This window comes from Tasmannia lanceolata, unplaced genomic scaffold (assembly GCF_043159265.1).
Source record: "Tasmannia lanceolata isolate RefF3 unplaced genomic scaffold, GAP_Taslan_0.1 ptg000015l, whole genome shotgun sequence".
Classification (NCBI taxonomy): Eukaryota; Viridiplantae; Streptophyta; class Magnoliopsida; order Canellales; family Winteraceae; genus Tasmannia; species Tasmannia lanceolata.
This window is the reverse complement of record NW_027518692.1, coordinates 50,902,137-51,016,891: the sequence shown is the minus strand read 5'-3', so window position 1 is coordinate 51,016,891 and position 114,755 is coordinate 50,902,137. Positions and strand designations below refer to the sequence as shown.

The following is a 114,755-nucleotide window of genomic DNA, read 5'->3' as shown; positions in this document are numbered from 1 at the left end:
TTATAAATCTACTAATTTATTCAGCTCTAGTAGGACTAAGGATGTAACATTTAGACTATTTAGTGACCAGCTTGTTTTTAGACAATATAAGTTGCAGGACCCAGGAAAACTCATGAAATAGATTTAAAAAAAAAAAAACTAATCCATATCCCTCCTACATCACAATATTTGCTAATTGAGGGACCATTGCATAAGGCATTTCAGAGCTGGGCTATTGCATGTGAGAGCAGCAACACAGGCTCAGATAACTAGCAAATCCCCCGGAATGGTGCACATGCTCCTACATACGATGGTCTGTCCGCCCCCATATTATGTTTCAACGTTAGTAATTAGGGATTTGCTATGCAATTTAGCTGAAAGCCATTCTGAGGCTCACTTTTGTTGGAGACAGCACTGACACATGCGCCCTTTTTAGCAGATTTTGTCCTATTCATTTAATTTGTCTAAGGTGGTTATTCTCTGGTGCAAAAGTTGCAAAATGGCTTTCCGCGAAATTGCTTAGAAAATTCCACATAATTATTTCGCTTTCACTATTAATAGGAACACATGGACCCTACAAAACCCCACCCCAAAACCCCAGTAAACCCTTAATCTAATGTCCAGAACGACAGATTTAGCTTTTTTATAATTTTTTTTTTGGTGGTACCGAGGGAATGTGTGAGACCAATTAATATGTTTGCCTTTACTAGCCCTTATCTCATTTATTCATTAATATGATAATGAGATGGCCCCATGATGCCCTATGTGTAAGGGACCATGCCCAAGTCAAGTGGGATATGTTGTAGCTCCCCATTTTTCCTAACTTTATCTTTTTTATATGTTCAGGGTCTGGTCAAACTTCCCATTTATCAACTGTCCATGTGTTGTCCGTTCGAGTCATGGGTCGCATTAAGCGTAGACCTCAGCATAGAAAGAACCTTGGATGAAAGGGGAATGTATCTTGTCTGGCTTGCATGATTTTTTTTTCATTAAAGTATAAGAGGTTAAATAACGCCACTTACAACAACACCTTATGCTCTGTATGGTTGCCGGGTTTTTTTTGTTCCTGGGAGTTGTGTGGGAGAAAAAAATACCCTGGGAGATAGGTGGGGGAAAAAAAGTCCTAGAAGTATCCTGGTAAAATAAAAATCCCATGTTTGGTTATGTGGGAGAAAAAAATACCCTGAGAGATATGGTGGGAAAAAAAAAAACCTTTGTTTGGTTGCTTGAACTGTTGGTAGAAAAAAATTCTTCTCAAGCTTATTTTTGGTTCCTGAGTTTATTTTTGTTCCTGGGGTTATCTTGGGATGGGACGAAAAGGCAATCATTACAAAAGTGGGATTAAAAAATTCACCCCACAAGTAATCATTACAAGAGTAGGATTAAAATAAACCTAGTGCTAAAAGGCAACCAAACATGGGATGGGACCAAAATTTAACTTACTCTCCCACAAAACTCCCAGGAACAAAAAAAACCCGGCAACCAAACAGAGCATTAAGCTTTTGGAGTAACTGGTTGTTTCACATTACCAGAGCCAAGGTTTTGGGATCGGAACTCCTTATGATAAAACTCCACATATAATGCCCAACCTAAAAGAGGAGCCACATGTGCCATGTGTAGGCTAAACATAGAAGGAGGTGCGTCTTAAGGCTCTTAATACAGCTATGAGGCTCCTCCTTAACAGTTATTTTGAGCCCATTTAGGGTTCTGTCCAAAAGAAATCTAGATCGTTGATTTTGCAGACCTAATCTTATGGATAAGATGCTTGTACAGGGGTGTCTATAAGATCAGCGGTCATGATTTCACTCACACGCCCTTCTCAGGAGACTAAGGTTCATCCTTAGGATTGATCCAACCCTAGCATGTGCACCATTTTTCTGTCCTTCTACGGTAAGATGCTATTTGGATGGATAGGATCATCCCATCACTCATGACGTGTCATTGTCAATTGCGGGGCCCAACTATTGACAGGGCAAAATATTTAGGGAGGCCCTTGATTGGATGGTTAGGATCGTCTCGTCTCCCTGATCGGTGGGGAGAGATTTACGTTCAGGGAGGTCTAGTAAATTGGATTGGTAGGATTTTTCCCTTTCCTACAAAAACTGTGACCGGCCAATAACTCTAAGGATGCCACGTGTCATCGTGGTGGGCGGCAGGATATATGTTTTTTACCGCCGGCCTATCTTACAAGGGTGCGAATTAGCCTACAGGGCGTGCGGATTTATCATTTCCCCTTGAAAAATTGACTTTTGAACTCTGTATTAATACGAAGAATCGAAGATCCACTTCGTACGGATTTCTTCGAGATTAAGAAGGTCGTCTTCTTCGTGCACATCCTCGTTTCTATTGCAGCGAAAATGGCAGACTGTTCGATTTCCATGTCAATTAGGGTTTCGGATTGATCTCTCCAGCGAAAACTCACGCGGTAATCCGAATCCCCTGCCAAATTCTCTGGATAACGAACTTTTCAGGTTCCGATTTGATCCCGATACGCCCTAGAATTTCCTAAATTAGGGTTTTTAGGGTCTCTGAATGATATTTCGCATATTTTACCTGTTTATGAATAGAGGATTTCTCTGTTGGATGCAGATCGCTTGGTATCTCGGTGGAGATTGTATTGTTAGTTCAATTCGTTATTAAACTGTGTGAAATTCGAAAGATTGGGAATCATCGTTGTTGAATTTCTCGAGCTAGGGTTTGGAGCTGTTCGGATTCTGTTTCCATTTTATCGATCCGGCATTGGTTAGTGATCTTGTGCAGTAGATTGATATTCTCTGGATTTTGAATTTTTAAGATTTCAACTTGGATATGATTTAAGAAAGGAATTAAATTTCTCAGTATATTGTTTATTCATTCATTTTAATTGAATTGCAACAACCAAAATTCAGGTTTGGAGTTCTTCTTCTTCTTGGCCTTGAGAAGATTGTTTTTGTTTTTTGAATTTGGGGAGAAAAAGAAAAGGATTTTATGAGATTGTGGGCTTTGTAAGTGTCGATGCTTAGGACGGTTTTTTCAATTCTGAATGGATTCAGCAAGGAGTTGGTTTCATAAATTTCAATCTCGAGATAAAATGAGTAGGAAAAAGGAGGCAAAAGCTTATGGGAATGAAGGGACAGGGGCGGAACCTCCCACAACAGAGGAGGCAGCTTCAAACATCACGAAACAGAAGGTTGCAGCGGCAAAGCAGTATATAGAGAACCATTACAAGGAGCAGATGAAAAATTTGCAGGAGCGAAAGGAGCGGTATGACTTTTGGAGTTATTAATTTTCTACTTATTATGAAGAAATTTTAGAATTCTTGTAATCTATATACTACTTGGTCTTGTTTGATAAGTAAAACTTGTTCTCTGTGGTATTCTTTTTCTTGCTTCACTGGGTTGTTATGTTCCTACTTTGTCCATATGGTAGATGTTAATATTTTAGGTAGAGTTTGAGCAGAAAAGATTTCATAACTAATTTCAGAACTGAGAATGATGCAGGACAATACCTAATCTATGGAAAATCCTACACTCCTAATGGGATAATGGTTTTAGGAAAGGCTCAGGGTTAACTCAGAAGACTGAAAACTTCTAAAGGGACTAACCTAGGGCTGATTTAATGAAGGTTTAATTCACAGGCAGCAGCAGTATCGAGGCTGAGAATGCATTCAATAATTAGAAGGAACATAATTAGCCTGAAATAAACCTTATACAAATCAACCAATACATAAAGCTCTTTCAGGTGAATTGTTAATGACAAAATTAGGCCTAAACTATGTTTCATGCATGCAACCAATTAAAATAGCTAAAAGGTAATGTAAGTACCAATGAAATAGAAGTAACACAAGCATGAAAATTATAATATCCAATGAAGAAAAACAAAAAAAATATCCAGTAGTAGTAAAAGGCTCAAAACGGTCCAGTTTTGGGCTGTAAGGTATTTTGGTAATTTGGCAGATCTGGAATTTTGGTTTAATATTGCTGTCCAAATCTTAGGTTAAGGTTTAGAAGGTAAAAGAAAGGTTAATCTAGGGTTTAGGCTCTGATTTGATGGTAGGTTTAGGCTAGGGTTCACTAAAACTAGTTTTAGGGCTTGAAAAAGGGTGAAATTGCAATAAGGCATAAAAGGGGTTTAAAGTTAGAGTTCTTAGGTGCTCAGGCTGAGGCTTCATCATAAAAACAATCCCTCAAAATCTCATAACAAAATCTTGGAGAACAAGGGAGATCTATGGATTTTGGGTTTTCTGGTTTTAGGGTTCAAGAACAATGAAAATAGAAAATCTGATTTACTAACCTTGTTTATGTTGATTTGATTGAAGAAATAGATGAGAGGAGATGGGAGAAGAATGGCTCCAAGCCATCAAGAGGAAAAGAGAAGAAGAAGTCCAAGCCACAATAGCTCTTACAAAAAATTCTCAATTCTATTTAATATTCAAATGTCTTTTCAAATTGCTCTCATAAGATGTATTTATAAGAAAAGAAACCCTAGAAGATAACTTAAAGTTAAAAACTAATCTCAACCATTCATCTAATCCAAAGTAAACTAAGTAAAGATAAAAACTTACCTAAAATAGTAATCCCGTAATAGACCTTTAGCACTTCCTAAAAACACTCATATTCACACACATAAAATAAATTGGGATCAAATTTCCCTCTTTGTGAGAAGAGGTTTTATTAATTTTTGCTCAAATCACATCCAAATCATGTGATCTTGGGCCCATTATATAGGTAATTGAAAAACCTTTCTAATAATACCAAAAACATGCCAAACGGATGAGATTTGATGCCTAAAAAGTAAGCTACAAATAAAATGATGAAAATTGAAAGTAAATAATAAAAAAAAGACGACAATGTCTGTGACCCATGCTAGAGTCCCCGCCATCAATCTCGTCCACGTTTACGCTTGTAAACCTTGAATTCACGCCCATTATTGATGTCCCATAAGAGAAGAAGACGATGGTTGTGATGAATGGGGGGCTCCACGGTCAACACTTTTGGGGAGATTTCTTTCTGAATACAAAACTTATATTTCACTGATCCATTCGATAGTTGTATAAGGGTTCACCCTTAATTCCCGTCTTGATATTCAACTCGTTATGCTTCCCAATCTTGCAACGTTAAAGTTGCCCTCCCCGTGCGTTACGTCGAGGCCTTTGTGGCCATTGCCATGACATCTCCCACTTGGCCACATTGGCCAAGCGAATTCCTTTTGTGTTTCATTTAATTCCCTGCATTATAATTCAATGTCACACAAAACTTTTTGTTTGGGATATTTCTCCCAAAATTCTACCTTGATTTAGATATTTCTAAGTCCCACCAAGTCCACATGCTTGATGATTTTTGCACGAACTCCTTTTGTAAAAGTATCGACAATTATTCCGTCTAGGATATTTCTCCCAAACACTTTTTCCTTGACTTTTACACTTCTAAGTCCCATCAAGCCTACATGCTTGATGAATGTTTCAGCAAAAACTCCTTTTGTCAATGGATCGATAATCATAGGTACGTATATAACTTACCTTCATTTACTATTTTTCCACTATATCTCTAATATCGTGATAATCCACATGTATATGTTTTCCCTTAGAGCTATTCGCTCTACTGTATATCAGGTTTATTGTTGCATGATTATCATAATACAATTCTATTGGTCCATCAACCGGACCAAGGTCCAAATCAACCAAAAATCGCCTAATCCGGACAACATAACTAGTTGCCATGCTACATGCTATATACTCAACTTCCTCTGTGTATCTCGTCACAGAATCCTATTTCTTGCTAGACCAAGAAATAGCCACACCTCCAAATATGTACACATGTCCATAAGTGGACCTATTGTCATCTCTATCACCAACGAAATTCGGATCAGAGTAACCATGAACCTTAACCTTTTTCACTTAAAAAGTAAATTTGAGGTGCCAAGTTCCTTTAGTATGCTTCATTATTCTTTTAATTGCTTCCTAGTGAGCAGGACTGGGATTACTTTGATATCTGCTTACTAGGCCAATTGGATAAGCCAAATCCAGCCAAGTACACAACATCACATACACCAAGTTGCCAATTGTTTGAGCATAAGGAACATTAAGTTTTTCTTGCCCTTCATCCGGACACTAACTCGTAGACAATTTCTTGTCTATCACTAGGGGCGTATGAGCCAGATTACAATTCTGCATTCCAAAATATTTGAGTACCGAATTCAAGTACAATTCTTGGCTTAAACACAACGTTTATTCTTCTTGTCTTCGGTGTTTTTAATCCCGAGAACATAGGATGCTTCTCCCACTGATTCATGTGATCAATTATATGAGGGTTTGCCCTTAATCTCTGCCCTGATTGTCAACCTGTTACGCTCCCCATTCCTGCAATGTTACCGCTGCTCTCCCCGTGCATTACGGCGAGGCCTTTGTGGCCATTACCATAATGCATGGATGTTAAAACTTTTTTAAAACACATCGTGATTTCATTAAAGAGCAAACAATAAGAACTATGAAGATATCTAATCTTTTTACATTGCTTTACGCAAGTCTGTCAGCTAGTCTGTCAGCTACATTGCTTTACGCAAGCCTTGCTTTACGCAAGGCTCTCAGGATATGCTTAATGGAGATCGGCCTATCCATCTGTTCTCAAGCTAATTAGTAAAAGCACCCAGTCTCCACGTCTCTTGATTTTCTCCTTTCACCCAAGCTATAACATTAGCTGAATCCCCATCCTCTTCCAACTTCTTCTTGCTTTCCTCCTGAAAAACCCTCAACCCCGTGAGGAGGACTGTCACTTTAGTCTCATTAGAATCAGTTCTACTATAGGCCCTGAATACGATGTCAAAATATCTTCATTGGAGTTCTGAATAGGACCTTCAACAGCTGCTGATCCTATGTTACCAATAGAACAGCCGTTGAAGTTCAGTTTCACGCAATCATCTGCAAGTGGTTTCCATCTAGTTTGTTGGATTGCCTTGACCTGAACATCCAAAAATGATCCTTCCAGCCTCTAATTATATCGGAAATGATATACCGGAGCTCTCTTTTATGTTAGAGATCTGACTATCAATAGCTTTATTTTCAGCAAAATCCTGAAGATAGTACTTTTTTTTTTTCAATTAAAAGTTCTATTATTTCTCTTATTCCAGATAGGCCATATTATGGAAAATGCAGCAGAATTCCATAGTGTCTTGCCAAAGGGACCCAAACCTTTTGAGATTCCAAATCTTTTAGGGAAGATCAAGCTCACTCCAAACCTTCTCAAAACCATCTAGCAATTTTTTGCCATCGCCATTTGTTGACCTTAAGTTAATAAGAAGGTGGTTGGAATTTTCTTCTTCAACATATCACGTCGGGCATCTATTTGCGAGTTTGAACTTCCTCTTCTTTAACCAATCTCGAGTATTAATCTTCTCCAAGCATGCAGTCTAAGCGAAGGCAATGATTCGGGGCAGAACCCAAAGATTGCTCCAAAAAGTCGTAGAAGAATGTGTGGTATTGTTGAGGACCTTGAAGATGGATTTGGCCGAGTAGATAAAACTTGATAAAACTTCTTTGAAAGCTTGTCAACAATTGTTGGTCCATCTTCCGCAGACCATTTTTACTAGCATGACCTAGTAAAATGTCTTGATGAGTTTAGAAAATACCATCAAGACCTCCTGGGTCGGGCTCAAATGATGGCACACATCAAATTTTAGGATGATGCTCCTACTATCTAGCACACTCAGGAAATTATTGAGATCTAATTGAATATTGATGCTCAGGAGATGAAACCACTCTTAGGACAACAAAAAAGTTAAGTCCTGCATCAATCTAAAGTTTGTAATGCAAATTTGGTTCTTGTTGCAGGATATTTAACAATAGTCTCGTACAACAGGTTATAATATATTTTAAAAAATTAATGATATGTAACACTGCTGTTCTTGTTTATCTTCATGAAAGGGATCATGTTACTATCTTACTTGTTACAGATATGCTGCTGCCTTTGTTATAACCATATATACCCCATGTATAAACTTATTGCAAACAAGTTTTCATGTTTTTCTGTGATTTTTATCTTCCACAACTCTCTAAGTGAGTAGTCACCTTAATAAACTCTTGGGAATATTTTTTTTTCTTTCATGTTTTAACTCCAGAACATGTTCTACACTATAGCTGCACTGAAACAATGTGTGAAACAACCAATTACTCCTCCCATCCCACCCCCATAGCTGCCACTGCAATAGCCCTGTATTCTCTGTCCGGCGAATATAGATAGCTTCCCCCCTTAGCTAGGTACGGCTCTTTCGAGCAATCAATCAATCTGCTTATCGCTTCCAAATAAGTCACTTCCTGCTAAAAGTGGAGCTCTTTTTAGGGTGGACTACACGAGTGTGTGGCCCCTCTTTGCCTACACGTGGCGCATGTGGCCTCTCTTTTGGGTTAGCCATTCCATGTGGATTTTTAATATCGAGGAGGTTTGAACCCACGACCTTTGCTATGATACCATGTGAAACAACCAATTACTCCAAAAGCTTAAGCTATTAGAGTTGGTGTTATTTAATCTTTTATACTTTAAACAATGCTTGTTAATAGAATTTCTTTTTCAACTCATACAGAGAAAACATTAGGGGCTCTTCGGATCTAGGGAAACAAATTATAAAAAAAAATCCATGAAAAAGTAATTCCAGGGTTTAGTAGGGTTGCAATTTCCCCAGAAACTGGGTAAATTTTCAGTTTTAGAAAATATTTTCCATGGACAATGAGTGAAATAAATGCTAGGAATTCTTTCCAAGGAAATTTTTCATTGCAAACAGCCCCCATTGTTCACGTAAATTTATGATGTTAATTTCTGATAATAATCTATCTGTTTGTTGTGATGAGAGTTGTACAATCTTGTTTAAATATGTTGTTTTGAGGTAACGTAATGTAAGTAGGTACCATTAAAAGAAAAAAAGATAATGTATATGTCATCAATGCACTACACGTGCCAACTAATATCATATATATATATATATATATATACTAGTATGCGGGACCCATGCTCTGCATGGTTGTAAACTAATGGGCCCCCATCACATGGGTACATGAGCTGTAACATGGTGGGCCCGTGCTATGCATGGGTTTAAAGTGGTGATACCCAAACAATAAAAAATGATGTGCAAAAGGTGGGCCCTATCCACTAAAGAAGGCCATGTAAAATGGTAGGCCCATGCCGTGCATGGGTGGGCCCTATCCAATAAAGACCCGCGGGCCACCCGTGCTATGCATAATATGTTGCTCCTCTTAAGGTCCCCCGAATTCGTAAATATTTGTAAAAGTGCCCGCATCCGTAATATCCTCAAAAAAATATTCAGGAAAAGTATTGTTTTTTGTAATTGTCATATTAGTATACCTCTTCTTTTTAGTTTTTTCCGTAATTGTCATATATAGGTACCCTTTTTCCGTAATTTTTCCAAGGCAAAACGTCACTATGTGGACTTTGTCCACTTGTTTTTTAATTAGAAACGTATAAAGGAGGGGGATAGGATGGAAATTATGTGGCTTTAATGGGTGCCTTTGTAATTCTCAAGTGAGCATTAAATGCTAAAAGAGAGAGCCATCATTACAGGTGGAAAAACTTTTCCCAAATGGCTTTCCCGGAGAAGACGAATGACAAAATGGAAAGTTACGTGCATAGTATATATATTTTTGAATGGCACTAATATCATATGATTATCTGAATAAAGTATCCAGAGCATGTCTTGACTTCCATTTTGATTTTAGAATGCATTATTTTGTGTTTAATATGTTTAGAATCTTTCGAACTGTTCATGCAAGTTACGACCAATCTTCATTGTCTCTTATGATCAGACTGGTGAGAAGTGGATAAAAATGTGCCAACTTACTTTGGTAAATGCTATTCCTTCAAGGGATGTTATATCTGGACTTCCTTGTCTTGATTACAGCACTCCTCACTCTATTGAACACTTCTTTGATTGGATGTTGATAGCTGTTTGGGAATTGACATCCTTCAACAGCTAACTAGAAAAGTTTAAAATAAAGATAGAAGTGCTATTAGTAATGCAAGGGAGTCCAGATATAATTTCCCTTCTTTAACTGGTTGAATGTTTTTTCTATAGAAACCCAACTTTCTCTTTACACTGATTTGGCTAATGGTGGTGCATAAGTTGCTTCCTCCACATATACGTAAAATGTACTTATCAAGGCGATATATATTACGGGGAGACTTGGAGAATATTATGAAGAAATAGTAGTTTTGGATGCTAAACCTTTTTACACATGCCTTTGTTTTCATGCAGACGCTCGATCTTGGAGACGAAGCTGGCTGACGCTGAAGTGTCGGAGGAAGATCAAAGCAATCTTCTAAAATTCTTAGAGAAGAGAGAAACAGAATACATGCGTCTTCAGAGGCATAAAATGGGTGCTGATGATTTTGAATTATTGACAATGATAGGGAAGGGTGCATTTGGGGAGGTTTGTTATATATAAATCTTTTAATTTATTTCTTCAAATCATGATGGTCGTTTCAACTTTCGCCATGCCTTTTTCAGAAGCTTTGTAGTGTTAGTCATTGATATTTTCCGTGTGCACATACTATTCTTTCTTGTGTATCACATTTTGGTTTCCCATTTAATTTTCTTTCCGTTGTGCAGGTGAGAGTTTGTAGGGAGAAGACAACTGGTCATGTGTATGCCATGAAGAAGCTGAAGAAATCAGAGATGGTTCGTAGAGGCCAGGTATATCCTTGTAACAGCCATGTTAGTATATATTATTATTTATCTTGCATATATATATGTGTGTATATATCAATTTTCTTTTAAATATTGGTTCAGGTTGAGCATGTTAAAGCTGAGAGGAATATTCTTGCGGAGGTTGATAGTGATTGCATTGTCAAACTTTATTGTTCTTTCCAAGATGAAGAGTTTCTTTATCTTATTATGGAATATCTACCTGGTGGGGATATGATGACTTTGCTGATGAGGAAAGATACCTTGACAGAAGACGAGGCCAGATTTTATGTTGGGCAAACAGTTCTGGCCATTGAATCCATTCACAAGCATAACTATATCCACAGGTTTGTAGATGGATATTCTCAACTGTGTTGATGAAAGCAAGGTTTGAAATTTTGGTTTTGGTATCGGTTTCGGCTGTGGCCAAAACCGAAATTTCGGCCGAAATCTGGGCCGACACCGAAATTTGTACTTTTAGTGTCGGCCCTGGTCGAAATCCGAAATTTCGGAATTTTGGCCAAAATTTAAAACCATGGATGGAAGTATTGACATGCTTTGCCTGATTAGATTGGATCAATAGGATTAACCCTTGCGTAAAACTTTTTGGCAGAGATATCAAGCCTGACAATTTGTTACTGGATAGATATGGTCACATGAAGCTTTCAGATTTTGGACTAAGTAAACCATTAGATTGCAATAATTTCCCTAATTTACATGAAAAGGATATTGCAACGGGAAACAACTATAATGGGGTTCTACAAAGTGATGGGCGCTCTGCACCGAAGCGCACACAACAGGAGCAACTGCAACACTGGCAAAGGAATAGGCGGATGCTGGTAAATACCCCACTGTCACGAGTTAATTCTTTGCAACTGTCCAAGACGATTCTTGAAAACACAATGTGTTAGTTTCGTTAGAGTGCACTCATATTTGACTGTCACAAGTATCTCCGATATTTTCCAAATATAGGGATTTTATTGCGATATTTTGATGAAACGACAAAATCTCGAAATAATCCCGAGAATTTAAAAAATATAGCGATATTTTCATTTACTGCGATAATATCACAATATTTTTACGGTATTTTTTTAATTTATATATTTTTAAATTATTTTATTATATGTATTTTATTTTATCGTTTTTCCCTGACATAAACCCAAAAAATAAAAATAAAATTAATATATCCCGAGATTTTCCCTTTCCGAGAAATTCCCGAGAACGATATTTGTGACATAGATATTTGAGGCTCTGTAACACGGAAACTTATATTGTCTGTGTTCATGTTGACCTTTTCTTTTAGTGATGACATACACAGTTTGGCTTTCCCATCATGGAAAAACCTTATTTGTCGTTTCTGTTGTTATGGGCATATTTTAGATGTTTGTGTATTATCTTGGATATTTTTATATGATTAGATTTTTATAATATAGTAACTGAGTTGTTGTGCACTAGTGTTAGATGTGGATTTCTATTTCCTAAGCTTTTGTATGATTTTATTGTCACAGCTTCTGTATGTTTTCTGTTTGCCTAAAGCTGTGGATTCTTGAACTTTCCAGGCTTACTCCACAGTTGGTACACCTGACTATATTGCTCCGGAAGTTTTGCTGAAAAAGGGCTATGGAATGGAATGTGATTGGTGGGTAATTTATATCTGTTCTCTTTTTTTTCCAGACCAGTACATTTTTAGTTATGGTTCTTTTCTTACCATAGGTGGTCACTTGGAGCTATTATGTATGAAATGCTTGTGGGTTATCCACCATTTTATTCCGATGAACCAATGTCAACATGCAGGAAGGTAAGTGTGAAGTTCATGATGCTGTATTCAAGTATTTTTATCAAATAAGTTCCACGTACAGCCCTTCTGTCTAATTTGAAAATTCACTAGATCTGCATGGATCCTTTTTGTTTATGGTTCACAGAACATCTCGTAATCCTTTTCTTGTCATTGCTAGCAGTTGGTAGACATTGCTCTTTATGCTTATGTTATAAACTTATAATATACTGCTAGCCTAGTAGGCTCACTCTACGACCTTCTTCATCTGTGCTTAGGCTTGGAGCATGATTGTTGGTTTAAAATATGCAAACTCCTTCATTTTGTCAAGTCTCTAGCTCCCATTTTTTCCCATTATAATTTTTTATTTTGGGATTCATACCACATGTACTGTGGAGGATTTCAGAACTGTTAAATATAATAGGGGATTTCCTTTTCTTAATGTAGAACTGAGATGTGCTTGCTTTGTTGGTCAGCAACCTAATTGAATGAAATTCGGTCATCGCCAGCTGAGTTGTAGGTACAATTTTTTGGAATATTCCAAAGGGAATAGTGTTTCTGCTCGGTCGAGCAGATAACTTATCTGCTTAGTCGGCCAGAAACACAGTGGACCCACATTGTTTGGATGATCCAAAGCATTCATTTGATAGGACCTGACATAGATAGGGTGTGCCCAAAAAATCAGCTCCATAGGATCATTCTAACCCTTCGATTTGTGGAGGTTAAAAATGGACAGATTTGTGGAGGTTTATACCCGTCCTTTTTAACCTCCACAAATCAAGGGTTGGGATGATCCTATGGAGCTGAGTTTTTGGGCACACCCTATCTATGTCATGGCACATCAAATGAATGATTTGCATCACCCAAACAATGTTGGCCCCCACTGTTTCTAAGGCCGACTAAGCAGATAGTGTATCTGCTCGACCGAGCAGAAACACTTTTCTGTATTCCAAAATGTATTTGTTGGCGATTTGGTGCTAGTGAGACCTCATAATACTCTTATACTGAAGGCCTGGTCCATATTGTTCTTGTTCAAACTTCAAAGTTCAGACACTTTAAGCATAATGTAAATTCCCCATAGTTATTGCAAATGAAGCTTTTTAGGTTTGCAAGCTAGAATATGTCTTCCATGTGATCACGTCATATCATTCCACCTATACTAAAAATAATGATATTTTCCTTGTGGATTTTTCATGCCTCTTTTTATTTTTCTCTATACAGATAGTAAACTGGAAGACTCATTTAAAGTTTCCTGACGAAGCAAATCTATCTCCAGAAGCCAAAGATCTCATTAGTAAACTCCTATGTAATGTTGGGCAGAGGCTGGGAACAAAAGGAGCAGAAGAAATAAAGGTGTTGTGTGGTGTGTTCTATTCTAAGTTCTTTGATTGGCTTTGAAAACACAACGACATCATGAGAGAATCATTTGGCTGATCCTTCTGCCAATTTCAGGCTCATCTATGGTTTGAGGGCGTCCAGTGGGACAAATTATATAAGATGGAAGCTGCTTTTATTCCTGCGGTCAATGATGAGTTGGATACTCAAAATTTTGAGAAGTTTGAAGAGGTAGAAATGTCTGTCCCCTATTTACTAGTCTTGTAGATCCTTCTGCTTGTCATTTTAAATTCTTGACCTCATGTTCTTATCCTGCTTTCATGGGTCCATGTTGCAGTCTGGAAGCCAAAGTCAATCTTCTTCAAAATCAGGACCTTGGAGAAAGGTATGCACTTACCAGATATAGTTGGAGTTACCCACTTCTTCCCTTCTAAAGATTTTCCATCTAATGTTCATAATATCCTAAATGGTTCTTGGTATCTTATTAGCTTGCATTGCTTGGTTACAGTTGCATGTCTCACTGATGTTATTGATGATGTTGAAAAATCTCCATAGCCCCAAAGAGTTGTTCTGCCTGTTAAATGATGTTAGAAGAGTCGCCCTCAACAAGAATGTGACAGCTGTCCCTAATATTATTATCCCCCTTGTGATAGATGTCTTGGGTGTAGTTGATTGACCAACCGTACTTTGGCTATCGTACGTGGAGCTGTATTAGGTTTTTTCGACGTTCTCATCGGAACACGCCCCAAGTAGGATTTGAACCTACGACCAATCAGTTAACAGCTGACTGCTCTACCACTGAGCTACTGTGGAACAACGGACTTAAGGAAGCCGACTCTCATTCTCTTGACCAACCTATGACCAAAAAATGGGTTCATCACTTTTTTATTCCTACACACTGGGAGAAAAAGTGATGATAGCAATCCCCTTTGCCTTCTGGGCCGGAGAGCCTCCCGGACAAGGGGGCGGGTGGGGAGTCCACATCTGAATACATTTCTATTTGAACTCTGTCCCTAATATTAATATCCCACTTGTGATAGATGTCTTGGGTGGGATAACTATGAAATTTCTGCTTAGCGCTGTCACAAAGTAAGATTAAACTCTTAATCTCTCTAACAATCCATGCCAAGGGTCTTACCCTAAAAAATCCACCAGGTGCATTCCGACCAAAGAGTCCATAACACTGCGAAGGGGATCATACACCAACCCCTTCCCACCAAAATGTTCACAATTCTGTTCCTCCCAGAGGGGCACGAAAGGGGATGGAAAAACCCATGAGATCCCAACAAAGGCAAGGATACGGCTTCACACAACTCTTGCTACCCCACAATGAATTATAATGCGGTTGGTGAGCTCTTCGTCCCTCTTGCAAAGTGCACACCTACTTACCAAATAGCATTGTCTCTTAAGGATATCACCACCACCTAACCAAAACCTTGGACCTTATGTGGAATACTTGTCAACCACAACTTAGACCACTAACACAAAAGTTGATGGCCACTAGCCAAGCAACGAAAACAAGGTGGAACAAAAAACTTGCCTCTTAGATCCGAAGCCCAAATCCTCCTATGCCATGGACAACACAAAAATAGTCTCAGGGCTACCATGGAGGAGGAGCAATGCCTAAATCTCCTCATCCTTGAGGTTACAAAGACAAAGTAGAATGAAAAACTCTCTAGAATGATCCGGAGCCCAAATCTTTCTACGCCATGGACAACACAAACATAGTCTCAAGGCTACCATGGAGAAGGAGCAATGCCTCATTCTCCTCATCCTTGAGGTTGCAAAGACAAATTAGAACGAAAAACTTGCCAGAAGGATCCGGAGCCCCAATCCTTCTATGCCATAAACAACACAAACAGTCTCAAGGCTACCAAGGAGAAGGAGCAATGCCTCAAATTCCTCATCCTCGAGTTTACAAAGACAAACCCACCACGAACGACCCTCCCCCAATCTCTCATAGCAATCAATAACTCTAATCTCCTTCTCAGACACTACCCTATAAAGACTCTGATAAGTACAACAGAGAGAGTAGAGGACTGTTACCCAATCATTTATCCTAATCTCCTTCCCCTGTGTCCCTTTGCTTCCCTAAACCTTCTAAATGCTAAAAACTCAACTTTGTACGGATGTCCACAACCCTGAGCCCCATTCCTCCCTTATTTTCCCAATACTGTTCATCTCCAAAGAACATCGTGCTCCTCTACCAACCTCTACAACCAATTACAAGTTAGCATTGTTCCTTAGGTAAATGTTTCCAAGTCCAAACCTGTATCTGATTTTGACTGACACACGGTCTGTAATTTGATAAAGACCTTGTCTTATCGTCCTTCCTATCCCAAAGAAAATTTCTTTGGAGCTTCTCAATTCTCTCTGCAACTGCCAGTCTGCCACCATCATCTTTAAAAGGGGACATAATTGATCAAAAGGTTGGCTAAGGTGGATTTAATAAGAGTGATCCAATAAATGAAGATATGGCTTCTTTTGGCTTTGTTGTTTTCCTAAATTAGTGAGATGATCAATTGTTATGTCAAGACCGTTGAGAGGATTCCTTGAACAACTCCCAAGATATCCGGCAAGTGTTGATGCTTGACATGAACTTTCAGTAATGAATGTTCATGTAATCCAATGCGGCTTGGTACTTGATGATAAAGTTCATGTCAAGCATCTTATTTCCCAAAGCATCGCACCAAAGGAACTGGAGGCATCACACCAAGGGTATCAAGCTTCACACCTATGATCGTATTAGGGCATCAAACCAAAATCCATCATAGAGAAGTTTTCCTCAATTTTGCGAAAGCAAGATGTCTTTTTGTTCATTAGCATAACATGTAGGCCTAAGGGTATACAGCGCCCCCCCTCTCTCTCTCTCTCTCTCTCACACACACACACACACACACACACACACATAGAGAGAGAGATTTCACTCAAACTTTTAGACTCACCCTATAAATCAAACGTAAGACATGTGGGCCCCTTTAACTTAAAAACCCTAACTCTAAAAGGTTCTCACACAAAATATCCAGCAAAAATAAAACTAACGCATGTTGTAAATAGTGGCGTATATAAAAACATGGATATATCCATACTAAAATATAATATATTTATATCCCTACGAAGCACTAATTAGGGGTCCATCGTTATATTTAACCCTATCTTGTTCTTCGTGAAGGATTGTCCCCATCCATGCACTGATAGAGCTAGAATTGGTTATCAACGACAAGGTTGTCAGGGCGGGAAGCGAAGCTGGAAGCAAAGGTTCTCCTCAATGGTGGGAAGTGTGAAGCGTGAAGGGTCGGGGAAGCGACGGGGAAGCTACAGGGAAGCGCAAAAGGAAATGGTGGGGAAGCGACGAGGAAACGCGAGGGAAGCGATGGGGAAGCGTGATTCAAGAATAAAGGTGAAAAACTCATAGAAACAGCCTATCTTTTCTATTTTTAGAGAAAAATATAAAGTACCTTTATAAAATTTGTAATGTAGCAAAATAACCCGGTCCAAAAAATTCCTTAAGCCTCTTAGAACATCCAACAAACATCTGTCATGCAATAATAGCTAATATTTGTGCCCAATGAAGCGGCATCTACCACAACCTTCTATTCAAGGCTACCAAATAACTATTATTCCATGGAAAAAAGAAAGAAGAAAAGGATGGTGGGTTTTGATTTCTTTGTATTGGCTTTTGGATGGCTCCTTCGGTTGTAGCCACTGGGGCCAATAGGATCCCTATTCGTGACAGAGGGGGTTCTCGATGGTATGAAGTTGGTGTGGATTCTAGATTTGGGCGAGGAGATGTTCTACTCGAATGGAATCATGTGTTAAATAAACGCTCTGCTCGTATGGAGAAGGCCAAGGCTCGTCGATTAACTGGCGGGTGGGGAGATTGGTGTTGTATTAAATGTAAGTTTCAGAACTTTCAGCGAAGGGTAGAGTGTGGGAAATGTAAAAAAATCTGGTCTGGGTTAGATTTTAACTTTCCGATGGAAAATCGGTTAAACCGGTTGATGAACGGAGGTCCTCTGAGAAATGTCAGGTGTAAGGGCATCGAGCCGACTAGGGGTGGCCCTGAGGCATTAAGGAAATCATCTGGTATTTCCTTGCAAATGGACTATGTTTCTCTGAAGTCTATTTGTAATGCCGATTTGAGCCTATGGGGTAAAATCAGAGTGGGATGGTTCGGGAATGTCCCTGCATTAGAAGAATGGCTTATGAGAAAAGGTGGATTGGCTAACAAGTATTCGTTCATAAAATTGATTCTTATGAGGTGATGGTGTTTCCACCGACAGGTGTTAATATTGAGAATATTCAAAAAGTGTGGCAATATGCTGTGAATTCACCTTTTGTGGATCTTTTACCTTGGACCTTAAATTTCCCGAGGGTGGGGTCGCCGGATTGGTGGAAATTTACGGAAGTCCCGCCGGAAGCCTGGGATTCTGAAAATTTTAAGGCGTTAGGAGCAATAATTGGCAAAGTTCTTCTTCTAGATTCCTCTTGTGAATCTGGAAAAGGTTATACTTGCGTCCGGATTCAGATTGCAGCTGTGGGTGATACTGGAGAATCTATGGTGATTCCAGCTTCAATGAATGGTGCGGTTATGTGGATTAGGGCTGAAAGAGAGGCTTATTTATCTCTTTCAGAATTAGGGGAGAGTAATGGTATTAGTTCAGATAATTATGAGGAATCCTCTGGCTCGGTTTACGGGGATAGTCAGGTGAGTAATTCTGGTTCAGAATTCTGTGTGGAAGAAGATGAGGTGGAGTATGTTAGCAGCGTGGCTAATCGTGCGCCAGAGGTGGAGCAAGTTAGCAGTGACGTGTGTCGTGATCCTGATGGGACGCAAGTAAGCGCTTCATTTGAATTTCAAAATGTGTCTCCACCTGTCTACAGATGGAGGAGTATTTGTGGATCTAATGACACGTGTTTTATCCAAAGGCCAAGATTATCCTGGGAAATTAATAGCTTTGAGGATATTATCGAGGCTCTTTCTCCTAGATATACGTGTATCTTTACCTCGAGTGTAGCGCCTGGAACTCGTGATTTGAGCCATATGGGCCTAGTTCCTCACCCCAGTTCTATTGGGCCGGCATCTATGGGCCATTTGGTTCGTTCTAGTCCTTGTATTGACCCCCATTGCATCACGCCTCTTTCGATTATACCCGTTTTCCATATGCGGGCCCAGCTCCTCACTTCCTTTTCTGGTGGAGATTCTAGTCCATCTCGGGTTTCTTTTGACCAAGGAACATATGCCTCTAATTTCTCTGGGAAGAGCCATGCTTTTTCTAAGTTGTCTAGGCGTTTGGTGTTTGAAGAGGTTGACGATCCTTCTCTCTCGAGATTACAATTGGTGGACGGGGAGGCCTAGGATAACTCAGGAATATGCAAGGAGGTGTCGGAGATTCCTAACTCGATCAGGAGTTTGATTGTATATGATCCCCCTCATAGGATCCAAAGGAGTGATAGTTCGGCAATGCCCATTATTCCTTATCCGGTTGGTTCAGATGGCGTATTCGGATCACCTGAGGACATGGTTTGCAATTTGGAGGCGGATACTGTAGAGATTCTGGTTACCCACACGGTTATGCTAAGTAAGAAGCTTGGTTTTATATATCCAGGCTTTGAAGGAGACTTTAGGCAAATGATTAGAGAGGCGGAGTTCCGTGATCAGAAATGCGGCAAAGTGTCGGGGATCCAATCTTCAGGAAATCTTAACAGAAAGGAGAGGGAGTTAAAAAGGCTGAAATCTGCTGTCAACTATGAAGGAATTTCGTCTGGTAAAACCAAGTTGGTGGGTCTTTCTGACCAGACCGGAAGAAGCATCGTAAAAAGGGAGGGAGGTTCTCTAATAAAGGTGATTAGATGAAAATTATGTCTTGGAACATTAATGGTTTGGGGTCGTTGGAGAAGAAGGTGCATCTAAAAGATATGGTGGTTAATCAAAAGCCTGATGTTGTTTGTATCCTAGAAACAAAATTAGGTTCCATTGATAGAAGGGTGGTTAGGAGTGTGGGAGGTTGTGCAAATTGGGATTTCTCCTGTATCGAGTCTATTGGGGCGTCTGGGGGTATTCTTATTATGTGGGATGGCTCTAAATGGCAAAGCTCAAAGGTTCTGAAAGGCAAATTTACTCTCTCTGTTTTATTTCGAAAAGTAGAGGATGCTTCTTTGTGGTTTTTTACTGGGGTTTATGAGCCTGTTGTTGGGGGGGAGAAAAAGTTGTTGTGGGAGGAGCTGGAGAGAGAGTAAGGGGTTCTCTGTCTGATCCTTGGTGTATTGGAGGTGACTTTAATGAAATTAGATTGGTCAATGAGCGTGTGGGGTGTAGGAAATCTAATTTGAATATGCGGTTGTTTGCTGATTTTATTGCCAAGTATAGCCTTGTTGATTTGCCTCTATCGGGCGGAAGATTCACTTGGAATAGAGGGGAGAGCCATAGTCGCATTGATCGTTTTCTCATTTGTCCTAGCTGGTTGAATTTAGTTCCTGAGGTGTTTCAAAAGATTATTCTTCGTTCTGTTTCGGATCATTGCCCGCTGCTGTTGGATCCGCGTCAGGAGTCATGGGGTCCTAAGCCATTCAGATTCGAGAATGCTTGGCTTTTGGAACCTGACATGGAGCAGAGGTTGGGTGAGTGGTGGTCTTCCCTTTCAGTGCAAGGTATGTGAAGGCTAAACTAAAGTTGTGGGTAGAGGAGTCTAAAGTAGCTAAGTTAGCTACAAGGCAGTGGCTGGAAAATTTCTTGAGGGAGGTTGAATTGAAGCTTGAGGTTGGTTTGGCCTCCGAGGTTGATAGCGTAAAATTGGGTTGCGCTAAAGAAGAGCATAAAGGTATTCTATTGAGGGAGGAGATGTCTTGGAAACAGAGGTCTAGGGTGAAATGGTTGTTAGAGGGGGACAGGAACTCCGCATATTTTCATGCCATGGCGAGCGCCCGTCGCTGCGTCGAAGGTGCAATACGATATCTGTTCTTAATGTGGATGGAAGGATGCTTGAAGACAAGGAAAGTATTACTAAAGCTATCATCGAATTCTATGGGTCATTGTATTCTTCGGAGGCTGTTACTCATCCTATTCCGGAGGATGTGATATTTAATGCGCTCTCTCTTGATGAAAGGAACTTTTTAGAGGTTCCTTTCGATGAGGATGAAGTTAAAAAAGCTGTGTTCTCGATGAGTAAGGATAAAGCTCCCGGTCCTGATGGGTTCTGTTTAGCCTTTTTTCAAGCCTGCTGGGAGTTTGTTAAAAAGGACATTATGTTCTTCTTTCAAGCTTTCTTTAGTGGGTCGCTGCTGGATCGTAGTACTGGTGCCACATTCATTTCCCTTCTTCCTAAAATTGAGGGCGTGGTTAAGGTGTCAGATTTTAGACCTATTAGTTTGGTGGGTTGCCTTTATAAATTGCTTGCAAAGGTTTTGGCTGAGTGGCTTAAGGTGGTGATGCCTTCTGCCATATCTGAGGTTCAAAGTGCCTTCGTGTCCAAGAGGCAGATCCTTGATTGTGTTCTTATAGCGAATGAAACTATTGATTCTCAATGGCGGTCTGGCTCTGGAGGAATTATATGCAAGTTGGATATGGAAAAAGCTTATGATAGAGTGGACTGGAGTAGTTTGGATTATATTATGGCGCGGATGGGCATTGGGGACCGTTGGTGGGGATGGATTCGATGGTGCGTTGAATCAGCCTATTTTTCTGTGTTGATCAATGGCTCTCCAAAGGGTTTCTTTAAATCCTCAAGGGGACTGAGGCAAGGGGATCCTCTCTCCCCTTTTTTGTCCGTTATAGTAGCTGAGACATTGAGTAGGCTGATGGTTTCGGGAAGAGGGATTGGGCTGTTTCAGGGCTTTGAAGTGGGGAGGGATAAGGTGGAGGTGTCCCATTTGCAATTCACTGACGACACTCTGCTTTTCTGCCGTCCGGATGAGGCCTCTATTGTGAACTTAAAGACGACTTTGAGATGTTATGAATTGTTCTCTGGCCAGAAGATCAACTTCCATAAATCGTGTATGTTTGCTATCAATTTGACTTTGGACCAAGCTTCCTGTTTTGCATCGATGCTTGGGTGTAAGTTGGAATCCTTACCTTCAAAATATCTGGGTCTTCCTCTTGGGGTTGGTTGACCTGGGAAAAACTTATGGGACCCGGTGGTGGAGAGAATCGAAAGGAGACTGGATACTTGGAAGAGGAATTTAATTTCAAAAGGCGGGAGATTGGTGCTTGTAAAGGCGGTTTTGGCCAATATTCCCACATATTTCCTTTCTCTCTTTAAATGTCCAGTTAGTGTGGGCTTGAGGATTGAACAAATTCAGCGTAGATTTCTGTGGGGGGGTTCCGGGGATTCTGCGGGTATACCCCTTGTAAAATGGGAGGAGGTCTGCTTTCCTTTTAAAAATGGGGGGTTGGGGGTTCGAAGAATAAAAGAATTCAACCAGGCTCTTCTGGGAAAATGGCTTTGGCGGTTTGGAATCGAGAAAGATATGTTCTGGGTGAAAGTGATTTGTAGCAAGTACGGTTCTACAGTTGGCAAGTGGGATTCGGGGGATTCGTTTTCCTTGAAAGGGTTAACTGTTTGGCGGGACATTATGAAAATTTGGCCTAAATTTGTTAAGGGCACCAGATTTAAGATTTACTCTGGGGATCGAGTTTGGTTTTGGTTGGATGCATGGTGCGCGTCTGAGCCTTTGAGTTTTCTATTTCCGGAATTATTCAGGGTGGCTCTTAATAAGGAAGTTCTGGTCAAAAATTTCTTCGTAAGGGAGAATGGGAGTGTGGTGTGGATGCCAGCCTTTCGCTGAAATTTCTTCGAGAGAGAATTGGAGGCTCTAACTCATCTATTCCAAATCATAGAGTCGTGTTATTTAAAGAGATCTGGGGCTGATATGCGAATTTGGCTATGGGATAAGTCTGGATTCTTTTCTGTTAAGTCTTTTTATTCGCACATTCTTATTTGTCCTAATCCTTCTATGGTGGCAAAGGTTTGGAAATCTCTTTGTCCCCCCAGGGTTTGTTTTTTCGGATGGGCAGTTTGTAAGGATAGGATTCAAACCATTAACTTCCTTAGGCGAAGGGGGATGATGCTGATTGATCATTGCCCTTTATGTCTTTTGGACGGGGAATTGGCTAGTCACCTCTTTATGCACTGCAGTTTTACTCGATCTGTCTGGAATCTGATTTTGTCTAGGTTCGGCTTAAGCTGGGTATTTTCCTCCTCAATTTTGGATTTACTTGAAGCTTGGGAAGGAGTTCCCTGGAAGAAAAAAGGGAGAATTATGTGGCATATGTGCTTGTTTTCTTTGTTTTGGGAGATTTGGAAGGAAAGGAATGCTAGAGTTTTCGAAGGGGTTCACAAACCTGCGCATCGAGTGTACGTGAATATTATTGCCTCTGTTATTGCTAGGGTAAGGTGTTTACCCTCTTTTAAGTTTGTGTCCGCCTATGATTTATGGGAAGGCTGGAGTATCATCTGCTTGGAGAAGTCATCTTGTCACAAGGTGGTGCAAAAGTGGACCCCGCCTCCAGCGGGTAGCCTGAAAGTTAACTTTGATGGGTCTAGCTTCGGTAATCCGGGTCCGGCGGGTATTGGTGGGCTGTGCCGCAATTCTGGTGGTACATCTCTTTGGGCTTTTTCAGGTCCTCTTGGTGTATGTGATTCCAGTGAAGCTGACGTTAGAGCTGCTTATGAGGGTATCAAGCATTTGGATAGGAGGGTCCTGGATTCATCCATTGTGGAGGGTGATTCTTTAAATGTTATTAGATGGCTTCGGGGATCTGCTAAGCCCCCATGGAGATTTTGGTCCATATTCGATGAGCTTGATGACTTAGTTGGTGGGTCATCCATCGTCTTTCAGCATGTGCGCAGATCTGCAAATGGTGAAGCGGATTGTTATGCCACGGAGGGTGTTGAGAGGGAGGTGTTGGAAGTCTTTGATTTCCTCCCTCCTTGAGGGTGCTTGTATTTTTTGCTTTTTGCTTTTTGGTTTTAGTTCCTGCTTTTCTGTTGTTTTATCTGTTCTCCTTGGTCCTTTCTTTGGGTGACCTCCTTGGTCCTCCCTTTTTATATATTTGGTTGCCTTTCAAAAAAAAAAAGAAGTAAATAACTAATATTCCCTGGAAAAAATTTCAAGGCTGCCAAACATCCCTAAAGTGATTGAAAATTATGCAAAGAAAACATACCTAGAAACTGAAACAATGAAAGAGAATACATATAAATCCATTTGAAGAATAGAAAGAATCAAGTTTATAGAAGATGAAACTTTGAATACATGAGATATGGATCAAAATTAGGCCATATTCGTTTCAGATTATTGTCTCAAAATTACAGAAGAAGAAAAACGGAAATAAGAAAAAAAAAGATCAAACTACAGAATATAAAGAAAAGTAATGGATTACAAAAGATTATAGATTATAAAAAAAATATTTTCTACATTACAGAAGATTACAGCTTACAAAATATAAAGAAAAGAATGGATTAAAGAAGAAGAAGAAAGATTACAGATTACAGAAGAATAAGAAACGAAAATAAGAAAAAAAAAAGAAAAAAAGGAAAAAGGCATAGCTGCGTCTTCTCTTCTTCTTCTTCTTTCCCGACAAGAACGAGATAGCGAGGGTGGGCGTGAGAGAGTCCGAGAGATTAGAGGGAGAGTGACAAGAGTGTCTTCTTCGTTTTAGGGTAATAGGGTTTAGAGACGAGGAGAGAGAGATTTCGAGTGTTAAAATCGATTTTAAAGGGTTAGGGTTTAGGTGAATTTGCCCAAATACCATAACCCTTTAAACCTTAAAAGTCATATTTAAGGGGTACCTTCCGTAATTTTCAAAAAATAAGAGGGGAAACGCGATTCCTTTTGTTAAAGTATAAAATATTAAATAACACCATCTCCAACAGCTTAGGCTTTTGGAGTAATTGGTCGTTTCACATGGTATCAGAGCAAAGGTCTTAGTTTCAAAACTCCTTGATATTAAAAAATCCACATGTAATGGCCAACCCAAAAGAGGGGCTGCATGTGCCACATGTAGGCCAACCCTAAAAAGAGAGGTCACACATGAGGGGGAGTGTTAAAGTATAAAATATTAAGTAACACCATCTCCAACAGCTTAATTGGGAAACTTGATTCCCACGAATCCGAATCGCGCTTCCCCAAAATTGTGGAAGCGTAATGCTTCATGTTTCGGAAACGCGTTATCAGGAAACGCATTCCCCCCTCCATGTCACGTTTCCTGCTTCCTTGATCAGTGATTACGTGTACTACTTTATCCTCTCCAATCTCCTCAATCAAGTCATCAACAAGATAGAACATTAAATCTCCATCCTTGATGGAACCCGAAGCGACAACTGATTATAAAAATCATGTCCATGCTGGACTATTAACAAGAAAATTAATCAAGCATCTATTTTTCCCATCTGCTCGTGCTTCTTATGCACCCCGTCATGCTATCAATTTTTTTAATTTCTTCCTTGAGGATCCTTGTCCTCATTTGATGCATGGAAGGGGGTTTCATGCCAATCCCCAATGGTGAAATTGCCTCAACCATAGCTGCAAAATATGGGTTATTCACAATATAAAAGGGAAGGGAATTTGCAAAGACAAATTTCCCTATCTTCTTAAAAACGTCATTACGTCCATCCTTCTTCCACCTTGAATTTTGGGTAGTTTTTCTAGCTTTGGTAGTGATGAATCGATCAATGGAATCCCTCAGCCTTTGTGGTTGAGAAGCAACACCACCACCGAAGTCCCAGTGTGAATCCCCTGACCAGTTGGACTGTTACTCACAAACCCCCTTGCAATGTCGAGTAGAAGCTCATTTCTCATATGTTTTCACTTTTGAAATTCTTCGAAGCATATGCACATTCTTGTGTAACTTCTGTTGGACACTTCGTACAGTATTTTATTTCGTGATGTGCCCTTGCCAAATGATTCTCAACGCGGCTAACACCTACTGTACACTGATGATCGCAAAATAAACATTTAAAATATCCATTATTTTGCTTTTCCCCCTCGATTTCCTTTTGCATATCTCGATGCAAAATATTTCTTATTATCGATATTACATCTTAAGAGATCAAAAGCAGTCCAATAAACCCTAAGGGTGCGTTTGGATTACAGGAATCATGAATCGGTATTGGTAACAAATTCCAATCCCATTCCAATTACCCTGGTAAAAGGAATGTCAATTTCCATTCAAGTGTTTGGGCAAGCATTGGTATTCAAAAGGGAATCACTCACGATTCTGATTGTAGTGTTTGGTACCATTGGAATGGAATTAATCTTCAATAATTTTTCATATTATCCCAATTTGTTTCAACTGGTAGAAATGAGTAACAGCAATGATCTGGTCGCCAATCTGTTTATATGCACAGATCATAGAGATAGAATTCCATGCCACCAAATCTTTTCTCCATGGTATCAAATAGTTTTCTCCATGGTAAAAATCTAGCCCATTTTTTAGCACGTGCACATGGATCAACCTCCCCATAAAAAGATGTTCATCAAGGGCTCACAAACAGGGAGAATACTTGAGATTGTAACCCAATCCATCCTCATACCCTCCAACATCATCTCCTCAAACACACCCAATGTCTCAGCCACTTGACATTTTTGCAAAACCCAAAAATCATGGCATTCTAGGAACTTAAATACTTAAGTAGCATTTCGTCAAACAAGTCTCAAGCACCACCTATGAAGCCATATTCCGTATACAAGTGAACCAACGAATCATCCACGAAATAGAGTTACATAATCCACTTTCGTTCTTGCATGCTCCTTAAACCATCAACATCCAGAGAGAGAGAGAGAGAGAGAGAGAGAGAGAGAGAGAGAGAGAGGGTTTTGATCACCCAGATACAGTGAGAGAGAGGGAGGGAGAGATTTGCATACCTGGTTTGATTTATAGGGAACCCAACGAAAGAGGAGAGGAAGATAACATCTTTATTTTGGAAGGTTGAGAGGGATGAAGGTCATATAACCCAATTCGGAAAGCTAAAATCGAGCAAAATAAGGCAAATATTGACGACGTTTTTTTCTTCGATTCTGGGAATCAGAATACCACCCCTCTACGCGGGTATCAAATTGTGCCCTTTATTCCCCTCTTTTTTCCACCCGGTGTCGCGCGTCATTCCTCATTCCGTTAGCCAAATAGAAACCAAACAGCGGAATTGGCTAAATCAGTTTCAGATACCGATTCCTGATTCTGATTCCAGCTATCCAAACACACCCTAATATTTGTGAAAATACGTTTTGGATGGAGATCTAATGAAAAAACCCTAATCAATTATGGATTTCTATCACAAGCAAATCCACCACCCATAGCTTCCTTTGAACGATTGGGGAGAAATGAGCAAAACAACCTCCAAGTTAAAAAAAAATCCTCCCTAAAACCTCAAAAATGTCTAAAATCATCAAATAGGTGATTTTAGATTGTGGAATTGCTCTTATAAGACCTCCTCAAGTAAACTTAAGGATTAGGACTCATTTAAGTTAAGGAAAAAACAAAAAAAATTGTAAAAACTCAATATTTTGGCGTCTTGGGTCGCAAAACCGACGCTCTGAGTGAAAATGCATGTGCGGCATATGCCTTTCGTCAGATGTGCACACCTTAAGTGGAAGGCCCATTTCTCAGAGTGCCTTTTTACTCCTTTGCCCCTGTGAATTGCGTCTTGGGGGTGCTATGTTTATTTTCCATGCGCCTTGTGGCATTTTCCTTGCACCTCGCCTTGAGGCGTATGCCTCAAACACTTTTAAAAACATTGGCTGCTAAATCCATTCCCAGCAATCCTGTGTTCATCAGCTTCAAATAAATACTTCTAAATTGGCTGCATTGAAGAGCTTTTGTAAACATGCCTGCTAGTTGATCTTTGGATCTCACATAGGCATAGATATCACACTTTACTAGAAACCTTTTCACGGTTTGTTCTTAGTTCATTAGCATGTAGTTATTTTTATGTATATTTGATTGGGCCCATCTTTGGATTGCCCTAATGTCATACTTGTAATTCTCAGAAATTAGATATTATAATTTATAAATATATTGAATACGTGGGATGGGAGTTCACTCAACCCTCATATACTTTCTTCTCCTCTTTCTTTCCTCTTCTCTTCTTCATCTTCATTCTTTTTCTACTTATTCTCATTTTTAATAGCCCTCAAGCAGCTCTACATGATTATACTAATGCGAACACACACACACACACACACACACACACACACACACGTACACACACGTATATGTATGTATATATATATAGGGAAGTGATAAATCAACCCCCATATATCTTAAATCGGCCCCCATATAGGGCAGTGCTGAGAGAGAGAGAGAGAGAGAGAGAGAGAGAGAGAGAGAGAGAGAGAGAGAGAGAGAGAGAGAGAGAGAGAGAGAGGGGTCGATTTATCACTGCCCTATATATCTATCTGTGTGTGTATAAATGCATACACTTGTGAAATTTTAATATTATCTGAGAAACTGGTGGCAAAATGGTAGTGCATGTTAATGTATTGACAATTTAGAGAAGGGAAGTGATAAATCTGCCCCTTTTCATTACTTGGGACACCCAGCTGCAGTGTATCAATGACTGCAAAGGGGCTGTTGTACTTCACATGGGAAGGATTCAATGGATTTGATTGCCACGTACGCTGCAGTCGGCTGTCCCAAGTAATGAAAAGGGGCGGATTTATCACTTCCCTTTAGAGAATTCATGTTACTCTCATGTAGTGTACAAGAATGTCGCTTAGTGTTAGCATGTAGACGACATGCGGAATTCATGTTAACTATGTGGACTAAATGCTCCAGTTGGTTATCTCTTCTTTTCTTTTTTTGTCTATTTCAGATGCTTTCATCAAAGGATGTCAACTTTGTGGGTTACACATATAAGAACTTTGAAATCGTCAACGAACATCAACTAGCCGGAATTTGTAAGTCTCTCTCCCATACAGTCTCGCTGCCATATGTGTTTGTAGTGCTTTCAAATTTTACCATTTAATATTCCCATCCTTAATGCATCACCCCACGCATGACACCATTGTTATGAATTCTGTTTCGTTCACAGTTTCGTTTTGGCCACTTGAACAGAACGCTTCAATGTTTCGGCCGTTTAGTTCGATGTTTCGATCATTTCGTTTCAGTGTGCTACCACGAACGAAGTGTTTTTTTTTAATAGTTAAGAAATTAAAAATATCCAAAAAATCAGATATTGTTAAAAATGGGAACAATAGGGTCATCCTCTGCAACCCATACTTAAAAGGGCAACTCAACAAAGCCTTTGTCCCAAACCAGTTGGGGTCAGCTAAATGAATCCTTTAGAAAAATTTCATGAAGAATGTGAAAGGAATCTATCCGGCTCTAATCCTGGCTCTAGTTGGGTTCTTCTACGTGGATCATTTTCTTCCATTCTATCCTATCCAAGGTCATGTTCTCTGTTATGTTACAGCTAAATGACTAGTGCTTCACTAGATGAAAAATTTTAGAGAGCAAATTATGAGATTTTTTTACCGGACTTTTGGGATTTAATAATGTTTGGACATGATAGAATTTATAAATTTTTAAAAATGGAAAAATACTACATCGTTTAGAAGTTAAGATTTTGACCCGGCCTGATTTTTTCAAATTTTGTACTAGAATTGGGAAGTTGACTTTTTATCCTTTTAGAATTGGGTCTTAAAACTAAGAAGAGGAAAGAAGAAGAGAATAGAACTAGTAAGAGGCAAGAAGAAGAGAAGAAAACACTAAAATGGGGTATTCGGTGCCTTGTTTCGGTTGAAGCATCGCGTTTCGTCCGTATTTCGTTTGAAACGGAACGAAATGGTAAATATACCATTTTGGTTTCAGATTTCCGTCCAGAACGAAATGTTTCGTCCGTTTGGTTCGAAACGAAACGAAATTAATAACTAGGCATGTCACGGTGGTATAGTATGGGTCAAGCCTTATTTTTCAGGGAGATATAATTTTCTTCTGCTTCTAACTACTATCAAAGTGTTTACGTGGGTATGTCACTAATTTTGTTATGGTACGCCGGTAAGATTTTTGTTAATAGATCTCATAAATACAACTATTGTAATTAATTACCAGGGAAAGACATGGTGCCAATTACAGAGACGCGTAAGCTCAACTTGTCAATTGGCCATGTACTTGGCCCACAAGTTGCTTCCTTGATGCTGTGTAACCTAAACATCAACACTAACTACGTAAGATAGGGCGACTTATATACACCAATATAGGCTTTATATAAGACATGTGGAAGGATAACTGTACTCTTAAACTCATATACGGCAATTCATGTGCATAGAATGTAGGAGAAATGTACCTTTCTACCCTTCTATTTTATCAATTTTACATCTTGACTTTTATTTAAAAAATAAAGGACTTAGGTTTTTGCAATGAATAACATTTATTTCAATTATGTTTTGCATAAATTGGAAGATTTGATTATCTTTAGACAAGCTAATTTGGTTTTTCCTGCATTCCTGTCTGCAGCTGAGCTGAAGAAGAAAAGCAGCAAACCAAAAAGGCCATCCATCAAGACCCTCTTTGGTATACTTCCTTTTCCCTGGTTCGGTTAATTACAGCTGTTATATTGATTTATCCTGTGAGACCAAAAAGGCTTTGATGTAGTGTTAAATTTCACCTTCTTCGTGAAAATTTTCGAAAGGATTCATTAGCCGACCCCAACTAGTTTTGGGACAAAGGCTTAACTGAGTTGAGATGAGTTGAGACTCAACTACTGAATGTCCCTCACTGTTGATGGCAAAACCAAATTCTAGATGAACCCATGGGGAAGAATCCATGGCCATTCATGTTAGTTTCAAAATTCAAGTGGATTCTGGATATTATTCCGGAATGCTTACCCACTTCTTTTCCTTTCTATACTATTGCCTTGTGAAATAGCTCAAACTCCAACCTTAACCTCAAAGGAATCCACGCCACTTTTAAATGAGGAATACTAACATTTCTTTCTTTCCCACTGTCCTGCCACAACATATAGGGTGATTGTCATTATTTCTCATCTTTTCACTCACTTGTGACAGAGACTCCAGAGTGATGATCAACCAAGGTAGCTTACCCAACCTCTTTGCCTCCCAGCAAGAAGCCTCCAAGAGCTCACAACACAACCAGTCCATAAAATACCGTAGTCCAACAGCATCAGATAACCAAAAGAAGCTCAAACCCGACACACCAGTGTAAAATTATTTCTTTCTTCCTCCCCTGGTGTTGCCATTTGGTTTTTCTGAGGCAGCTATATTTGCAGGAGGTTAAGTTTCTGTCGCCATGAAAGGTAAAGGTTAAACCCTATGAAACTTTGTGGGTTTTGCTTTTATGTAATAGTTGACTCTGCTCCTGCTTGGATCAGTGTCTGTTTAAAATTTGTTCCTGAAAGTAAATATCAATTCTTTTACTAATCTTGGATGTATTATTTTCTATCCTTCTCAAATGAAATGTCATTCCTAAAAACTGTTTACCCCCTTTGCATTCCAATCTGTGTACTTAAGAATTTTTCGTTGTTGCCACTTCAAACCAGAGCCAAGGAGCCTCACTTGATTGAGATTGAATAAGACTTGTTAAGGAGTTTTCTACATGTGATATGGAAATGCATTTCTACCTCCCTTTTTATCTCTCTCTCTGGAAAATACCACATTTCCACCTTTTTGGTTTATCTTTCAGTTTCAGGAAAGACAAAAAGAAGGGGGTGATGATAAATTCGCACCCCTTGTAACGTCAATTGCGGCAGAATTCAACCCTTTTTGGCGTCAATTCATGTTAGAAGGGGTGGGAATTTATCTTGCAGGGGGTGCGAATTTATCATCACCCAAAGAAGGGGTGGAAAATTTCCCTATGCTATGTTTGGTTGTCTCCACTGGGTGGAAAGGAAAGTGGGCGTATAGATCAATGTAAACACAGGCCCCACGAAAAAAATATAATGGGACCTCCCACCTATCTAAGCTGTTCAATTGTTGATTTCTGATTTTCTGTCGTGGTAAGGCTATGCCCTAAAAAATCTTCTCCATAAGATGAGCTTAAACACCCGAAAATAGAGAAAATCAAAGGAAAAGGACATTCTCCATTTCCTACCATTATTTTGTTGTCTTTACCATCCAAACGGGGGCTTAGAAAGTTCAAAATTTGAGGGTTTAAGAACACCGATCCATGGATGAGCATCATTGTGTGGAGAAGATTGTTGGGGCAAGGCCTATCGATGATGAGGACAACCAAATGAACGGTCAGATCATCCAAATAAGTGGGCCTCAGTGTACTTTGTGTTTTGGAGGACACCAGGCTTCGTTATTATTGGCACTATTATGTTGGGTTTTCAAATTAATTGCCATTGTTACAAAGGCAAGGCAAGCTGTGTTACTTGAGACCAAAGTCGACCGGAATCTCTCCCCCTGCCCTATATAAAGGCGTGTAAGGACTAAGGAAAGTCCCGCCAGCAAAAGAAAGTCATTAGCTATCAAAAATCTGATCCAAAACCAAGTTTTTAAATTTCTACCGAAATCCGAAATTTCGGGAAATTGGGTAAACCCGAAATGTTTCAAAATTTCGGTTGAAATTTCATCATCCTCGGCCCGAAATTTAAGGAATATCACCAAAAAATCTAGACTTTATTCCGAAATTTTGTACGAGATAAAATATTACTTTATCTGATTTCATTAGATTTTGTCCAAATTTTCAAAATTTCAGTTTCGATGAGGATCAATCGCATTCCGAAACTGAAATTTGAAACCATGTGCAAAATAAAGTGCTTGGGTCAGAGGAGGTTGCATCTATCCATAAGAAAATGGAGTTTTTATAAGCCATGTGCGCATGAAGTCCATAATTTTTTTTCAAAAAATGTACAGTTGGGCCCACTTTATAAGATGATCCAAACCGTTCATTTGTTGGGCCACAACACAAGTATGATGTACCCAACAGATCTCCATAGGACGATCCAAACCCTCCTCATAGATAGTAGGGTTGGATGGACATGATCTACAGAGTGCAGATTATTTACGTTGTGGCCTAACAAACGAACGCTTTGGATCATCCTATGAAGTGGGCCACTGTTTTGAAAATACTAGCACACGTGTCACTATTCAAGCCCCAGTCTGTTAAGCAAAACAAAGGCTCTAAATTATTCACGGGAAAGTAAAAGGTTCCATGGTATCTCTCTCTCCAAAATCCACATAAACCCTAACCCTAATTCTCCTCTTATTATTCCTAATACTCCGTTGTTGATTCCCCTACGGTACGATTCTTTCTTCTGTAATTTTTCTTCCTTCTCAACCTTTTGTTTTTAATCTCAGGCTTTACTTTTGGCAGATTAAAGCTTAACTAATTTTTCGTGTTTCGAAGATTTTATCAAGTAATCATGCAGGTATGTTTCAATTTTTATTCTTTTTGCTGCTGCAATTTGCATTTTTAAACAGTAATCATAATTCTCTTTTCATTTCGTGAAAGGAGAATCTGTTAATGCATTTATTTTTCTGAAACCCTAACTCTAAATTTAAGCTGTAATTTACATATTCATTGCAAATCTGTTAATTCATTTATTTTCCTGAAACCCTAACTCTAAATTTTAGTTTGTGGTGGTGATAGATTCTTCTTGTTCTGTAATTTGACTCATTTTCTATACACATTTGGTATTTAAAAATAAACCGCCCTTTATCTATAACCCTAGCCTAGATTATCTTTCATTGGTGATGGGTATGTTTCGTTTGTACTGTAATTTCCTTCTTCTTTTTTTCCTCACAGGGTGCCCTCTTTTTTAGGGCGGTTATGATTTTAGTCCCTCTGTTATCAAGTTATTCTCTGGTTGAACACTTGAAGGGCCTGTTCAGTTGCGCTAAGAGATGGAAACGGAAAGTAAAAGGAGGTCATTTTCCGTGGATTTGCGCTAAAAGGAGCGTTTTGTTGCGGGGAGACAGAAAGCGCTAGGAAAATAAAAGTCCATCGTGGAATCATTCTAATCCCACGTGGCTACCCCTTTCCGCGACCCAAAATCCGTCGCGTACCCACGGATTCGTGGTATTTTCTCTCAACAACGCCAAAAAATGAAACCGAGTATCTTGTGGAAAAAAAGAAGAAAGAAACCCCAGTCAAGAGACTGTTTCTCTCCGTGTGAAAATCCAACACCAAGGACAGAGGTGTGGGACCAAATCAACATTAGAGTTAGAATTAACACTAGAATCAGAAAAAGAGATTTCTGTGTGAAAATCCAATTCCTAATTCTAATGTTTTTCCATACACTAGAATCAGAATTAACATTCCCTTCACCGTGGGAGTAAGAATAGGATTGGAAATCGGGTGTTCCAACCCGACCGATTTGGAAATCGGGTTGGGTTGAATAAATCAGGTTGAATTAGGGTTAAGTCACTTGGACAAAAGGTTTTGGTTGAATTAGGGTTAAGTCACTAGAATCAAAAAAGATGTTTATTTTCTGCATATTTTCTAAAAACTGATATTTCTTGTGTCTTTTTGTAAAATATTTTTTCAACATTTCCAAACATGGCCTTTTTGTTCCCAGTAAGTACTTTCATTTCTTAATTATTAATGTTTGCTTGCCCATATTTTTACCTGAAAAAATACTTCTGTGATGTTTCTTTTCTGTTTCCCTGGCAACTGAATGCACATTCATGTTGTTTCTTTACTGTTTCTTTTCCGTTTCCTGGCAACTGAACGCGCACTCTTACTGCTTTCTTAGCAGTTTCTTTTCCTTTCCGTTTCCTTCTGCCACGTCATTTCCTTTTCCTTTCCGTTTCCTGCGCGCAACTGAACAAGCCCGAACCGATTTATGTACCAAAGAAAGAAAGAAAATGTCTATCGCAATTTATTTCTTCGTTATTAGGACTTGGTAATAATAACCATTCTTTAGAATCCTAACCGTAAATTCGCTTACAGTTGGTTATGGATATGTATGATATTTCTATTGTGTACTTGAGGGTTGAGGCTAATTGTGAACCTTAGGCCCTGTTCGTTTAAGATTATGGCAGCTGTTTGTGAGTCCGAAACCAATTATTGGACTCAAAATTATGTTTAATTTTGAGTCCAATAATTGGTTTCGGACTCACAAACTGTTGCCGTAATCATAAACTAACAGGGCCGAAATTCCCATTCAATTCGTGATTGTTTTTCTTCATTTATTTATTTATTTGTTATTATTTTTGTGTCTGTGTGCGCCTACATATGCTTATGCTGTTCTGTACTTAAGGCTAATTATGAACCTAAATTCCCATTCAATTGGTTATTGTTTTTATTCATTCATTTATTATTATTTTTTTGCGCGCATGTGCTATTGTTGTAATTGACCTTTGATTTTACAAGATGTACTCTGTTTTGGGCAGGCCAGTGACAGGTTTAATATCAATTCCCAGCTCGAGCATCTCCAAGCTAAATATGTAGGAACTGGGCATGCCGACTTGAACAGATTGCAAGTCTCGAAACCCTTTCATTCCCACCTCTTCTCTTTACTTTTGAAAGAAAAAAAACTGTTATTTTAAAGTGTTTTCTTCTTATTTGTCAATCTTCTTGCGTATGTAGTGAGTGGGCAGTGAACATCCAACGCGACAGCTATGCATCATATGTTGGTCACTACCCTATCTTAGCTTATTTTGCCATTGCGGAAAATGAATCAATCGGAAGAGAACGCTACAATTTTATGCAGGTACGCTGACTGAATGAATCTTTTCCTATAATTTGTCTTGTTTGTAATGTTTTTCTTTTTCTAATCATTTTATGTGTTTTTGGTTTTGTATTGATGAGCTTTAGCCTCAGGGGTGCTTTATTTTGTTCTTCTGCGAAGCATATCCTTTAGTTGATACTTGATACTATATTTTGAAATGGAAATGGATAAAACACTTGGAAAATATGGATAACTTTTGGTACTGTAGCTGGATTTTAGTGATATTCTCAATGAGGAAATTCATAGCAACATTCAAAACTGAATCAATCATTGACTCGTACGTGGACTTGGTTTTGACCTTATCAAGCAAATCAAAACTTCATTTGTCTTGCCCGGATCTTTTTAATGAATTTCTCTGCATTAATCATTTATTCGTCCAAGTTGGCTCTGTTTTACCTAGGGCCAGGTCTTGTCCAAGTACGGATTTGAGTCATAGGGGTTCTTAATGAGTTTCATGCGTGGAGATGAATAAATATGGAAACAAATTCTACATTCATAATGCCTATTTCTAAAATAGAAGGGTTGTGTAAGTATAAACTATAAAGATTTTTGACCTATTACCTTGGTATGCAGCCTCAACAAAATAACATCAAGAAAAATCTATGCCATTAAATATTGGAGATACTATCGGAATTATTTGTATTTTACCATTGCAAGGTGCATTTGTGGACGAAAAACAAATCGTAGATGGCTAATTATTTCATTGATTCTAGGAATGGGGAAGGAAATTTTGGGATCTTTTTGCAAAGTTTTCATGGAGAAAGCATATGATCATGTTGAATGAGACTTTATTAAGCATATGAGGATAATGGGGTTTGGCGTCAATTTGGGAAAAATGGCAGTTTCATGTATTTTAATGGAAAGTTTCTCTATCCGTCTCACTAGAAGCCCTATCATACTTACCAAATAATGGTGCTCAAACAAGGGTAAAGGATACGCCGTGGATGTTCCTAATTGATATCCTACTTTACTTTCCTCTGCTTTGCTTTTCTTTTTTTTGATATCGGATCCTTTATTCTCTCATAGGACGCGACACAACAATTCTTTCTACCCTTTTTTTACTGCCTTCTTTCTACCTTTCTAAATGAAAAGAAACTTGAGGAATTGTATATTTGTTTAGTCTGATAATGGTTTTAGCTATACTACATTTCCACAAACAAATTATGTTCTACTAGTCAACTCAACTCAACAAAGCCTTTGTCCCAAACTAGTTGGGGTCGGCAAAAAAACAACTTGATAATGAAGCCAATTTTGGGCTGCAAAAAACTTGTCGCTTAGGAAGATTTCAGTATCTTTATAATATTAAATTTAGAATAGTGTAGTTTTTTACCGGTATAAAAAGTAGTGTAGTTTAAATTATATATTGATTTATTTGACTTTTTATTTGATTCTTAAAATATTATGGGACTCTCCTTTGACTGGCAATATGCAGTACTATTACTCATGCCTAATTAGATTAATTTGATATCGTTTGTTCAATACTTTTTATTTTTTCATCATTTTCTATTATAATTTAATAACAAAATTTTGATGGGAATGACAAAAAGTCTGCCAATTTAGTATTAAAAAGGTATCATAATACCCTATGTTTTATGGATCCTTACTCGTGTGTGACAAAAGCAAGGAAGCAGGATTCTTCCCTGGGAGCCTTCGATTCCCGCTTCGATTCTCGTTTCGATTCCCACTCTGGCAACCTTTAGTAGGATTCTTCCCTGGGAGCCTTCGATTCCCGCTTTCGATTCCTGTTTCGATTCCCGCTCTGGCAACCCACAAAAGCATCTCGAGTTCTTGTTGCACCTGTATCCCTGGGGTTTAGGGGATCCTTACACTGATCCTTTATTGTATCGGATATCAATACCTATATACAAGCAATGTAAGCAACCCAATTGACTTGAAGGTGGTGGTTCGCTGTTATGAGACAGTGATAGGCTAGAGAGTGAACTTTAGTAAATCTATAGACCTCAATAGGCTCTCTGGGACCCAATAATAAAGAAGGTAGAGAAACAGTTATCATGGAAGGAAAACCTCCTATCTTTGGGCGACATAATCACTTTGATCAAAGCGGTTTTAGCCAATGTACCAAATACCAATCTATTATCTGTCTCTTTTCAAATGCCCAGCTAGTGTCATTAAGCTATTAGAGCAGCTGCAAAAGAGTTTTTTGTGGAAAGGGACAGAAAGAGATTTTTACTTGGTAAGTGCAAGGATGTATGTAGACCGAGAAGCGCGAGGGCTCTAGGCTTCAGGCATATCAAGACTCTTAACATAGCTCTTCTAGGAAAGTGGCTGTGGAGGTTTGGGGAGGACATATCCGTCCTGTGGCTGATTGTGATTAAGGAGAAATAGGTTAGAATACCATTTAAAAAAAGAAATAGGTTAGAATCTGCCCGACCACTATCGGAATTCCGTGGTCACAGTTTAAAGAGATAATAGATTGGTCGACCAGCTTTCCTCGGAGAATTCCGGTTCATAGTGTGAAAAGGAGATACGGTGTTGTTTTGGACAGATCCCCGATGCGAAGAGACGATTCTTAAAGAGTAGTTTTTGGATTTTCATTCTGTAGCCTTGGAGAATGAATGAACTTTCAAAGACGCAGTACTCAAAGAGGATGGCAAGATTAGTTGGTGGGTTCCTTTTTGGAGGAATTTTTTGGCAGATAATTTAAGATGGTGACCTTGCTTATGGAGACCCTGGACTCTGTCTTCATCCATAAAAAGGGAGAGGACAGGAGAGTTTGGATCTATGATCACATGAGGACTTCTATGTTCATTTTGTCTACAAATATTGAAGGGTGCTGACTCTCCCTAGGGTTTGTGCATTTGTACCTCATCTTATATTCGCCTTTAAAGGCTCTCATGTTCTTTCTTTCCAAACCAGCCACTGAGTAGCCGCAAAACAAAGGCCCTAGAGAATCTTACCTTGGCCAAGGGGCAAAAAACCACGCCTCAGCAAGATCGGCAATGTGTTTCAGTGGGATGGGAATAGAAACAATCGGTTCAGTGGAAATTTAAAACCATGGGCGTAGGGGCTTTTTTCTTTCCAGTTTTTTAAATTAAGGAAGTTTCTTTTTCTTAATAAGATATCAAAATTTTTTGGGAGAACAAAAAAGCGGCAAATTACACTGGATAGAGATTGCTTCACTGATATGTGTCTACAAACATTGCTTCACTGATATGTGTCTACAAACACCTCCTTGACCAACAAATCCGCTAACTCTGTAACCTCTCCCAATGTATGATAAAAGGCATGCTCTTTTCTTTTCTCTTTTTCTTTTGAAAGGCATGCTCTTTTCTCTACAAGTATCAATAATGTTGTCAATGATGTGGGCCAGCCCCCATGTTCTCTGGCTACGGTTAAGCTCCCAATCAATAGCATTTGAAGAATCTCCCAAAACCACAAGTGCACCCATTAATAGGCCAATTAGAAAAAGCAAGCGCCATAGCTTCATTAGAGTCCTTGATTCCAATCGGGCCTAAAGTTTTGAGCGACCTTTGCCAACAACTTCATGACATTATCTGAAATCTCTTATGCTCCACTTGGTTGCTCGGGGTGGCTCGGAAAGTAGTGGAATATGAAGTCAAGAGAAGTCAAACGGGTTGATTTGTCTAGAATTACCTTGGAGAATATTGAAGCAGTGTTTGGTTGCACGGCATATTCTCGGAAAGTAGGAGAATAAGTAGGGGTGTCATTATCAATATAGAGATAGAGAAAAGAGAGAGAAAGAGAGAGCATTCATTCCCTAGAAAATTCAACCAAAATTCTTTACTAAGGATTTGCTTTTAGAGGGGACAAGGAATCCACATCATCACACAAGTAATTATTACATGGGAGACATCCAAGGGAGTCCAATGCTATTTTGGCAACCAAACATGGAATGGCATGCCAAATCCAAACCAAATTCCGACGGCTGCCGAGCTTTTGTGCAACCAAACGAAGCATTAAAGATTATTTTCTCACATTAGGTAATATTGAACTTCTTGATGGGTCTAAGAGCTTCTACCTACATAGCAATTATTGATGCTTCTAGCAGATTTCGCCAATAGAAGTTTCATTGGAACCTCAATACTAGCAGCTGCCCCAAATCAGGTTAAGAACTTGGGACTTGGACGAGAACTCAGCGAAGGAAAAAAATAGGCAATTGACAGACAATTCTCATTACCTCAAGTGAAAGGAGTTTGTGATTAACTTAGTACTTAGTAGGGAAGAACTTGGGACTCCGATAAAAACTCAGCCATGGTAAGCGAGATGGTTGACAGAGACTTTTTAAACATTGCATCAATGCACCCATGCAAAATTATACTCAACTCAACTAAGACTTTGTCCCAAACTAGTTGGGGTCGGATAATGAATCCTTTAGAAAATTTTCATGAAGAAGGTGAAAGCATCTACCCCGCTCAAATTGACTAAGTCTAATCCTAACACTAGTTGGGTTCGTCTACATGGATCATTTTCTTCCATTCTATCATATCCAAGGTCATGTTCTCTGCTATGTTCCTAGCCCTCAAGTCTTTTCTTGCTGTTTCTACGCAAGTTGTTTTCGGTCTTCCCCTACCTCTTTTTACTCCATCAACTTGGCACGAGTCACTTCTCACTGGAGCATCTAAAGGTCTATGTTGGATATGCCCAAACCATCTTATTCGGTGCTCTCTCATCTTCCCCTCAATTGGTATTGAATGCTTGATAATTTATCTGTATTTTCAATCATTAGCATTGAATGGTGATGCCATTTAGAGTTTTCATTTAAGTATGTGATCAAATCTCGGATCCATTCATGTATGCATACCAAACCCATCAAACAACTAATGCTATTGTTTATTATCTTGCAGAAAATGCTGTTGCCTTGCGGTCTCCCACCTGAAAGAGAGGAAGATTGAGGCCCCCACAACTTTTAACTCTTAAGCAATGTCTTGGGGTTTATCTTTAATGTTTTCATATACTTCATGATTAAAAAAACACTTGTTAACTAACAGTGCAGTTTAATCTATTTCTCCACACTTCGTAAGTGTAAAGCTTTGGATGTAAATTGAAGTTATTTTAGTTGATTTGGGATATTGATGGTTTTTAATTGGATAGAAAAATGTAAGCTACTTTGGATGATATATTTTCTTAACAAGGCGTTGTAGAATGGTGTATCTTTAGGTCATAAGAGATCTTAAGCAAGGCCTAAGAAGTTGACGGTTCAGATTAATTAGATGAGATAAAATACCCATTTTACCTTCATACAAATAACTCTAAATTTAGACAAAAGGGAAACTGTACGTACGAAGGCACGGTTGGCTTGGGGTTTGTCTCAAGCGGCTTCCTTATTCCTAAAATACTCTCACCTGTATCTAATTAGGATTTGTTCGTCATTTATCAAAGATATAGAGGTAATTTTGATAGGAAGAAAGCCGTATTTTGCGTAGGATAATTCACGCCGTATTTTTCAAAATGGACAGTCCAGCCCACACCATTGGATGATCCAAACCGGCCATTTGATGGGCCACAATGTAAATAGGTTGTGCCCAAAAAATCACTTCCATAGGAACATCCTAGCGGTCCGATATCGGAAGGCTAGGATCATCCTATGGAAGTGATTTTTGGGGCACAACCTATTTACATTGTCGTCCATCGAATGGGCGGTTTGGATCATCCTATGGTGTGGGCTGTACAGCCCATTTTGAAAAATACGGGGTGAATTCATCCTAGAAGAGGTGAATTTATCATCGCCCTTAATATATGAGTTTGTGTTTGTGTACAAATGAGTCGTATGACTGCTCTTTTGGATAGGGAAATAGGAAACTGATTTGGAGAGAGAGTTTTTATATGGTGGCCGACCGTCCAACAACGTGGTTGATTTTTTCTCTCTCCGCCCTTTATATGTAAAGGCGGCCACCACATATAATTTCTCAAGAGAGAAAGGTTTCCCGGATTGTTGCACTTTCCTTAATTTTGGGAAGTGATATATTCAGCCCTTTTTTTTCTACTTTGGACAGCCCACTCTAGTGTATGTATATGAATACTCTTTTACACTAGTGGGTAGGGATGGACATGGGTCGGGTCTAAAGTTTGGTGGTTCGGTTCTGGTTCCAATTTTTGGGAACCGAAATTAGCCGGTTCGGTTATGGGTTTGGGGTCTTGGGGCATAACCGAACCGAACCGGTTCACTCTTCTTTACATTATAAATTTTTTTAGCATTTAACAAAAATGGTAAAAATGGCAGTGATGTGGCCCCCTATGGATGAAATCACCCCTTGCAATAACACGTTTTGAGTATTTTCGAATTTTGTCATTTTACGGAAGAAAAATTGATAAAGCCACCCGTTTTAACTTTTAAATTTTAACTCACGTAACAAAGCCCTAAAGTGCAGGAAAAAACTCGAATTTCTCTTGAATTGTTGCTAAAAGGGTACAAAAAAAAAACCCTAAGTTTCATCTCCCTTCCCAACTCTTCAATAGATTTAAGAAGAAGAACAAGAGCCCCACTGTTTCGAATCTTTCTCTTTCTTTTATTTCTTGTTCTTTTTGGATTTGGGTTTTGAGAATCGGATGTGAGCATGTTCTTTCATTAAGGCCTTGTTATTTTTGGATTTTGAGAATCAGACGTGAGCATGTTCTTTCATTAAGGCCCTGTTATTTTTGGATTTTGAGAATCGAATGTGAGTACTGAGTAATTTTAAGGCCTTGCTCTTTTTGCATTTTGAGAATCATATGTGAGGAAATTCTCTCATTAAGGCCCTGTTCTTTTTGGATATTTTGGATTCTGAGAATCGAATAATCTTAAGGCTTTGTTATTTTTGGATTTTTAGAATCAAAATAATGAACATGTTCTTTCATTCATCAAACAAACAGGGCCTTAAGAAGTTAGGTAAACCCATAACCGAACTGAACCGAACCGATCGAATTCGGTTCTGGTTCGGTTTGGTTCCGGTTCCAAAATTTGGGAACCGACAGGGATCGGTTCAGTTACGGGTATACCCTAGAACCGAACCGACTCAACCCATGTCCACCCTAGTGGAGTATGTCCCAAGTAGAAGAATGGGGCAGAAATCTGTTTGTGATTTGCAATGGGCTACGTAAGACTGTAGAAGTGGTGATCGAAGCCGAAAACACATATATGCTGGGGCCCACATGATGGACGGTTCAGATCTTGAACAGGTTAAGTTGAAGTGTACAACATTTTGATAGAGTTTATATATAATCTCCATCTGAGTAAAGCTTCAACAACATCCACATGACAGGCTTTTTCTCCGAACGAAAGTAGGACATTGCATATCTAGAGAAGTGAATTTCATCCCTTAGGGGAGCGAATTATCCTACAGGGGGTGCGAATTTATCGTATCTCTAGAAAAACAGTCCTATGAAAGCCTAATAAAACACTAGCCAATCCAATAAGTAAAGATTCCTAAACCTTAGGTAATTGTTAAATGGGATTTGCGAGGGAATTCCTTATCAAGACTTGAGAGAATAGTAACTAATGCATATTTTATCTTCTAATTATAGAATTAATTCTATAATGTTCGTATCAGATTTTGATTACGTAATCCTTCCATTGATCGTTCATCAATAGCATTCAATTCTTTCAGTCAATGTGGTTTGATTTGCCGGGGATTAGGGTTCAGATTCTGACGGTTGGTGGGTATTTAGGGTTTTGATTCGCCGGTGATGTAGATTTAGGGTTTCGGCAATGGAGTTTTCTAGGGTTGATTGAGTGGGTTTGAGATTTAGGGTTTCAACTTGTGATGATGAAGATTTTTAGGGTTTGATTAAATTTTCAAAAAAATAAAATAAAATTACATGGTTTAAGGTTTTATTTTTTCGGAGATTAGGGAATTTTAAGGGAGTCCTTTGGTAGATTATTGAAGAAAGGGGAATTTGATGATTCTAACCATTTTTTAGGTTGTTATTTCTGGGTTTGGTTGAAAACTTAAAAAAGGCAAAGGTTATTTGTCTTCTTTACGGATTAGGGCTCTTTTAAGTGGATTAGATCATGGAACATGTCATTGGTAGAAAGTTTAAGCTTGGGAAGAAGATCGGAAGTGGATCTTTCGGCGTGCTTTATCAAGGTATATCTGGCAATCCCAACTTCTTTAGTAGTGTAGTATTTTTTATTTTTTTTTGCATTTGATTTCATTTATTTTCATGAAAAACTTTTATTTTGTTTATGTGGTTTAATTTGATTCAGGTGTTAATATACAAAGTGGAGAGGAAGTGGCTATTAAGTTGGTATGTCATAACCTTATTTTTTTGTGTGGATTTGTATATGTTGTTGAAGGTTTTGATTTCTTTTGGATTGAGTTGTCGAAGATTTCAAGATCAATTTTTTCTCAGAGCCTCATCTCAATGTTTCATGAATTAGATTGCTATCTTGCTCTGTTTGGTTGCTTGTAGATGGCTGGGAGAAATATAAGTCAAAGAGAATTAGACAAGAATGGAAGAGAATGGAAGATGGGGAGAATATTAGGAGGGAGATTTGCGAGTAGTGTTTGGTTGCGCGAGGAAATTAGCGGAAGATGTAGGGTGTCATTATCAAAATATAGGTGGAAGAGAGAGAAAAGTAAGAGAGAGAAAGAATAAGACAAGAATTTCTCCTAATTCCCCCAACAAATTTCTCCATTTTGGTGAAAAAAGGGGAGAAGATTAGGGGGGGGGACATCTCCGCCGGCGCCACCTAGGATAAAAACCAATAATGATGTCTAGAAGTTGTCTAGTGGTCAAAGACAACCAAACATGCTTTGGGGAGATTTCTGGGAGATCTCATGCATTTGAAACTCCTACAATCCCCCCAAAACAAACAACCAAACAAAGCAATATTGTTTCTTGTCATCCATCTTTTTATAGATATACTTCCTGGAGCAAACATATGGTTCTCAGGTTATTATTCTTATGAGAACTTTGGAGCACAAAATAAGTTTTAGATCATTAAAGTAGAAACTTACATTCCCAAGAAAGAAATAAACAACAAGTAATGTTAAAAAAAGCAGCTTGGTTATTGTAAAGATTAAAAGCCCTTAAAAAATTCTCACCAATATAAACATATAAACTAACTCATCCAAGAAAGTTAACACAACACAATTAGTTCTAGCTAGAAAAAAATCATCATGGATAACAAAAGAAAATCAGATCATAAATCAGGTTTGAAGAAGCATATCTTTTCCCCTATAGCTCTTTGGGCAAGTAGCCTTCCTGAATTCTGAGTCATTGAGCTTAATACCTTCAGAAGAGCGTGGAATGAGGTTCGTCTTAGTAAGACTTCATCAACAGCTATAACTCCTAAATGGACCCCCCTTCCTCAAGGCTTATTAAGCTCAATTTTGGTCGGACTTCTTTGGGAAGCTTGGAATGAGCAAGAGTTAGGAGACTCCTGAGCAAGTCAGATGGTGGGGCCAATTGGGCCTTCTCTGGCCCTGTAGGCATCTCGGATGTCACTAACATAAAGTTACAAGCCATCCTTATCGGTGCACGCCTTATTGAGGAGACAGACCTTGATCGTCTCGTTGTGGAATGGGACTCTTTCAGTGTGATTTGATTTGTGGAATGAGACTCTTTCCACAACGAGACCCTGATCGTCTCGTTGTGGAATGGGACTCTTTCAATGTGATTTGATGGAGCCTCATGGATGCAATGGAAGAAATTTTGGATAGGTTAGCAGGGCATTCAGTCCATTTTTGCCACATTTAGAGGTCAGCAAACCCTAAGGCATATCGGCTTGCTAGAGGCGGAGCTGGCTGATCGGCCTTGGATTTTTTTTATTTTCTCCCCCCTTTATCCCTTGTAGCTTTTCTTTTTTCGTTTGGCATGTACTTGATTATCTCAGTCATTCTATTTCTTAATTTTTTTTGCCATTCAAAATAATAATAATAAATAGGTCCACAAATCAGATCTACTAAATAAATACCTATGGCAAAATGGAATATAATAGGGTGAGGGGATGAATGGATGTTATGTTCAGGGTATCAGGTTAAGGGTGACGAGATTGCGTTGGTTTGGCTAGATAAGGTGTAAACAGGTGGGAAAGGTTCCAGAGTGGAAAATTGGATGCCCTATTAGGAAAAGAAAAGGTGAATCTGCACCTAGGATGACGTACTAAGCCTCGGGTGTTGTCCTGCTGCAGTTGATCTCCAAGAGAGAAAAGCTAGATAGCCAGAGTAGTGAGGTAAAGGCTGATCTCATCCAAGATAAAGAGATAAGAAAAGATAATCAAGATCCAGAAAGAAGGGAGATAAGGGTAGAAAATGGGAGCGGGGCGGTGTATGAACCCAACCGAGGCTTAACAGTTTATGGATCCAAATAGAGAGGAGGGAGGGGAAAAAGATGTAGGGATGTAAGAGGAGGAGGAGGGGGGCGAAGAAAGGGAACTAGGCAAGGAAGTGGAAATGTGTAGTAGAAAAAGGAAGAATATAGATGAAGGGAGAATGGGAGAAGAGAAAGATGGGAAAGGGGTGTAAGAGATGGGAGAGAAAGAGGTAAATTGATGGGGTGAGAAGGGGAAGGGATGTGGAGAGAGAGAGAGAGAGAGAGAGAGAGAGAGAGAGAGAGAGAGAGAGAGAGATGAGTTTGGCCAATAGTATACAAATTAAGTCATGGGTTTTAGCCAATAGAGAGTAAGATAAGTGGGTCATGGCAAAGGCTATTAAATGTGGGTTTTAAAAGGATGGGTGGGCCATGGGAATGGGTATGGTGGGTGATGTGGACATCTCCCACATCTAGGCTAAATAAAATGCTAATAAATCAAATAAAATAATACCCAAAAGAAAAATAATGCATGCCAATAGTTCCATTTAAAAAAAAAAAAACTAAGTCTAACGGCTAAGATGATGGATAGATCACATGTACTTCATTTTCTTCACATGGATACACAATTACTTTTTCTTCACATGAGCGATCTCTTAATTATATAATCACATTATATTATCTCAAATCATTGATGACTATTTGTTTGTTGCTTCTCCTAGCAACTTGAATGTTATGGTTCACCTCACCTCGTCTTATACATGTCTTTTCCTGTTGATTTTGTTTGAGCTCCTCCATGAGGTGTATTTTGTTTAGCTTCCTCTGTTTTTGTGTTGAATTTAACCCAACCCCTCCAAATGCAAAGAATCCTTATTCTTTGGTGCAACTTGGCATGCAACTTGGTTTGGTAGATCCCTTGACTCCTTTAAACTTTTCCACTTTCGTTTCCATTCCCACCTAGACAAAATCCTTTGGTCGACACAGATGTCGGTAACTTTTCATACTGTCGACTGAAACACCATCACAATAGTGTGTAAATTACAAACATTGGTCTAACTGTTGAAATTTCGACCAAAGTGCATAGGGAAGGTTGGCTTTTTATATATTTGCTTGGAAAATACTTATTTTATGTCTTTTACTTGTTTCTTTTATTTGTTCCAAAATTTTGTCTAAAATGTGTTGTTTTGGCTCAAATGTTTCAGTTTCCATGACATCCAAAATGAAATTACACTCAATTCGAAAAATTACAAAATTACGGTCAAAATTCTGACAGTTTCTGAGCGGATTTGGTTTCATTTCAGTTATGTCGACCATTATACATGTATATATTACATTATTTCGGTCGGAAGTTAGAAACATCTTTGTTTCTGTTGAAACTTTTGGTGAGTCCAGTAAAATCACGAAAACATATGAAAACATTTACTAAGGATGGAAATTTATGAAAGTTGAAGAAATGTTAGGAAACGATTATTTTATTTAAATGTTTGAAAATTATTATTTTATGCAAATGAAACTTCAAGAAATGCTAGAAAACTATTATTTTATTTAAAAATATTTTTTTAAAATATTTTCTTTTATTGAAAATATTAGAAAATAATAAACATTATTTAAAAATCTTAAAAGTTAGAATGGATGCGGAAATTATCTATGACACAATTCATACTATTTTCTTGCCGTATACTATATTTTATAGTATTATAATTTTTTTCTATTTTTATTTAAAGCTTGAAAAATAATTAAAATTTCAAAAAGTAGAGAAAGTAAGGCATGTGCAGATATTGCCATGCCCAATTTTGCATAATTTTTTGTACTTTCTCAATATTTTCTATTTTTATATAAATTTAATAAAATATTAAAAACGAAAGAATATCTTTCTTTGCATTTTAGTACGTTGGTGACAGTATAAATGTATCAGTCACATAATTATATTTCTATGAATTGCATTTGAAATGTTGTGTGTATGCATTATATTTAAATATTTACCTAAATTACATATGAAATGTTATATGCACTAAGTAATCAGGTATGTGCAACAGCACATGTCACTAGGTGTGTTTATTCCAGCATTTTATAAAGTTTCATCCTAAATACCCATCATTTGAATGTTTCTATACGTTTTTTTGTTATTTTATAGGATTTCCACTAAATTCTATTCGAAAACTTAGAAACATTTAATGTCTCTCTGGGCTGTAACTGTAAGAATCAAACAGATGACGGATACGAACTATGAGTTGTTTTGGGATTTTGGCTTGGTCTTGTGGTTCTGCTTGTTATTTGCTTCTATCAAATCAAAGTACATACCTTATCTAACAGATTTGCTGTTATGTGATGTTACCTTCAACAAAATTTCTCATTTCTATTATAATTCTCAGGAACATGTGAAGACCAAGCATCCTCAGCTTCACTATGAGTCAAAATTGTATATGCATCTTCAAGGAGGGAGTGAGTCTTTACCTGTGAACATGATTGATTTTCTTTATGAGTTGACCTTTCTGTTGCATCCATGGTTTTAAATTTCGACAGAAAGCCAAAATTTTGGACTGAAATTTCGGATTTCAGTCAAGGCCGAAACCGAAACTACTTGAAACCAAAATTTTGGCCAGGGTCCCAAATTTCGGCCGAAATTTGGTATTTCGGCCAAAATTTCGATTTCGGCTATGTGCCTATGTCCAAAACCTAAATTTTAAACTTTTTTTTTTTTTTGAATGATACTGAAATTTTAAACCTTGGTTGCATCTGACACATGCTTTTTAAATGAAGCTGGAATCCCCCATCTGAAATGGTTTGGAGTGGAGGGTGAGTACAATGTCATGGTTATTGACCTTCTTGGGCCAAGCTTGGAAGACCTCTTCAATTACTGCAATCACAAGTTCACATTAAAGACGGTGCTGATGCTCGCAGATCAGTTAGTAAGCGTAACAGTCTTTTGTTTTTTTTTTGGAACGGTATATAAAGTCTTCTGTTGTGTCCAAAGAATGATGATAAGTGCAAATGCTGTTGTCGCTGAAAAATTTGCGCCAAACTATGTCCTATGTCACAAGTATCGTTCTCGGAAATTTCTTGGCAAGGGAAAATCTTCAAATATATTAATTTTTTTTTTCAGGGTTATCGGGAAAAAAACAATAAGAATAAGAATATATAAAAGTTTAAAATTTAAGAAAAAATATAAAATAAAAATATCATGATATTATTGCGTTATTTTATGATAAAAATGAAAATATCACTATATTTTTAATTTCTCAGGATTAATTCGGGATTTTGTCGTTTTATCAAAATGTTGCGATAAAAACGCGATATTTTGAAAACATCAGAGATATTTGTGACAGGCTATTTGTATTTCCCTGCTAATACTGCTTGGTACACTGCTTTTGTGTAGATTAACCGAGTTGAGTACATGCACTCAAGGGGTTGTCTTCACCGTGATATAAAGCCGGACAATTTCCTCATGGGTTTTGGGAGAAGAGCCAATCAGGTGTTTAATCTCTACACAGTAATCATTTTATTCGTCTATGATTGTAGTGTGTCTGCATCATGTTTTGCTGAGGACATGACAGTTATTGGGTTTCACTTAATTTCTATATTCTTCTAGAGTTTGTTGTAGTTTTCCTGAGCTTCTCTGTCTATTGTTGTTGCAGTTACTAGAGATTAGATACAAGCGAACATGTAGGTTTTTATTAATGTATTTTCACCTCCATGAAGTTATTCTTACATTGCTTAAAGAGAATTTCTAGGGACCCGTATCTCATGTTGCCTGGTCCTGTCTTATGCTAGGGGTGTTCTTTGCTTTCACCATAATTTTATCATATTGCAAATTGATTTAATATGAGGCAATTCACGTGGATCATGAATTGTATTCCTGATTGTTTTGTTAGAGTTTTGACTTGCTATTATTTAATTTATAAATACAGTGTAATTAACTTATCCAGAATCTGATAAATTATTCATGTGCAAGCTCAGTTTTTAGCAATTTTGACTTAGGAGAACAGTTGTCATTAATTAGGATCAACTGAAAACTGTTTAACAGCTTATTCACTCCCATGTTCTTGTTATATCCATAGCATTGTATTAGTTAGCTAAAAGCAAATTGTCCACTGATACACATTCCTTGGCATGACAGTTCATTATGCAAATTGTGAGAATCACAGGGCCTTAAATAAATTATTATGTATTTTGTTATGTTCAAGGAGAAGGAATCTAAAAGCATCCTCAAGTGTTATTGAGTGACCAAGTTCCCTTTTTAACATCTAAACTAATTCTTTATCAATCACAGTGAAATCATGAGCACAATTAAGAAACTGATGAAAAGTCTAAGGGATTATATATCTGCATTCCTTGCCATTGCAAAGTCATAGGCAGGCACAGACCAGATTTGCCAAACAATACACTTTTCTGCTGCCTTATCGAGGGATATGGAATTGATAGACAGGCTTTAGAGAAGCTAGAATCATTTCCATCTCTTTAGAATTTACAGAAAATGCCTCGAAGACAAGGTAAATGCAGTACCAATAGGGAACAAAACTAGTACGTGTAGCTTTAAAACCAAAATTGTTGCAGAACTACAAAGAAAATAAAGATCTAAAGAGTTCAAGTAGGTGAAAATCCAATTTTATTCAATCAATTTATGATTTTGGATTTATTTCACAAATATAATTAGATCTAATCTCTGAGTTCAGAGATATTATCAAATACTAGAGTCCAAAACAAAATCACTCAAATCTGCCCATTGGATTTATGATTCAAGTTGATCCATCAATCCGATGGACTAAATTTAATCAAAGCTGAATGTTGGATTCAAGAGCAGATTTGATTACTAGAATCTTTAGCATGCTTGTAGTCCAAAACAATATCCCTCAGGAGCTTCTGAATTTTAAAATCATAAAAACTAGAGCAACTTTCAAGTTTCTAACAAGATGAGAATAAGCGAAACACTTAATCAATAGCTTTAAAAAATGAAAGAGAAGGATAGAAGTCTAGGTGATGCATGGTATAGAAAGATCAGTAGACATACAGCTTTGATACCAAGTTGGTACAGAAGAAGGCCAAAGAAGTGGTGCTTAGAGTGTATACGATGGGGTGATTGGTGGTGGGAAGGTGAGGGGTGATGGTAAAGGTCCTTGAAAGATTCTTGAGAATTCTTGAAAAGTTTCTTGAATTCTTGAAAATGTTTATAGAAAGGCTCAAGAAAGTTGAAAGAATAGGCAAAGAATGTAAAGAAAGGGTAAAGTTCGATAAAGAGTGGTTATATAGGGGGAAAAGATTGATAAAGATTGGTTCTTGAGTAATTGGGTGGTTTATAGATCGTATAAAGGAAGAGATCGTGAGGTGATTTCGGTTGTAAAGGACATGGAAAGCGAAAAGGGATGTTGAAAGGGGAAAGAGGAAGGTGAAAGGAAAAGGGGAAATAGGGAAAAGGGGAAAGGTGGAAAGGGGATGTGAAGAGGGGAAAAGATGTTTGTGGAGAGATGGAAGGGGTGGAGGGTTGCAGTACAATGGAACTCCTAATCAGTTATGTCTTCTCCTGAGCAAGGGTTTGTCTAAGTTTGGGAACAAATGGCAACCTATCTATTCAGTTATGTCTTCTCAAAAGTGGCCAAAAGCCTTACATTTCTAGAAAAATGACACTCCGTCTAATAAGATTTGAACTTCTAATCTAAATTGAACTCCTATTTCTAACAAGACTTGACTAGGTTTAATCCACCAATTCTAATAAGACCTACACAGCTAATCCTAACACTAGTTAACTGAAAGATCTCTACCAACTAGGACTCCAAATCAAAACCAATATACAGTGGGCTCATGGACACACATTGGCTGATTTTGATATGGCCTATATTTAGCAAATGTGAACCTACTGTTTTTTAGTAAACCGGAACTTACTAATTTTAATAAATATGAATTTATTGTATTTAGTAAATCTGATGAGGACAACCCAAAAGTACTTTAATGCTCCCCCTACTTCTAATAAGATTTGAACTTCTAATCTAATTGAACTCCTACCTCTAATCAAAAGTTCAAAACCAAATAGATAGTGGGCCCATGGACACACATGAGCTGATTTTGATAAAGATTTAATCTATTTTTAGTAAATACAAACTTACTATATTTAGTATTGTTAAAGTATCAAAGATTAAATAATGCCGTCTCCAACAGCTTAAGCTTTTGGAGTAACTGATTGTTTCACATGGTATCAGAGCAAATGCCTGGGTTCAAACCTCCTTGATAGCAAAATCCACATGCAATGGCCGCTAAACCCAAAAAGAGGGGCCACATGTGCCACGTGTAGGCCAACACTAAAAAGAAGGGCGACACGTGAGGGGGAGTGTTAAAGTATCAAAGATTAAATAATGCCTTCTCCAACAGCTTAAGCTTTCGGAGTAACTGGTTGTTTCACAAGTATGTTTGATAGGGACACCTCGGAAGAACTTTAACGCACCCTCTTAATTGATATTGGCTCCTCAAACTAAAATTGGACCTTAGGAAGGTCCCCATCACCAGGGCGTCACACCATTAGATGATTAGTGCATCAAACCAAGCTCGATCGGAGAAGTACTTGTCCAAGGCTGCACAATGCAAAAGGGGTTTTGTTTATTAGTCATATCATTCATCTCGAGATGGCCCTAAACCCTTAAAATATAGATCTTCACTTGTTTCTAGAGACTTCCTACAACTTATGCTTAGGACTCGTGAGCCCTCTTGGCGATAACCCTAAACTCTAGAGAGTTCCCTTTCAAAACCCACAAATATAAGGAAGCCCAACTTCACTTCTACGTATAGGATCTCTCTCCATTAAAAAAATGTTGTAAAGCTTATGGGCCCATCTACCATTGAAAAAAGATAAAAGAAAAGAAAACCATCTCAGACCAGTGAGACTGTGACTGTGAGGGTTACCTTTTATCCAAACTTTTCTATTTGGATATCTTTAAGGAGTTTCACTTTGAGCCATTTCATGCTATCACCTTCATCTGTATCGCTTGGCTGCTACTGAACAGACCAACATAGGCTGGATCACTGCTTCTTCATTACCTTTGTCAATACCAAATACCAATTGCTAAAAGGATTGACTTGGTTATAATTATGTTAACACAGAGCAAAATTTTCAGTTTTCCATGTAATTTTGTTGAAACTAGATTCTACTACCTTCAAACGTGACCACATGTGCAATTAGATTTTATGTATATGATTTGGTATTTAGCTAGTTATAACTTCTCTTCTTCCCACACGGTATTTATGACTTCTCTTTGGAAGTTATAATGTTTGGGTGGGTGCACATAGATATTCTTGGCATATCATTATCCAAAATATGGGAGGAGTTCTTGAATTGCCTTCATAACCTTTAGTTTTCCTCTTGCTGATGCGCTTTTTGTTGTAGGTATATATTATTGATTATGGCCTTGCAAAAAAGTATAGGGACCTTCACACTCATAAGCACATACCATACAGGTACATTAGTTGTTTTCATGTACATTTACTTCATCTATACATAGACCAACCTTCCTCCTTTGTACCTTGTCATTGCAATGTATGCTAATTTTCTAGGACAAATTGTGTCAGTATTATTCACATCAAGTGCATTTTGCAGATGCTTTACTTATGCTTAGGTAATATCATGCATCTATGGTTTTGTTGTGTTTCTGAGCTCAAACATGGTGTATAAATCTGCCAAGGTTAAAGGTTTCGGAATTGAAACAACCGTTAACCGTTAACTAGGGAAACTGTAAACAAAGAGAGGAGTGCCATGATTAAAAATAGTGAGATAACTTACATACACGATCGTGTAAGAACACTTTTCTCTTCATATAAATTTTTATACATAATAAATATGCTATATTTTTCTTGCAATTAATGTTAATATAATTGTATAATACATAATAGTATACCACTAATGCAATTACGATTTTGGTTTCAGTTTCGGTATGCGTTTCACTGGAGAAGAAAACAGAAACATTTTGATTGTTTCTTGACAGTTTCGGTGGAAATTCCACATTATAGCTGCCAAAATTTGCCTTTTTTTTTAACTATTCAAAAAAAAAAAATTGCCTTTTTTAAACGATACGGTGATCATGGTTTTAAATTTCGACCGAAATCCGAAATTTCGGATGAGGACCGAAATGTAGCTAAACCAAAATTCCCTAAATTTCCAAAATTTCGGGAATTTCGTCGAATTAAAATATTAATATTTTATTGCGTTCTCGAAATTTCGGTAATTTCGATCGAAATTTCGTCCAAAAAATCCGGGATTTCTGTTGCGTGTACAAAATTTCGCCCGTAATTTCGAGATTTCGGATAAGTCCAAAATTTTAGCCGAAACCGAAAATTCAAACCATGGCGGTGATTAGGTACCATGCACAAAAGCACTGCTGGGTGAGGAAGTTGTACTAATCATGCTAGACAGACACCCATGTTTCTCTTTTTTTGGGAACAAGTTGTGGCCCACCGTGTGTGGCAATTGTGATCCGTTTTGTTGATTTGGTGGGCCACTACATACAAGGCCAACCATTGCCTCCAGACCCTTTGTGCTTGGATCATCATCCCAGTTGATCATTGCCTTTACTGAAAAGGGCTGGTTTTGGATTTCTGGAAATCCTAACGAAAGTCCAGTACTGGTTTTTTCAATGCTTCATATCTCTTTCAAACAAATTCTATCTGAGTGAGAAATGGCTGATAAAAATGCAAGTAGGTTATTGTAATGCTTCTGTCTTATTCTTCTAATAAAATTCGCTGTTACATTCTAAAATAAAAGTAAGGGCACGTATTGACATCTTGTTTTGATAATGTGCTTGTTTATTATTATATTATTTTGCATTTTAGGATTGTCTTTGAACATTTAGGCTTCCATGAGCTTACCTACATGGTTGCATTCTTAATTTCTGATCTTGTTCATAAGCTTTGAGTATTTAGTATTAAGAAATCTATCCTTGCAGGGAAAACAATAACATCCTTGGAACAGTTCGATATGCAAGTGTTAATACTCACCTCGGAGTTGGTGAGTGATATACTTTACAAACCAATAATTGAAAATGGAGATGTTGATATTCTATTCTATGTCACAGATATCTCCGTTATTTTCAAAATATAGCGATTTTATCTCGATATTCAGGGGCGGAGCTACATGTAGCATAAGGGGGGCAGCTGCCCTTGTTGAGTTGGGCCAAAGTACTTAATAGGCCCAACTCAATTGGGCCCAGCCTTATGTATAACTTGCCCCCCTTATGTATAAATCCTGGCTCCACCACTATTGATATTTTGATAAAATGACAAAATCCCGAAATAATCCCAAGAATTTAAAATATATAGCGATATTTTCATTTACCACGATAATATCATGAAATTTTTACGATTTTTTTTTAATTTTTTCTTAATTTATATATTTTTAAATTATTTTATTTTATCATTTTCCCCGATGTAAACCCGAAAAAGTAAAAAAGATTAATATATCCTGAGATTTTCCCTTGCTGAGAAATTCAAGAGAGAGATTTTTGTGACATAGCTTCTACGTATCGATCACACTGATGGGAATTACTTTCCTTTAATGCAGAACAAAGTAGGAGAGATGATTTGGAGTCTCTTGGTCACGTGCTTATGTATTTCTTGAGAGGAAGGTCAAAGTTATAACAGAGCTGCCTAAGATATTTCATTCTTATTTTTATTCTTCCTTCCCATGAATGCCATAACCCTTGGCCCATGGGACTTTTTTATATTCATTGTTTTACTCGTTTTGTGTGTTACTGTGTACCAGCCTTCCCTGGCAGGGTTTGAAAGGTGGCACTAGAAAGCAGAGGTATGATAAAATCGGCCAAAAGAAGATGCTAACTCCCATAGAGGTATTATCACTTGCTAATGTAACTATCTCCTTTTTTTTTTGAATGGTAACGTAACTAGCTCCTGTTGCCTTTCCCAAGTCAAGGCAAAGATACATTGGGAACCCCTTGTCAGATGAACTTATACAGTTTAAGGTCCCACCATGAGTCAAAGCCCGACTATTGGATTTGATGCCCAATTTCTTTGTCGCTGGCTCAGTTGTAGCTGTAAAAGATTGTTTATCTAGTCAATTTTAGTAGATTTGAAATGGAACAGACTAGATATATTTAAATTAAATACTAATATTGTTCAACAGGTGCTCTGCCAATCTTATCCCTCAGAATTTGTATCGTACTTCCACTATTGCCGATCCTTGCGATTTGATGACAAGCCAGATTACTCATATTTAAAGAGGCTTTTTCGTGATCTATTTATCCGAGAAGGTAAGCAACAAAGGTTTTCTTCCTTTTTATAACCTGTTACTTTTGGTCGGTAACCTTTTTAAGGAATATTAAGGCTGTGACTGTGTTGTATTCCTTGGGTCATCTTTGATGGGTAGCTAGTGGAGGAAATTATATGATATATATCTTGAGAGGATCATCTAATTTCATTTTTTATATTCCAGTTAAAACTTTCTAGCCATGTCGAGCTTTTGACTTCACTATGGTGCAGGTTATCAATTTGATTATGTATTTGATTGGACTATTTTGAAGTACCCTCAAATTGATGCCAATTCTAGAGCAAGGATAAGAGCTTTTAGTTTATTGTGGGGATTTTTATTTCCAGAATGCAATGTATTGTCAAGTGTTTTTTTAACTGTCAAACCAAGAATATCCATATTGGACATGGAGAACAGTTGTAAGACATGGTGACCCTGGAAAAGCCATCATGCTAACCCAGCTTGAAAGATATAATAGGCCACGTTAGGATACCCACAAGATTTAGATTTGGATTTATCACATTTGCAGTTGATATTTGGAACTGGATCAGATCCTTAGATTTCCAAATTAGCTACAGCAGTGAAAAAAAATCTGATTTTCAAATCTGTTATGCAAGACATTATTTGGAAATCAATATTTGTGGCAATTACGTTCACCCTTGCTGCTCCTCGACCTTGATACTGCAGCAGCCAGACCTCCCTCTCTCTCTCTCTCTCTCTCTCTCTCTCTCTCTCTCTCTCTCTCTCTCTCTCTCTCTCTCTCAACATCAGCATGAGGATGATTGATGTATTTTGTATCCAAAACTCAAATCCAAATCCAAATACAAAAACATGAGGTATCCAAACATGGCCTTAGTTCGTTAATGTACAACGTGTAGATAAATACATCTAGTTAAACCGAAATGCATTGCAAAACGATATTGACACTCTATATTTAGGCATTTTACACCATATCAAATCATCACACCAAGTTTTAAGGGTGTCTATGGCAGCCCCCTAGAAATATATAAACAGCTCAAAAACAGAAAATTGTATCTGGAAACAAGAAACTGTCAATAAATTTCTCTCACAGCACACTTGTAGAGATGTGTCTAACTTGCATCTGACACATCCAACATGATAATCCTTTCAGAAATGGAATATCCTTGTGGCAATTTTCAACTATTAGTATTGTTGCATGAACTTTTATCCATTTGTGAATGTTTCACATTCTCTTTCTCATGTTGCTTTTCAGCACTCCAGTGGAAAATCAGGCCCAACTGCTGGCCCATCTGGAGAAAGGACATCAGGTCTGTATAGTGATCAGTCTCGGCACAAGATTTTGGAGGACACATCATCCAAGGAAGTGGTAAGAAATTCAACAAAAAAACATCTAGTAGTTACTTTTTGTTGGCTTCCTTCTTTTTTCTCGTTGGCTCTTTAATTTGTATTGCAGTATTTGTTTTTCACGTGATTCAAATGGTCATACTTCTCTCAAAAGACAAGAATGTTTCCTGATTTTCTGTTTCGGACAGGTTCTTGGATTTTAAATATCAATTTGACAAATACTGATCAATGTTGCATAATGACTTAGATTTTGTTTTTATATCAATTTTATCGGAGCTTTTAGTTGAATCTGAGTATCTCATCTTGGTAACTGTGCGACCAATTGTTCAAGGATGATTGGATAAGGTGGCTACTAGGCACCTCAGAGCAATTGGAAAATTGCTGATGAAGAGCATCAGGGCGGGGGCTATTAGGGCACAATGTTGTAAAAGGGGTCAAGGGCATGTGCAAGAGTGAGATGACCAGGAGCATTGCTACAGTCACATGCAATGTAAGGCAATGCTCTAATTGACGTATGACCAATCAAATTAGTTTTAGGCATGGATTTAATTTTCGGTTTCAGTTTCTGTCCCCACCGAAACTGATTTTTTTTTTCTTTCAAATTTCGGCCAAAGCAACCAAATTTGGCCCGAAATCCAAAAACTCAGATTCCGGTTCTAATTGCAATCCGAAATTTTGGATTTCGGCCAAAATTTAAAACAATGGTTTTAGGATAACACCATTAAAGCTGCAGCCAATGCGAGGTGGAACTATAATCCTCTCTCTCTCTCTCTCTCTCTCTCTCTCTCTCTCTCTTCAATAATGTTAGCATTGGCGTAAATGTCTGCCATCAATGAGTTTAGAAAATTTTGATTCTCAAAATATTTTGATGAATTTGCTGTGAACAGGTAGAGATTCATTTACTAATACTCCCTTTGATGAAATCATGTGGAGATGTTAGAAATTAATAGTTGAATTTTTAGCTCTCTGGTGAATTCTTGGCCTCTTTTTTTCTGAAGGAAACTAGTTTGTTCTCATCATGTTGAAATGTGTTTTCCTCCCAGTTAATTTCTTAGTTCCTTCCATCAGAACAATGGTGATGTCCAATAATTCAAACTTTCGGGTAGGGTTCACTGGTCCTTATTCTGCTTGATGGTTTATCAATATTGCTTCCTGCTTTTTAGGCACCTGACTCCGAACTAGGCCGTGGTTCATCTTATAATGAAAGCTCATTAAAGAGGAGAGCCATCTTCTCAAGCAGCCGGCCAAGTTCGTCCGGTGAGCCCACTGAGCATCTCAGCCGGACAATCCAACTACTCTCAGGCAACAGCCGCTCATCCAATGCCCAAAGGATTCAGACTGGGTACGAGTCCAAATCCAACTCTTTCTCCCAAAGTGCAGCCACAAGAGTCACCCGTGATGATCCACTTCAGAGCTTTGAACTCCTCTCAATCGGCGCGGAGAAAAGGAAATGAAGAGAGAGCCATCTGGCAAGAAAAACATTTCTGATGCAAAATGTTTTCTTGGGTAATTTTTTTCTCTCCACAATTTAGAGGGAAATGATATGATTATGGTTAATTTAGAGGAATATTATCATAAATTGAAGGTCCTTCTAACTAAAAATTGATTAGGGTTGGTTCAACTTATCTTTTTTAGTAAGTATAAAAAGTAAGAAATTTTAGACATATTTTCCTTTCTAAACTTTTCCAGAAAATCCCTTCGCTGATTTTCTGATCATTTATTACCTTTCTTGTCTTGTTTTTCTTTGTCCATATTGTTCTTTCCTGATGGTGGTAAAATTTTTACATGCAAAATATTCATTCTCTTCCATTCTTTATAGCAGAACCTCTCTTAGTAACATTTCATAGAAGATTAAGTTGTCTTTACCAAACATTTCCATTCTTGTTTAAAGAGGCTCTGGCTGTTATTAGGTGCTGTAGACTCAATTCAAGGAAGGAAAATTTTTACTTGGGTTGTGTTGAATAATAATATGAGACCTTTTGTACACATACATATATTATTTTTCTTCTTCAACTTATTTACATGATCTGATTGATTGGATACATCTATCTTTTCATTTACATGTTTAATGGAGATTGTTATGCAGACTTACTCTATGTTCAATGCCAGTGTTTAAAATAGGGTGATGATATTTTCACACACCCCGCCCCTGCAGTACTTCCACACCCCCCTTATAACGTGATTTGACATAAAGTTGCCCACTTTTTACGTCAAATCAGGTTATAAGGGGTGTGTGCGTATTGCAGGGGGGGTGAAAATATCATATCCCTTAAAATATCATCTGTAATATTTTGTATTGGCAAGTAAATTGTATGGGCCAATAATATTTAGTCTTGTCACAATGAGCTTTACTCTAATTTATTGATAATTTTTTAATGGCACAATAAATTGATAAAATTATAAAAAATTCATCAGACATTTTTTTGTTGGGATCTGTTAATTTTAGTTCTGTGTGATAATCAAGTCTCTCGAGGCAATTTTGGAAGAAACCTCTTTTTCTAGAGAGAAGTGCCATCTCATAGCTGAATTAGTGCAGAGTTCGCTCAAAACAACCTAAGATGTCTGATGTCTTCAACAAATCGTCACTAGGGCCATGTTTGGCAGCCATGAATTTTTTTTCCATGGAATATTTGTTTATCCATTGGGAATGTCTTGGTAAGAGGGTGGGTGAGCGAGAGGATTGAGGTGGTGTGAATAAAAATAGAGCGTGGGAGGTGGCTGAGAAACAGGAAAAACTCTCCGGCCATACCTGGCAAGCTGAATTTTTTTTTTCATGATAAATTAGTGGCGGGGGAAGAGATAGTAGAGGGTGATAAGTGGCTGAAAAATAAGGAAAAAGTCGATCAGATTTGAAGTAGAGTTTTTGTTTCCTGGTTTTCAAGCTTCTCTTACTCTCTTGTCACTCAGTCCATCCTTCTCCCACCTTCCTTCAGCTTTGGATAAGGTCAATATTCCAAGGAAAAAAAATCAGGGTAGCCAAACGTGCCCTCCATGTCTGGCAGTCAGGATTTTTTTTTCATGATAAATTAGTGTCCAAGTGGTGAGAGAGGGCTAAGCTAGGGGGAGGTAGGAGGAGAGACTTGAGAGGTGACGGATGACTTGAGTGTGACAAGTAGCTAAAAAATCTGGAAAAGTATCATATTTTTAGTAGGGCGCTGATATTCCCCCCACCCCGTAGGGCTAGCTAACGACAAATGGACGGCTCAGATCATCCTATGGTCTTGACGGTACACTTCATTTTCAAAAATATGGGTGGGGCCTAAATTGGGCCTTAATGTTATTGAACGAATCACACCATAGAAGGATCCAAAACATGGACGCCTTGGATCATCCTACGTTGTGGACGGTACGCTTCAATTTGAAAAAAATTGGTGGGGCCTACAATTGGGCCTTAATGTTACTGTACGACCAACTCCATAGGATTATCCAAACCATGGACGGCTTGGATCGTCCTATGTTGTGGACGGGCCTTAATGTTACTTTACGACCAACTCCATAGAATGATCCAAACCATTCATTTGATGGGCCACAATGTAAATAGGTTGTGCCCCAAAAATCATTTCCATAGGATTATCACAACCCTACAATCTATAGAGGTTGCATAAGATGTACTTTCTATTTAGATCGGAGGGCTACGATCAGCCTATGGAAATGATATTTTGGGACGCAACCTATTTACATTTATGGCCCATCAAATGGATTATCCTACGGTGGTATGGGCGGGGCCTACGTTGTTTAAAGATGAGCCTACCATTCCACCAACGGTTTCTGTTGGGCCCACCAACTGTTCGTGTTGTGTGTGTGGAGAGAGAGAGAGAGGTCAAATGGTTGGAAAGTGACATATCCTAACGTTTAACGTTAGCCGGCCTTCGCGGGGGGACGCGGGGGGGGGGGGGGGGGGGTGGTGGTGGTGGTGGTGGTGGTGGTGTGGTAATCAGCGCCCTTTTAGTATGTTTTTTTTGTTCCCTAGATTTTCAAGCTTTTCATGCCCTCTCCTCACTCAGCCCCTCTTGTATCTATTCCTCTCCCACCGTCCCTCACCATTTGGTAAACTAAGATTTCTGGGGAAAAAAAAATTCATGGTAGCCAAACATGCCGTATCAACTCTAATAAATATTTAGCTTTTTTTCCTATTTTCAGCAGCTTAGCACTATATCCTCCCTCCCCTCTCTTATCATTTGGTAAACCAATGTTTCGCGAAAAAAAAATTCATGATTGCCAACCGTGGCCTATATATTTTTCAATTAGGCCCATTTGGATACCTCATGTATTTGGATTTGGAATTGAATTTTGAATACAAAATGAACAGATCGGGCAGCTCATGTTGAGGGAGGGAAGGGAGTACTTCCTATTGGAGGGGAGAGGTTGAGGAGCAAAGAGGGTGAAGGAAACTGCCAGATCTGTGGATTTTCAATTTCATATTTGCACAGCTTATTTGGAAATCTGATTTTTTTCACTTTCAGTTGCTGAATTGGAAATCCAAGAATTTGATCAGATCCAAATTACAATGCAAAAAAGGGCTGCAAATGTGAGAAATCCAAATCCAAATCCAAATCCTCTCTTCGTTGGTCTACCATATTTTAATAACTGCACTAACTCAACTTGTCTTTTGAGCTGTCGAATTCTATTGCAATTCTCAAAAAAGCTCTGGAAAGCCAATTAAAAGAGTAAAGACAACGTCAATTAGTGCAATTATCAAAACATTGTAGTGTAAATATCACTAGCCTTTAAATTTTGCCCACGATACCGTAGGTCCGTAACACCGTATGTTGTTTATAGGTACAGAGTATTAACGTATAGATGATGCATACGTACGTACATTTGAGTCTGACTTTGGGGACTTTGTTGCAGTTTCAGTCGTTTCAATAGTGTGGCCATCATCGGCCTGTTTGATTGGTTCTCTCTCTCTCTCTCTCTCTCTCTCTCTGGGTTTCAAAGTCTTTTGCCTCTACGAGAAAAAATCTGAAATCAGCTGAAAACCCTAATCGATTTCTCTATCCAATTTTATCAAATCGGCTCTCTTTTTCACGAGCCGAAGATTTCCAGCTCGATTTAATATATGCAACCTCGAAGCTGGAAAAAAAAACCCCTCAAAAGCTCTAAAGATCTAGGGTTTTTTTAGTTCTGGAGCTTGAAATCTAGGGTTTTGTTTGCTAATTCGTTTTTTATGATTAGAATTGGAGCTATGCATGCTGATATTTCAACAACAGGGAAGAGGAAGTTATTGAATTGCGTTGAGTGTTGTCGAGATCTAGGGTTTTTTTTTTGTTCTAATTTCTCAGCTTGTGAATTAAGTTTGGGTTTAGAAAAACTGTGTTGAGATCTAGGTTTCTTTTCTTTCTCTATTGGAATTGATGTATGGAAGATTAGAATTTGTTATGATGGATAGCTTGTGAATTCAGGTTGGGTTTTATTTTTCTATGATTGTGAGGTTCTAGGTTTAAAAAGAGATTGGTGAGATTTGGGTTTCTTTTTCTTTGTCTATTGGGTTTGGTGTATCAAAGATTGGAATTTGTTATGATGGATATGGAACTTGTTGGGGACGTGGCATCCCTTGACCCTGAATTGTTGCAGCTTCATGAGGTTTCTCCATTGGCACTTAAATCAAACCCGTACCTTGCCGATGAGCTATTCGCACAGTGGCTTTCACTTCCAGAAACCAGTAGACTGGTGATTATCTTCATTTTTTATTTGCTATTCTATTTATTTCCACATGTGATTTTTTGATTTTAACTGTTAAGAGCCTTCCTAAATTATATTTGTTCCATATTTTATGAGTTTCCAAAATATAAGTTTATTGCTGTAATTGCTTGATTTAGGGAGTAATTATATGGTTGAATTAAGGAGTTAATTATGGTAGAATTAGTGTAAAGAATGGCTTGATTGTAAGAGAAGTTAAGTAGAAAATTATCAATATCAGTTGGTTTGAGTTTCCTTGAATTAAACTGTCTTCTTCTTCGATATATCTTCTTCAATTTATATCTTTATTTTCGTTATATAGAGCAGTGCCTTATCATTAGCTTGCATTGGTTGGTATTAGTCGCATGCTTGATTTCTGGTTCTTAGAATGATCTGCATCATTTCATGTTTTTATGTTTTAAGTTTACCTTTATTTTCTTTTTATTTGTTTTGATTGGGGATGAGATGAATACATCTTAGAAATAGAGCATAAAGATTACTAATGTGTAAAATGGATTGTACTGGTATTACCTAATCCCAAGTGAATTCTTTGAAGAAGACCAAAGGCCCTGTTCTCCCATCAAGGTTAAAAATGGATGTGTATAAACCTCTATAAATCTGCCCATTTTTAACCTCCACAAATGGAAGGGTTAGGATGATATCCTCTGAAGCTGATTTTTTGGGCACACCCTATCTATATGAGGGCATATCAAATGAATGCTTTGGATCATCCAAACAATGTGGGCCCCCTATGTTAGTGAGGTCTAGCTCATATGAGCTCTAGCTCACAAACATTTTCCTCTCTCTCTCTCTCTCTCTCTCTCTCTATATATATATATATATATATATATATATATATATATATATATATATATATATATCTGTTTGTGTGTGTGAGCGGGCGCGCGCGCTCAATCGAGTGGATAACTTATCTACTCCGTCGGCTTAAGATACAATGGGGGCCCATATTGTTTGGGTGATGCAAACCATTCATTTGATGGGCCCTCACATAGATAGGGTGTGCCCAAAAAATCAGCTCCTTAGGATCATCCTAATCTTTCGAACTGTGGAGGTAAAAAATGGACAGATTTGTGAAGGTTTATACCCATCCATTTTAACCTCCACAAATCGAAGGGTTGGGATGATCCTATGGAGTTGATTTTTTGGACACACCCTATCTATGTGAGGGCCCATCAAATGAATGGTGTGCGTCACCCAAACAATGTGGGCCCCCAATGTATTTTAAGCCAACGGATAGATAAGTTATCTACTCGAAAAAATGGACTAATTTGTGAAGGTTTATACACGTCCATTTTACCTCCACAAATCGTAGGGTTGGGATGATCCTATGGATTTGTGGACACCCTATCTATGTGAGGACCATTCAAATGAATGGTTTGGATCACCCAAACAATGTGGGCCCCCACTGTATTTTAAGCTAGTGTGTAGGTAACTTACCTACACAAGTGTGTAGGAAATGTTTTCTCATATATATATATATATATATATATATATATATATATATATATATATATATATAGCATGTCCACACCTCATGTTCGTCATTTACTAAAAATGGCTACATTGCCACCTCTTTTTGTTTGTCTTTTCGTCATTTTCAGGAAAACACAAACAGAAGGCGGTGGGAAAGTTGAGGAAGAGGGTGGAAATATCATCTCTTTATTCTGGTCGATTGACCAGAAATACATGAGGGCCCACATTGTTTGGATGATGCAAACTATTCATATGATGGGCTCTGACATAGATAGGGTGTATCCAAAAAATCATCTCCATAGGATCATCCTAATCCTTGATTTGTGGAGAAGCAAAATGGACGGCTATGAAATCTGTCGATTTTGCACCTCCACAAATCGAGGGGTTAGGATGATCCTATGGAGATGATTTTTTGCACACACCTTATCTATGTCAGGGCCCATCAAATGAATGGTTTGGATCACCAACACAATGTGGGCCCCCACTGGATTTCTGGTTGACGGACCAAATAAGTTATTTGGTTGATCGACTATATATATATATATATATATGAGAAAAGTGTTGAGCGCACCATTTTTTTGGTGCGCTTAAGTGGTTATAACGCCTCCCATTGGTTTGCTTTAGCGGGACCCAAACATTTAAACGAATGGGAGGCGTTATAACCACTTAAGCGCACCAACATATTCCTCTCTCTCTCTCTCTCTCTCTCTCTCTCTCTATATATATATATATATATATATATATATATATATATATATAGGGATTTGCTGGGGACCATCGCAGAAGGCATTTCAAGAGCCGTTGTTGCATGAGAGAGCAGCCACTAGGCTCACTCTTCAACAGATTTTGTCTTATTCATTTAATTCATTTGAGGTGGCTGCTCTCTCATGTAACAGCTGGCCTGCGGAATGCCTTCTGCGATGGTCCCTAGCAAATACCATATATATGCATGTATGTATGTGCTAATGCACAATTGCACACACATGTATATGTATCATCTTAGAAGTTTTCTTCAATGTTTCGATTTGCATGCAGGTGAAAACCTTGCTCGACGATGCAAAGGCAGGTGTGCCCTTGAATGTTCCTGGGAATTCTAGCAGCACAAATGCTTCTTCCAGCAATTCATTGCCTTCCATGTTTCCAGCTGGGAGTGCCCCTCCCCTTTCGCCGAGAAGTACTTCTGGTTCTCCACGTATGTTGAAACGCCCAGGTGTTGGGCCTTCATCTTTAGGTTCTCCTCTAAAATTAGTGAGTGAGCCAGTGAAAGAAGTCATACCTCAGGTATTGTATATTTCCAACTGTATTAACCTCTCCTTGGTATCATCATCTCTACTTTTTACTACTCCGGAATACTGGTTTTCATTATTATGTTTTTCTCAGAATTATCTCATAGTTAGGCCCATCCATGACATTGGATGTAGATATAGGTTTTGATAGAGTGCTTTAAATGCTTGCAGTTCTATTTCCAGAATGGTCGCCCTACTCCAAATGACCAGAAAGAGCAGTATTTGTCTAAAATTGATCAGCTTTTCTCCGATCACTTGGATGGACTGCAGGTTCAAGGTGAGAAGCACATCTGATATGTGTCTCTTGTGATTTACTGCTTTTAGTTTTAGTGTGTTAAGTGGTTATAGCTTGAGCTGATAAGATTTGCTCCTTCATCAGAATTCAAAACTGTTACAAAGGAAATTTGCAAGCTTCCTTCATTTTTCTCCAGCATTCTTTTCAGACGGATTGATATTGACTGCATTGGAATAGTGACACGGTATGCATGCTATATTGCTAATATTTGAAAGTTGGTTTTTTGAGTTCACGTTGATGCTATGCTTCAATTCTCAAGAATTTTCCTATTTGTTTAATATGTTTGTTTAGACTTTAGGTAGACAAATATCTTATTGTAGAGCTTGTTCCTTCTACAATCTTTTTGGTTGTAGGAATGGTGCAGTAGTGCAGGATCATAGTAGGGCCCACTCTTGTATTAGGAAGTTTGGTGTGGTTAGTTACACACTTTTTTATATTATCTTGTTTTGGCACATGCTTTTGCCTTCTAAACCTAAAGTTGTGAAATTATGATACTTTTTTTCACTAGATAAAGTAGAAAATACTTAATATTTTATATTTAACCAATTTTCAATTGTACTATATATGTGTTATTACTCATTGAGTAATCTCTCATTGCCCAGCAACATCTTGAGAATCTATGGAATTTAATGAGAGCAAACTGTAGTTAGTTTTAGGAGCTCCTTATTTGATTGCTGTCTTTGAATCTTTATCACCACTATTCACTGATCCAGCATTTGGTGTAAAAAGTAAAAACCTGATATCAATTACTCTTTCTAATTTGCTTATGTTCTTCATTTTCTTTGAACAATTGTTACTTTGATGATATTCGTGATATACAATTGTTACTTTGACGATATTCGTGATCCATTCAGGGGATGTGTTCTTGAGTCTGACACTATTTTGTTCTTCTTAAAAGTTTCATGTTACTGCTTACTATTTTATGTGAAGCACTTTGACTTCTTGGTCATAGAAATTCATTTTAGTTCCAATGTGCATTCTGCTGAATCTTATTGGAGGCATTATGAGCAGTCGAGGTTGTTTGCCATTGGTGAAACACGAAAAGGTGTATGGCACACCAAAAAATAATCTATAGCCCTCATCTTTCTTTAAAGTAATTTGACCATAGATTGGTTTTGACTTCTGACTTCTTAGATGTTCTCTTAATTCCATCATTAAAAAAAAAGATGTTCTCTTAATGATGATTATCGGTAGTTTGACTTCTTTAATTTTTTTTTGTAGGGATGACTTTGTCAATTATTGGGTAAATAGCAACATGTTGACAATGGACATAGCTACCCAAATTTTTTCAATATTAAAGCAACCTAATTGCAGATATCTTACTCAGGTCTGTGCTTTTCTTCTTCAAATGTACTTATGTTTGTATTCCATTCCTTGGCACATAGATCAGCATGCCACCTGGATCCAAGGTTTTAAATGTCGGTTTGGCAGAAATTTTGGTAATTTCGTGATTTAAAAAAAAAACAAATTTCGACTTTGGCTGAAATCTGGACCGACACCAATTCAATGTACTTTCTGTGTCCGTCCCGGCCGAAATCCGAAATTTTGGTATTTCGGCCGGAATTTAAAACCATGCCTGGATCTGGCTTGTGGTGAAGCCACTGTGAGACAATACACTGCTGTCCTAGCAAATGTACATTCTAAACATGTGTCTTGTTCTAAGCTATGGTGCTAACAAATTTAGATTCTAAACATGTTACTTGTTCCGTGTTTCTTCTCATATTCAATTCTTTTCGACTTGGATACAGGAAGACTTTAAACCTGTTTTGCGAGAAATTTTGGCTACTCATCCTGGACTGGAGTTCTTACAGAGCACACCTGAGTTTCAGGAGAGATATGGTGCGGTTTTTATCACTTTGGTACTGTATTTCTTTTTACAGTCACTGGCTGCATTTTTGTTTCATAGGAGAGTTGTTGGCATTCCTGCATTCATATTTCATGCTGGGATTGTTCACTTTGCTTTTTGGATTTGCTAGCATCCATCATAGACTGCATTCCGCAGATGGTCTGTTGCATTACCGACAAGCCACCTCGTGAATGATGACAAAATCTGCCGAAAAGTGATCCTGTGGCTGGTCTGACATGCGACAGACCATCAGCATTTCCTATGACTATATTCTTCACCCCGTTTTTGGTATTGGACAAAGAAAGACCACCTGCGAACCTGAATTGGTTTTTAGAATATCTCTATATTAAAAAAAAAAAATGTATATGTAACCGTTTAAAAGCTCCCTGAGTCGATTGTCGAGTCGCCCGAGTTGACTCCTTGGCTGAGTTCTCGCCCGAGTCTGAGTGTTCCCCTACCAAGTCAATCAAGTCTCCTTTGACTTGTCTGAGTGTTCACCGGAGTCGACTCTCTTTTACCATGGCCAAGTTCTTGACCGAGGAGCGAAAATTTCCCAAGGAATGAACTCTTTGCTGACAGTTTGATACATAAATCTCTGTGACATTGCAAGGCCTGAAGATGGAAGAGTAAAGGGTTGAAGGTTGTGAATGACAATGATCTGTTTTAATCTTCCTATATCTTCCATTCCTGTATGAAAGGAGATTAAATGGAAAAAACAAATCTTGCCGGTAGTCATTTTTTAATCCAATCTAGGAGTAGCCAAATGATTTGCTGCAGATCCTAACACATAGGAACTTTCAACAGCCCCAGACCAAACAGATCTTGTTTCCACTTCATTTATACTTGTATGGTGGAGCTTCTAATCTGCTGTTCTAGAGGGAAGGGGAAGAGGGATTTATTATTAGGACTGTGGTGAACTGAGCGGGTAAGTCAGAAGTGGGATGTTTTTGCAGTATGTTGATGATCTGGTGCTTTCTACTAAAGTTTTGATGGACCAAGCCCAATGTTTTGTATTTAGTCCACCTTTCTAGACCCAGGCCAGGTAAGTTAGCTATGAATGTGGCTTAGTGGCTTGTTAATTCAAAGATTGAGGAACACCACAGTTATGAGCTAGTTTTGGGGAAGGGTCTTGGCTAATTAGGCACTTCAGTTCTCCTTTGTAACATGGTGGTCATGATGAATAGTGCCTAAGATTGGGAATTGGTAGAGAAATTATGGGGACTGTTTCGTAGGAGGGTATTATAAATTTCTCTACAGAGTGCTTTGATTTGGCTATGTTGTTCAACTTTTTTTTGTTCATGATTGGTGGAAAGGAGTCCAGACTTCATATTCAATGTTCTATCCTCGACCACCCAACGATGATACCGAGTACGATTTTACACTTGCATTTATGCTTTTATTATTCTGCTTTCATTTTCTGGTCCGGTTGTTCAAGCGAATTCAAAATAAGTCCCTGAATTGAGGAAGGTGAAGTTTGTTAAAGCTAAAATGAAGGTACCCGTAAAGCTGTTAGTACTAATCTGATGGAATTGTAGCACGAGGTGTAACGACCCGATTCCATAACCAGGCCGCTACAACTACTTTGATAAAATCACAAAAAAATTTATTTTCTTTTCCCTTTTTTTTTTTGTTCTTTTGAAAGGAACAACTTAAACGAGCGGAGGCATTAACTAATAATAAAATTCATCCATTTAATTAAAACTAACTCTGCTCCAAATTTAAAACCTAACAACTCCAAATAAAGTTTATTACAGCCCAACATTAAATAACTCAAACTGAGTTAAAAAAAAAATCAAAGTTGGCTTATTTGGGGTTTAATCAATTGAAATAAAACAAGGAAGAAGAGAGTTACAGTAGGTGGTACTTACTTGTAATTTAGAGGTGAGTCTCAATCCCTCTTCTCCTTCTTCTTTGGCTTGCTCCCAATCTCCTCTCTCTCTCTCTCTCTGTCCCTCTCTCTCTATTTGATTAACAGCAAGGGGGAGGGCGGTAGTTTTTTTTTCATGCAAAAACCCACGCCCAATTTGGGTTGGATGAACAGGAATGGGGTGTTTTTATACACCCACACACCCAAATCTTAATTCATATGTCAAGTTGCACAATCCCCCCCTTTTGAAAATAGAATGAAATGATTTGACAACCCTTTCTAATCTCCTTCCTTAAGTTAGGGTTCGTAAATAAGGAAATATAGCTAGACTAATTTATTTGCTTACTGACTTTGTTCTTTAATTAGTGAAAAATTAAGGCCCAATATATATGGAAGCAACTCAAGTCAATCCACCTTGGTTAAGCAAGATCCCAAAAATGAGACCAATCTTAACAATAATAGGGTGCATGGCCGAATATTTCAGCCCAAAAACTGGGTGAGGTTTGTCTGCTAGCTTGCCTAATATGTAAAAGAATTAATGACAACAAAAGAAATGTTGACTAATCCATTGAACACCCAAATTTGGAGTCAACCCTTACTTGCTCTGAAACAAGGATATCCTAGATACAGTTCCTTTTTAACATTCCTTCTTTAGATTAGTTTTTTACAAATTTTACTAACAAGGCAGCCACAACAAGGTGGCGCCCCACAGGGGTGTGACGAGGCATGACACATTCCAAAATTATTTTGAAATGTGCCCCCCATTAGTCCAAGATTTGAAAGATCCTCTATTTTGGAAAATAAATCTCCCACCCCATAAACTAAGTGACAAGATTACCCCCACTTGAGCAAAAAACATAAGAGTGGAGTGCCAATATCAATTTCGGATTATGGTGCCATAAAAAATATAAGGGATAATTTACAGTTACAGTTGATAGAGTACCCATCCACAAACTTCCGTACCCTATCCTCCTCAGTGGCGGCATAACCCGGGGCATAGCGGGATAGAGTCCTGAATCTTGCCCCATACTGGGCCACCGACAACCTCTCTTGCTTCAATGCTGCAAAGTCTGCAGCCAAATAGTCCTTTAGATTAGTTTTTTATGGCTGCAGACTTCGCAGCATTGAAGCAAGAGAGGTTGTCAGTGGCCCAGTATGGGGCAAGATTCAGGACTCTATCCCGCTATGCCCTGGGTTATGCCGCCACTGAGGAGGATAGGGTACGGAAGTTTGTGGATGGGTACTCTATCAACTGTAACTGTAAATTATCCCTTATATTTTTTATGGCACCATAATCCGAAATTGATATTGGCACTCCACTCTTATGTTTTTTGCTCAAGTGGGGGTAATCTTGTCACTTAGTTTATAGGGTGGGAGATTTATTTTCCAAAATAGAGGATCTTTCAAATCTTGGACTAATGGGGGGCACATTTCAAAATAATTTTGGAATGTGTCATGCCTCGTCACACCCCTGTGGGGCACCACCTTGTTGTGGCTGCCTTGTTAGTAAAATTTGTAAAAAACTAATCTAAAGAAGGAATATTAAAAAGGAAGTGTATCTAGGATATCCTTGTTTCAGAGCAAGTAAGGGTTGACTCCAAATTTGGGTGTTCAATGGATTAGTCAACATTTCTTTTGTTGTCATTAATTCTTTTACATATTAGGCAAGCTAGCAGACAAACCTCACCCAATTTTTGGGCTGAAATATTCGGCCATGCACCCTATTATTGTTAAGATTGGTCTCATTTTTGGGATCTTGCTTAACCAAGGTGGATTGACTTGAGTTGCTTCCATATATATTGGGCCTTAATTTTTCACTAATTAAAGAACAAAGTCAGTAAGCAAATAAATTAGTCTAGCTATATTTCCTTATTTAAGAGCCCTAACTTAAGGAAGGAGATTAGAAAGGGTTGCCAAATCATTTCATTCTATTTTCAAAAGGGGGGGATTGTGCAACTTGACATATGAATTAAGATTTGGGTGTGTGGGTGTATAAAAACACCCCATTCCTGTTCGTCCAATCCAAATTGGGCGTGGGTTTTTGCACAAAAAAAAACTGCCGCCCTCCCCCTTGCTGTTAATCAAATATATATATATAGAGAGAGAGAAGGAGATTGGGAGCAAGCCAAAGAAGAAGGAGAAGAGGGATTGAGACTCACCTCTAAGTTACAAGTAAATACCACCTCCTGTAACTCTCTTCTTCCTTGTTTTGTTTCAATTGATTAAACCCAAAATAAGCCAACTTTGATTTTTTTTTAACTTAGTTTGAGTTATTTAATGTTGGGCTGTAATAAACTTTATTTGGAGTTGTTAGGTTTTAAATTTGGAGCAGAGTTAGTTTTAATTAAATGGATGGATTTTATTATTAGTTAATGCTTCCGCTCGTTTAAGTTGTTCCTTTCAAAAGAAAAAAAAAAGGGAAAAGAAAATTTTTTTTTGTGATTTTATCAAAGTAGTTGTAGCGGCCTGGTTATGGAATCGAGTCGTTACAGTTGTGGTATCAGAGCCACCAGGTTTTGGCTGTGAGGAACCTGGTAAGCGAGTCTTGGATACGTCTTAAGATGGGATACGAAGACCTAAATGATTAAAAGCTATGGCGTCCCTATTACTGCTGAACAAACTTAAAGGAAAACAAACTCCAACATAGATTGCTAGGATGAATGGGTTTAAAATCCACCAACGCACCCTAAAATGTAAATTGTTGTGTTAGAAAGATATTCTTTCCCTAGAATTAATTGTAGGCTTGTATTTTGGCAGAAGATGAATACTTACCAGAGGAGAGGAACTAGGAGAGATGGCCAGGAAGAGGAGCTGGACCCTCTGCGCATGTTTGCGGAGATACTTAGGGGGCAAGCCCAGACTCAGGTAGAAATAATTAGGGGTCAAGCGCAGTCCCAAGCAGCGAATCAGGAGGCTCTCCGAAATATTGCGGCAAATCTAGTCGTGCGTCAGCCAAGGGAAGATCCTACCCAACTCCATCGTTAGTTCAGGGATTATCACCCCCCTGAATTCACTGGGATGGGAGACCCTATGGTGGCCGACAGCTGGATCTTGAGCGTGGAACGTATCTTCGCTGTCATGGGGTGTAATGATGAACAGAAGATTAGGTTGCCCTCATTTCTTTTCACTGGCGAGGCAGGAGTTTGGTGGAGAACCACTGCTCAGAATTACCCAACGGCGACCACCGGGACTTGGGCGCAGTTCAAGGCGAGATTTGATGCCCAGTTCTTTCCGGCTCATGTAAAGGACTCTTTGGCTGCAGACTTTGCAGCATTGAAGCAAGAGAGGTTGTCGGTGGCCCAGTATGGGGCAAGATTCAGGACTCCATCCCGCTATGCCTGGGGTTATGCCGCCACTGAGGAGGATAGGGTACGGAAGTTTGTGGATGGGCTCTGCCCCACCCTTATGGCCAGCATTATTATCCTTAATCCTCAAACCTTAGCAGAGGCCTGTGCAAAGGCGGAAGTCACAGAGAGAAGCGAAAGGATTGTTTCGGCTACAAGGGCACAATCTTCTGCGAACCAGAATCAACCACCACCTCTGAAGAAGCAGAAGACAGAGACTGTCAGTCATACTATCCCAGCATGTCCAACTTGCGGAAAGAGGCATGCGGGCCAATGTTGGAGGGGCATGGATGTGTGCTATTCCTGGGGGGACCCTAACCACAAGCAGTACAACTGCTCTAGGCTGCGCAGGCAGTTTTTGTGGTCGTTACACAAGGTAATCGTTAGATCAGGAGAAGGGATGATTATTGCATGGGAGAAGATGACACTTACATTTATAAAGAATTTATTGCCTATAGAGTATAGATTATCTATAGAGTCTCATCTCAATTTTTACTTTTTCCAATAAAAGGATGAATCGGTTGACTAATGTACCTCTAAATTCTTGGGTTGGTGGCTAGGCTGGTACTTTATAGGTGGAAGAATTATTGGCTTCATCTCCAATAAAAGGATGATTTGGTAGACCAATGCACCTCTAAATTCTTGATCGGTGGCTAGGCTGGTACTTAGAGACTGAAGAAATATTGGCTGCAAGGTACAAGACTGAGCTTAAGCGAAAAATCCAGGATAAAATGAGACAATTCATTTTTTTTGGGGGGTATGGAAGAGACATCAGCTTTGCCTTGTTGATAGAAAAAATTGAAGGTATTGGCTGCCACTCATAAGAGTTAGTCGATGTTTGGCAGTTGGCACACCTAGTAGAACATCCAACGACTGCAAACCATCAACTTTAGGTGGAATTGTTTGACAACAAAATTGCTAAAAGTAATCTACCAAAAAGTCTTAGTAATGCTCCTAAATGCTACAAGGAAACATGCCATATGGTTCATGAGTGCCTACAAAGATGGCAACTTTGGTTATTGGAGAATGGAGAAAATGAAGCTGAAGGAGACAGAGAAAGGAATATGTGGATCTTAGGAGTATCCACAAAGAAGGGAATGTTAGTTTGATGATGAGATGAAAAGGCTAAAGGAGATGAAGAAAAGGAATTTTTGGTACTCGATGTGAAAGAGAGTATCTACTTATGAAGAGCGCTCCTTTTTTTTAGCAATACTCTACCTTTTAAGTCATGTCCACATGGATGAACAAGATGGTACGAGTAAGCATGACATCTTCCCAATGCATGTTAAATCAGGAAAATGTATATTGATCAGTCATTGGAGACGAGGGAATGGAATGCCATGTTAATGTAAGTTGTCAGCAAACTCTGGTTGAAAACCTAGTAATATCTGCATCACTTGCTTGCTTGGCTATTTGATGGTGATAATTAATAAAATAATGGTAAATTCTTGAAGTGTAATTCAATTTTTCAATCTTTGATCACTTCAAAGATGATGTATAGTGTGATTTTCTTCCAACTAATGTGTTGGATAGAGCCTGGCTCTTCAACAAGGGCATGCCACACTGAAAGAACACCACACTTTTTACTAGGTAAAGCATTACGAAGCGAGTGCAACCTAAAGCACAAGCGAAGGTCACTGCATAGAAAGAAAGCGTCTTTGTTTATCGACTTGAAGGATTGAACCATTAGTATAAGAAGTTTCGCCAAAAGTTACAGGTTTGGCCAGATTTGATGGGGTCAAATTTCTCTAGCCCGAGAGAACTAATGTGGGAGAATCCATGCACTAGGATAAAAAAAAGCTGGGTGAACAGAAAAGAGATGAACTTTCAGTCTCAACCTTCTGCATTGCCTTTCCTATTCAAATAAAAGAAAGGGAGAATAAAGAAGTAGAATGAAGGTGGTGACAAAAAAAAAAGAAGAATAGGGGCTTCTTTTGTTTCTTTTGTTTTTTTAAAGGTAAATAAGGACTTGTTATTTTTTATTTTTTTTAAATGGTAAATAAGGACTTGTTTTTAAGGGAAGTGATATTTACGCCCCTTTTCATCACCAGGGACACCCAGCGTCAGTGTATCAATGGCAAAAGGGGGGCTCATGTACTTTATGTCAGAAAAATCCAGAGGCTTTGATTGCAAAGTACACTGGCAAATGGGTGTCCCTGGTGATAAAAGGGGCGTAAATATCATTTCCCGTTTTTAAGTGGGGGTGTTTTCATAAGTAACTCGCTTAAGTGATTGAAAGTGTGCTCTGTCTACTTACATTGGACAACCATGTAACATGTTAAAATGTACAACCATGTAACATGTTAAAACACCCATAAAAAATGTAACATGTTAAAATTTGTCACTTTTTTATTTTATTATTTTTGGGGTGTCACTTTCATCTTTTTCAGGGACAGTCTTTTAGGTCTATGATGAAGGTCTAGTATCAACTTATGGATGGGGTAGGGTTTTGGGTCAATTTTTAAGTTCTTTGAGCAATAGTTTCTCTATTGTTTGGAAAATTGAAGAAGAAATTCAATTTTGCATCATTGAAGTGATTCTTGAGGTTTCTTATGGTGTGACATTGCGTATTTGAATGATTTGATGCTGTTCAACTGTGTTCAGGCATGTTCATTTGAGATTGATTTCAATTTTCTGGTTGAAATCAAATCTCATACGAGTGAAATAGTCAAAGGCTTCTATTTATTTTGTTGTGATTCTATTTATGCAATTTATTGTGAGGATTTCATTTGAGAATCTCGTGGAACATTGTTATTTAGTGCTCATCAAGGTCTGTAATATATTGATATTGCTTGAAATGATTTCCCTTCATCATCTTACTTGCTAGAGTTTTTACAATGAAAAACCATAAATGAGTTGAGCTTGACTTGGGATTCGACACTTGGTCCTTGGCCAAATGCAATTTACTTAGCCGAGTAACAAGTTGTTTCCTGATTTTGTAAGCATTGTCATGGATGGCATGTCAGCTATGAATGTAAGCATTGGATTCCAATGTGTATACAAGATTGTATGCTAGTTGACAAATCTAATTTTCGACTTATTCAATTGCATTAGGAGCATGCGCCCATCTACCTATTTACATCTTAAGGTTGATGCTCCTATCTGTTGCCCTTTTCAACTTGTTGGTTTGAAGTCCTTATGTAATCTGAGGGAGAATATGTTCATTTTTCCCAGCATAGTATAGCATGCATTTTGCTATCACTGATACATTGTAATTTGGACCAGCCGAAACTGTCATATACAGAATATTTTATTACGTGAATAGATCTGGAAATGGCCATCTTACCCTTAGGGAGCTGAAACGGGGAAATCTAATTGCGGCAATGGAACATGCGGATGACGAAGAGGATATCAATAAAGTCTTGAGGTAGGGTTACTTGAATTAATCTCTAAATCATTTGGCCTAGAAAAAATGTCATGATGTTTGTAAGGCCCCCACCATCAGTAGTCATGTATATTTCATTTTAACTTGCATACTGTATAATACCTAATCTCATAAGAAAGGTTACATCCCACTGTTGTTGAGACTTAACATTTTGAAAATTTTCTCCCACAAACTAGGTAACATCCTTCAATTTTGCTTGCCATCTGGTCATCTGGCATCAGACCTTTGAGACTTGACATTTTGTAGTTGTTCCTCATTGCAGGGATATTTAAACACGGTTGAAGGGGATATCACTCCCTGTTCTTAGGGTTGTTCCCTTGAGAACTGTTATGGGGAATCAAATTTATTATATTCTATGTTGCATCAGTACGGATATGGGTGTCGGAATCCGACAGGGGGATCGAGTGTTGGATTCACCAACCCTCAAAAAGAAGGATTTGTGGATTCGCCAAAACATTTTAATCAATTCTCAAGTTTTATTTTTTTACATAATAATATGATTAAAACAAGTAATAGCTTGAAAATTTTAATAGGTTAAATAGACATAATATTTTATTTCCATTTAAGAAACTTACTATTAGGATGGGTAAAACTCAAAACATATGGTAATTGTAAATTTGCGCTAGCGGTATTCATGAAAAAAAACAGTTAAAATAGATCTAGAAGTGTCTCAAAGAATCCTGAAGTATTGAAATCAGAGACATGTCCGACACGGATTCTTTGTCCATTTAGAAGAATGCATGTAACATGGATTATATTTCATATATTGTGGTAAGACACCTGGAAAGGGTTTAAAGAATGATTTACCTAAAAAAGGTAGGAACTGGTTATGAAATCTTTGATGCAATGGTTACTATGGATTAAAGTTGATGCTGCTGACTAGATCTGCTGGTTTTGCACCCATCCAATATCATTGCTGCCTCTTGTGAAAGTTATGCACATTTTTATTTTAAAAATTATTTTTTCCTTTACAGGTACTTTTCCTACGAACACTTCTATGTGATATACTGCAAGTTCTGGGAGCTGGATACAGATCATGATTTCTTGATCGATAAAGATAACCTTATTAGATATGGTAACCATGCTCTTACATACAGGATTGTTGATAGAATCTTTTCACAGGTTTGTATTTACTTTATGCAAACTACATAAACCAAATTATATTTTTCAGTAAAAGAAATTCTTTCATACATATGCCATTTGTTTCTGATCTTGTTACATTTTAATTGTGTCTTAGATTCCAAGAAAATTTACCAGCAAAGTTGAAGGAAAGATGGGTTATGAAGATTTTGTTTACTTCATGCTGTCAGAAGAGGATAAATCATCTGAGCCTAGTCTTGAGTATTGGTATCTATTCATACCTTATCCTTTGAATGTTATAATTTGGTAGGGTTGTGCAGTTCTTCTCCTTGTGATTCTGGCCTTTATCATCTTGACATTCTTTAGTCGATAACTGTGAAAAACTAGTTTTAAAACACTTGGAATTCTTGCTAAAACACATTTAAAGCTGGAACTGTTCTTGGTTCCTAGTTGTAGTAAATGCAGAATTGTAAAATGTATCTAATGCACAAACCATTGAGGATATATGGCTCTCGTGAGAAATTTTTGGGGCTTTTGTTGAGAGACATATTATATAATTGGAGGAACTTCTCTGAGTTTCACCTGTTTCAAACCCTATTGTGAGTAGCTGGGCTCCCCTCCAATTCTCCATGCCAAGATGCTTGTGCAAAGGACTCGTTTAAAACAGATAAAAACTTAAAATAGAACCTAGCTAGATTTGACTATTAACATAATAAACAAACCCAAAATTAAAACCAAACATGTGGCAATTGAAATGGGGCCCTTCCCCCTTCCTACGAATATTAGAGAAAAGACTTCCTACTCCTCGGGATAGATAACTTATCTACTCCGTGGCTTAAAGTATAGTGGGGGCCACATTGTTTGGGTGATCCAAAGCATTCATTTGATGGGCCCTCAGATAGGGTGTGCCCAAAAAATCAGCTCCATAGGATCATCCCAACCCTTCGATTTGTCGAAGCAGAGGGAAGATGTTCCCTTTTGACTATTTGACCAAAGTCCAATTTTTCAAAAGGGGCAAATTCTCCCATCCTTTCTCTTTGTGGCTTCACATTGGAGCATTGTTTTAAATTTCTACCAAAACTGACACGAAACGACCAAACTGTTATCATTTTCATCCCCATTGAAATGAATGCCAAAACGGGAACTCGTATCAAGACCATAACTGGTGAAAACGCGGAGGCTCGCAAATGACTATGAAGAATTTAGGAGCTCAATGGAACCAAACTTTCACATTCATATAGCCATATCCATCCATAAACAGAGAAGCAAGCAGTAATTGGTTAATCTCGGCATAAAGAAATATGGAAAAGATTTTTATAGTAAGCAATATTGCATATGACAATCCAAATAACACAAGAAGATGAGAATATGAGGCTCAGATAACTGAAAATAACCACTGTTTAACTGCTGTCCACGAAATAAAATAGGAACCTAGGGCCCAAATCTACTCTAAACAAGGGTAAAAATTCCAAGATGGTCTAGGGTAAGACAAGTAAAAGGTTCCTAGGGGTGCTAAAGGGCTAAAAGGCTCAACAAAGGTTGAAAATAAAGGAAAAACCTCACCCGAAAAACGTAGGAAAACCTCACCCGAATATCTGGGATGATGGAGAAGGGCGTGAAAAAAAATAGGGAGATAATGAATGGGAGATCTGGGATGATGGAGAAGGGTGTGAGAAGGAGAGGCATGAGAGAGAGAGAGAGAGGGCTACCTCAGTTTGGGGAAAGGGGGGAACGCAATTGGCGTGCAAGAGAGAGGGGAGGCCGTCGGCTCCTTGATTTGGTCATCACAAATTTTAATTCAAGTTAGGGCTTTCTCCTTCTTGGTGGGCCCCATGCTAGCTCACTTGATTGAGGTTGAAAAGACTCCCATGCCCCTAAACACAAGGAAGAAGATATTAGTAGCACAAGGGCACAAGTGAAAAAACTAACTAAACAAATAGAAAAAAAATAATGTGCAAGGGTGGGCCCTAGATGATGTGGACATCCCCCACATCTAGGTCCACAAATAAGCTAAATAAGTCCAATAATCCTCAAAAATAATAATAAAAGTAACATCATATGCAATGAAAGTGGCGATCCGACGGTCGGATCACATCAATAACCTTAAGTGTATTAGTGGTATACTATATTAGTATGTGTTACTAGTTATATTTATATAAATAGCACGTGAAATGTGGTATATGCATTATGAATAACTATTTATATGAATTACATAACAACTATAGTATATACTGATTTATAGGACATGTGAAACACGGTGTATGTATAATGACTAAATATTTATATGAATTACATGTTCCCCCATCAATTTGGTATCACATGCAAAGATAATTGGTTATGTTCCCGGATAAGCTTCATGGGGACCATTGTCCTTAGTATATTTTTACTAGTGAAATTAAGGGATAACTTTATGATCTACTTTCTTTTTGGGTCATCTCCATGTGAATTTTGTTGATGGAATGGCATTACGAATAATATCCTATGTATTCAGTTTTAGTTGAGTTCTACCCTGGACCTCAAGTTCCAATTTTATTTGTACAAGATAATCTGTACAAGGCATTCATATCCATAACCTGTTTCTTTCAGGTTCAAATGTATAGATTTAGATGGAAATGGAGTACTCACACCCAATGAAATGCAATTCTTTTATGAGGAGCAGTTGCATCGCATGGAATGTATGGCCCAAGAACCTGTGCTCTTTGAGGATATCTTATGCCAGATGGTTGACATGATTGAACCAGAGGTCACCTTGTTTCTACTAATTCTCTTTTAGATATTTCTTTCTTGTATTCTGGCTAGTGATAACTTCATTACCCATAACACTTCCAAATGTCCTGCAGAAAGAATGTCATTTTACACTACGCGACTTAAGAGGCTGCAAACTATCAGGAAATGTTTTCAACATCCTTTTCAATTTGAATAAGTTCATGGCTTTTGAAACTCGCGATCCATTTCTTATTCGTCAGGTAACTGCATTTTGAACATGAGAGGCTGGAAGGTGTGGTGGAATTTTATGCATACCTTCTTAGTCATGAACATGAGAGGCTGGAAGGTGTGGTGGTATATTGTTAGCGGTGTTACACCTTATTTATGCTTTCAATTCCAATGATCTGAGCAGGAACGGGAAGATCCTACTTTGACAGAGTGGGACCGCTTTGCTCATAGAGAATATATTAGGCTTTCCATGGAAGAAGATGGCGAAGATGCCTCCAATGGAAGTGCAGAAGTTTGGGACGAATAACTTGAAGCTCCCTTTTGAAATCATGCCCATGTAAGATTTCCCTGCATTATTTTGTCTAGATTTCCGTCGGTGCTTTGCTGTTTCTTTCTCAAAATGTTACTGTGGTTCCTATAATTTTAAGTTGTCACACCACCCATAACTCTGCAGAAGTGAATGCAAATTATTATAATTTAATACTAGGTACTGTACAAGATATTTCGTGGGCCGACTGATTCCAAGATGGGCCCACTTTTCATTTCAAGGTGAAGTCATGGGAATATTAAATTTTAAAATCTATGCATCATACAAATGATGAGTCTAACTAAACACAGAAAGGAGAACTGTTTTTTTTAAAGTAATTTTTCTTTGCATTTCATTTCAGCCCATTCATGTAGATAATGATATTTGGTAGGCAGTATCATTGGGCTGCACAACAAAGTAATGTTGTCTTATGCACGGGATGTGAGATCGGCATGGGACTAATACCACCTCATAAATGTATGTGATGCTCACATAAACTTGGGGTCCATTGAGGAATGACCGGTCAATTTACTTTCTTATACTTCATTACATTGTACTTATTGTCATGTCACTAGGCATTCAATGTGATTTCATCTTAAAATTTTATCATTTGCCTATGTTTCCATGCATTTCCATGATTTTACAAGATTTAAATCGAAATCGACCAATACCACCTCACATGCAAAAGCCAGCCACGAAATTACCTAGCAAATCCCATATATATAGTATCATTTGCATATGGGCTCACATTTTCTGGTCTGTCGGACCAGATAAGTTATATATGTGTGTGCAACGACCCAGATTTGGGGCAAATTTTTAGTTATAATTTTTTTTCTTCAAAATCCTAAAATCTGAATCGCTACCCCAAAAAGGGAAAACAATAACTAAACGATTCTATTCCATTAATTGAATGTCTATTACATGATTTATCTCGACTGCTAATATCGAACTATGAACTGAAATAAAATAATAACTGAATCCATGACTAAAACTCAATATCTAAAATGAATAGAAACAACTAAACTTCCATCGGGCATGACAACAAGTCATCCTCAAAAGAAATCCTATTAGTGCTCTCTCCCATCCTAAGTGCCACCTAGACTTGTTCATCGGCAAGGCTCCTTCACTTTCCTCACCTACAAAGTTTGAAAAATAATCTAAGTCAAACAACAAGCTTGTGACTGGCTTAGATAATGAAAGTGACAAGAATGAAAATCTGCATTATAAATGTGTTTCTCATGGCATTCACATGTAATAAGGAAAAACAATAAGAATTATAAGATTTATTGCTAAGGATAAAGAATATCAATAAGCATGTGAGAATGTCAAGGGAATATACTAAAGATGGCAAATCATGGAATCATATAAGGGAGCCTCAATCATACAGAGTAAATATAGAGACGGATAAATTACGAAAAATATCATGTCATCTCGACAAGGTATATGGGTCATATCTATCTCCTCATAAGTATATACACAGTGAAATCATCACAAACCCGTCGATCTATGGCCACACGTAGCTCTATGGCCTTTCCGTACTATAGTACAAGGCGTAAACAAAAACACTGTATATATAGATTATGGCCTAAAAATAAAAATCTTACCACATGCAATTTCCACAAGGGAATTCCAGGTAATTCAATGACGTAGGTGCAAAAGGAATGAGAATAATCATAGAAATCATAATCGCAAGTAATATTAAAAAAGTCAGTCATCACTTGCCTTGATATTGAAGCATAGGTGATCATACGAAATCCTGACACTGATGTGAAGATGAGGATCCTGAGGTCCAAATTTAATAATTAGCTTGGTGTCAGTTTCTTCTTTCGGTCTTATGTTAAAGTTATTTAACCTATACCTATTATTGTCCTATGATGTCTTTTTATTTATTTGTTCAACTACTCTCTATGTGGTCCCAAAATTCATATTTTCCATACCCTAAAATATATATATTTTCATCAAAATACTCTTAAAATCTGCAACTAAATCAGCCTTAATAAATATAAAAATCTGCGACTAATCACGAAATAAAACTAAGAAAATCAGCACTTAATCATGCATTAAAACTATGAAAATCTGCACTTATTATGCCCTAAGACTGTTGCAAAATCAGCACTCAGATACTCAAAATTAGCACATATTTAGGAATATAAAACAGCCAAAATAGCAACTAATTAGGGTATAAAACTGTCAAAATCAGCAACTAGTTAGGGACATAAAACTGTAAAAAACAACAGTTTTTATGGCATAAAATTCTGTAAAATCAGCAGTTTCCATGCCTTTAACACTGAGAAAAATACGCATGTATAGAGGTGATAATTAAAAAAATCAGGGTTTAATTAGGGCTTAAAAACTGAGAAAATTTAGTAATTAAATATGGGAAAACATGCGTATATGGAAACCCTAATTGCAACAAACCCTACACACATATACGCACATTCGTGGGGATCCAAAACATGACGAAATTAGTCCTTTTTCATATATGGGTTGCGAATTGGTCCCAAGTATTCTTCCCTTCCTCGCTTTTTTTCTTTTCTTTCTCTCTTCCTTCTTCTCTTCTCTTTGTGCTTCCTAGTTTATTTCAACTAAAAAGTATGTTTCCTATTCTTATTCTAAAAGAATGGAATGTGTACAATTTTATTAGTTCTCTCTAATCTTATCTTGTTAAATAAATTAACTACAAAATATATATTAAGTGGTCCCATTTACTATTTATAGTAAAAATGGACTTACTATTTATAGTAAGTTTTGACTTACTATTTATAGTAAAAACGGAATTCGACTTATTATTTATAGTATAAATGGACTTACTATTTATAGTAAGTGTGAATCCGACAGTCCGAAAGGCTCCAATCGAAAATCTAAACTGTTAATCTTCGATCGGGAAAAAAAAACGACCAAGATTTAAATAAAATCATTAACTTTCCTGACACTAGGTGGGGCCGGGTGTGTGTGTGTGAGCGCGTGTGTGTTTGTAGGGAAATGTTATTAGCACAACCATGTGTTAGTAATTGCACAAACCTAGCTTTTCTTTTCTTTTTTAATTGACTTGTGAAAGCTTTTTGGGAACTATAATGACCTTTGACAGCTCTTTAACTAATAAAGGACAAGATGGATTAGTGCAAATATCAAAACATGGTTGTGCTGATATCATTTCACTGTGGGCGCGCGCGCGCGCCCACACACATGCACGACACACACATAGGGATTTGCTAGCGTCCATCACAAAATGCATTTCACAGATGGTCTGTTGCATGTCAGACCTGCCACACATGATCATTTTTCAGCAGGTTGTCTTCATATCTTGTGTGGCAGCTGATTTTGTCTTCATATCACGTGTGGCTGGTCTGACATGCGACAGACCATCTGCGAAATGCCTTTTGCGATGGACGCTAGCATCTGTGAAATGCCTTTTGCGTGTGCGTGCGTGTGTGTGTGCGCGAATTTCTTTTTAACATTTCTTTAGAATTAATCTTCTCTGTTCTTAATGTTGCTTGTCTTTATTTTCAGCTGGCAACAAGAAAGCTGTGGATGCTTAGTTAAGTTTGAGTGTTGAAATCGGTAACAATCATCAGGAATACCCCTGGAGTGGAACTTAGCAACAGCAATCAACCCCATCAATGATAAGCTCCAAGCTTTGACACGCAAAATCTGTGGGGTGTCTTTTTTAAAGCGGGCAAGAGTCCAACTGTTATGCAAGTGAAAGAGAGCGGCATTCTGGAGTCCAATGAAATTCTCCATTAAAATGCTGGCTGCCACCTTCGCAAGGAGGGCACTCAATGAACTGTTTAATCACCCACCAGATCCAGGTAGCACAGTTTAAGAATATTAGTCATTTTTCCAGGAAAATCAGCTGCATCTATGGTTGTTTTTTCACCTCTTGTTTCTTTTCTGGCGATTCATAGAAGTCCACAAGAGCGTGTTTATCTTTGGCTTTTGATGGCATGTGTTTCCATCTCGGGTGGTTTGTCTGCCTTGTCTGTGGGTTTCTCTATGCTGTTACATATTATTTTCTTATTGGATTTTATGATGAAAGAGTTTTTTTTAATACCATGTATTTTGGCCAATGTCGTTCGTTCTTTAATTATGTATGTTGTTTTCTGAATCGAGCTGTCAAAATGTTGTTGGTTTCTGCACGTCACTGGTGTGAAGTTGGATCATCCTGGTGGGATGACCTCATAACATATTGTGGATTAGATATCTCTTCAAATGCCTTCAATTTCAGATTAGTCAATTTAGCATATCTCTAAATACTTGCCCGAATTATTGGTTTCACGTGTTGTATCAGTGGCTACCCATTTTATCGGTATTAGCCACACTTTTTGGGAGATAAAATTTAAGTACCCCACTATTTTATGTTGAGTGGCACCTGGGACTAGCTAATATATTGCGCTTCTTTACATGCTGATCTTTTCTGGTTTTTGTCTCCTTTGTGATAGGCTATTCTATTATTTTTCAGATTGTAGCCAATATAATATATTAATCTTAACTCTTAAATATTGAGTTTGTTTCTCAAATCCAGTTACAGTGAAGAGTTATTATTTTCATTGGTGAAAGGGATATTGGTGCATACAACTAGTCTCATTTTCAGTGTTAGATTATCACACAACTAGATATTGTAATTCTTTGTTCTTGGAGCTGTATTTGGATTTTGGACAAAACTTGCAAGTGTGTTTGCTCAGGGTGCAGTTCCCATTTGGGATATTGTGATCTCTATATGCTCCTAGTCATGAAATTGCTTTTTCTCCACTTCTGCCACTCCAGCTTAATGTTGTTTCTGGTAACTAGGGTCCTTCCCAATTGTTTAAATAGTGGCCAATACAGTATGTCATATTGGGTAATGGTGTATCCTGTCTGAGAAGCGCCCAGAGAGGATTGAAGGTGGGAGTCTGGGACATAGTTCAAAGCAGGGAGGTGAGGCAATATGAAAGGGCGGCAAACAAAAGAAAGGAAAATAAACTTGGAGATTCGAGATGTTCTCAATGTTGCTTAGTTAATTTCAAGCACAGGGTGGATTGTTGGAGGTGCAGTAAGGTCTGGTCATCGATCACTAGAATCTTCCTCTTCACTGGGCTACGGCACCTACACAGAGCAAGGGTAGAAACTTTGGATCCTACGGAAAACCTCTTCAACCATGGAGATTGGAATGACTCTTGATACTTCGGCTATGGATCAGAATCACTTTCAATCAGGGCAGGTTTAGCTTGGAGTTGTAGCCCTCCAAGCCATCCCAAATGCAAAAAGAGGGATCTTGGGGAAACTGGCACCCAGATGGTCAGGAACACTGCAAATACTAGAACCATGGTTATTCAAGTCGAGCCGAATCAAGGGGAACATCAATATATATGCGTGGAATCGAGGGGAACATCAATATCTATGCATTAGATGGATTTTAAGTGCTTATTGTGTCCCACCGGAAGAAAATCCCGCAACACTATTGCAACTTTGGCTTGCGAAAGTGGGCTCCCCTTTCTAAGATCTGGTCATGTAGTTTGTCAAATTTTAGAGTATCCTAGAATCGCCCGCCATTTCTTTCTGAGGAATTTGCCATGATATATCTGATCCATGCATAATATCATGAAAAAATGTTACAAAATTTTGACTGCTGCTTAGTATCGGCAATGGGTCAGAAAAAAGTATCTAAAAGGGTGAAATTTAGATATTTGCATAGGAGCAAAGATCAGGAAAGTGTTGGCTATGGATGAGGCATGCCAAGGGGGTCACCGATATGAGGGGTAGAATGTTGATTCAAACATCGGCCACAGTGCCTGAAAACCTGTGTGAGGTATGCTTGTGTGTTTTCTTACTCTAGTTCCTTGCATGTCAGAGAGCTAGGCTTGGCGGTGGTAGATGACCAGACATTGCTCTTAGACGAAGCCGTAATTTATCCAAACCCTTGTCCAAGAAACACCTTCTCAGGTTGGAATGGCTGGGACTCAAATGGTAGATACAGAAATCGGAAGCATTAAAGAAACGAGTAGAAAGGAAACTCCAGAAGGTAACAAAAGAAAATTTGGGGAGAACGATCCGAGTAACAGGGAATCCAACCAATTAGCTACTGTCCAATCCTCAGAAATGGAAATCTTACGGTTAGCATGGCAAAGGCCAGACATGGAATTGAATGAACTGCTTGTGAATCATGTGGCTGAAACTAACAGGGTGCTGGGTCTATCTTATCCAGGGATGGAGAATAATCTTAAGACTAATGTTTCAGAGAGCTGAATTCAGAGACTGTCTGATGCGAGATCTTAGAAAGGAAAGGAAATTGAGGAAACTGGTAAGGGTGATGGCGTGCCTCTATTTGTCAGTTACTTATGAGGGAGCCTCAACAAGTAGATCTTGGGGAAGAGTAGAGGAAGAGTGGGGATTGGCCATTTCTGCTGGGGGGTCATGCTAGATTGTGTCGCAAAACAGACCTTTGTATATTCTTCCTCTTTTCCATTTTTCTTGCGCCTTCCAATTTTTTCAGGTGCCTTTCATTTTTTCAGTGGTGTCTTTTTTCTTCTTCGTCTTCCTCTTTTCCATTTCTCCGGCACCTCCACCTCTCTCTCTCTCTCTCTCTCTCTCTCTCTCTCTCTCTCTCCTGCATTTTCTCATATGTCTCTTCTTCCTCCTCCAAGTTGCAAGGATCGGACGGTGGAGATAAAAAACAAAAAAATAATTAAAGAACAGGGCATTTGGTCTTTTGGACGGTACGACGTCAAATGGATGTGAAACCGAAATAATTGTTCAGCCGCTTGATTGCCTTTGCTGCCGCCTCTGCCTCTCGAATTGCATGGTTTGCAATTTTTTCGTATTTTACCCTTATTTTCCTGAAAATAATTGCATTTGCCCTCCTTTTTGTTGTCTTCTCTGGAAAATAAAGTCATTTCCAAGAAAAGGCAAAGAATAGAGAGTGGAAATGCTGAAAAATGAAAATATCATTTCCCATATCAAAATGAAAAATGATATTCTCGCCCCCATTTTGAAAATAACTTTATTAGCAAAGAAAAGTGTTCCTGCTCAGGTAACTTATCTAAGCAGCTGCTTCAAAAACTCATGTGGTCTTACATTTTTGGGGTGATCCAAAGCATTCATTTGGAAGGCTCTTCCATGGATAGGGTGTACCAAAAGTCAGCCCTTTGGGATAATCCTAACCGTGCCATTTGTGGAGGGAAAAAATGGTCAGAAACAGTGTTTGTCCATTTTCTCCTCCACCCTTGATTGGGTTAGGATGATTCTATATGGCTGATTTTTGGTACACAACCTATCCATGGTAGGGCCTTTCAAATGAATGCTTTGGATCACCCCAAAAATGTGGGCCACATGAGTTTTTGAAGCAGCTGCTCAGATAGCTTATCTGAGCAGCTGCGCAGGAACACTATTCTCTTATTAGCAAGAAAAGAACAAAAATGAGATTAAAATGTAGTTGTTTTATGAAAGACAAAAAAAGGGCTGGATGGTAATAGCACTTCCATGTAAAAAATTAAAATGGAAATTGGTGGGACCCATCACGAATGGTCTATAGCCCAGCTAATTCGTCAACAAATTGACCACGAGGCCGACATTTAGGCCATGTTTGGCAACCATGAAACTTTTTTTCATGGAATATTAGCTTACATGTGGAGAGAGAGAGAGAGAGAGAGAGAGAGAGGTGGCTTAAAATAAAGGAAAACAAAAAATATATTTTGAGTTGAGTTTTTCTTCACTGTTTTTCAGCTACTTCTCACCCTCTCCTCACTCATGCCCTCAAATTATCTCCCTCTCTTACCTTCCTTGCAACTCTCCCATCACTTGATAAACCAACATTTCATGGAAAAAACTTTCATGGCAGCCAAACATGGCCTTAATTGTTTTGATTGGTGTGAGTTAGGGCAATGACCCATAGAAAATGGGACCTGTGAGACGAAGGTCCGGATCTTTTACATGTGCGCCAATGGATCATGTTAATCACTAAAATGAAGACGAAAATTAAAGTGTCGATAAAATTATGCTAGAATAAGGAAATGATATATTTGCTCCCTTTTCTTCCCTTGGCCACCCCCTTGTAAGGTAAAATTAGTAGTTAGAAAAAAGGTTTTAAATTTCGGCTGAAATTTAGGATTTCGGTGAGGACCGAAACCGAAACGTTCTGAAAACGGAATTGCCGAAAATTTACCAAATTTTGGTCTAAATTGTGAAAGTTTTGATAAAATATTAATTTTTTTATTCCTTTACAGATTTGAATTTCAGCCGAAATTTGGGCTAAAAAAAACGACATTTCAAGCCCCTTTACCGAATTTTGGCTAAAATTTCAGTTTCTGTGAGGACCAAAATTGCCCCCGAAAACGAAATTTAAAACCTTGGTCAGAAACACCCAAGAGGGTATGGCTCGGGGAAGACAATGGGGCAAATATTTCACTTCCCTTTAGTACGGGGTTTTACTCATTTAGAAGAGGAATTATACATGTGGTCTCACATAGTCACATCCATGGCTCATTTCCAATGTACACCATTTTCCAGTGTTTGGTAAACTCTGGTCACATTCTGTAACCCTTCTCTGCACTTCTGCAGTTTTCTGTGAAAGGAAAAAAAAGGGGAATGATAAATTCGCACCCCCTAAGGATGATGTACGCCCCTTTAGTGTGAATTGATGTCAAAAAGCGTGAAAGTCTGACGCTTTTTTAGGCTTTTTGACGCTTTTTTTCACGTCAATTCACATTATAGGGTGCGATCATCCTACAGGGGGTGCGAATTTATCATCTCCTAAAAAAAACTAAGAATGTTGTTAAGCAAATCCACCATTCCGCTGGTTCGGCCTGTTTCTGTAATTTCTGACTAATAAAGCGGAATTTACGGTTGGGGGGGGGGTTGGGGGGGGGGGGGGCTGCATTGGTCACTGTGGGAGGCCATGGCCACTAAACTAGCTTGGCATGCATGGGTAGCCATGCACCATATAAAGGAATTTTGCAAGTCATGGGGGGCCATGGCCCCCCTCAAGCTATATGTGCCTCCTCCCCTGCTGGTATTGGCACTACCATGTTTTGATAATTGCACTAACTCATCTTATCTTTTATTATTTAAATGCTTGTCAAAGGTTATTAAAGTTCCCAAAGAGCTCCCAAAAGCTAATTAAAAAAGAAAAGACAAACTGGGTTTGCACAATTATTAATACATTGTAGTGCCAATAACGGTAACCAAAAAAAAAATTCCTTGTTTTCAATCATAACTCCAAACCTATTTGACCTCTGGATATTTTTCATAAAAAACATTATTTTCCATAATTTTTTACTCCCTAGGCCCAAACGCCCCCATATTCTTTGTATTTTCTGCCGGTTTGTTGATAGGTCATTGTTGTGAACTTCTCTTTCGCATATATTGTAAAAGAGTGGAGGGTCCATTTTCATGCCGTTCTCTTATTGTTGGGAGTTGACTAGTTGACTGTCTTTTAGCAAATTGTCTTCAAGCCACCTTTCCAGTTCTAGTCTAAACACTGACACAACAATTCTTTCCAAAGTATTGTAAGATAGTTTCTTGTAGACAGTAGAAGAAAGGGATGGGAGGCAGATACTGATAGTGTATTCTATCTGCCTTGTTTTCTACTTTTGCAAAGGATCTAAAGACAAATTAGTAGGAGAGCCACATAACCCATGGCCATTGTACCATAAAAAATGACCCTCCAAATAATCTTCTTAATAAGCTAAATTATGAAAACAATAAGGCCCTAAGATCTCTCTCTCTCTCTCTCTCTCTCTCTCTCTCTCTCTCTCTCTCTCTCTCTCTCACACACACACACACACACACACAAAATAAGCAATGGAGAGAGGGGCAAGGAGGTTGAGAGAGGAAGAGAATTGAGAGGGCAAGAGTGAGAGGGTCGGAAGTGGCTGAAAAACTGGGAAAAGAAGAAATCAACACAAAATAGGGTTTTGTTGTCATCATTTTCAGCCGCTTTGCATCATCTCCTCACTCATTCCTTCTCAATTCTCTCCCTTGCCCATTCTCTGCCCTTCCCTCATCACTAAGAAAGCTAATATTTTATGGGGGGGGAATCCATGGAGAACTGAGAGGGCACGTGTGAGGAGAGAGTGAGAGATGGGTTGAAAAATAGGGAAAAGAAAAAATCTATTATAAATAGAGTTTCATGTTTCCTTATTTTCCCGCCACTCCACATCAACTCGTCACTTATGCCGCGAAACAACCAATTACTCCAAAAGCTTAAGCTGTTGGAGAAGGCGTTATTTAATCTTGTATGCTTTAACGCTCACGTGTGTCCCCTCTTTTTAAGGTTGGCCTACACATGGCACATGTGGCCCCTCTATTTGGGTTGCCATTGCATGTGAATTTTTAATATCAAGGAGTTTTGAGCTGGGTTGCCATTCTAACTGAGGACCTTTGCCCTGATACCATGTGAAACAACCAATTACTTAAAAAGCTTGAGGCGCTGGAGAAGGCATTAATATTTAATCTTTTATCCTTGAACATATGGCCTCTCTTTTCTTCTCGCAAAAATGCTACATGAAATTCTTCGTCTTAAATGACAAACAAAGACATACAAATTTTCTGTGTGTAATGTCTTTGTATGATTAGGAGCCATCAAGACTTGCATTTGTCGTGGGTTTGAGCCTCATCGGACTCACAGTCTCACATGCATCCTTCTTGCCAGCTTGACCAGATCTAATACATTTTTAATCATATAATAATCGCTAATAGTACTGACATTGATTACATTAATATAATAATCTAATAATTTCCATTTTTTAATCATTTTACACGATTTTGATTTTAAAAACTAATAATTAAAAATATTTAAGACATCAGAATAAAATACTAAGATGCATATCCCTGTAGGTGGAACTACTCGTAGATGGACACTGCATGGCATGTCTTTTGCCCTACTAATTAAGCCCGAAATGAACAAAATTAAAAATATATATAAATTCCCTATTTGTTAGCAATATTGGTATTTAATTATTTTTAGAAAATGATTCTGGATTCAATTATTTTAGGGAAATGATATCAGCAGTCAGCACAACCATGTTGACAAGGTTCAACCCGACCCGACCAAGGAACCCATTTTTCCAACCCCAACCCGACCTGATCCGAGTTCAACCCGATCCAACCCGAGTTTTTAAGCTTATAAACTAAAAAATTCATAAAAAATGCCAGGTATCACTTGGGTTGTATTGCCCAAACCCTCAAGCTGATGCAGACCCGAACCCAACCCAGGTTGAGAAAACTCAACCTGAACCCGAACCCGAACCCGACCCGACTTTTTTTCGGGTTGAACCAGCCGAGTTGCACCCCTAGAATTTATATGGCGAGCGAGCCTGAAGTCAAGAATATGATGTGATTTTGTATCGTTAGTGCCAGTGAAGTCCAGCATTTTTGTTAAAAGTACAGTGGGGCTCAATTCATAGGATGATCCAAACCGTTCCTTTGTTGGGCCACAATATAAATATAGGCTAAACACCATATATCGTGGATGATCCCAACCCTGCGATCTATAGAGGTTCTCGTACGTAATAAAAAGTGGGAAATATATCATTTTCCCCCTATTTAATATCCGCCGACTGCATGAACTGCTTTCTGACTTGGTTTCCATTTGTGCTCTCGGCCCATAAGAACGCGAATTACCAGAATACCCTTCGTTTTCTTCAGCTGTTTTATATCCCGTTTTCCCTTTTTTACCCTTTTTATTATGCCTTTCCGCAGTATCTGGCCGGAATCCAAAGACAGAACTCTCCGTGATTCTCTCTCTCTCTCTCTCTCTCTCTCTCTCTCTTTCCCTCTCTCTCTCCGCCATTAAAGCACCTCTGTCGGTTGTTTTTTTCTCCTCTCTTAATTTATTTTCTGCTACTAAAGCACCTTTGTGGTTTTGTCCAGCTTTCTCTCTCCTTAATGGTATCTTCATTTATTTTCTGCCATTAAAGCATCTTTTTGGACCTTTTCCCATTTTTTCCTGAACATCTTCATTTCTCGATCAGCTTCAAAGTAATTTTTAATTCCTTTTTTCTGTATTTTCTCCTTCATTTGACTATTTCCATTCTCATTTCAGTTCGTTTCTATTCTCTGCAACTGAAACACTGTTTTTGAGAGATCTAGAACTTCTCTAATCAATTTTTTCCGCAATGAAGTCTGAAACTCGTCTCGATTCTGCCGTTTTTCAGCTCACGCCTACTCGAACCAGGTACTCTCGATCTGCCATTACTGACATCATTCTTCGATTTGTTTCCTATACATTTATGTGGTTTAGTTTGCTCTGTTTCGAAAGGAAATAGTGTGATATTGAGAAGTTTTAGGGATTAATCAATGAGTTTTCGACCTAGGGTTTATACTTTGATCGGAAGCAATTAGAATGTCTAAATGATTTGTACATCAATACGGCTTAAGAAATTTTCCGAAAGAACATGCAATTTTCAGAATCTGTCTTTTTTTGTGTTTTTTCATACGTTTTTTTTTAAATTTGTTTCCTATATTTTTGTGGTTCAGTTCGCTCTGTCAATGAATGAGAAAGTTTTAAAAGAAAATGGTGTGATATTGAGAAAGTTTTGGGGATTAATCAGTGAGTTTTCGGCGTAGGGTTTATACTTTGATCGGAAGCGATTGGAATGTGTAAATGATTTGTACATCAATACGGCTTAAGAAATTTTCCGAAAGAACATGCAATTTTCAGAATCTGTCTTTTTGTAAAAGTTTTGTCATACGTTTTTTTGATTTGTTTCCCATATTTTTGTGGTTTTGTTCGCTCTGTCTCGGAATGATAAAGTTTCGAAAGGAAATGGTGTGATATTGAGAAAGTTTTACGGATTAATCAGTGAGTTTTCGGACTAGGGTTTTTACTTTGTTCGGAAGCAATTGGAATATCTAAATGATGTGTACGTCAATACGGCTGAAGAAATTTTTGGAAAGAACGTGCAACTTTGAAAATCTGTATATTTTAAAGTTTTGTCATACGATTTATGAAGTGTCAATGTAGGTTTTTCAGCTCATGCCTACTCGAACCAGGTAGTCTTGATCTGCCATTGCTGAGATCTTTCTTCAATTTGTTTCCTATATTTGTGTGGTTTAGTAATGAGTCGGGAGTTTCGAACGGAAATGGTATGATATTGAGAAAGTTGTAGGGATTAATCAGTGAATTTTCGGACTAGGGTTCTTACTTTGTTCGGAAGCAATTGGAATGTCTAAATGATGTGTACATCAATACGGCGTAAGAAATTTTTGGAAATAACATGCAATTTTGAAAATCTGTCTTTTTTAAAGTTTTGTCATACGATTTTTCGATTTGTTCCCTATATTTTTGTGGTTTAGTTCGCTCTGTGTCGAAATGAGTTGGGAGTTTCAAAAAGTAGTGTGATATTGAGAAAATTTCAGGGATTAATCAATGAATAATCAGCCTAGGGTTTTTACTTTGATTGGAAGCAATTGGAATGCCTAAATGATGTGTATGTCAATACGGGGTAAGAAAATTTTGGAAAGAACATGCAATTTTCAGAATCTTTTTTTTTTTTAAGTTTTGTCATACGATTTGTGAAGTTTCAGAGTAGGTTTTGGAGTGAACTGCATAGTGTTGTGTAGATTCAACGAACTTGATGTACTACTCTTTGCAAATTTCTTTTCTATTCTTGTTGGATTCATCTTTCCAGTGTGAAAAATCTTTCGGGAAGTCTGTTGGCTCAATGGAGTTTGAGTCCCGGGTTAAATTGATCTTAAGGTTTCTGTGTCTTGAATTTATTTTTTATTTTTTTCGGTTCTGAAGCAAAACTGTATCCGATCCAGTCTATGACATTGCTATTATGTGTCAAGAAGTAATTTGACTATTGAATAATTTAATGTTACCTCCTTTCTGATCGGAATTTTATTGTAGGTAATGTTTTTTTTTTTTTTTTTTTGAATGGTTACTGTAGGTAATGTTAGGAACATATTTTGTTAGTTTGATGGAGTTTGCATTTGGTAATTTTAAGTTTGGAACATTGGATTTCTGTTTCAAATGGAAGATATCTTTGTAGCTCTAATACATGCTTTTAGTTGTGATGCAAATTTCATTGCTTTTCCAAGGCAATTACTGTAAGAAATATTGTTTCAGGTGTTATCTGTTGAATATTTTGGTTTTGGGTCTTTTTTCAATAGAAATTATGGTACTACTAATAGGTCCATTTTTTCTCTTTTTTTGGATTATGTGGTATGGAAATCACGCTTTTTAGAAGGATGGTAGATATGATTCTTACTGTTGTAGATCAACACGACTTATTTCGAACAATTCAGTTTTGTAGTTCTGTGATGTTAATTTCATATATTTTTGGTTATTAGATATGGGTGTCTTCTTTGAGGTGCCAAGTGACGCTTTTAAGTAAAATTTTGTCATTTTGCTGATTTACTTTGAGTTTTTGCTGATGGAAACCTGATGTTTCTTTTCAGGTTTGATTTGGTTATCACAGCAAATGGGAAGACAGAGAAGATTGCATCTGGCTTGTTGAACCCTTTTGTTGCCCACTTAAAGAAGGCCCAAGATGAGATTGCCAAGGGCGGTTATTCAATCATCCTTGAACCGAATCCTGGAACTGATATGGCATGGTTTACAAAGGGCACAGTGGAAAGGTCGGTAACTCTGTTGATGTTTCATGGCATATGGTGCTTCTTTACATGTTTTAGTTCTTAATGGCTATGTTACGTACCTACATGGCCCTCTGGGTTGAATAAATTAATTAGGTTTGTGTGGAGTTTGCTATGCGTGGGAGTCTTTTGATGTTATCTAACAAAGTGAAACGTGTCTTGATGTTAGTTATGATCAGTGTTATCTTGGGTAAATCTTCAAAGTTGATTTAGAGATAGGTATTAGTGGAGAATTTATAGGAAGATGAAACGTGGATGTTTTCTTCTATTTAATGTTGCTTATGAATAAAATATGTACATAGAAATTTATTCCAAAAATTGTGTTCTGTGCACAAAGGAGGATTGATCCTTCCCTCGAAGTGGATCAAGAGGCTGATCTTCCCTCTAAGAAGATCAAATCCGTTGCGAACCGATCTAGGTTCGTAACAGGCTAACTGTTGCAACTCAATCAAGTACTTGATAAATACACTAAGTGGATTCGTCTCCACCATGACTCAGGCCGAGTTAAGGGAGTAGTTTGTATTTCATAAAACCTGAGAACACTATCAAGTGCTCAAAAAACTTGATCAAGTAAAAAATAATAGTAATAAAAAGCTTGATCAAGTACATGATATAGTTGGTTGAGTACTTGAAAAACTCTGCAAACAGACTAAAATAGGAGATTTTGAAGTTGAAAACTTGATCAAGTTGTACTCAGTTGGCATTCAAAAAAAAAAAAAAAATCAACTTGTACTTAGTTTGGACTTGGCTTGTCATCAAATGCAAGTTGATTTAAGTTTTTAAACCTTGGTTGATACTTTGGGCTTCATTATACCTTGGTGTGGTCATTGAGCATGTGATTCTTCGCTGACAAGGAAGTCCATCTGTTTCTATGATCTAATTCTTCTTCTCGGAAAAGGCTTCTTATTCTAAGGGTTTGTGAGAAAAGCTAAAACATCATAATGACTTTTCTCTCTCTTAGGTTTGTCCGTTTTGTCAGCACTCCTGAGGTCTTAGAACGTGTGAATACTATAGAATCTGAGATCTTACAAATTGATGAAGCAATTGCCATTCAGGGTAATGACAACACCGGGCTGAGCACTGTAAGTAATAATATTGACTAATCTTTAGATGGTTCATATACTGTAGAAGAGTAATTTTTGTTCTTTTTGTGCAGCAGGTAGAAAATCTACCGAAATCCACCGAGGGCATCGAAGGTACGCTAAAAAAAAATTCGAACATTTTCCTGTTGTCGTATGATATGAGGACATTTATTTTAATTTATTATGTTCATTCTTGATTCTTCGGGTCCATTTTATCAACTGTATTTAGTCAAAATCTCTAAAGGGGTTCATCAATTAAATTTTCATTCTTTCATCTCAGTGATGTTTCGCTCCATTTTAAGCTCTTCTACAGTAATGTGTGGAATTCGTCTTCGAGATTTTCTACATTTCTTTTCCATTTTTATGTTCTGGAGTTTTTTTTTTTTAATGGCTTTATGTTCTGGAGTTATTTGACACAGAATAATGTTTTCAAGAAATACTGATTGTTTGAATGCCATTCTTAATGACTATATTTTGGACAGGTAGCAAGCCTGTGTTTGACACTGATGCAGAGAAAGCGATTGTCCTTTTCAAGGTATTGACACAGCATTTACATGCGTCATACAAAGGCTCATTTAGTGACCATTCTCAATATAATTTCTTTTGTTGTAGCCTGGGGTACCTCCACCTGAATCAAATGGTTCTGCCGTACAGGAGGAGAAATCAAAGTATGTACTAGTGGCATCCTTGCTACTAACTTTTCCATGCCTATCCTTTTCATGAGCATATACGTAATGGTAAAATAGAAATTTTGTTGTCCTTCATCTGCCCAAACCTTGGGTTGATCCACAGATTTGATGATATGCAACAATATGAAAATTGGAATTGGCTGTCACCAAGATTGGTCCTTTTCTCGATTTGTGCATGTCATCCTTACGCAGGGGCCATGCTAATCTTCTTTGTATCGTTCCAATTTTATCGGATGTCTCCAAAGAGACACCAAGATTGGTCCTATGTTAGCAGAACTTGGAGTTTTCTTTAAAATACATTGTAAACTTGTTTTATTTCGAAAATGTCTCACTTACTCTTTTTTCAACTAACTTCAAAACTTTGAAATAATAAGAAAACCTTTGATTAATACATTTAAGAAAAAAAACCGAAGAAACATAGGAGTGGGAGAGCATCTCTCCACATGGTTTGGTTTCTCCTTTTCTCTTTCCTCTCTCTTTCTCTATCTATTTTTTCTTCTTGATCAAACTCTTCCCATTGATAGGACATAGGTGTTTCAGAAACTTGCCCTAAGGTCTTGGGTGAAATTTGAGATGAGTTGAGCTGACGTCTAATGTTGGATGTAGAATAAAAATGTTGTTAGATCATCTGAATTAGCATTTACTTACAAAGAATATAATTTGTTTCTGATGATAAACTCAAGTGTATCATATGAACTACAAAATTGTGGTTCTTTGTCAGCCCAAGATGGCGAAGGGCGAAAGTCGAGATGCCAAACATTCCCCTCATAGCACTTTCATACTAGTAGATTTCATGTTACATCAAGTCAAACTTTCTCAATCTGTTCAATTGCCGAATTAATAAATGATTGATTTTAATAACAACATGCATGTTTCTTCCAATCAAATGTAATGACTCTACGAGTACGAGCTACTAATGAAAGAGTCCAACTTTCTTTAAATCTAATGACTTTGACAGCTACTAATAATAAGAATTCATATGATAGAGTCTGGACCTAAAAGCCAAATGCTAAATAATTCATCTAAGATGGTTCGAAAATGTATAAAGTATACACCATATTTTATTTTGCCTTTTTAAGTCAGGGCGATATTAAACCCATACTTTCCAACTACCATTTTTTTTTGTGTTGTCTTTTCAACCTTTTTCGACCCATCTTTTTGGGTCTAAGACATCTTAAACTCATATTTATGGTTCATCGTTCCTTTTATTTGTAGAATGCTACCGTGGCTCATGTTCTTTCACCATCATATGTTTTTCTTCATATAGGATGGGCCCAAGTTGGTATATATTTGAAACATAGTCCATTATATCGAACTCTGTCATATACACGTGTTTTATGGCTATGATTATCTTTGCCTTACTTAGTGACTATGTAGGATACAATAAGGCCATGTACGACAGCCATGCAAATTTTTTCCACGGAATATTAGTTTATTCTATCGATATATATATATATATATATATATATATATATATATATATATATATATTAGTTTATTCTATCCCTCTCTAACCACTTGGCAACCTAGTATTCCCTGAAAAAAAATTTGTGATTTCCAAACATGGCCTAAATGTATCTACAATCCTCATTATGGGGCATGTTTCATCTTATCCATATTAAAAAAATTCGTGGTTTCCAAACATGGCCTAAATGCATCGACAATCGTCATTATGGGATATGTTTCATCTTATACATATTTCTTTTGCAGAGTTAAGCTTTTAAGAGTGCTCGAGACACGCAAAACTGTACTGCAGAAAGAACAGGGGATGGCCTTTGCACGTGCTGTAGCGGCGGGCTTCGACATGGATCGCATGACGCATTTGATATCCTTTGCTGAATGCTTTGGGGCCTCACGTTTAATGTAAGCTGTAGTTTATGGTTTTTTTCATGGTCAAAGATTTCATTAAAGAAAAAGACTGAGATGGTCAAATACAAATAGATGAAAGAAAAGAAAGCAACGGGGCTATACAAGAAAATATAATATGGACATCATAAAGAGAAGCAAAAATCAAGGAGGAAGGAAATCAAACTGCTCGAAAGCCTCCATACCCATCCCAACCCTAGCAAGCCTATCTGCCTCACCGTTAGCCGATCTTCTAATATGGCGAAAGGAGATACAAGAATTGCCCACAATGTCTTTAATCTTATTAAGAAAATTAGCAAATCCCTCATAGTTAATATCAGATTTGAGCCTGAGGAAGATGTGGTTCATTGATTATTGCGCCATATGTATAGAGGTTGTGCCCTATGTATAGAGGCAAGGGAAACTGTGGATCATCTATTAATTCACTGCAAGCTCGCAACAAAGGTATGGGGTAGAGTCTTGAGTAGATTCGGGATAACTTGGGTATTCCCGCCTTCGCTTGTGGAGCTATTTGAATGTTGGAAAATGGCACCATGGAAACGGAAAGGGAAGATTCTTTGGCATGTATCCTTAGCTACTTTTTGGGTACCGTGGAAGGAATGCAATGCAAGGATATTCAAGGGTTACTCTAAGGGAGCCCAATACATTTTCAACAGTTGATATCAATTTCTATCTCATGGGTCAAATCGTTAGAATTGTTCAAATTTGTATCGGCATACGATTTATGGCACAGGTGAAGAGAGATTTGTACCGCCTCTTCCAATAATCCTAAGGTGGTACAAGCATGGTTCCCCCGCCTCAAGGGACCCTCAAATTGAATTTTGATGGCTCTAGTCTGGGAAATCCGGGTCCTGCTGGGGTATTGGTTGGCTTCTAAGAAATGAAAAGAGGGGATGTCATTTGGGCTTTCTGTGGGCCCATAGGGGGGTGGCAGATTCCAATGAGGCAGAAGTTCGAGCCATCTACCAAGGAATATGTTTTTTTGCAAAGCGGAGACTTGAATAGCGTGGTGGTAGGAGGGGACTCTCTCAAAGTCATAAGGTGGCTAAGAGAAACACATCCGGTGCCTTGGAGATTTGCAGCTCTTTTTGATGAGATTCAGGACAGGGTAGGATCATCTTCGATATCTTTCAATCATATGAGGTGGACAACGAACGGAAAGGCGGACAAGCTTGCTAGAGAGGGTGTACATAGGGAGAGAGTGGAGCTATTCAACTTTCTCCCTCCACCTCCATGGTTGCCAACGCTTTTGTTTTTTCTTCTGTGTTGTTTTGGCTCTGATTGCCCTCCTTTGTATCCTTTCGAGACCTTCTCGGTCTTCGTTTTCTTTAATGAATTTATCCTTACCATTCAAAAAAAAAGAAAAAAGAAGCAAATCCCCAGGGAAACATATGAGAGTCTGATAACCAACGGATCACATTGAGGGAGGCCGCCTAGCCAATTCTACTCGATTTAAGTCTTCTCCCTCTAGAAGCTTTATTCCTTGGTGAACTACACGCACCTCCGCCTCACTAGAATTGGCCATACCAATAGGGCCCGCAAAAGCCCACCTCACCACCACCCCTTCATCCCTTAGGACTCCCCCAATACCAGCCGGACCCGGGTTTCCAAAGCTAGAACCGTCAAAGTTGAGCTTTAGGAATCCAGGATTTGGAGTCTCCCAAGATTGAACTATTGAAGGTCTCATCTCGGAGCTGAGGCAACCTCCCTCCACCCGTTCCATAAGTTGAAAGCAGATACAAAATCAAACCTTGGAAGGTAGATAGTTAAAGCCAATGCCTTAGTTGATAAATAGGAAGCATGCTTAACATACCCCTTGAATATTCTAGCATTCCTCTCTTTCCACAACACCCAAATAACTGCAAGAAAGAAAGGAGATAATGGGATTTTGTTACAAGGTCACTTTTTTGTTATTTGATCCCTATTCAAGTGTGACAGTTTTCAGTTTAGAACTTGGCCCCTAATGGTCCTGTGTTTCTTCATTCACCAGGGATGCATGCTTAAGTTTTATGGAACTATGGAAGCGAAAGCATGAAACTGGCCAATGGCTTGAAATTGAAGCGGCTGAGGCAATGTCTAGCCGATCAGATTTCTCTTCTATGAATGCTTCAGGCATTATGCTCTCCAGTGAGACTAAGCATTGTCTCCATCCTGAGTTGGGCACTGAAAGCAACGGGAAAACGAGTATTGATACCGGTGCAGGCATTAGTTCTCAGCATTTGAGCTCGGATCATAACAGAGGTAAGTTATATGTTTAAGTACAAGATACCTCTTGTTTTATGAAAAGGCCAGAATTGCCCCTTTTTCCTGCTGACCAAATGATCTCAATACTTTTGAAGGTACAGATGAACAGTAATTTGTCCACGACTGTCACTTTTCTTTAAAAACAGAAAAAATGATTCTGCACTTTTCCATTATAAATGAAGAAAGAGGGGGGTGTTCAAGGCTTTATTTAAGAAAATACTTCTGCATCTGGAACATTTTATTGATAAAGGAAGTTTAGGGTATGTAAAATTGGGGATTTCCTTTTTGTCTGTATTAATAAGAATCTACTGAAAATTCAAATATATATAAAAACAAAAAACAAAATTCTTCATTCATGTTAATGGCACTAGTAAGGGAACCTACGTAGTTTTTTCGTCAGCGGGGGGCTCCCTCTATCAGATTCCTTTTTAATCTCTGGTGAAAATCACCATTAGGAACTTGTTAAGTTCTGAGTGGCCCTTTATGTCCAACAAGGAGAATTTTGACATTTTAAAAGGACTGTTTCATTTGTTTTTGATAGTTGAATGTTGAGTTTTCATGTAAAACTCTCATACCTATCCCAGTAACTCCCATAGATTGTGTTGACCTGAGACTCCTATCTTTTCTTCATTTTAATTGAGCATAATGATTTCCTAGATGTTGATATCAATTTGTTCATGGTCAGATAAAAGGTCCCCCATGGATTCCCAGGTGCCATTAAGCTCCCAGGAATATTTTCAAGGCCAGTTTCATCATCCTATGTATCCTCAATGGCCCATTCATTCTCCACCAGGTGTGCCTGTCTTTCCAGCCTATCCCATGCAAAGCATGCCTTACTATCAGAACTACCCAGCATGTGCCCCATTTTTCCAGCCACCGTATCCTCAATCTGGGGATCCCAGAGTCAACACCACGCAAAGGACTGTTCAGAAAAGGCATTCCATGGATTGTAAAGACACCGATGGTGAGTCAGAGACTTGGGAAATAGGTGTTTCCAATTCGAGATCACAGCACGGGGCAGATCAAAGCATGTCAGACGTAGAGAAGGAAGTTTCACATGGTCAAGAATCACGGGAAAAAGTTGGTCGAAGTGGGAGAAAACAACGGGGCACGGTTTTCATTCGAAACATCAATTATATCGCTTCAAAGAGGCAAAATGCATCAGGATGTGAATCTGAATCGGCTTCTGAACCTGAAACAGATGATGAAGCTAAGTATTTGCAGTCTGATGCCCCGGAAAGGAAGCATAAAAGTTCACTGAGATCTTCAAAAAGTAATGGAAGTGTCACCAAGTCTAGTGATACATTGGATGCAAATGATGATGTTGTTTATGGAAGGGAGGCAGATGGTGGAAACTGGCAAGCATTTCAAAATTTTTTATTGCGAGATGACGAAGAAACCACACGCACTGTTGAGAGAGGTATGTTTTCTGTTGATAAAGATACCCATGTAAAGAGGCGGCAGAGAATGGGGGCAGATCCCATCCTTCCACCGGAACGAGATTTGGGTGAAGTTCCAGGACATAGGATGTCTGAATTCGATTCAGTTAGTGGTAGGACAACCCGAATGTATAAGCAAAAGGCATCAAATGATGAATTGGCAATATCTCGAGAAGGGTTTTATTCAAGTGATGTAAGGGGACTGAAAGGTAGGCAGGTGGATGTACCGTTCACAGAAATAGAAAGTGGAGGGGGAGGGTATAAAAGAATGACTAGTGATGATTTCATGATTTATGGACGACGAAACCAATCAGGGATTTCAAATTCTCTATCAGATCCACTTGCTGGAGAACAATATGGGCATGCTGATAAATTGGATAAGAGCTCTTCTAATAATCTAATTGATGAGTCCTTTATAGTTCCTTTTAGGTCAAGCTTGGAAAATCAAAGTGGAACAAATAGCAGGACTGCAATTGATATGGATTCTGAGGTCCCATCAGCGAGAGCTGATGATTCTTCCAACAGAATTAGAAGCCAAATTAGCTACGAACCAGATGACTTGAGCTTAGTGCCAGAGCGTGGAACAAAGAGGGAGTCTATTGGTTATGATCCGGCTGTAGAGTATGAAACACATCTACGTGCTGTTGTTGTAGAGAATGGAAATGGAGATGTTGTGGCTGGTGTCAAGGAAGGATCAAAGAAGTTGGACAAGGAAAAGAAGTTGAGAGTTCAAAATGGTTGGGAGAAAAGAAAGATGGAGGCAGCCATTAAGAAGGGGAAGCCATCAAAGTTGAGTCCTTTGGCCGAAGCACAAGCCCGTGCAGAGAAGCTGCGGGCCTTCAAAGCCGATCTTCAGAAAGTGAAGAGAGAGAAGGTATTTTCTAATCTTCAATTTCTTTCCATATATATTTCTGCATTGGAAAATGTTGAACTTTCAACCTTCAGAATGGCTGCATCTTTAAATGGGTTAGCAAAATTGTTTCTGGTTCAAAGTTGTCAATTTTCTTCTTGTGGATGTTCGGCCTGCAGTGTTATTGAAATATATTCTCAACTCAACTCAACTAAGCCTTTGTCCCAAACTAGTTGGGGTCGGCTAGTGTTATTGAAATATATTAAAAGATAAAAATGTATCGAAATTGAGAAAATCACAAATTATGAAAGAAATCAAAAGTAACTGTTGAGAAAATCCGCCGGGCAAAACAATCCGATCATGCACAAATTAAACGGAAAAGTAAAATAACACAAGCAAGCCACAAGATGAACACCAAGATTTTACGTGGTTCGGCCAAGCCTACTCCATGGGCAAGATACACGATCTTCCACTATGAGAAAAACAAAATACAAGGAGTACAATGGATTAATCATAAACCCACAAACCCGCCACCCTTTCCTTGCTTCTCAAACCCAAGATCGTACACAAGAGAAACCCGAGAAAACCCGAAAGAAAATCGAAGAGGAACACGAGAAGAAACCCAAGAAAAAAAACATTTTCCTCCTTCTTCTTCTCTCTCTCCCTTAGGGTAGCCGTCACACCCCAAGCCTCTCTCTCTCGCCCTCTCTCGCTATCCTTCCCATAGAGAAAACCCACTCTCTTTTGGTATTTAGGTTTTCCCTAAAACCTAAAAAGGTAGCTTTCCTTTTTGCCTCTTGCCTTCCCACCCATGACAACCCATGTGGGTGGGAAATAAGGCAACTTTCCCAATAGTAACAAAATAACATCATCCCCCCCCCGAGAGAGAGAGAGAGAGAGAGAGAGAGAGAGAGAGAGAGAGAGAGAGAGAAGAGCGTCTCGTCTACTCTGTAGAGTAGATAAGTGTGGATCCCGCCCGGAGGTGGTGGCCCACAAGGGTGTGTGTTTTTACGACAATAGCGTCTTTGTCCATTGGATTTGAATATGGTTGCTTTTTTCATAAATTTAGGATAAAAGTTCTAACTTCACGAAAGAAGCAACTGACCAGAGTCGCCACCTAGATTACGGATCTAGGACCCATGATTAACTCTGTTAATTTGGTCTACGTTTTGAGTTCTGGGTAAGTTACCTGGTTACGAAGTCGGAAGGTGTACCGCACCAAGTGTACAGCACCGACCTTGCCTGACTTTTAAAAACTTTAATTATTTAGGTTTAACAAAGGGGGTGAATGTAAACTTTATTAACCTAAATGCATTCTAATTTTTTAGCCGTTCACAGTTTAGACTCATGCGGGCCAGGAGTGCATCCTACATGCAACTACATGCCTATGTGCCTATGTGATTGTTTTGAGATTGAGGAGATTTGACTTGAGTTGAATTTGATTAATTGATTTGAGGTGAAGTGACCTATGCTATATGGACCTAGATCTAATGCAATGGACCTAAGTTGTATTTTTAGTATTTTTGTGAAGTTTGGGCCCTAAAAGTTCTATTGTGAAACCTAGAGTACAATTTCTAAGTTTTAGAACCTAAGGTATTTATGTTCTTTAAAATTTTGGAATATTGACTTTCCAATGAATGTGAGTTCTTAGGTTCTTATAGATTTTTGAATTCTTTTAAAGTTCCAATAGCACAAATAACTAAGCATACAAACAATTATTCTAACAGAAACAAACAACCTAGCTAAGAGGGGTTTCATCTTTGGGTACATGCTCACAGTGCATAGGAATTGGGCGGCACGAATGTGTGCACCATACACAGTGCACAGTTTGGGTCCAAATAGGCTTTGGGTGCGGGCCCGGGGTGCAGATGGGGGTGCGGGTAGACGTAGTGGTCGAATTGCGGGTTGGGGTACAACTTTAGGGCACGGCTTAGGGGCGCAGGTTGGGGTGCGGCTTTGGGATACGGCTTAAGGGCGAGGGTTGGGGTACGGCTTTGGGATACGGCTTAAGGGCGAGGTTTGGGGTGCGGCTTGAGGGTGCGGCTTTGGGATACGGCTTAAGGGCGAGGGTTGGGGTGCAACTCGGGTTGAGTTGGGTTAGGTGAGTTGGATTGGTTAAGTGAGGTCCGACTAAGTATGTTGGGATGTCTGGGTTTTGGGAAGAACAGCGCATGCAATTATTTAATCAGCACATGTCGGTTATATAATGGGCATCGAAATGGGTTTGGGTCATTCACATACACACACAGCATGTATAGGATTTAGGTGTACTGAAAAGGGTTTGGGTTGTTCACAATGGGTTTAAAGAGTGTCACAGTGTACGCATAACTTAAGCTTTGGTTGAGATATGATCCATGACCACATAACTTCACACAAGTTAAGTTCTATGAATTAAGGGCTTGGATTGTACGGACATGCATAACACAGTGCATGGGTTTTGGTTCACATAGTGCATGATAATTTTAGAATTAAAAGGGCCATGTTCACAAAGTGTACAGCACATACAGGGAGCAAATTATCCACAACATAGGTTCAATTGGGTTATGGGTAAAAAATGAAAAAGAGAGAGAGGGGGAGAGAGGATGCATGCAAATTACTTTTGGATCAAAATTGAAGAATTTCTTCTCTTTTAGTTTCTTGAAATCTTATTGAACAAAGACCTTTTTTGTTCTAAGATTTGTGAATTTGGGAGTCTCTCAATCCAAAAATTCTAGTAAATTGAAGAAATTTGCATGCTTCCCCATTTTAGAATAAAAGAAAATCCCAAGTTGGCCTACCTTTTCCGAAGCTTGATGTTGCTCCCCTGTGAGTTTCGAATTCCCTTGTGAAGTCTTTTGGATACGATGATTCCTTTGATGGTGATTCTCAAGATGATTCCTGGTTGATGTGCAATTTCAACCCAAAACAATCCAAGAGGACGAATGAGGCCAAATAGATGTTTTGGCCGAAATATAAAAAACAAACAAAGAGAGGGGGACTAGAATAATTTAGAGGGAGATGGAGAGAAGACTGAGAATGTAGTATTGGACGATCTTGATGGGGGATGGAGAGAAGGCTAAGAATGTTTTCCTCCTCTTGGATGGAGCAATAAAGGGGGTATTTATAGGTGAAGGTTACCTTGAGTTGTTATGTTGGAGCAATGGTTGAGATTAAAAGATGGCAATTTAGAAAGGATTAAAGGGATGAGATCAAAGTATCTAGAGAATTCCTTTCCCAAACTCGTGAAACGTATGGGTTAGATGCCCAAAATACATCCCCTTTTAAATAATAGAAGGAGCTTGTGTGGTGGAGATTGTTTGCACAAACTAGGAAGCAAAGGGAAGTAAATAAGATGAGGCCAAGTGTCCTAACAAAATTTTGCAAATAAAGAATCAAATCAAGAACAATTAGAAACGTCCAAAAGAGGAGTGCATGCTGAAAATTTGGCATGATTCCCTACTCAATTAGAAGATGACACTTGCCTCTTTTAGTTTTCGGCAATCCTTTTGACCAATAAGCTTGAAACACATGCCTCTTTTTCAAAGTTGTAAAATTAGCCTAAAAATATCCAAAATTATTTCAAATCTCTAAACAATAGGGGAGGAGGAGGAAAACGTGTGGTGAGAGGAGAGAGAGGGTGAGGAGAGAGAACTCTCTCGAAAACAGAAAAATGTCGTTTTCCGGAGTTTTGGCATCCGATTCCGATAATTATTTCGCCTTTGGAATCCCTGATTTTTTCTCGTTCATTTAAGCCCAATATTGCCATAGAAATACTGTTTTCAGAATTTTCGACCAATGCGAGCCTTCGATCTCCGTCGGTAGATCGTTTTTCCAAAGATCGAGCAAATTGGTGGTCCGAACGAACCAACTGATTCGATCAACTTTGGGCCAACGGTTAAAACTATTAAACCATGATATTGACAATAGTTGAGACATTAGAAAGTTTTGATATCGATGATTTAATGGGACAATTTCGATGGATCTCGCTTATCCCGCCTTGATCCGTAACTTTTCACTGGGTTTTTGCTTAATTAAAGTGGCCCAATGTTTGACCGAAATTTGAGATCGACCTTGATTGGTATTATAAATGATCACAAATTCTTGGTAAAGAAAGATACCCAGGTTAAAAAATCAGCCATCGATCTAACGATTTATGGAAATCGGGTCTCATAATGGAATCAGGGTCCGGGTTGTGAAGTGACCCTAGCTTATTTTGTCCCGATTGATGATCCGTAAAGTCAGATCGAGATATTAATGCCCTAAAACATATAAATCCGTGATAGAAGGACTCTTACATGGATTTAACACTCTAAAGTCACGAATCAGGGCATTTTTTCAATTTTTCGGGTCTAATCATCTTACCAGGTATATCTCTTTATCATTTTGGTTTTCAGGAAATGTGAGGATGCATATTTTACCAGTGAAATTCCATGGATCAATATATTAGGTTATTGTTGGTTAAAGTGTAGCAAAATGAGGGTGTCTACAATAAGTTATCTACTCTGTTAGCTCCAAATATAGTGGGGGCCCACATTTTTTAGGTGATGCAAACCATGCATTTAATGGGCCCTGTCATTGGGTGTGACAAAAAAATCAGCTCCATAGGATCCCAACATTTCGATTTGTGGAGGTTAAAATGGACGGGTATAATCCTCCACAAATCGAAGGGTTAGGATGATCCTATGGAGCTGATTTTTTGGGCACACCCTATCAATGTCAGGGCCTATCAAATGAATGGTTTGGATCATCCAAAAAATGTGGTCTTTTGGGCCGACGGAGTAAATATGTTATCTACTCTCTCTCTCTCTCTCTCTCTCTCTCTCTCTCTCTATATATATATATATATATATATATATATATATATATGAGAAAACTGTTGGTGCGCTTAAGTTGTTATAACGACTCCCATTCGTTTAAATGTCTGGGTCCCGCTAAAGCGCACCAATGGGAGGCGTTATAACAACTTAAGCGCACCAACACTTCTCTCTCTCTCTCTCTCTCTCTCTCTCTCTATATATATATATATATATATATATATATATATATATATATATATATATATATCATGGATCTATTGGTACGTTTTGGTTTGTTGGAGCAGAGCCGGAAAACATTGATTCTGTTCCTGCTCATCAAATGGTTTGTTGTGGGAATGGGGAATCTTGCTTGTTCTCGAAAAAGGTTTGAAAACATTGATCTTGTTCCTGCTCATCAAATGGTTTGTTGTGGGAATGGGGAGTCTTGCTTGTTCTTGAAAAAGGTTTGTCCAGAAATGAATGGGGAATCTTCAACCATTCATTAATCTTTAGGGTTAAGAAGAACACTTGAAACAAAAGAGAATGATTTTGCTAGGTTTTAATTCAACCCTGGGTGTATCACCTAAAAGGTCCCTAGGAGTAGACATCTAACCTTTGAAATTAAGAGAGAGAGAGAGAGAGGAAAAAACCCTTGTAGAATGCCAGTTGAAATCCAGTCACCTCCTGCCAGAATGGGGTGTTTCATCTGCAAGAGCCAGAATGTTTTTTGTTCTGGTCAGAATGACTGGAATCCGGAACCCAGGCCGAGATGTTCCAGTTTCTTCATTAGTTCATTTGGTCTGTTTTCCGATCTGGGGCAGAATGAAATTGACTACTTAGTTCTGGATGACCTTTCTTGAAACTTCAATGGTAAAGGTAGTTTTAGAAAAACAAGAGCCCTCAAGAAAGTTTAGTGATTGTGAAATCCAAAGTTTCTCTTGCCAGAGTGGTGAAAACTATTCATTTTTTCTTCAAATGAAAAACATCTGTAACATAAATTTATTCAATTTTGTCCATTTACTAGTGTCTCTATCTCAACTTTTTTTTGAACAGTAAAATAATTTCATTAAAAGAGACCGAGAACGTCAAGAAAGAGATACAGCAAAAATAGGATACAAAGCGAGATAAAAAGAGGAAACAAAAAATCAAGGGGGTAGAAAATCGTAAAGTTCCAACTCTTCCTTCTCTACCCCTTCTCTTGCGAGTCTATCAGCCACACCATTTGCAGAACAGCGCACATGCTGGAAAACAATATTAGATTCCCCATTCTCAACTTTATTCCCATTTTCAATGATTTTGCCAATCTTTCACGAGTTGTAAAATAAATAGGAAGTTTGCTGTTTTGTGAATAGAAAAATGGAAGCAAAATAAAATTTCGCATCTATTATTTTCTGGATCCACCTGTTGGTCTGTTTAAAGTTTAAAAGAATCAAGGATATGAGAGATTGGGTGTGCTTTGGCTGCTTTAAGGATATACCCTTTTGATTTTGCATAACATGATATTTTATGTACATATTTTTGTTAGATGAAAACATCAAGACTGCATTGGTTTTGTACTTTTTTCTTCTTCTTTCTTTCCTCTTTCAGATGAAAACATCAGTGGTAAATTGGTTTTTTCTTTTTCCTTTTCTTTGTTAATCTGAAAACATCAAGAGTACATTGCTTCTTTTTTTTCTTTAGACACTTTGGAGGAAATTTCTCCTGTACTCAAAATGTGAAATATATATTGTTAGCATTCAGAAGTCACCGGTTTCTTATGTTAATGTTCTCCCTGGTGGTGTTGTACTATCTTTGGAATTTCGAAGGATATGCTTTTGTGTTTTTATTAGAGAATGCGGCCCTCAATGCACCCTATAAAACCCTATGTCAGCTTACATACCAAAACAATCCATATGAATGGCCATGACAATAATTTAGAGGCAATATTTGGTATCAATATTGTTTGTCTATATTTCACTTGTTTCCAACTTTGTGTCACCCGCTGCTATTTTCTTCAAAGCCGTGGTTCTTTGGACATAGCTTGATTTTCTTTTCCCTCTGAACTATTTATTTCAAACTACTCAATTTTCAGGAAGAGGAACAAATAAAACGGCTGGAGGCTTTGAAGAGAGAAAGGCAAAAGAGAATCGCTGCAAAAAGCAGCTCCAATGTTACACAATTACCAACACCCACTGCACAGACCAAATCCCGACTGCCAACAAAGCTTTCTCCAACCTCCCTTAAAGGGTCAAAGTTTAGTGACTCAGAGCCTGGATCATCTTCCCCTATACAAAAGTTGCCTGTCAAGACTGCTCTGCGCTCCAATCATTCTCAGAGAAGTACTATATCCAGCAGATTAAATGGTGCACATTTAGCTGGGAATGGATTAAGCCGATCAGTATCATCGTTACCTGAGAGGGGAGTCACTTCAGAACCTCGGGCGCCCTCAATCCGAACTAGAAGACTTTCAGACCCTAAAGGAAGCACTACCCATCGCTCTTCTTCACTTAAGTCTGGAACCAATGATCCAGCTCCAAAGCCAAAATTATCTGATGAGCCTACGATTAAGAAAATCTCAGCAATTATGAGCCTTGACAGAACTAAGTCCGCGACACTGCCAGAGCTTAAGATTAGACCATCAAGAGGCTCTTCAGAAATGGTCCATAACAAGTCAGTGGCAAAGGAGATAATGCAGAAAGGGATAGAAATCAGAACTTCTCTAACTTCTGAAATTATCAAACCTAAAAATTGTAATGGGAAAACCTCAAATCATAGCGATGGAGACGAAAACCCAGTTATTGAGAAAACTGTTGTGATGCTTGAACGTGAACCTGTTCCTATTCTGCAAGCATCTAAAGAAGGAATGGAGATAAAAAGGGGATCATATGTTGATGTTGCGGGAGAAAAGACTGAGATGGGTTTAGAATTTGCAGCTATCCGTGCACCAGCTTCATCCATTACTATATGTGAAGTTAATCAAGATCCTAATGAGTGTCAACTTGCTGAGGAGCCTCGTTCTCATGAGGTATGTTCTGTCAAACAAACAGTTTACTGCCATTTCTATTCATGAATTTTGTTTTTTCTAATATATATATATATATATATATATATATATATATTTTCGGAGAGATTTTCCTTTCTGGTGGGTAAGCTGGGAATCTCATTGCCACAACTCTCAGGCTTAGAGATTAAGATGGGAGGGAATATCTTATTGCCAGCTTTATTTTATATTATTTCCTTTTTTAGCTTTGAAAAAAGTTAAGATAGAAAGGAGGAAATACCTTTATTTCCATTATAATATCACTTTTATTATTATTTGTTGTTGTTGTCGTTATTATTATTTGCTGTTGTCGTCGTTGAGTGGCAAACCTTCCAGATCTTTATACTGGCAATGGAATTTCTCATTGAAACTTTGAAAAACTCATCTTATAAGTTTTAGTTGCAGTTATTGGGTGTTTTCTCTTTCTTCTCCTTATCATCCAAATTTTGTGCATACTTTCAAATGAATATTCATGTCAGATTGGAGAAGTCTAGTCATCTTTTTACTTTTTCTTTTTGGTACTGGAGGATTGATTAAGTGCTTCCCTGCAGCCCGGGCGAGTGCATTACCCATGAGATTTTTTTTTATTTTTTTTTTGGAATAATTTGGATTTTAGTTTATGAATTCATTGTACAAAGAGAATACTGTTATGATTCCTGTTATCTTGAACTTTTCCACCTCAGAGTCTAGGCAATCAGCTCAATATAGTATTTTCTGATGATCAGGTGACAATAGATCATGCAAAAGAGGAGTTGCTAAAGTTTTCAAGCAATAGAGCTACTGAAAAATCATATCAGGCTCCTTATGCCCAATCGTCGTTCTTAGAAGATCCATGCACTAGAAATTTAGAGAAAAGCAAAGTACCAATTGTAAGCTCTGAAATGGTAACAAATACAGAGACTGTCAAGGTGCATGCCTCTGATTTTACAAATCCTAAGTCACAAGAACAATTTCCAGAGACTCTGGAGAAGTCTCGGGTTAAGGAATCCTCAAAAGGATTCAAACGGCTGTTGAAGTTTCGAAGAAAGAATCACAGCTCGGCTGCTGGTGAACAGAGTATGGATTCAGATAAAGCAGGCATTAACAGCTCGGCCGTTGATGGTCGTACTGCAACAAGAGCTTCTTCTATGGAAGGTAAAGTCTCAACTCTCTTGTACAACTCTTTACACCTAAAGAAGAATTTCCAAATCTCTAATATTGTACCAAGCATTTAGAAATTTGATTGAGTACACAAAAAACTCAAGAAAGTATTTGTAAAACTTAAGTGTTTGTAAAACTCAATCAGGTGCTTGAGAAACTTGATTAAGTACTCCATGAGACTGAAAAGACAGATACATATAGTATAATCCATTTTAATTTGAAAAACACATCCAAGAACTTTGCAGATGTTGGAGTCAAACTCATAATCTGGGTCTCATTGAGTCCAAGATTTTAGTTTGTTAACCTTGGTTTGTACTTTTCTATAACTACTAATCACTAGAGAAACATAATGTTAAAACAGTATACTTTAATACTCTACTATGAACTCAAATCTGAACACCATGGAAAATCTCGGCGAACACTTGTAATCATTTTTGCTGTAACGTTCACTTCTGCAAAATTTCAGGCACCGTCTAGAGCAAAATTTCAACTGCTATTATCATTATGATTAATCCTGCAAGAAAGACCATTGTTAGTCAAAACCCTAAGTCCCAAAGCTTGGTTGACACTTGAATTCATCAACTGATTGGAAAGCCACAGGCCCCATCTTATATATTTGAAACTGTACAAGCTCTAACGTACGCTCTTAAACTCGAAGCCTTGCACTTTGTTACACTGATCAAAGAAGTTGATGGCTTCAAACTTAGCTGAGGGTGAGCCATTTTAGGCCAGCTATTAGTACTGAGCCCAAACTTCTAGTACTGTTTTGCAAATTGACTAGCTTGATTTCTTGTAAAATTTGTAACTTGTCCACTGATTCACCCAAGTTGAATTTGGAAACTGGGAAAAAGCAGACAATTCCCACCTTTTCATCAATTCAGCCAACTCATATTTGGAAACTAAACTGCCATTTTTTAGTTGAACCCAACTTTTTGAACACTGTCACAAACTCGTCTTCAAAATTTATACACTTGAAGATCCTTATATCTGTTATGTATTCCAGTTCATACGCTGAAGAATCTCATATCACAAGATGATAGTCCCGTTGGAGGCACTCCGCCAAAAGGTAACAACTCTTTGCTCTCTCTCTCTCTCTCTCTCTCTCTCTCTCTCTCTCTCTCTCTCTCTCTCTCTCTCTCTCTCTCTCTCTCTCTGTGTGTGTGTGTGTATATATATATATATATATGAGAGAGAGAGAGAGAGGAAAGGGTTCATTCATTTGATGGGCCCTTTCATGGATAGGGTGTCCACCAAAAATCAGCTCCATTGGATCACCATAGGGTGTCCATTTGTGGGGCCAAAATGGGCAGATTTGTGGAGAAACAGTATCTGTCCATTTTTGGCCCCACAAATGGACATCCTAAGATGGTCCAATGGAGCTGATTTTTTATACACCCCCATCCATGATGGGGCCTGTCAAATGGTGACCCTACTCCCCTTTCCAGCACTCGAGTTTCTCATATATATATATATATATATATATATATGAGGAAACTGTTGGTGCGCTTAAGCTCACCAAGCTTATGGTGCGCTTAAGCGCCCAATCACATGGGGGCCCACTTTGTTAGGATGATCCAAAGCATTCATTTGAAAGGCCCTTACATAGATGGGGGGTGTACCAAAAATCAGCTCCATAGAATCATCCTAACCCATCCATTTGTGGAGGTCAAAATGGACAGACCTTGTTTGTCCACAAATCTGCCCATATTTGTCCTCCAAAAATGGAGGGTTAGGATGATCCTATGGAGCTGATTTTTGGTACACCCCCCTATCTACGATAGGGCCTTGCAAATGAATGGTTTGGATCACCACAGAAAATGTGGGACCCATGTGATTGGGCGCTTAAGCGCACCATAAGCTTGGTGAGCTTAAGCGCACCAACAGTTTCCTCATATAGGCTTAATGGTTCATTTTTCTTTTTTGCTTTCTTTTTTTTTTTATGGGTAATGGCTCATTCCTTCATTACAGTTTCTCGCCCCTTCTCTTTGATGTCACCCTTTCGGAGCAAGACCAGTGAGAAGAAGCTGACAACATGATGAGGCTGTGATGATACGAGGTCAGAAAAGAAAAATGATTAGTGTTTTCTTTCTTCTATTGTTAATTTGTGTTTTATACCCATGTGAAATGGTTTGATGTTTTGATTTGTTCAAATGTTCTATAATCAGTAAGGCTCGTTCTTCATAATATATATTGTGAGGGAATTGCTAGCGTCCATCGCAAAGGGGTTTTTGCGGCTGGTCTGTCGTACATCAGACCAGCCACCTCGTTAATGAAGACAACAGCTTTTGTCTCCATTCACGAGGTGGCTGGTCTGGCGTGCAACAGACCAGCCGTGAAAAGCCTTTTGCGATGGAGCTTAGCAAATCCGTAAAGAGTAAATATTACATTCTTCAGCTCATTTTTTTT

At 38.3% G+C, this 114,755-nt stretch overlaps 5 protein-coding genes and 1 non-coding gene across 10 annotated transcripts; 5 read left to right on the top strand and 1 right to left on the bottom strand.

Moving 5' to 3' along the window:
- The first annotated feature begins 2,251 nt into the window (after positions 1-2,251).
- LOC143892258 (uncharacterized) lies at positions 2,252-31,185 on the top strand. Of its 3 annotated transcripts, none has more exons than XM_077396745.1 (15): positions 2,256-2,404; positions 2,569-2,721; positions 2,868-3,222; positions 10,216-10,390; positions 10,570-10,653; positions 10,750-10,991; positions 11,258-11,483; positions 12,204-12,283; positions 12,358-12,442; positions 13,640-13,771; positions 13,871-13,984; positions 14,091-14,138; positions 28,561-28,645; positions 30,204-30,260; positions 30,755-31,185. In XM_077396745.1, the coding sequence occupies exons 3-15, from the start codon at positions 3,002-3,004 to the stop codon at positions 30,766-30,768; spliced, it is 1,563 nt and encodes a 520-aa protein (XP_077252860.1). In that variant the 5' UTR covers positions 2,256-2,404; positions 2,569-2,721; positions 2,868-3,001; the 3' UTR covers positions 30,769-31,185. The 3 variants fall into 3 exon arrangements, 2 of the variants coding, with proteins under 2 accessions (XP_077252860.1, XP_077252859.1); XM_077396744.1 differs by having other exon boundaries at positions 2,260-2,450; XR_013255464.1 differs by lacking the exons at positions 28,561-28,645; positions 30,204-30,260; positions 30,755-31,185 and having other exon boundaries at positions 2,252-2,450; positions 13,640-13,781.
- Positions 31,186-32,794: 1,609 nt separating this feature from the next.
- Positions 32,795-40,479, top strand: LOC143892257 (uncharacterized protein At4g14342). Its single transcript, XM_077396743.1, has 5 exons — positions 32,795-32,949; positions 33,024-33,078; positions 35,045-35,130; positions 35,241-35,364; positions 40,209-40,479. Exons 2-5 carry the CDS (start codon positions 33,073-33,075, stop codon positions 40,254-40,256), a joined length of 264 nt encoding a protein of 87 aa, XP_077252858.1. The 5' UTR covers positions 32,795-32,949; positions 33,024-33,072; the 3' UTR covers positions 40,257-40,479.
- A 2,102-nt stretch (positions 40,480-42,581) lies between these two features.
- LOC143892063 (casein kinase 1-like protein 10) lies at positions 42,582-59,199 on the top strand. Its single transcript, XM_077396534.1, has 13 exons — positions 42,582-43,427; positions 43,547-43,587; positions 47,967-48,036; positions 48,355-48,503; positions 48,971-49,066; positions 52,964-53,034; positions 54,516-54,577; positions 55,130-55,193; positions 55,331-55,415; positions 55,709-55,835; positions 56,065-56,186; positions 57,000-57,179; positions 58,321-59,199. The coding sequence occupies exons 1-13, from the start codon at positions 43,352-43,354 to the stop codon at positions 58,609-58,611; spliced, it is 1,434 nt and encodes a 477-aa protein (XP_077252649.1). The 5' UTR covers positions 42,582-43,351; the 3' UTR covers positions 58,612-59,199.
- A 2,809-nt stretch (positions 59,200-62,008) lies between these two features.
- LOC143892256 (serine/threonine protein phosphatase 2A regulatory subunit B''beta-like) lies at positions 62,009-84,741 on the top strand. Its single transcript, XM_077396742.1, has 13 exons — positions 62,009-62,827; positions 65,366-65,611; positions 65,788-65,893; positions 65,996-66,095; positions 67,133-67,238; positions 67,660-67,750; positions 76,194-76,335; positions 77,328-77,475; positions 77,591-77,700; positions 80,020-80,176; positions 80,274-80,399; positions 80,552-80,704; positions 84,185-84,741. The coding sequence occupies exons 1-12, from the start codon at positions 62,675-62,677 to the stop codon at positions 80,672-80,674; spliced, it is 1,608 nt and encodes a 535-aa protein (XP_077252857.1). The 5' UTR covers positions 62,009-62,674; the 3' UTR covers positions 80,675-80,704; positions 84,185-84,741.
- Positions 84,742-92,396: 7,655 nt separating this feature from the next.
- LOC143892254 (COP1-interacting protein 7-like) lies at positions 92,397-114,533 on the top strand. 3 transcript variants are annotated; one of them, XM_077396740.1, is made up of 14 exons: positions 92,397-92,536; positions 92,691-92,822; positions 95,051-95,230; positions 96,207-96,327; positions 96,405-96,441; positions 96,810-96,862; positions 96,940-96,995; positions 98,727-98,879; positions 100,873-101,123; positions 101,812-103,439; positions 110,262-111,194; positions 111,935-112,343; positions 113,353-113,415; positions 114,318-114,533. In XM_077396740.1, exons 2-14 carry the CDS (start codon positions 92,764-92,766, stop codon positions 114,383-114,385), a joined length of 4,011 nt encoding a protein of 1,336 aa, XP_077252855.1. In that variant the 5' UTR covers positions 92,397-92,536; positions 92,691-92,763; the 3' UTR covers positions 114,386-114,533. The 3 variants fall into 3 exon arrangements, with proteins under 3 accessions (XP_077252855.1, XP_077252853.1, XP_077252854.1); XM_077396738.1 differs by having other exon boundaries at positions 96,402-96,441; XM_077396739.1 differs by lacking the exon at positions 92,397-92,536 and having other exon boundaries at positions 92,596-92,822; positions 96,402-96,441.
- LOC143847695 (U6 spliceosomal RNA) lies at positions 97,163-97,265 on the bottom strand. Its single transcript, XR_013235213.1, has one exon. It is a non-coding gene; the product is annotated as a U6 spliceosomal RNA (small nuclear RNA).
- Positions 114,534-114,755: the final 222 nt, after the last annotated feature.

Excerpts from the sequence above, each read along its gene's own strand:
- LOC143892254 (XM_077396738.1), top strand. The coding sequence starts at position 92,764 with ATGAAGTCTGAAACTCGTCTCGATTCTGCCGTTTTTCAGCTCACGCCT. Across the intron at positions 95,231-96,206 it reads ACAAAGGGCACAGTGGAAAG|GTTTGTCCGTTTTGTCAGCA; the intron begins GTCGGTAACTCT and ends TCTCTCTCTTAG. Across the intron at positions 96,996-98,726 it reads GTACAGGAGGAGAAATCAAA|AGTTAAGCTTTTAAGAGTGC; the intron begins GTATGTACTAGT and ends TTTCTTTTGCAG.
- LOC143892063 (XM_077396534.1), top strand. The coding sequence starts at position 43,352 with ATGGAACATGTCATTGGTAGAAAGTTTAAGCTTGGGAAGAAGATCGGA. Across the intron at positions 53,035-54,515 it reads CATAAGCACATACCATACAG|GGAAAACAATAACATCCTTG; the intron begins GTACATTAGTTG and ends CTATCCTTGCAG. Across the intron at positions 56,187-56,999 it reads TTTTATTTCCAGAATGCAAT|TATTGTTGCATGAACTTTTA; the intron begins GTATTGTCAAGT and ends TTCAACTATTAG.
- LOC143892258 (XM_077396745.1), top strand. The coding sequence starts at position 3,002 with ATGGATTCAGCAAGGAGTTGGTTTCATAAATTTCAATCTCGAGATAAA. Across the intron at positions 3,223-10,215 it reads TTGCAGGAGCGAAAGGAGCG|ACGCTCGATCTTGGAGACGA; the intron begins GTATGACTTTTG and ends GTTTTCATGCAG. Across the intron at positions 13,985-14,090 it reads ATTTTGAGAAGTTTGAAGAG|TCTGGAAGCCAAAGTCAATC; the intron begins GTAGAAATGTCT and ends TCCATGTTGCAG.
- LOC143892256 (XM_077396742.1), top strand. The coding sequence starts at position 62,675 with ATGATGGATATGGAACTTGTTGGGGACGTGGCATCCCTTGACCCTGAA. Across the intron at positions 76,336-77,327 it reads GATATCAATAAAGTCTTGAG|GTACTTTTCCTACGAACACT; the intron begins GTAGGGTTACTT and ends TTTCCTTTACAG. Across the intron at positions 80,177-80,273 it reads TTGACATGATTGAACCAGAG|AAAGAATGTCATTTTACACT; the intron begins GTCACCTTGTTT and ends AATGTCCTGCAG.
- LOC143892257 (XM_077396743.1), top strand. Across the intron at positions 35,131-35,240 it reads CATGCCGACTTGAACAGATT|TGAGTGGGCAGTGAACATCC; the intron begins GCAAGTCTCGAA and ends TTGCGTATGTAG. Across the intron at positions 35,365-40,208 it reads AACGCTACAATTTTATGCAG|AAAATGCTGTTGCCTTGCGG; the intron begins GTACGCTGACTG and ends ATTATCTTGCAG.